Source organism: Dasypus novemcinctus, chromosome 23 (assembly GCF_030445035.2).
Source record: "Dasypus novemcinctus isolate mDasNov1 chromosome 23, mDasNov1.1.hap2, whole genome shotgun sequence".
Lineage (NCBI taxonomy): Eukaryota > Metazoa > Chordata > Mammalia > Cingulata > Dasypodidae > Dasypus > Dasypus novemcinctus.
The window spans coordinates 18,670,508-18,810,468 of NC_080695.1; the positions used below are offsets into that span (position 1 = coordinate 18,670,508).

Here is a 139,961-nt window from a genome sequence, read left to right on the forward strand (position 1 = left end):
GCGCCGCAGCAAAGCCGCTGCACGCCGCCGACCATGTGTCCGCAGAGGCAGGTTCCAGCCCGCCGAGCCCCTCGGCCCCGCTCCCAGCACCCCCCGAGTCCTCAGGCGCCCACCTGGAGGAGAAGCTCCTGGATCTCCAGCCCTGAGGCCGTCACCCACCAGGGCCGAGCACCTCGAACTCTACCGCCTGCACTGGACGAGGGGAAGGAGAGACTTCCCTGGGCTCTGTCTGTCCTTCCCGGAGACGCGTGGTGGACGAGCACGCCGAGGGCAGGTGCGGGCCCAACAGCCCACCTGGCCGGCACAGTCGCAGCTTGTCATCCGTGGCCCTGGCGGGAGGTGCCCCCGCCTGCGTGAACCGAGCAGAGCCGGGCAGGTGAGGTGGAGTCGCAGCCTCGCAGAGGCCCTACCCCTTCCGGGGTCGCTCGCTGAGGAACACACCTTCGCGGCCCGTAGGATCGCGTGCTCCCCAAGCCCCGAGTCCCGGCCCGGCGCGGGGACGCAGACGTGGGCCAGGCGCCGCTGTCCGGTCGCCTCTTCCCCAGCGGGCCCAGGTTGATCAAGGCCCGGCCCCTCCTGGACCCCTGCACCCCCCGTCCCCCTGTACCGCTGGTGCCTGTGCTGGGTCTGTGCCACACCCATAGGAGGCACTGTCCCCGGGGCCGTTTTAGGGTGCAAGCCTGACGTGCCACCCCTCTGCCCTGAACCCCCCACGTGGCTCCCCATGACCACTCACCCCGGCCCCTCTGGCCTCCCCCCCTTCCCTCATTTCTTTCCACTCTCTCCTCTCCAACTCCCTGCCCAAAGTGTGCACTTCTGTTTCTTACTGCTGTGCTTTGGCCATGGTGGTTCTCGGGGTTACAAGGCTACACCCACCTTCTTGTCCTTGAAGGCTCAGCCGAAGGGTCCCTTCCTCCAGGAAGCCTTCTCTGACTCCAAGGCAGGGTCAAGTCCTTCTTCTGGGCTTCCGTAGCAGGCTTCCCAGGGGCACCCCACCCCTCCGATGGAAGGCGAGGCTGGCATGGAGGGTGGATCCCCAGAAGGCCTCCTGGAGGAAGCACCCAGCTGGCCACTGACCTCTGGGTCTGCAGCTTGAGAAAGCAGCCTGCTGGGGCTGAGCGGCCCCCAGGGAGGCCAGTGGGCTGGGACACGCAGCCGGCGTGGCACAACGGACAGAGGCCGGGCTGTCACTAACATCAGCCCACGCGGCCTGGGCCGGCGCAGGGCCCTGGATGAACCCAGGTGCGGGCAGGCGTCAGGGTCCCTGCTCAGGAATCCCCAGAGAGGACCGTCTCCCCGACGCGCACCAGCCTCTGCTCTAAGCTGGCCAGGCAGCAGCAGAGGGGGCTGTGGCCCTTTAGGTCAGATTTGGGACCTCCTCTGACTTCCCCAAATGCCAGGACCTCAGGGCACTACCAGGACTCCCCATCTGCCCCAGTCTGTTCTCCATACGGCTGCAGGAGGACACCTGCTTACCTGCAGATCTGACTGTGATCCCCCCTGTCTCAAAGGCTCCGTGGCTCCCCAGTGCCTCAGGGCAAAGTCTTGGCCTGACTCCCACGGCTGCACTCCTGCTGACCGCTCCAGCCTTGTGTCTCAACACCCCACCTCCATCTCCAGCACACCCCTCCATCCCAGGAGCTGGTCCCACACCGCGTGCGGACGCCCACCTGCCTCCACCCGGAGCCCTCTCTCCACCCTGGTCACGGGCACCCCCCCGACCGACCCTGATCCTTCCACTGAGCGCTCTGCCTCGGTCTCCCTGCCATGCCCCTCACCGTCTGCCCTGGACCCAGAGGCACTTTGGGGCCCTCCTCTGTCCATGTCATTATCATCTGCTCTAGATTGGCTTGAGGCCAAGGCCAGCCGGGGCTCGTCAGCACGCCTGGGGCAGGGAACCTGCGCTGGACACGGCGTGGACGCCCCCATTTCACAGCCCAAGGGCGCGAGGCCCAGGAAGCGGGCACAGTGACTCGCGCTGGCTCTGAAGACGCAAGCTTCCAGCTTCTCCACCGTAGGGCGGTGCCCGGGCCTCCTGAGAAGTGGCACGGGGATGCACCCGCTGCCCATGCCACCCCAGGCCAGGCGCCAGCTGGGGGCAGCGGCTCTGCCACCACCCCCCTCCGGGAAGGAGACTTCGGGGACGCCTCCTGAGGCCAGGAGCATGACACCCCAGGACACGGGCTCTGCAGAGCCAGGGGCTCCTGGGCCGGCCCCCCCGTTGCCTGCCCAGCTGGAGGGCACCCAGGGCTGGGGCGCAGCAGCGGGAGGGTGCGGCAGGGGCGGGGAGGCGTGGAGGAGCAGCGGGCAGATTTACGAGGCACGGAGCGATGGGACCCTTGGCAAGGTGGACACGCGCGCTGGGCCCTTGGAGATAAGGTCCTAGAAGTATGTGAACGATGTAAACAGCGGGGGTGGGGGCACCCCAGCTCCCCTGTACCAGCCGGAGACACCCGAGCCTGGGGAACTGGAGAAGGCCGATGGGGCTGAGGGCAAGGTGGATGTCGCCCCCTCGGAAGGAAGGAGCATCGAGGTCCCCGCCTGGCCTCGCTGTCCCCGCAGGCCAGCCTGGACCCCCCATTCGTCCCCGTGCACAGCCCACGTTGCCACACTGTGGCTCAGACTGGTCATCATTTGAGCTCCGCCCAGTTCTCAAGGCAAAACTGCTCCAGAATGTTCCCCGACTCTTCCGGTGGCTCTTTTGTCACTCGTCCCCGGGCCAGGATGCCTCAACCATCACCTGGATGGCCACGTCCGCCTCCCAGCTCTGACTGTGCCGCTCCAGTCACTGGCTCCCCACCGCCCTCAGGCTTAACTGTCAGCCCTCTGAGCCTGCACTCAAGGCCATTACTTCCTGCTCCACACTTCATCACGCCTCTCCCCGAGCTGGGCCTTCCTGAGCTCCCCGCACTTCCCTTGATGTGCTCCGCACTTCTTGCTACCTCTGGACCTTTGCGACTGATGCCGTTGGCTCTAATGTCCTTCCCTGCTCTGGTCTAACGGCAAACTCCTACTCTACCTTCAAAACCCATCTCATAGTCCCCTCCTCCAGAATCATTCCTGCATCTCTAAGGTCAGGTAGAGGCTACCCTCAGCTCCCACAGGGTCCCCACCTTCTCTCCAGCCCTCTCAGTCACAGTGCTCAACACTCTGCCAGCCGGCTTCTCTCCTGATATCCCCCTCAGCGTCCTTGACCTCCACTGTGGGCTGGTGAGGACTCAGATTCTCCAAGTTCAAGATTAGAGACAACTTCCTTCTGTGAAGAGGCCCTGTGCTGAAGAGGCCCACTCCACCCCGTGCCATACCCTGTTCTACCACCACTACCACCCCAACCCAGCCCTGGGCTCGGGGACAAAAAGCATTAGGGCCAATCGCCCTTTACCCTGGAAAGACTCACTTAAAGAGGAGGAAACTGAGGCCGGGGGTGAGGGTGCATACCTACCCAAGTCACCCAGTGAATGGCCCTGAGTCCCTGGTCAGCCCAAGACATGCCACTCTAGCTAAAGGACGGGGGACATGCCAGCTGATTCCCAAGCAGGACATGCTGGCTGGGGGGTGCCCAGCCGGGAAATGCCAGCTGCCTGCAAAGGCAGGCGATGCCCCGGCTGCCTGCTGGTGGCTGGGGACACAGGGGGGCAGGGTCATACCAGCTGTGAGCGCCGGGCGGGGCAGGATCCCAGCTGAACGCCCAGGGCAGGAAACAGACCCAGGGACCCGTCAGCCGTGCGCACGAGGCCGGGCTCTGGCTGACCTCCTGCTCAGGACAGGGACACGGCCGCCCGCCCGGGGCATGGCCCCCCGCCGAGGCCCGCCGCTGCGCGCACGGCACTCCAGCAGGACCATCCGTGCCGTGGCAGCGCCCCCGCGACCACCCCTCCGCAGGAATGCACGACTCGGGGAGCAGGCTGTGTCATCCAAGAAACATCCCGTGTTTTCCTTGGTGCACGCGCTGGGAACGGCGGCGAGAGCGGCCGTCCACCCTGCCGGCCGCATTCTTGGGCGGCTGCCGGAATGCCGGCCGCCCGTGCCGCCGTGTCCTCAGCCCGGCTGGGCCAACCCCCCCTGCCCCGAACTCCCTGGGCCACCAGCTGGGAATATCCCAGGCAGAGAGGGGCCGAGGGCAGGTCGTGGGGTGTGGGGGTCACTGTCCCCTCCAGCCCCAGGCCCCGCTGACCAAGAAGAGGCCCGAGCACTGTCTGCTGAGTCTGGGAGGACAAGACAAGAGCCAGTGACCGTGGGACTTGGGGCGAGCCACACGCCTCTCCTAAAGGCCTTTCCGATTCGGGGGAGGGGGGGTCTTAGGGTAGAAGCTTTGGGGCTTGGCCAGGGCGATTAGCACCCATGGGACAGAAGGGGCATGTCCCCGTGTGCCCTCCCCATGACAAGGACACACCTGCCTCTGTTCCTGCCACCAGCCTGCCAGAGCGTCCCCCCTCCTCCCCACTCCTCGGGGCAGACACCAGCCACCCTGCCGCTCCCCTGGGAAGACCCCCTGACCGCCCTCCTCCAGATGAGGGTCCCTGCCCTGCTCTGAAGTCAGAGCCTCTTGAGCTGGAGTGACCAGGACAAGAGGCAGGGGAGGGACGGGACTTCTGTGTCTCTCCTTTCCAGTGGGGACGCAGGCCCAGCCTGCTAGGTGACAGGGGCAGTGTGCTTCCTTGGGGACCCATGGGTGGCTCAGGGAGAGGGTGCCAGCAGCCCAGCTGTCTGCAGCCGCCAGTCCTTCCCTCCCCCACCCCCCACCATCCCACGGGGCAGTGGCGGGCGGGTGTGGGTGTCACTGGGTCAGAGCATGATGTCACCTGACATCCTCCCCAACCCCACACACACACACACACCTGCCAAGTAGTCCTGCGCAGGCCAGCGAGGAAGCCTGGCAAAGGGGGTGGGGGAACCCCAGCCGGGGCCAGGGGTCTCGGGGCAAGCTGGGCAGATGGGTCTGGACCCTCAGCCCCAGGCCAGCTGCCCGCTCTGCAGGGGTCCAGGGCGGTGCTCCAGCCCCTTCTGTTTTCAATTTGAACATGGTCTAAGGATTTTCGTGTTTCCTTAAACATTTCTGGGTCAGGCCCTGGGGACAGGGGCTAAGGACAGATGTCCTGAGGGAGAGGTTTCAGGAGTGGGATGGGGTGAAGCTCCAAAGACCACCAGCCTGCCCGGGGGGACCCCTGGAGAGCAGCCAGGGTGCCCCGCCCCACCCACAGAGCTTCAGTCTGGGAGTGAGGCACCCAGGGGGGCCTGCACAGAGGAGGGGGCTGAGGCTACGGGGGAGGAGGCCGCTGCCCATGATCTGGGGACGAGCAGCCACTGAGGGGGCAGCTTGCAAGAGGAGGCAGCCCCCGGGGGCCCGAGCTCCTGGCTGTGACCAGCCCTTCCTGTGCCTCAGGCCTTTCCCCCCTCGCGGCCTCAGGGCCCTGCCGTGTGCCCCCTGGGGCCCAGGCCCCTCTCCCTGGCCTTCTAATTCTGGGATTTATGAGATTCTAGAGCCATCAGAAAATGACCCCTCAGGGCTAGGGCACCAGCCCCCCAGCTCAGGGCCTCAGTTGGGACCCCGGAGGGGAGCCCCAGGCCTGAGGTGGGCAGGGCCTCCGGCCGGCCAGGGCCCGGGAGGGAGGCCCGGCTGCCCCTTCCACATCCCCTGGCCCCCCCGGGCCCACCCGCTGCACCTGCCCCTGCCCAGCTGGCGTTTGCCTTGGCCTGCCTCTCTCACCCAGCCCTGTGGAGGCCCAAGAGCCTGGAACCGGTCATATCCGGCCCAGCCGTCTAAACAGGCCTGAGGCCCCAGAGCCCGCCGGGCCCAAGGGGAGCCCAAAATAACATCTGAGTCAGCGTCCCTGCAGACACCCCCACCCTCTGGGCCCACAGGGAGGGGCTCAGGCAGCCCAGACAAGAGACCAGGCCAGGTCGGGCAGCCACCTGCTCCGGAGGGTCCAGCCAGAGGCGGGGACAGCCCGGCGGGCAGCTGAGAGCGAGACCGGGGGACGGGCACAGAGGGCGGAGGGCCGGCCCTGCCCCGGGGGCCACAGTCTGAGGGGCAGATGGGGGTGGCCAGTGGGGTCAGGGTCATGCCACAGGGAGGAATGAGGGGCTTGGGAGTGGCAAGGGGCCCTCGACCCCAGCTGGGGTCAGAGGAGGCCCCCGAAGGCAGCACCTCCTACAGGGAACGGGGGAAAGCATTCCAGGCAGGGAGAGAGGAGCAGGAGCCCAGGGACCGGGGCTCAACCAGAAGCAAAGCTGGGTGCCCCGCACCTCTCCCATGGGGGCCGCCTGACAGGGGCCACCCGGCCTTCTGGCCAGCTCTGCGGGGTCGGCCTCGACCGGGCTGGGCCTCTCACACTGTGACCAGGCGGCCGTGGCCAAGCCTGCTGACCCCCTACCATCCCAGCCAAAGGTGGCCCCCCAGCAGAGGGACTCAGACCCATCCCTCTACTGAGCTCCCTGACACCCAGGGACACGGAGGACTTGAGAGCCTGGGTCAGGGGCAAGGCTCCACCCGGCATCGGGGACAGGACCCAGCCCCAGGTGAGACGGTGCCCAGGCTGGGGTGAGGTCAAGACTCGGCCCGGGCTCCAGGCGGCGAGACGCGGGCCTCTTTCTGGGTAGATCAGGGGCCTGAGCCCTCAACTGCACCCCGAAGGCAGACCCGGGAGCCACTGGCCCAGGCTGTGCCAGGATGGGCGGCTCGCGTCCGTCCCCTCGCTTCACAAGCCCTTCGCAGCTGTGAGGTCACCCTGGCCCTCTTCTCCAGGCCGGAGCGGGAGGCGTATACCTGGGGCCCCGCCGGCCCCCCGGCCTAATCCCCCAGCTTTCCTGAGAACGGCTCTGCTGTTCTTGGCCAAGGGCCCTGGCTGAGCCTGGCACGGCCCCGGCTTGGCCCTCACCAGCAAGCGAGGGCTTGGCCGGGCCCCAGCCGGGGCCGTGGACATGATTAAAGCACAGAGCGCGGGGCCCGGGAGGGCAGCGGAGGCCCCGCCGTGCTCCGGCGGCCAGCTCTGGGCGGCGCTGGGGCTCGCGGCCTGGGCCCTGCCGCTCTGGGGAAGGCTGCAGCAGCCTTTCCTGGCTCACCTGGGCCAGACAACAGGCAGGCCTTGCCCTGTCCCTCCTCTGAAGCAGATGAGGATCTTCCTGGAGAGGGAAGACCCAGAAGCCTGAAACCCTGGGCCCCTGTCTGTCCCTGCCATAACGGGCCTTGCTTGAGTCTCCACCACGTGCCCAGGGGTGGGGGGAGCAGAGAGGAATTTTCTCGGAGTCCCAAGCGTGCCGCCGCCACAGCCCCCTCTGCCCGAGGGCTCCTGGGCTAGCCCTGAGCCAGTGATCTGAGCAGGATCCAGGGTGACTGGTGCTGGCATTTGTTCAGCAGCGATGCTAAAACAGTCATGTGTAAAAACAAGCTTAACAGATGGGGAAACTGAGGCTCAGAGTAACCCTTCTGCTACACCAGTCATGTATAACAACCAGCTTAACAGGTAGGGAAACTGAGGCTCAGAGAGGGTAACTTGCCCGTGGTCATTTAGCCAAAGTGGAGCAATGGACCCTTGCAGCTGAGCTCAGAATCTGAGCCCAGAATTTGGCTTTTAACCACTGTGCTGGTGGGCAGCGGGTAGGGAGGAAGAGAGTGTGTCTGTGTGTCTGTGTGTTATAGAACAGACTGGGCCATCCTAGAGAACCTTTTAGAAATGCCAGAGTCCTTCTGGGCTCTCTTTGGCGATTAGGATTTTCACACCCTTTCGTCTACAGGCCTTGTTTGTGAACCATTTTCCTGAAAGTTAAATCCTTAAAGACAAGCCTTTTGGCTCTAGAACACCAGTTATCCAACAAGGTCTGTTTTTTATCTTAATTGAGCTACATAGTCCATCCCAGGCACTTGGGGTGGGGCAGGGTAGTGGGCAGTGAGCATCAGCAAGCTCATCGGGTGGCAAACGGCCATCCGATGAGCCCCCCGAGTCACGAACTCCGTCTATTGGAGTCCAGGAAAGGATGCAGAACTCGGATCCCCCAGGCTAGGCCTCATTCTCCAGCACAGCCCGGGTGCCCCACCCAGGGCCTGAAACACAGGAGCGGCTCAATCAATATTTGCCGAATCATCGAGTAAGTGCTGCCCTGTTGAAGGGCTAATCCCTGAGCTGCCGAGCCATCGCTCTGTATTAATAGCCGGGTGACCTTGAGGAAGTCATTCAAACCCTGCTTTGGATTCATCCTGACAAGGGAGTTGGAGTAGACCAGGGCCCAACTCCCACGTCTTGCTGCCAGGCAGATGCCATCCATTGATCGTGAGATTCCCAGAATCCTTTTTTTACTCTCTCTCTCTTTATTTATTTTTTTAAATATTACATTCAAAAAATATAAAAGGTCCCCACCTGCCTCACCCCACTCCTCCCACATCGACACCCTCTTTCATCATCATGGCACATTTACTGCACCTGGTGAATACCTTTTGGAGCACTGCAGCACTACATGGATAGTGGTTTACATTGTAGTCTACACTCTCTCCTGTCCACCCAGTGGGCCATGGCAGGACATGCAATGTCCAGCATCTGTCCCTGCAGCACCACCCAGGACAACTCCAAGTCCTGAAAATGCCCCCACATCATATCTCTTTTTCCCTCGCCCTACCCTCAGCAGCTACTGCGGCCACTTTCTCCACATCAATGCTACAACTTCTTCCATTACTAATCACAATAGTTCCACAGGAGAATATCAGTAAGTCCACTCTATTCCACCTCAGCAGTCTTGCAACTCCTACCCTCTGGTTTATATATTGGACTTACCCCAGCCAGCTAACAGGGAGGTGAAGAAGGTCAACCACCACACCAGGGAGCTAAGAGTGCCTACAACTGCAAGCAAAAGAATTGCATCCATCATCCATGTGGAATCTAAGCCCCCTCTCGATACAGAGGTGAGTGCACCTCACCATCCCAGGGTCTCAGAATCCTTCTTAACCACCACTTCAGGCCCCATGGCCCGTCAGTGACAGTTGATGAAGGAACTCGAATGCCCCCCTGGGAGGAGGTGAGCACTGCGGGTCCACGAGTCTATGCTCAAGTAGAGAAGTGACAGGGGAAGGGCCGGTGGGTGGGCGGTGGGTTGAGGGAGCAGCGAGGAGGGACCAGGCCAGGAGGCTCCTAGGAGCTGCCTCGTCCCTGTTGGGAGACCCTCGGGGCGGGGTGAGAGGGTGAGCTGGTCTCACACGAGGAGGGAGAAGCAGCTTGCACGGAGAGGGCACGGCGGCCCGACTCACTGTCTGTGTCCTGACGGAGATTGGAACCAGCTCCAGCCTGAAAACCACAGGCAGCTCAGAGCTTTTATTAATTCCAGGACCTGGAGGAGGGGGCTGGGGCCAGCCAAAGCGGGTGTGCAGGGGGGGACCCAGAAGGGAAGAAGCTTTCCCAAATGCTCTGTGGCAACATAGATCTAAATGCGAAAGGAAAAATGATAAATCTTCTAGAAGAAAACATAGACTATATCCAGGACCTTCATCAAAAGACAACATTAAGGGAAAGGCAAGCCACAGGATGGGAGGAGATATTTGCATATTTCTAACAGAATTGTATCAGCATGGAAAAAGAACTCCTAAAAATCAATGAGAAAAAGTCAAAGCAGTTTTCGAAGATGGGCAAAAGACTTGGAGCAGGCTCTTCCCAAACAAGAGGTACTTAAATGGCCAATAAGCATAAAAGAAAGTGTACCCCATCATCACTCACCAGGGAAATGAAAGTGAGATACCCCTGCACACCTACTAGAATGGCTAAAATTTTAAGACTGTAATTCTAAGTGCTAACTGAATGTGGAGTGACTAGAACTCTCATACATCACCAGTAGGAGTGTAAAATGGTGCATCCACTTTTTTTTTTTTTTTTTTTTTTGAGGTACAAGGAACTGGGAATTGAACCCAGGACCTCATATGTGGAAAGCCAGAATTCAGCCACTGAGCCACATTGGCTCCCCTGAGTTGGTTTTTTCATTTGTTTTGCTTGTTGTTTGGTTTTTGTTTGTTTTTAGGAGGCACTGGGAATCAAACCTGGGACTTCCCATGTGGGAAGCAGACATTTAACTGTTTGAGTCACATCCACTCCCTGATACATCCACTTTAAAAACATGTCTGGCAGTTCCTCAAAAAATTAAACATATTCTTACCTTGCAACCTAGCAATTCAACTCATAGACATATACCCAAGGGAAAAGGCATATATCCACAAAAAAACTTGTACAGTTTCATAAGCTTGATTTGTAATAGCAAAAAATAAAAAAACTAGAAACAACCCAACTGTGCATTGACATTAAAAGAGGTAAATACATTGTGGTCTGTCTATAAAGTAGAGTACTCCACAGCAATGAAAAAGAGAAACATGGGCATATCTCACAGACACAATAGGAGTGAAGGAAACCAGGGTCAAACGAGTACATATCATAGGATTCCATTTACATGAAGTTCAAGAACAGGCACAGCTAACCCACGGTGAGAAAGATCAGACAGGCTGTTCTCTCTAGGGAGCACTAACTGGGACAGGGCACAGAGGAGCTTGCTGGGTGCTAGAAATGTGCTCACTTGAGCTGGGTCGTGGTTATGTGGGTACATAGACGTGTAAAAATCTTTGTGCTAGATCCCCGATGTTTGTGCACTTTACAAAGCATATGTTCTTCTAACTTTAAAATGCTCTTGTAAACGCTCTACTTTCTGTTCATTTTTTCTATAAACCTAAAACTGCTCTAAATATAAAACTTATTATTTGAAACAAAAAATGTTATTGTAGAGTTGAGTTAGCAGCTGGGCGAGTAGATGTCCTCCTGCAGGTCAAGATCACAAGACACACACTCATGAAGCCATGTGCCTACAGACACGTGGACACAGAGACCACACACACCCTTGCGCTCACTGATGCCTCCCCCACCAGCCTCAGTTTCCCCCTCTGTAGGGGGCAGGCATTGACAGGAAGGCCATCCAGGCTGCCCTGATGATTTTGAGGGTACAGTGCACGGCGGGGAGAGGCCGCCCCTCTCCCAGACTGAAAGCCATACCCTGCAGGGCTGCTTCCTCCTTGGGGGGCCGGGAAGGGGAGTCCAGGCCACTGGGTCTGCTTCGGGTAAATGGCTTGATGCCACCCCGGGGACCTGAGAGCCTCAGCCCTGCAGGAGGAGACTCTTGAGACGCAGAGAGAGACGCAGGCAGGGACAGGACAGAGAAAGAGACAGACATGCAGAGGGGGCCGGGGTGGGGGCCCAGGGGAGACGGCTTCCGTCCCTTCACTTGTTTCCACGCCGGGTGTGTGGTCTGGGCCATGATGGGTGTTGGGGACACGGAGGGGCTGAGACCTAGCACCGGTCCCCAAGGGGCTCCTGGCGGGGAAATAGAGCCTCCAGGTGTCCAGAGAGCTGAGGGCTTCAGGGCAGGCCTGCCGCCGCCTCTTCCCAAGGGCGTTTACAGCTCGCCCACTCCCGAACCCCAAACCCATCTTCAAAAGGCCAGAGACCCAGCGAGCCCGGAGAGCTCGCGATGCCCCAGCCCGGAGAGGCCACGGGCGCCAGGCAGAGCTGCAAGGGCCACCGCCCTGGGCCCAGGCCCGAGCGCCAGCTCTTCTTCCTCCCAGGCCCTGCTCAGTCTGAGGACAGAGGCTGGGGACAGACACCGGCCTTGGGGTACGGGCCAGCTTCAAATCCCGACTCTGTCACTCCCTAGCTGGGACTGGGGCAAGTCAACGGACCTCTTCTGCAACGACAGCACCTCCCGGTTTGTGTGGGGATGAAACCAGTTGACGGAGGGAAAGCACCCAGGGTGGATCTTGACGTGTGGCCGGAGCTCAGGCAGAGCCGAAACCCAAAGCCACGCCTCACCTCCTCCGGGAAGCCTTCCTGGATGGATCCCACCTGGCCCTGCATCGCCACCCCACACCCATTGGCACTGCCGGGTCGTTTTTTCTTACAACCCTGAGCCCTCGCGCACGTGGCTTGGGGAAACCAGTCTAGGCTGGTGGGAACGGGTAGGCGGTCCAGCTTGAACCAAAGAATTTTACTTTTTAAAATGGACGGGAAAGATGGTCCAGCCTCCTGGGTGCTCAGACTATCTGGTGTGACTGAAGAAGGCCCCTCGGAGTGGCCAGCGCAGGCCCCGGGCGGCGGGGGGGGGGGGGGGGGGGGTCCCCCTGCACAGTGCACTTTGAATATCGTTTCCTGAGGTTCACACACCTCCTAAAACCCATCTCTCACCCAGGGCAAGAACCCAAACTAGACGGGCTCCTTTTTTTGGCTTTTTTAGTTTTTTTACTTTTTGGAACTTTGAAACTTTTTTTTTTAAGAACAGTTGGTTTACAGGAAAATCAGCAGAAAGTCCGGCATTTCCGTTACGCGCCCTTCCCCGACTTCCCCTGACATGAACGCTCTGCCTCGGCGCGCGCCTTGGCTACAAGGGGGGATCCAGTGTCGTTAGACCGACAGCGTTAACTCAAGCTCGTAGTTTGCCATCCGCCTCACTCTGGGCTGTGCAGTTGTAGGTTTTCTTTCGTTTTGATTGGGGTGACCCTAGCAGAGTCTGCTTTGGGGAGAGGATGAGGGGAGGGTTGTCGCGAGCCCGCGGGGTCAGGAAGGGACCCAGCGCACCTGGAGGCCTCCATCTAGCAAGTTCCCTGACTGCCCCTGGGGACGGGAGGGGAGGACGAGACCCTCTCCCAGGTCCCCACAAGCCCCAAGGACCCTCAGGAGGCCCCACCTGCTTTACAGCCGCAGCGGCTCTGGCTGGGGGACAGGTGACCCTCCTGCAGGAGGCGTCCCTCTTACGTGGGTGCCGGCATGGCCTGGCGGCCTTGTGAAAACGCGGGCGGCTGGGCCCACTCCCTGCAGGGCTGGGGTGGAGCCTGAGAATGTGCATTTCCAACAAGTTCTCGGTGGTGCTGCGGCTGGCCCAGGGACCCTTTCAGAACCTGTGATGGTGATGCCCCCTAGACTTTGAAACTGCGGCCTGACGGCCCCTGACCCCCATGGAAGTGTCACTTGCAGAGATGGGCCGCCTAGACCTGCGCTTCTCAAACTCCCCTGGACACTGGAATCACCTAGAAAACTTGAAGAGGCCGACCCCTTGGTGCTGCCCCAAAGGTTTTGAGGCACTGGTCGGGGGTGCGGCCTGAGCACTGGGGTTCTAAGGCACAGCCAGGGTTGAGAAGCACCACCCCAGCCTCACCCCCATTGTGGGAGGAAGGCCCGGGCCCAGAGAGGGGAGTGAGCCGCCTGGGGTCACACAGCTATGGGGGCAGGTCAGGTCCCTGAGGATCCTCGCCTGGGGTCAAGATTCTTAAAGCCCCAGGGCCCTTTCTTCAAAGAAACCTACTCTGAACCCGGGGATACAAAACGAGCGGAAGCAGGTTTCCCTGGTTCCAGCGAGGTGGGGCCTGCAGGGCCCCGCCCACCCAGAGCCCCGCCCCTCTCCCCAGGGTTCCCAGACACCGCCTGGAAACCTCGGATCACCCCCAAGATGTCCTCGCAGGGGGCGGCTTGGAGGTCTGGAGGGCCCTGGGACCCGGAAAAGGCACAACCACCCTCTGGGGACAGTGACGGCCCCAGTGAGGGGCCCAGCGCCCCAATTCTCATCAGCGGGGTGGGAGCTGGATGTGCGACCAGGTGGTGACACGCCTCGGGCAGGGAGGGGGCCATTTAGGGGTCACTCGTCCATCCGTTCGGCCCCTGCCAACCCTAGGCAGGGCTGCCCGTCCTTCCTGTGAGAGGACAACTGCCCACAATGGCAGGGGGAGGCGAGGCTGTGCCAACGTCCTTGCAGCCATTTTTGGTTGTGACATACAGGAAAAGAAATCCATCACAACCCAGCACACACACACACACACACACACACACATGTAATGCAAACGAAGGGCTCAAGAAACAAAACTCAATTTGATGGCTTGCATCGCCCTCGCAGCTATCCTGTTCTTTTCTACTTCGTTCTCAAATGCTCTCTCTGACCCACTGCATTGATTTCACCATCCACCAACCCGTCACAACCTGCAGTTTGGAAAGTGCTGGTCGAGCATGAAAGGTGCTTTATGGGAGCCGTGAAACTGATTGGGCCTGCGTCCTGATGAGAGCCACTTCCTGGTGACTCTCAGCCGGGCGGGCAGGGACAGCTGGGATCTGTGTTTTCGGAAACTCCCCGGGGAGGCAGCTGAAGAGCAAGGCTGGTCCTGGGTCAGGCTGGTCTTCAGCCTTCCTGCTTTAGCATACACGACCGGGAATCAATCTTTGAAAGAAGCCAACAGGATTCAGCTCCAGCATCCAGCCTCCTCCAGGAAGTCTTCCTGATTGCCCCCTTTCCGCCCAAACTGCAGGCGCTGGTGTCCTCTGTCTGGCTCCCCTCCCTAGGCCCAGCCCTGCAGCTCAGGAACGCAGAGGAAAGCTTGAACCAGGGAGTGGACAACCCGAGCCCCAGCAGGAGCCCCCGGCCCAGCCTCACCTACCTCCCCCCCTGCATCCCAGCAGATGCCCTGCCCGCCCCATAGGACCCACCTGGTGCCACAGGGATCAGGCCAGCGGAGGGTTCCGGGCATGGGCGGAGGGGTCTGCCAGGGGCAGGGAGTGGCCCAGCGTGGTGTGGGGCTGGAGATGGGCAGGAGGAGGCGAGCTCCCCGCCCGGCAGCATTCCCGGCCCAGGCCCTTGGACAGGCTCCTGGGCACGGTGGGCTGGGGGCCGAGGAGATGAGTGCGTGCCGGCAGCCGACAGCAGAGCGCTTGCCACGAGCCAAGCGGACGGAGAGCACGTGGAGGGGAGGGAGGGGCTGGCAGCTCTGCCCACCCGCTCCCCAGAGCCGGCGCGGTGACCCCAGGGGCAAGCGGCCAGGCTCCAGCCCAGGGAAAGTGGCGCCTGCGCTCCAGATGCTGGGGGACCCTACTTCTGGGTCCACCGCCCTGTTTAGGGACAGGGCTGCTGGCAGGGCGAAGCCCCCAGCCGCCTCCAGGTCCAGTCACGATGCCTTTGGGCGACCTGGGGCAAGTTGCTGCTTTCTCTGAGACTCAGTTTCCCCACCTGCGTAGCTGGGTGCTTTATAAAGTCTAAATACCTGCGAGCCTGCTTCCCTCCCCTCTCGCCTCCTGGCTGCAAGCCAGGACAGCCTGCGGTTCTTCTCTTTGAGTTCCCCGGCCTGGGAGTCGGAGGGGGCCAGGGAGCAGCCGGCTCTCCAGGCCACTCCCTGCCTGGAAGTGTCGCCAGCAACCCCAGCCTAGGGCTCCAGCCTCAGCTAGGTTCCAGCCCAAATGGGGGTGCACAGGCGCTCCCCGGCTTGAACACGAGTGGGCGGGCAGTGCAGCCAGGGCCTCTCCTGCTCTCCAGACCCCATCTAAGGAGCTCAGCCCGGCGGGATGTGTGACAGAGCTGGGGTCCCCCGCCACCCTGGGACAGGGGCTCGGAGTTCTAATAAAAGGGACCTAGAGGAGCTCCCGCATGTTCTCTCTGGCGGGCCTGAGCTCGTAGACAGGGCTCCTAACCCCTTTGTTTATAAACTGGGATAAGAATATCCCCCGATCGCCAATGGAGATGTGCTTTGTAAACTGTCAAGTGTCAAACAAACGAGAGAGGCCGAGCGGGGTCCCCGGGGGAGGGGGAGTGCGGGGCGGCCCGGCTCGCCCTGTTCCCCCTCCGGCCCGGAGCAGACAGCCTGTGAGGCCATGTGGGAACAGCCCGGGGCAGAACAGCACGTCCAGGACACCCACCCCCCGGCTCACCCCGGCCAAGGACCCAGACTGACAAATGACTCAGACACGCAAACACCCGGGCCTGGGGGGAAAGCACGATGTTGCCCAGAGCTCGCTGGATGGGAGTCGGGTGGCTCAGGCGCTAGGGCGTCCAGGGACAGCGGGTGGGGGGCAGCGCTCCTGCGGCCGACCCGGCCCCGGCTCGGCCTCCATCGCCTGCTTCCGTTGCCTGCAACAGTGTCATGGGTCCCATCCCACCATTGAGCACTTGCTGTATACCAGGCTCTTTCAGACGTGGGGTTTTTATCTCACGCAGATCCCTGCCTCCAAAACTGGGTTTTTCTGAGAATTACTGCTGATGTCACCATTACTAGGCATTCCTAGGTGACCCAGCCAAGATCACATAATCAGTCTGGGTCCTCGTTGCAGCCCCCCAGCCTGAAGGTTGCAGAAGCCCCTGTGCTCGAATTCCAGGCCCCCCGCCCAATTCCCAACACTGTGTCGCCAGCACCGGCTCTCCTTCCCTTGGGACCAGCCCTGGGGGATGGAGCGAGACCATGGCGTCCCATCCATTGCCAGCTGCAGACCCTTTTCCCCCAGTGAAGCCTCGCTCCTGGCCCCGGGCAGACGCCTTCCTCTCCTGGACTGCAGAAGGCCTTTCTGGTGTCCTGCTGGTACCCAGGGCAGGTGGCAGCCCCGCTCCCTGGCCCCCCACCCCTGCTCGGCTGGGACCCCGGCTTAAGGACAGGCCTCCTTGCGGGGGCAGCCTCTCATGGGCGTGCCCCCGGCCTCTCCCTGCCAGCCCTCACGGAAGTCCCTCCTTCCCTGTCCCGCTCCCTTCTCCTCATGCCTTTTAACCCTTTGAGTGGCAGGGCGCACCCTCCGGTGTTTCCAGAGGCCCCCTGCAGGCCCTTGGTAAATAAGGCAGGCTCACCCCACCGGGGATCTGGACTCCCACTGCCCGAAACGGTGGCCACTGGCCACACGGGACCATCTGAAGCCTTGAAATGAGGCTACTCCAAATGGACTGTCAGTGAAAAATACATACTGGAGGGAGACTACCTCATCAACAATTTTGTACTGTTTATATGCTGAAATAATATCAATATTTTGGATACACTGGGTTAAAAGAACGCTGATAAAATTAATTTTACTTTTTTCTTTTTTAACTTGATATGGGTGCTAGAAAGTTTAATATCTGAGAGAGGAAAGTTCGGGCCTCGATGTCTCCAGCAGGGTCTCGTGGACAAGGTTCTGGGGGTTGGGGGAAAGCACACAGGGGTTCTTCCGTCTGCCTGGCAGCAGCTTTGCCTCTGGAAAACCCAGACTCAGACCCACCCTCCCCACCCAGCCTCATTTCCTCCCCAGACCTCAGGTAGGGCCATGTGAGAAACTCGTGTTCCCCGTTGGCGTAAGGCTGGCCCTATTCCCTAAGGGACTAGCAGGAGGGAGCCTCACGCCACCAAGGTGTAAATGGCCGATGGCAGGAGGGAACGCTGGGCTGTCCTGCATCTGGTTGACCACAAGCTCTCCCCAGGCTGGCCCGGCAGCCCTGCCCACACCTGCCTCCTTGCTCGGCCAGGGTCCCACGCAGACAGCGGGGGTGTGGGTGGCTGTACCCCAGGCCCTCGGGGCGGCTGTGCATGCCCGCAGCGTGGTGCCCACCTCCTCCAGGGACACATCTGGGCTTCTCATCCCACGCCTCAGGCTCCAGGGAGACAGAGTCAGAGGCTGAAACTGCCTTCCAGGATGGCCAGGTCAGTGGGGGGTAAGACAAGTTTCCCCCAGCCCCCTCCCCCCCGAAGGATGCTGGGACACAGACCTGGGGAGACGGACGCAGAGGCCCGCCGAGACCAGGGAGCATCGCCCACAGAGGCCTGGAGCCCGGCCCTCCGGGACAAGCCTGGGGTGGGGAGCGGCTCCGGCGGCCAGGAGGGAGGCCGGGCAGGAGGAAGGGGAGGGGCAGAGCAGGTCCAGCTGGGGGTGCAGGGCCCCGAGGGCCACACTCGGAAGTCCAGACTTGATCCTGAGAGCCACTGAGGGCAAAGCAGTGACGTGCCGGGAGCCGGGGGGGAGGCTGGCGGCTGACCTGCCTTAACGGGTGCACCAGGAGAAGCTGGGGCACAGACCACACACCTGTCTGATGCCAAGGGGGTGGGTGGAGGCTTATCGAAAACCCAAGGCTCATCCAGCATGCAGGTGCAGAGGCCGGTCTCCAAGGGGACTCTGCCCGCGTGGACTTATTTAATCTACACAGCTGTGCAGGGCGGGAGGGACAGCAGGGAGAACTGTCGGACTTCTGGGACATACGCGTGGATGAATGAATGAACTGTAACCCCCAGTCCTGACATTGTGCATTGACTGCAGTAGGCTAAATCACACTTGAGAATCGGTTTGATCCTGCGCTTGGCCCCCTTCAAGCTGCACGAGAAACCTTGTGGCTGGAGCTGCTGCAATGAGCCACGGGGGAGCCAAGGAGAAGGGGGGACTCAGGCTGGGGGCAGGATGCAGTGCCCTGGGGAGGAGGCGGCCTGGCCCGGCAGCCTCCAGTCCATCCTGGCAAGAGCCACCCTTTCTCCCGGACCCCTCCCCACAGCCAGCCCTCTCCCTCTGGCTCCCGCCTCTCCCCCACTGTCCTGGAATTAATAAAGACTCCAAGCAGACTGTGGTTTTCAAGTCTGAAAGCCGGTTCCTGCCCACGTCACTGCTCCAAGAAGAGAGGGGCCCAGCTGCTTCCCAGCACCCCCTTTCTTTCCCTTTCCTGGGGAGGGGCAGGCACTCAGGTGCACCCCTGATATCCCCTTTCCCCCGCAGCAGGCGCATCCCAGGCAGGGACCCTCAGCCCCTGCCCCTGAGCAGCCCCTCCCCCCACCCAGGCAGGACAGGGCTTTAGCTCCTCATAATCCCCATCAAGGCACCCCCGGATAAACACACGCTGCAAGGAAAAGCTGTACACTTGCGGTGCAAACACTGCCTGAAGACAGTTTTCCTAGCCTGCCACGCCCCCCTTCTAAAATTCTGCAGCCAGTGCCGCCTGAGGCCAGGAGGAGATTGCCCAGGGTCCCAGGGTGGCCCAGTGCAGAGCCAGTCGCTGCTGTACGAAAAGCCAGAATGACCCTTGCAGAACTAGAAGGGGTAACAGTAGCACTAGTACTCGTACCAGAGGACTATAGAGCATTTTGAACCGGCAGCCATGGTGCAGAAATACATAACCACATTTTATTTATCTTCGGAATAACCCTTGTAGATAGAGATCATTGTCACCCTTTGGCGGGTAGACCAGGAAACTGGAGCTCCATGGAGAGGGTACCCAGCTAGAGAGTGCCAGAGCAGAATTTACTCCTAGGTGCTCCAGATGCGCACAACACTCCTGGCCAGAGGAGGGGGCCAAGGGGCCTGTCGTGTGCTCCTAGCACCCAGCCACGTGCCCCTCCCTCCGGGCGCAGAAAAGCCCAGCTGTGGTCGAAGGCTAGTGCCAGCTTCCCTTTCCTCTCGTCTGGCCCCGAATTTCTTCCCTACCCGCCGTGGGACAGGACTCCCCCCACCCACACACACACCAAACCCAACAACAGAGCCAGGCTCCTCAGGCAGGCAGGAATGGGCACCCCGAGAGCTCAAGATGCTGGTCCCGGCGGTTTTGGCGCAGGGCCGCCCCCTCCTGGCCGCCAGGGGAATGTCAGGGAGGGACCCAGCAGTCTGGGGGCTCCCAGGGCAGGCCTGGGGACACCGGAACCAGTCTGGGGGCCAGCAGAGTGCATGCGGGGATAGGTGGTGGCCGAGGGAGAAGGAGAGGGGCTGGGCTGCCTCTCGGCCCGTGCGGGCTCCCCGGGCCCCTGCTCCTCACCTGCAGGGCACCTGGGGACCCAGCCTGACCTGTGCCAGACGCCGCGGTCCATGCAGGACTGGAGATGGGGCTGTGACCCTGACCCAGGCAGAATGGAGCGCCTGTGGTGTTTTGCGCCCCACCCCCCAAAACCCCCCCCTAGATGCTCCAAGGGGCAACCCCAGCCATGGCCTTACCTCCCAGGACCGGCCCAACACCCCCTCCCCAGTTTGGGGCAGGGCCTGTCTCCGGCCCGGCCTGGGGACGTTGGGGGAATCTGGAGGGCTGGGGTGGGGGCAGAGGCGCGAGACAGCTGGCCTGTGTCCCCACACTGGGCCCAGGGCCCAGCCGGAGGGGCGGGGGCCTGGCCACTCGGGCCTTGGCTGGGGCTGGGGCTTTTTGGCCGGGCTGCCGGGCCCTCCCCCCGCTTCCTCTCCCGGGGGCTGTCCTGGCAGAGGCCCCCCTCTCACTTTCTGGCGGGAACAGGGCCAGCGGCGAGAGAACAGCCACAGAGGGAAAGAGGGAGCGATGGGGGAAGCTGTGTGTGTGTGTTCGTGTGTGTGTGTTTTAAGGAAAAAGGCCTACAGGCCGGGCAGCGCTAGCCTGGGAGGCTTGTGAGCCGAGCCTTTCGTAATTGCCCCCCTCCCGCGGCCCCCTCCCCCAGGCCTCCCCCTTCTCCCGCCCTCCCGCCCGCCCTCTCTCCCTCCCTCCTTCCCTCGCAGCCGACGAGGCAGCAATTACGCTTTGGGGATAAAACGAGGCGCGGAGAGCCGGCTGGGGCATTTCTCCCCGAGATGGCGGGTCTGACAGCTGCAGCCCTGAGGCCCGGAGTCCTTCTGCTCCTGCTGGCCGCCCTGCACCCCTCACGGCCCGGAGGTAAGGCCCCTCGCCCCGTCCCGGGGTGTCCCGCAGCCCTCGGGCCAGTGGCTGGACCTACGCGAGGGAGCCTGGCAGACAGGTGCCCCGGGGCCCAAGAGGAGGCCCGCACCCCCAAGGGTCCTCCAGGGGGGTCCCCTCAGCCGCCGGACCCTTGGGGCTGCCTCTTGGAGCGTGCCGAGGAGGATGTAGTCGAGCAGATGTCCGTGTGGGGTCCCCTTGGGTCCGCGGTGCAGGCAGTTTGCACGCCCATGGACCCAGCCGGTGGTGCCCGCATGCCTGGGGAGCAGGGGACCTGGGTTGGAGCCCAGCTCGGTCGTAGCGAGCTGGGTGACCGCAGCAGGTTCCCTGTCCCCTGGGAAGCCAAGATCCCCCCTCTGTGGAAGGTCAGGATCAAGTCGGCGACGGGGCCGCGCGTTAGGAGGCTGGGCTGTGGTCTGTCCCTGGCGAGGAGGGCTGGGGCTTCTGACCATGTGCGTGTGCGTGAACAAGTGTGCTGCACAGGTGGGCATGCGTGTGCCGACCGTGGCCAGCGTGTTCCTCGGAAGCGGGGGATCTGGGAGGGTCCGAGTGCCCGTTCACAGGCTCGTCCCCAGGCAGGTGTGTGGAGGGAGTGGTTACGGGGTCCGTGCAGGTACCTGTTTGTGTGAGCCAAAGCCCGTCACCAGACAGACACGTCGGGAGATCAGGTTACTGCTCTGGTGTCCAGGCACGACACTGGGTGCGGATTGTCAGGGTGGGTGATACTCTGTGTGTGTGGCGGGGGGTGGGGGAGTGGGATGGAGCACGGTCAAGGAAAGGGGCTCTGGGCAAGATGTCCATCTCCTGGCTGGTGGCAGAGGCTAGTGCGGGCCGTGGGGGGTGCTGGACCCGAGCCCAGCTGATTATCAGGCCTGAGGGTGCCATCTGGGTGCAGTTGTGCAGCTCGGGGGGCCCTGGGTGTGGCCAGCTGGGGGGTCCTGAAGGTGCATCCTGGCGTGGGAAGAGAGAGGTACAGCTCACGAGCCTTTCGGTGGAGTGGCCTGGGTGGAGCCTGGTTTCCATTGAGTCCTCCTTCCATGAGAACCAGACCTTGAGTTGGGGGGGACAGGGCGGGGCGGCAGGGGGAGCAGGGCCAGGCCGGAGCGCTGGTGCGGGGGGCCTAGGCAGGAGCGGCAGCTGTTTCCGTAAGATTGACCAGCCGGGCAGGACTGCTGGGAGCTGGGGCTTCCTGTGCAGGGGTCAGCTGCTGGGCCTGGACGCGGCACGGGGACGTGGGCACCAGCAGGCGGGGCGGGCGGGGAGAGGCATTCCCGGAGGACCAGCCGCTCCCTTGCCTGAGAGCAGCAGCTCCGGGCCTGTCTGAGCCTCCTCACCTGCAGGCGTGGGCCCCGAACACCTGCCCACCTGCCTTCCCAGGCAGGCTTCCTGCTAGAACGTGGCATTTAATCCTCACCGAACCTCTGGGCGTGGAGAACTCTCGCCTGCCCTTGACAAATGGGGAAACTGAGACCCAGACAGGCAGCCCCAGGGGTCCGTAGGAGCCAGTTCTCTCTCGTGGCCCGAAGGATGAGCAGGGAGGAGTTGGGGTGGGGGTGGGGGTCGGGGGCTCACAAGCAGCATTTGAGCAACATTCGGGAAGGGGCCAGCACCGGGGCTGGTCCTGCAAAATGACATCGCCTAGAACGTTCTCCTGTGTCCTCGGTGACACTGCGAGTGCTCGGCTGACCTGGTCCTTTGCAAAGAGAAACCTCAGCTCCGTCCCAGGCAGTGGCAATAGCTGGGTCCAAATAAGGGTCGTGTGAATTGATGAGGTTTTCTGGGGTCTGTGCTCAGAGACTACCAAACTCCGGACAGGGAGTGGGAGGGGTCTCGACCACACACACAGCCCACCTGGCCGTCCTGGGGGACCCCAGCCCCCTCAAGAGGGTGTCACACAAATCCCCCAACTCCAAGCAGAGGCAGGAAAGTGAGCTTCCCCGGGAGACTGTGAAGTAAAGGGTTAACGAGACCCTTTTGGGATGGGTCAAAAGCAGCTTTGAGGACAAACTGCCCCACAGCTCCATGCTGTTTAAAGGGGGGGGGGGGCGGGGAATTGAAGAGAGAGAGGGGGAAAAGTTAAATCAGGTATAATTCCTTCCCCACCCCCCAGAAATACTATCCGCTTTTTTTTCCCCCCCCCATTTCAGAATGTTAGCTGGTTCAGAATGGGGATTCTCAACCCTGGCTGCGTATTAGAATTTCCTGGGGAACTTTAAATGCTTCTGATGCCAGAGTCCCAAGAGCGCCCACTTTATTTTTGATCTGGAGAGTGGCCTGGCATGAGGAGGTTTTAAAAGTGCCCCCAGGGGGAGCAGATGTAGCCCAAGTGGTTGAGCACCTGTTTCCCATGTACGAGGTCTCAGATTCTATCTCTGGTACCTCCTTAAAACAAAAACAAGCAAACGAAAAAACCAACTCCCTTTGGCGAGTGGATGTAGCTCAGCAATTGAGCATCTGCTTCCCATGTACAAGGTTCTGGGTTCAATCCCTGGTACCTCAATTTTAAATTTAAAAAAAAAAATTTTTTTTAAGTGTCCCAGGTGACTCTGATGTGCCGCCAGGCCTGCAAAGGTCTGGGTTAGAGGTTGACCTGCTATCGGCACCTGCTGGGGCTGTCACCAAGGGTCAGCGCGTGCTGGGGGGATGGGAAGGGGACAGGGTCACCCACCGGGAGGACAGATGGTTTTTTTGGAAAACCCTTGGCAGGCTCTCTGCTCGCAAACAACAAGCCGCTTCATGCAGTCTTATCTGCTCTCCAAAGCCAGCCCCCTGGACTCTGTCCTTGAACCTGGAGCTCAGGCCCTGGGCCAAAGGCCCTGCGTGTGACTGGGGTCAGCCGTGGTTCCCGGGCCAGACGCCCCATCTCCCTGGCTCTCGGATTTTCCGGCTGGATAACGGGGAGAGCTATCCCTGCCCTCCTTATCTCCCAGGGTGGGTGGGGGGGCTCCAGTAATAGAACGTCTACAGAAGGGCATCAGATAAGGTCCGTGGGAATGTTATTTTTAGCACCGCCTATTCTCTTATTTAGAATTTGCCCATTTAGGTTAATTGACCCTTATAAATTAGACCTGATTTAGTGCCACGTTCTGTCTAGTGGGGGGGTAGCTGATGTGTAAACAGACATGCTGTGATGGAGGAAGCAGACAGGACTGAGGGAAGAGGCGGCCCGGATGGGTCCCAGGAAATCCAGGAAGACTTCCCGGGAGAAGTGACATATGAGTTAGAGGGGCTGTCAGTGGTTGCGAGGTGAGGTTCTTTCTCTGTGGGGCTCCGAGATTCTAACTCAAGACGAGGAAGACCTCTTTGGCAGGCAGGAAAGGTAGTGATCTTCCTGTCACTGGAGGCAAGCAAGCAGGAACATGAGGGGATGCTTGCAGGAGTTCCAGCCCAGACTAGAAGACTCTTCAGATCCCTGAGATTCTAGGATGAGATTCTAACATGCAAGAGACAAATTCCACCCTCGGCAAGCTGGTGGAACAAGCCAAACCCACATGAAACAAGACAAGCACACCCCAGGCCAACCACTTTGGGCCAGCAGAACTGCACAGGCGCAGGCTCGGAAAAAGCAGGGGGAGGATTTCAGCTCCGTCTGCGTGGAAGGGTAGGATTTGGAGAGAGGAGAGGGCATTCCTGGCAGGCCGAGCTGCCCAGTCCCAGACGTGGGGCAGGGCACGCGGGGCACCCGCTGGGGCCTGAGAAGAGGCTGCGAGCTTCCTGAAGGCCGTGCTCGACTCCTCCCCTCATTTGTTCTCCCCTGGGGAGAGGCAGGCAGAGCCGGGATCCTTTGCCCCCACTAGACCGTCTCCGTTTCCCAGTGCACAACGGGGATGGAACCCTCTAGCTCCCCAGGCCGTTATGGTTCAGGCGTGGAGCTTGGCAAGTGCTGCCGGGATCTGAATCATGGGGGTGGAGAGTGGGAAGAAGAGGAGAGCTGGGAAAGGGCAGGAGAGCCGGAGCGAGATGGGCAGGCGCTGGGGAGAAGGGAAGCAGAGGAGGAGCTGGCAGGCCTCAGAAGGCCACGGCCAGCCTGTGGGAGGCAGACACTTGGTGGGGAGGGAGGGACAGGAGACCCCCACGGCAGCCGGGGGTGATACAGGCCAGATCCAGCCATGACTCCACACCCAGCATGCCTCCTTGTCTCCACCTAATCCACCCCGCATGCATGAACACCAACTGCATACCCTGTCCCTGGACCATCAACTCTGCAATGATGTAGAAAAAAGTAGAGACCATAGGTTGCCATCGTTTTCTTGTACAATTACCGTGTGCCACACCCAGGACAGGATACAGTCTCCCACCTGAACCCTTTGATAGCTAGCAGCAACCTAGCGAGGCAGCAATTATCAGCCCCACAATGCCAAAGAAGAAACGGAGGCTCAGAGAGATTAAGCAACTTGCCTGAGGCCACACAGGTGGTAAGTGGCAAAACTGGGGTTGGAAGCCACGTGAGCCTTTGCCCTGCCCGCCCACCTCACTATTCCCTGCCGTCTGCTCTGGAGCCAGAGAGGAAAGAGAAGGCAAGAGAGAGCCATGAGGAAGGAGGGAGGGCAAAGAGAGCACGGGGAGGATGGCGCGAGGCTGAGGCAAAGCAAGCCCCGGGCAGGCAGCAAGGCCCCGGGAGGGCCATGTGGGCGCTTGGCAGCCGATGACAGGGCTGCAGTGTGCATTCCCAGCAGGCCCAGCCCCCAGGGCCGTGGCTCCGAGCCCCCGAGGCTCTGATTGCTTACAGGCTCCAGGCCCGGGATTGCAGTCCCTGGGGGGGGGGCCCCGGGCGGGTGAGGCACCTAGGTTCTGGCAGGGGGCAGCCGTGCCAGCCGGGCCGTCCCCACCCCCAGCCCACTCTGGGCCGCAGTTGGGGGGCCGATGGGCAGCCGGGCGGCGTGGCCTGGCCTCAGAAGCCAGATGTCCTGCCATGAGGCCTGCCCGGACACACTGCAGAGCTGCCTAGCGTGGCCCCCGCCCCCCAATCCCACCCTTGCCCCCCGAGACCCCCCCCAGGCCCTTTCGGCCATTGGCCGGGCGGCTGGTCGAGGCTGGGGGCTGGGGCTGTTGCCATGACAACAGCCGGCATCCCAGTCTGCCCCGGCAAGAACACCCCCGGTCCGTGGGGACTGAACTTGTGATCTTGGCCGAGGCAAAGTCCCCGGCCCTGGCCAGTGACTCTGGCTTTTCCTTAGGAAACTATTTGCTTTGCTCACTCACGGTGTCCCCCTCTGGGCCCCGGCATGTCCTCAGAGAGCCAGAGCCCCACCCAGCCGCTGTTCCCCAAAGCCAGCCTCACCCGGCCCGTCAGCGTGGGAACAGTCACCTTACCGCCCGCCGCCGCGGCCCTGCCTGCCCTCCACCACCCCGTTCTCTGCCCGGGCCTCTCAGTGCCGGTGCAGGGAGAGCAGGCTGCCCAGGAAGAGGCGCTGGGACCCAGCTCCCGGCCGGCTCCTCTCCCTGGCCATGGGCCGTGCCTCCAAGGAGACCCAGCAGCGGTGCTTCCACCCAGGAGGAAGGGCCCACGGGGGAAGCTGGGCTCCATCTTTCCAGCTGTGCGACCCAGGAAAAGGCCTCCACCTCTGACCCTCGGACGGCTCCTCTGCTAAAACGAAGAGTAACCCCGGCCCTTCCAACCTCGTGGGGCCACTTTGGGGCGCGAGAATGGGAGCAGGCTTTGGAAACCCTCCTTGCTTTATAGACGTGGCGTGTTGTCGCCGTCAGCATCGTCCCCAGGTTTGCGCTTGTTCTGGCTAACGGAGGACTCTACCTACTTCCTTCCAGGGGTCCCAGGTGCTGTTCCTGGCGGGGTTCCCGGAGGGGTCTTTTATCCAGGTAATGTACGGGAGCCGTCCTCGCCCCCAGGGCAGGAGATGAACATTCTCACTGCAGAAGGGAGCACTGACCCCCCTACCGACGGGGACCCAGAGTCACTCCCGCTTAAAAATGCAGTTTACATGACCCTGTTTCACAGCCATTCATTTTCTGGACAATAATTACCTCCTCTGAAAACTAAACCATCTTGTTGGTGAGGAAGTGGGGACATGGGTCCAGACATGCGTAGTTGCCAACAGGCCTTTGACCTGATAGTCCCACTCTTGGGACTCGGTTCAAAGGAAATAGTTCAAAAAAGAGACAAAGGACAATCTGCAGCAAGAGTCAGAGGAGTGTTTTTTTTGCAAAATGTAAAACAGGAAACCCGGCTGGTCAGAGAGTGTGAGTAAATAAACTAAGGAATATTATGCAGCCATTAAAAAGGATAAATATGCATTGCGTTGTGCAGCATGGTGAAGCGGCTTTGAAGCCAAAATAATACAAAGGCGATGAGGGTGCAGATGAAGACTGGGAGCCCCCAAAAAGAAAATGGGCAGGATGTTAGGTCAATGGCACCTAGGAGGGGTGTCATTGTTTTCTTTTAATCTAGGGGGGAAAGTACATTGAAAAATCAAAAATAATGCTTTCGACGTTTAAAAAAGCATTTGGATGTTCCAAATGTCAGTGGAAATGAGGGCAGCTACCAGCGCCCTCCCAGGCACAAACTGGGTCAGAGCCTTTGGTCCAATGTGATGGATGAGGAGGCTCCCAGTTTAAGAGTCCTGAGGCCCTGTCGCTCTGCTGGTGTGCCCTTCACCGTGGAGGTGGGGGGTTTGTCTGGAAGGGGTGCACTGATGGTTCTCTCTCCCTCAACACAGGGGCTGGTCTCGGAGGCCTTGCAGGAGGAGGTGAGCGCAGAAACCAAACTCGGTTCCTCCCAAAGGAGTCTCCTGCCCCTGCCGTGCTCCCGCTGGGTGCCTCCCTAGCCCACCCAAGTCTTGGGACCTCAGGACCCTAGAAGGCCCACAGCAAGGGCTCCCTCCTTTTACAGACCTTGCGTCTCGGACAGCCTTGTCCGAGAACCAGAACACCAGGTCTCCCCCTGGTGGTCTTACCTTCTTGCCTATTTCTTCCGATCCTCAAAAACAGCCTTGCTAAGCTGGGGGGGGTCTCCTCAGCCCCTCTCGAGGCCGAGACACTGAGGTTCAGAGCTTGTGAACCACCCATTGGGGGCAGAGCTGGGTTTCCCTGCAGGCCTCTGGGCTCCCAGGGGTGCCCCATCTTAGAGGGGGGGACCCTCCCTGACAGTCCTTTAAGACCCCTTGCTGACATCCCACAACGTCCTTCGCCCTATCTGGGGGGATAAGTAGTAGGACTGGTGGGCTGGGGCTCCCCTACTCACTGCCCTCTCTTCCTTCTGCAGCGCTGGGGGCTGGAGGCAAACCACCTAAGCCAGGTAAGACCGAGGCCGCAGCACCGAGAGGGGCAGGGCCACAGGGGCAGAGGTGGGGAGGGCCTGCAGAGCTGTGAGCCCTGCCGAGGGGCCAGGAGGCAGGAGGGGGAACAGTTGGCCGGACCCCGGGCTTCCAGGGGAAGGAGGCCGAGGCAGCTGGACGGCCTCCCTTTGTGAGGAGTGTCCAGCATCTGGAGGCCCCTTCCTGCACACGGCCTCCGACGCAGTCCTGGGGCACGGCAAAGTTGGGGGTTGATGCTCCTTGGACCCAGAGTCTGTAAACTGCCTCCTAGGGCCCGGACTCTGCCCCCATGGTCCCTGGACCCGAGACCAGGCTCCGTCTAACCCCAGCCCCAGGCCTCAGTCTACCCTGGCCTCGATGCCCGTCTGAGCCCTCATCTTGCCCCAAACTGAGGGCTGGCCCCAGACCAAACCCTGAGCTCCGACCCCAAGCCCAGACTGCACCCTGCCTGGCCCCAGAAAGCGCTGCCTTGCTGATCCCAGACCCCCACCAGCTGTGTCCAGACCATGGAGCTTTCCAGAAAGAAGGTGTGGCCAGCTCAGTCCTGGTCTTGCTCATGCGAGCCCCTTCTGCCACCCATCAGACCCCCCAGAAAAGAGGGGCGGGTAGTCCCTCCAGGAAGCACTGCTGGATAAGGAGCAGGTGGAGGGCCAGATTTAGGACCCGTGGCATGAGACGGTCTGCACATGCCTGGGCGCCCCACCTCCACGCCGCGCCATGCCGCCCTGGCTCGCAAGCGAGGCTCGGGGACACTGTTGAGATGTCCAACAGCCCTTAGGAAATCCTGACGTCCAATGATCCAAGCACGAATGAATCTGCTAGACCCGGCTTCCCATTCTCCGAAAGCCCATCTGGTGGCAAAACCCCAGGCTGGGGCGCAGACATGGGAGTGGGCAGGGGGGGCAGGATGCTTGGGCCAGGCGGTTGGTAGGGGCTGCAAGTGCAGGAGGCCTGGGGCTGACTGCTTAGCTCTGCCAGACCCCACCTCCCGCCTGCCCAGAGGGGTGAGGCACCTTCCTGGGGTCCCGAGTGGTAGAAGGAACGCAGGGAGGGAAAAGGCTGGTGGGCGCAGGGGTACGGCGGGGGGGCGCTGAGCTATCCCCTCGGCCGCCGGGAAGACCAGGCAGGCTCTGACTGAACAGCCGAGGGAAGACAGACGCCACTGCAGACCCCAGGACTGACGGTGGCTCGGGCGAAGCATCTAGCTTCAGGTTTCACTTCCCAAGGACTTCCAGCTCAGGGCGCAGGAGCAGACCAAAAGGACAGTCAGAGCAGTGCCGCCTGAACGGGGCCTTGTCCCCAAGGCAGGGGACTGGATGCCATGACCTCCCTGAGGTCCTTTTCAGCCTCAGGATGCAGGCCCCCAAAGGCCTTGGCAGGGCCACCGTGGCACCCCTGAGGGGCGGTCCCCCATCCGGGTTGTGGGGACATCCGGGCCGGCCCAAGGGGATGGAAAGGGCCACGGGCTGCATGTGTCATGCTCTGCTTGGGAACAATTAATCCCTCGGCGGGTAGAGGGTGGGTGGCCTGCAGCTGCCCCACGTGGGCTACAGCAGGCAGAGGGCAGGCCCGAGCTGGCTCTGGGCTCAACAGGGGCTCAGGGGGGGACCCAGCAGCCAGCACTTCCCTCACCCTGAGTACCAGCTGGAGGCCAGCCGCCCACCCAAGACGGGCAGAGGCAAGGCCAGGAAGCCGTGGGGCGTGCCCACTGGGGGCCTGGCAAGTTGCATATGCTGGGTACTGTCCATCCCCTGGGTGCTCCCTGGCCCCGGGGAGAGCAGGGACACAAGGCCATGCCGTTGTAGGGAAATGGAGCCCCCAGAAGGAAGCAGCTTGCTCAAACACACAGAGTGGGAGGGGCAGAAGGATTCGAATCCAGACCTCTCAAGACTGGGAAGGGGTAGGCCGGGCAGACCCCTGGGCTCCTGGCTGAGGTCAGCTCCTCACCCTATTCTCCTCCTTTCCAGGCGCTGGACTCTTTGGGGCATTTGGGGCAGGTGAGTCCCAAGGCCCTTCCCTGCCTCAGCAGGTAGGGCAGGCAGGGGGGAAGTGGTCATGCCAGATGGCGGTCTGGGTCCAGAACACTCTGGGGTGGGAGGGTGGGAAGGGCAGCCCACTGCAGAGGGAAAGACTGTCCCCCTCAGCCCCCACCGGACCTGAACCTGGCAGAGGGCTGACCCTTGCCCCTGCCCAACCTCTTCTTGCTTCCTGTTCAGTTCCCTCCTCTGTTCCCAATGTCTCTGTGAACAGGAAGGGACTGAGTGTGTCCCCTGCCCTCTTGGAGCTCAGGAAACAGGCTGGCTGGAGAGAAGCCAGGGACAGAGCTGGGGAGGGGCAGGGCGCACGGTGCTGGGTAATGCACTGGGCAGGCCCGAGGCCTTGCCTGCCCACCTAGCCCCTCCTGGAGGGAGACTGGCTGGAGTTAGAGACCCACCTTCCAGATGAGGGGACTGAGCTTCCAAGGGGCCCAGGTCACACAAGCAGGAAAAGTGGGGAGTCAGGTGAGCCCCCCTGGGGTCCTCCCCCATGTTCAGGTCAGTCCCCAGAGAGGATCCGCCTGTGGGGCCAGGACCTGACATCCCAGGCCGGGGCCTGGAGGAAAGTTTTTCACGTAATTGGAAACACACCGAGCACAGTTGTGAACTGCAACCTGACTGCCCCGCGGTGCTGGCCAAGGCCATGGAATGTCTCCAGGAGGGGGAGAAGGAGCGATTGGGCCCAGATGTGGGAAGGAGCAAGCCCGAGGGACCCATGCGGCGTCCTGTAAACATTTTAGCATCGTTCTGCGAGCGAGCAGGCTCCAGGAGGGCAGGGCAGCCTGACAGATAGCCCGGGCAAGGGGAGCCCAGCCGAGGGTAGAAGGGGCTCCCCAGAACAGGGGAATAGCAAAGGGTGGGGGCTGAGGCCAGGGGCACCTGCAACAGGGCAGAAAGCAGGCAGGGCTGCTGGGTGGGGTCTGGGCCCGCAGAGACGGCTTAGCGCCGGCCCTGCAGAGAGCCCTGCCAGGGCCTCTGGGAGCACTGCAGGGTGCTGGCGAACCTTCCAGGGAAAGCAAGTGGTTGACAGGGAGCAGTGGTCACCATACGGGGCTGCTGCTTTATCAGGATTGACCCCTGATGACCAAAGGCCAAGTCCAGCTTAGGGACCTGAGGGGCCCTCACGCTGACCACAGCACTGCCAGGGTCCTGCCCCCACCCAGATGGGCCCAGGAGCGACGCCCACCCCCCGGCCTCTCCTCACCCATCTCTGTCTCCTTCTCCCTGCAGGGGCTGGAGGGCTCGCCGGCGCCGGCCCTGGGGCAGGTTTGTCTTTTTTTTTTCCCAGTTCATAATTTTTATTGCAAAGGGCATGTACAGAAATAACATGTTCTGGTGGTGCCCAAGCATCATCTGCTCCTTAAGATGCTAGAGGATTAGGATTCTAGATCAATAAGTAATCGTTTGGAACTAAGGCAGAGGAATTGAACGGTGTTTGGCTTGAACTAAACTGCTCATGCTCACCCAAGTTCTCTCCCTGCCCTACCTCTCTTTAATTGATAGAAAAATATTTGTCTCAAGGAAGGAGGGATCCTTTCCAGTGGGGAGTGGAGGGAGGAAATGAGATTAGGGAGGCACGCAGGAGGCCCTTCAGGGCAATTTGTCATAAATCATTTCTCAAGCTGGGTGGCGGGCATGTGGGGGGAGGGGCACGCGGGCCAGAAGCGCCTCTGGGGACCAGAGCCACGTCCCCTGAATCCTGAGCCAAGCCGAGGGCGTCTGCCCAGCCAGGGAGGCAGTCAGGGGACAGGGGTGCTGGCCAGCACCCCCAGGGAAGCAGGCCCTGTCCTAGGCACCGAGGCAGAGGTGAGGCAGGGGCCTCCTGCCCAGGGCAGGCGGTAGTCACCGCTGGGTGCCCAGTACTATGACAGCCAGAGTGACGAGGGCTGCTTGAAGGAAGCCCCAGGGGCCAAGGGGGCCCAGAGAAGCTGTTCACCTCAGCAGGGTTCAAGGAGGACTTGCCGGAAGAGGTGGGTGTGGACGTGTTACCCCGAAAGACGTGGGCCCTCCTATGAGTCTGAGCGTGCACTCTGGCACATACTGGGCTCCAAGACCCCACCCGGTCCTGGTGACACGAGTTCTACAGAAAGCAGAAGGACCCGGGTGCCTTCCTGGGGTGGGCGGGGTCAGGCGAGGCCGGGACTGTAGGGGTCCCCCCCAGGTCCAGCAGCTCCGGGCCTCACCTGTCCTCCCCTCCCCAGGGCTCGGGGCCTATCCTGCGGGCACCTTTCCGGGGGCCCTGGTGCCCGGCGGAGCAGCCGGAGCTGCCGCAGCCTATAAGGCTGCCAAGGCTGGTGAGTGGCCCCTTGGGGACGGGCCAAAAGCCTCTGGCTGCCCTGGGCCCTCCTCTCTGCAAAGGACCCCTCTTCATCCCAGCCCTGGAGGGGGGCGGGCAGGGGTCTGTCTCCCGTGTCCTCAGGCGAGGCTGTGCCCGAGTCTCGCAGGGAGTGGGCAGCCGGGCCGGGGTGCTGGACGGGCAGCCCAGCTCCTCGCTCAACCCTTTGCTCCCCCCGCTCGGGATCTGTAGGTGCCGGGCTTGGCGGGGTTGGCGGCGTCGGAGGGGTCGGTGGCCTCGGCGGTGTCGGCGGCGTCGGTGGCCTGGGCGGCTTGGGAGTGTCTACAGGTATGGTGGCGCGACCTGAGCCCCAGGTGAACCCAGGGGAAGGCCGCGGGCCCGGCAGGAGCCGGCTCTGACGGGCTCCTCCCATGCCAGGTGCGGTGGTGCCTCAGCCCGGAGCAGCGGTCGGAGCCGGAGCGAAGCCTGGGAAAGTGCCGGGTCAGTGTGGAGTCCCTGGGACTGGGGGGCAGAGGTCAGGAAGGGTCAGAGGCCCCCACGTCTGTCCCCGGGGCGGGGGAGGAAGGCTATGTCCGGGCTGCTGCAGGCCCAGGGTGCCGGGGTCTATGACGTCAGGGAGAGGGGCCCAGGCCTACCTTCCAGGCCCTTCTCCCAGAATCTCGGAGACGGCTTTGTGCCAAGCCCTCTGTCGACAAGGGGGGAAACTGAGGCTCGGAGGGCAGAGCCCGTGCCGAGGGGCCCCCAGCTAACCGTGGCAGAGCTGGGATGGACCCGGGGCCCTCCCCCTTCCCCAACTCCATCTGGTGCTTGTTCCCGGCACCAAGCCCTTTCGGAAGTGATGTCAGGTTAAACAAAAGGCTGTCTGAGTCCACACCGCAGGGAGGCCCCATCTGGAAGCCTTTAGCCCCGAGGTGGGCTGGGCCGGCCGTGTAAACAGGCTCCGGGAGACGAGATAAATCCACGCGCTGAAGGCTTTGCAGATGACTTCCGAAACCCGGGGGAGGAGGGCTGCAGCCGCCACACATCAGTCCCTGGCTGTCCCCATCGGGCACAGCCCCGGGCGCTGGGAGCTGCCTGGGTGGGGAGGGCAGGGCTGGTTTCCCTGGAGACGCAGACGCAGCTCATGGCTCCGCCTCCTTTCGCCCCCAGGTGTGGGCCTGCCCGGTGTGTACCCAGGCGGCGTGCTCCCAGGCACAGGTGAGGGCAGGAGGGGTAGGGGGTCCCGAGGGGAAGGAAGCCAGCCCCTGCCAGCCCCCCGAGCGCCCCCTCGGCTCCCCCAAAGCCGAGGGCAGCAGAGGCCGTGGGGCATTCAAAGCTCAGGGTGGCTGGACATGCGGTCAGCCCGAGGCAGGCCCCGAGGACACACGGTGTCCACAGTGGGGGCAGCTGTTTCCCAAACGCTGTGAGTCACCCAGCGCCTCCGCCCTGCAGGAGGCCCCTCGGAGCAGCCCCCCTCACCCTCTTTTCCCTGCCAGGGCCTGGCCCCTGCCCGACATGTGACCTCCCGAATTCCCCCAAAAGCCCAGGCTCGGGTGGCTGTGCAGGATTTGCTGACGCGGGGCCCGAACCCCTTCCGCCAGGGACAGCCCCGCCCCGGGGATGAGGGAGAAGTGGGAGCCCCCCTGCTGGGCCAGGGCGGGGCTCGCGGCCTGGGCAGCACCGCTGCCCCGTGTTGGGGCCTGGACGGGAGGTCAAGTGAGAGCACCCCCACCTTCAGGGAGCATCCCACTTTACCAAATGCTGCGCCTCTTTTGGGCCTTCCCTGGTGAGGGGGTCTACACAGCCTGAAATTCATTAGATCAGTTTAGCAATGAGGCTGTCGAAGGCACAGGCTGGCAGGGGCTAGGAAATGGATGAAAACTCGGGTCTGGCCTGGGGGTGACGCAGGGAAGGAAAGTCACTGCCCCCCAGGTCTTCCCCGGCCCCCCACCCCAGCCCCGGGGCCTGGGCCCGGCGCTAACAGTCAGGAGGCTGACGGGTCAGCAGGGTGACCCCAGGGAGAAGGCTCCGCCTCCCCTCCCTCACTGCCCCACCCCTCTTTGCCCCTCAGGAGCTCGGTTCCCCGGTGTGGGGGTGCTCCCTGGGGTTCCCACAGGGACTGGAGTCAAGGCCAAGCCAGGTATGCGGCCCACCCAGGCGGGGACGTGGTGGGAAGCTCCACTCACCCTCAGGACCCACCTGGCCCCTCCCTCTGCCCGGGATGGGGGAGGGCATCCTAGGCTCGGGGCCCACCCAGTGGGTGCTCCTTTCACCCCAGCCCTGGTGCAGCTGGCTGAGATGGCGTGCTAAGAAATCCCGGCCCGCGTGAGCCAGGGCGAGCCAGGGTGGGCTGGCAGAGCTGGCCACTGCTCAGGCCGGCGCCTCTCCTGCCCCCAGTGCTGCCACCCGCCGGCCGTGCCTCTGTGCCCTGCTAGGGCTGCAGGACTGCTCCTGGCTCATGGCCGGTGCTGGTGGCACTTTTGCCAGAATCCCGGGTGAGCTTGGGCTGGGTCCTCCGTGGAACCAGCAAGTGGGCCAGCCAGGCGGGGGGCTCTAGCCCTGGGAGAGGCTGAACTGCCCCCGCCCCATTGCCCTCGTGCCCCCTGCTCTAGGCCTGAGTCTGGCTTCCGTACAAACTTGCCTCGGTCACTGCCCCCCACTCCAGCTCCTTGTCTGTGGGGCAGCCCAGACGGTGCCAGGGCTACAGGCCCGATCCGTCATGCCGTGGCCCAGGCCCCAGAAGTTTCCTGGAGGAAGCGGCCCACCCCCCGCGTGCTCAGCTGAACGATGCCTGAGAAGCAGGGAGGCCAGGACCTTCAGGGCGGAGTGGTTTCCGGGTGCGGTGGGGGGCTCGTTCCAGCAGAGGCAGAAGGTGGGGTGTGAGGCTGAGGGTACAGGAGGGACCCCGAGGAGGACCTTGGGTGCTCGCCCAAGGAGCAGGGGCCTCCTGATACTGTGCTCTTTGTTCCTACAGGGGTTGGACCTTTTGGGGGCCAGCAGCCTGGAGTCCCACTGGGGTACCCCATCAAGGCACCCAAGCTGCCAGGTAGGTCAGTGGGGGGATTCAAGAAGCACAACTCGGGGAGACTCGCCGCTGGGACCCCAGCTGGAGGGGGTCTGGCGTCAGGAACCTGGGTGACGAGGCCCACTGCTGCCCACCAACTAAGGAAAACAGGGGGCGTCAGTCCTGCGGGTGTGGGACTCCCCCCCCACATGCCCCGAGATGCACGTGTGTACATACACCCCCAGGCACACACACACAGTGCACACGCATGCGTACGTAACACAAACGCACATGCGCCGAGACTGGAAGCCACTGGTGTCGATGGACACCATTCATTGGCAAGACCCCTCTGCCAGCTCAGACAACGAGACGTTTCCATTTGGGTAAGGAAGATACTCTGACTCGAGGGCCAGGGCCAGGCCTGGATTTCTAGGGAGACGGACGTCCCATTCTAGGGGTGCGGGTGTCATCACGGCCCCCTCTGCCCAGGGCCTCTGCTCTCCTGAGCTTCTCTGTAAAGAGCTCAGGACCCTTGGGGACTCCGGCTTTGGCACCTACGAGGGTAGATCTGTCCGCCCAGGTCAGAGGGGGCCCTGCGAGGCAGGAGGCGGTGGTGGGGCAGCCCCTGAGCCCACCCTGCCCTCTCCACAGGTGGCTACGGACTTCCCTACAGTACCGGGAAGCTGCCCTACGGTAAGGGCCTCTAGCTCTTTCCAGGGGCAGGTCCTGGCAGGGACACCACAGCACAGGCCTGGGCATAGGGCAGCACCCAGCTAGGGGAGGGATGGAGCCTGGGACTGGGAGTCCCCCAAAGAAAGAGCATGGACTTGGACTCGGGCAGCCTGGTTCTCGGTCCTGCCGCTTACCCCGAGGCCTCGGGGCAATCATTTTTCTTCTCCGAGCCTCCGCATCCTCAGCTGTAAAATAGGAGTAACCATCATTTTTGGCTGTAGACACGCGTGTCTGTGTTGCTTTAACTCGGGCTGGGGGGTCACAGGGTGAGAGTCTGGGCAGCCTGGGGGAGGGGAGGGCTGAGGGAGGGCAGTGGCCATGAAATCCTCTTGATTGACCTTGAGCCTCTTGGTTTGCAGGCTATGGGCCTGGAGGAGTGGCTGGTGCAGCAGGCAAGGCTGGCTACCCGACGGGGACAGGTATGGAAAGCCTCACCCCGCTTCCATCAGAGGGGCACAAATCACCCAGGCTGCAGCACCCTTGGGCTGGCCAGGGCCCACCCTACTTCCAGACCCCCACCTGAGCCTGGAGAAGGACGCTGGAGGGGGGCAGCTGCAGCTCTGCTAAGCTCAGCTTGCTGTGCAGCATAGGGGGAGGGGTGGCTCTCTTGGGGTTGGGAAAGGGTGGGTTCTGGAGGAGCTGGAGCCCAGTTTTCCAAGTCTCCTTCCTCCCACCTCCCTCAGGGGTTGGCACCCAGGCTGCAGCGGCAGCAGCAGCTAAAGCAGCAAAGTTTGGTGAGTGCCTCTGGCGTCCCCACCTGCCAGCCCCCAGCCCCCTGACCGCTCTTTCACTGATACCACTGAGATCCAGAGCCAAGTTTTAAAGTGCCATCCACCCATCCCTCTCTCTGTCCATCCATCCATCCCAGAGACTGGGGACAGATAAGAGCTCTGCTGGAGGGTATAGGCAGTGTTTCTACCTGGAGGAAATCAGGAAGGCTTCCTAGAGGAAGTGACATTTGGGTCAGACTTTAAACGACAGGTAGGGTTTGCTATGTGGGTAAAAACAAGGAGGGAGTGGGCACCGTGGTGGGAAGAAAGACCATTTTCGGTGGTACATGGACAAGCATTTAAAAGTCGAATGGTTATGCATCAACTTAATGTGTTCTGTAAAAATGTGAGTTTGCTCGGCCAGCCCACGATCCCTTGGCTAGGGCTGCTGCAGGTGTGACCCAGCCTCCCCGTGCCCCATGTCATGGGCAGAGGGGGCATCCACCCCCCTGCCCCAGGGGTCCCCAAGTTTGGGGTCAGCCCACCGGGGACCCCAATGCCCAGCCCAAGGGGAGTCCTTCCTCTGGTTCTGATGGGACAGACCTGTCCTCACCAGCCCCGGGAGGGAGAGAACGTGGGGAGGCACGAGCTGGAGGCCGGGCCCCCGGCGGCCCCTCAAGCCCAGCGCTCGGCCCCCCCTCCTGACACCGAGGCTCCTCGGGCGGGCCGGGGCCGGAGGGGGGGGGTGGCTGGAATGCGGGTGCGGGAGAGCAGGCAGCAAGGGGCTGCCCGCGCCAGGCGGCCGCGACGCTTGGCTTACAAACTTGGCGGCATCTTCGGAACACAGGGAGAGGAAGCCTCGGACATTCCTTCGGGGGCCCCTCTGGCCCGGGGAACGGCCGCTTGTGGTTTCTCAGTATGTGGCAGTGATTAGAATGGGATTTGTCGGAAAACATTCAGGTCCCTTGATGTGTGTGTTGAAATGGACACTTTGAGGGTGAGTCAAGGAACAGTGGGGCAAAGCCCCCCAAGCAGGCCTGGCTGGAGAGTCCCGGGCCCCTTTGCCCAATTGAGACTGTGCTGGTTAAAACGTCCGCATCCCAGGGGCCCTGCTGCCCGGCCCCGGGAGGGTCCCCGGGAGCCACATCTGTGCTGTCGCATTCCCACAGGCGCTGGAGGAGCTGGGGTTCTCCCCGGCGTGGGTGTCGGAGGTGCCGGCATTCCTGGGATTGGAGGCATCGCAGGTAATGTCTCTTCAGGGGGGACGGGGGTGCCCTGGAGGAGGCTGTGGGGGAAAGGGGCTCACGGCCTGCACCTGTCTCTCCAGGGGTTGGGACTCCGGCTGCTGCTGCTGCTGCGAAGGCAGCTGCTAAGGCAGCCAAGTACGGTGAGTGTCCCCAGGGGGGTGGCAGGCCTGGGGCTCCAGCCTGCCCTGGCCTCTGCACGGGTCTTGGAGAGCCCAGGCCTGGGAGGCGGCGGGGATTGTGCCCCCATTCACCTGCAGCCACGCCCCTCTCCCACCCCACAGAGTGATTAGATTATTGATAAGCACGATCTGTCCCACTTTCTCCACCCTAGCATGCTTTGTCACGCCTCCTGGCCTCCTGGCTGGCCACTCTGCCTGGAATGCTAGAGCCACTGCTCCCCACTGCCTAGCCCAGCTGGGGAAAGAGGACCCTGGGAGCATCTGGTTCCTCCCACCCACCCCCCAGGACAGACCCCAGAAGTCTGCCTGGGTGCCCAGTGGCAAGAGTTCCAACTTTGCTTTAGAAAAAGATCATGTTTTTCCCAAACTCTTAGAGCTCTCCAAGGACTCTAGGTCCCTCCCAATCTCTGTAATGAGTTGGGTCTGTGCAGAGAGAACAACTCACCTGCAGTCCTGCACTCAGTACCTGTCACTCCCACACCTCTCCAGAGCCACTGCCCTTGCAGGCCCTCTGAGTTTCCCACGGTGTCTGGACCAGGACAACAATCCTTTTCCTTCCACAGGAGCTGCTGGAGGCTTAGTGCCTGGTGGCCCAGGCTTTGGAAGGGGAGTAGTAGGCGTCCCAGGTGTTGGAGTCCCAGGTGTTGGAGTCCCAGGTGTTGGAGTTCCAGGTGTTGGGGTGCCAGGTGTTGGAGTTCCAGGAGTTGGGGTGCCAGGTGTTGGAGTTCCAGGTGTTGGAGTCCCAGGTGTTGGAGTTCCAGGTGTTGGGGTGCCAGGTGTTGGGGTGCCAGGTGTTGGAGTTCCAGGCGTTGGGGCCCCAGGTGAGTTGGACTTACCATGTGCGTATATGTGTATGTGCTTTTAGGAGAAATTTCGAGACTTTGGATTCTTCCTAATATTTTACTCATCTGTCCTCTTTTTCTCCATACACTTGGCCATGCCTCATCCTCTCTACTTGAAGAGAGGCTACTGCCAGTATCATTTTCTTCAGTTCACCTTCTAACTGTCCATGTACTCCTGGGGGAAGGGACCATGTCTTTTCATCTCTTCGTCCCAATCCTTAGATGAGTAGGTGCTCAGTAAATGGTGGTTGGATGGTTGGGTAGGAGGATGAAGGCATGCATGCATGGATGGGCAAATGGACAATTGGGTGGGTAGGTGAGTGGCCATGTATATGAGTAGACAAACTGATGAATGGGTGAGAAGGGGGTTGATGGACAGATACAAGGATGGGTGGATATGTGGATGGATAGACAGATGGGTAAAATGAAAGTAGTTAGATGGAAGGGTAGATGAAAAGAGGTGGATAGGCAGGTGGGAGACTAGATATATGTAGAAGGATAGATGGATGGATGGCAGATGGATAAGCACGTGGTAGGATGAGCAGATGAATAGATGGGTGGGTAGGTAAATATGCAATGGACGATTAGGTAGAAGGTTGGGTGAGTGGATAGACCGGCAGATGGGTGAATAAGCAGATGGATAGATAGGTGAATGGCTGGAAAGAGATAGTTGCATGGATGGTTGGACCAAGGTCCAAGGATGGTAAACAAATGTGTGGGTCAGTGGGTGGACAAATGGTGGTTGGGTAGAGAGATGGACTGGTGGATACACGGATGGAGATATGAGTAGATAACTGGATGGACGGAACAACTCTTTGTTGGCTTATTAGACATAAAGAAGATAGACCAGCACACAGATGGGTGGACAGAGGGATGCACATTGGGCAGCCCTCCCTCATTCTCTCCTTGGTCTCTCCAGGGCCCGCGATATCACCCGCAGCCGCTAAAGCAGCCGCCAAAGCAGCCAAATACGGTGAGTGCCAACAGCTGGCCCCACCTGGCCTGGCCTTTACTCGCCAGAACTGAGGGACCCCCAGACGCCTTCCGCTCCTACTTCCCCTTTGCACACTCCAGATTAAGGGAGTGACATGTCCAGGGTCACACAGCCAGGCACTGGCAGAGCTGGGACTCCACGTGGTGGGCTCCAGGACTAAGTCTCCCCCGGTTGTCTCCTACCATGGAACCATGGAGCTGAGCGATGGGAGAGTCCACGGGTGGCATCCCCAGTGGGGACAGTGTCCCTGACCCTCCCAGAGCAGCCCAAGCCTGTCTGGGGACATGGGACCCACCCACAGTCTCTGCAGAGTTAATAGAAGGGCCCTTCCCCAAGACCTCAGAGAAGAGAGGGTCAAGGGAGGGCTGAGCTGAGGGAGTGAAAGCTTTGGGGAGATCCAACCTCTCAGGACTTCTGTCCTTCGTGGACCGGACTGGGGTCTGGCATCCTCTTTCCCAGCCGGCCAGCATCCTCCAGAGCCTCCCCAGCCTCTCCCACGGAGGCCCTTTTCCACTCGATTCTCTCTCCCCTCCAGGGGCGGGGGCCGGCGTCGGGGTCGGCGTGGGCGGCATCCCCACGTACGGGGTCGGCGTTGGAGGCTTTCCAGGCTACGGTGTTGGAGTCGGCGGAGTTCCCGGGGCCGGCCTTACCCGTGAGCTTGACTTTCTTGCGGGGCCTCCTGTCCCCGCAGGGGAGCAGGGGGCGCAGCCCGGGCTGGGGAGGAGTCGGGGGGCGGGCGGGGAGGGCCTTGGACGCCGGCTGGCCCTGGCCGCCGTCCAGGCAGGGCGCCGGAGGGTCTCTTTTCTTCTCCTGCCCTTGTAGCTGCAGCCCAGGCAGCAGCCGCCGCCAAGGCCGCCAAGTTCGGTGAGTGCCCCTGTCCTGCCTGTCCCAAAGCCCCGCTCCAGCCCTGCTCTCCCAGAAAGAGCAAACGGGTCCCCTAAGCTCAGAGCAAGGCCCCAGCACGAGGGCAAAGCCAGCTCCCCCCCTTGGGCCCCCAGGGCCGCAGTGGCCACGCTCGAGGGTCCCTGCCACCATCTTCCCGAGCCCTGCCGCCCGCTGCCAGGGCGCTCGGTCCCCCGCTTATCACACCCACCCCCACCGAGCCAAGGCGTGAAGGCGCCCATTCTGTTCCCCCTCCCCCAAAAGGTGGGCCCCGGGCGGGGGAGGGGGTGAGAGCGCTGTTCACTCCCCCAGGTGCTGGAGGAGCAGGCGCCCTGGGAGGCCTGGTGCCAGGGGCCGGCGGCGCGGTACCAGGTGTGCCGGGCACCGGAGGGGTGCCAGGTGAGCCGTTTCCCCCACCTGGACTGGTCTGGCTGGTTTCATGGAAGGGTCCCTGGAGTGGCCAAGATGGGTGCATCATTTTACAGATGGGAAGACTGAGCCCGGAGACGGGGGGAGAGGGAAAACGAGACCCCCACGGTGGTTTGGGGGGGATAGCCCTTCGGGAGTTCTAGTTTGCCGAGTGACCGCAGCAAGCCCCCTCCCTGCCTGGGGACATCGGGGCTGTGCCCTGCGGGGTTCGGGTGGTCTCACTGACTCCGCGGGGCCCTTCTGGGTCCTTCTCAGGTGGGGGACCTGGGCCTTTCTCCTTCACCAGCCAGGGGCCAACGGCAAGAGATTATGTTCCAGCAAGATCGGGTTACCGCCCTTCTTGGCTGCCTCTCCCAGTCAGAAGTTTTCTCTTCTGCATTCCTTCTTCTTCCTGGGAAAAAACACCCCTCCTGAGTTTCCCCAAGAAATGAGCTGTTTCCAGTCATAGTTTTGGATACAGGCACCGTTAGGACTTTTTTAATTAATAGCACCATAAGCAAAAAGCACCTTTTTTTAGACCTCGGTGAAGGAGCACATCCGCACGGTTCTGCCAACCGTGTAGCTTTGGGGGTGTCGCTCCACCAAGCCCAGAGCTAAAATTCCAGAGCCTCAAGTTGTTTCTCAGGACAGGCAGGGAGGGGACGTGCCCGGGCTCAGCTAGTCAGTGTCAGAGCCAGGCCTGGAGCCCAGGTGCCCTGCACGTCTCCTGCAGGAGGGAGGACAGGAGAGGGACTTCTGGGAGAGGGGACAATTAATTTGCTCAGGCTGGATCCTGGGAGGGGTGTCAGCACTGGGGGATGGCAGAGACTGGGGAAGGGGGCTGGAGACCTCTGCCCACACCCCTCTCTTCACCTCTCCAGGAGCAGGTACCCCAGCAGCTGCAGCCGCCAAAGCAGCTGCCAAGGCTGCCCAGTTTGGTAAGTGCTCCCCTGATCCCTAAGTTCTGCCGCCAACCCTCTGTCCCCCCTCACCAGGGCCTGGCAGCTGAGCACCCCTGGCCTCCCCGCCCCCCTTCCTCCCATTCTGGGCACGGGCCTTCCTCGCAGCTCTCCACCCACTGGGCACCCGTGGGGGCAGGGGTGAAGTTCCCAATTTGTTGGGGTTTTTTTTAAGATTTATTTCTCCCCCCACACCTGTTGCCTGCTGTCTGCTCTGTGTCCATTCGCTGTGTGTTCTTCTGTGTCCGCTTGCATTCTTGTCAGCGGCACCAGGAATCTGTGTCTCCTTCTGTTGAGTCATCAGCTCTCCATATGCGCGGCACCACTCCTGGGCAGGCTGTGCTTTTTTGGCAGGGGGTGGCTCTCCTTGAGGGGTGCAGTCTTTGCACATGGGCCTCCCCTACACCCCTGCATGGCAGGGCACTCCCTGCGCGCATCAACACTGTACGTGGGCCAGCTCCACATGGGTCAAGGAGGCCCGGGGTTTGAACCCTGGACCTCCCATGTGGTAGGCGGATGCTCTATCACTTGAGCCATATCTGCTTCCCAAAGTTCCCAATTTGAAACACAAAGTGACACCGGTCCCCGGCGAGCCCCCTGGGACCTGGCTCCGGCCTTCGCAAAGCCCCTGCCACCTCCCAGCCCAGCGGGGACCTGCCTCCACCCCAAGCCCTCCTGGGCTCCAGGCCCCCTCAGGCGACTGTGGTCCCTCTTGCTCCCTGACCAAACCCCCCATCTCTGGCTTCCTCTTGAGGGCCAGTCCGGCAGCCCCAGGCCCCCATGCCTTCCCGAATATGGCAGATCACAAGATCCCACTTGGGAAACCCAGCAGTAGGCCAGGTCCCGGGCCGTGGCTCCCCACGCCTGAGCTTTGGAGGCCCTGCACTGGTGAGGTCAGAGCAGAACCTCTAGGGCTGTCTGGGCCAGAGAACACCCTAACCCCAGGTCCACAGACCCCCAAACTCACGTGTGGGAAACGGACCCTTTTCATAAAACCACCATTTGCTGAGGTTATCCTCACAACCACCTTTTTTTTTTTTAAGATTTATATTATTTATTTCTCTCCCCTTCCCTCTTCCCCCCCTCCCCAGTTGTCTGCTCTGTGTCCATTCACTGCGTGTTCTTCTGTGTCCCCTTGTATTCTCGTTAGGGGCACCAGGAATCCGTGTCTCTTTTTGTTGCATCATCTTGCTGTGTCAGCTCTCCCCATGTGCGGCACCATTCCTGGGCAGGCTGCACTTTTTTCACACGGGGCGGCTCTCCTTGCAGGGCACACACCTTGTACGCGGGGCTCCCCTATGCAGGGGACACCCCTGCGTGGCACAACACTGCGCACATCAGCACTGCGCGTGGGCCAGCTCACCACATGGGTCAGGAGGCCCTGGGTTTGAACCCTGGACCTTCCGTATGGGAGGCAGACACTCTATCAGTTGAGCCAAATCTGCTTCCCACAACCACCTTAGGAAACTGGTATTACAATTCCCATGTTACAGAGGTGGAAATGCAGGTCCCAAGAGCTTAAGGAGCTCACCCACAGTCACACTCATTGTCTCTCAAAACGTTAAGAACTCTGGAAACTGCACATGGCTCCGATTTGGGCTCAGGGAACAGAGACCCTTGAGCTAGGCCGAGGTCACACAGCTGGCCTGTGCACAGACTGGGGCGAGAACCCATGGCTCCGGGCTCCCCGTCCAATGCTCTTTCCGTCGGCCTCTGTCCTCTTTGGTGGGGACGTGGTTAGGGTTAGCTCTTCTCATTCTCTGCAGGGGTAGGTCCCGGCGTCGGCGTGGGCCCCGGTGTCGGTGTTGGACCCGGCGTCGGCGTCGGCCCCGGCGTTGGTGTTGTCCCCGGCGTCGGCGTCGGTCCCGGCGTCGGCGTTGTCCCCGGCGTTGGTGTTGGGCCTGGTGTCGGCGTCGGTCCTGGCGTGGGCATCGGCGGTGTGCCAGGTGAGCTGCGTGGACCCAAGGGCGCCTGAATCCTCCACGTCACCCGCCCTGAACACGCCCCCTCTCCCCGCAGGAGCAGGGGCCCCGGATGCAGCCAAAGCTGCTGCGAAGGCGGCCGCCAAAGCCCAGTACCGTGAGTGCCCTGCACGCCTTCTCGCCTCCCCGCACCTTGCCCAGGCTGGTCCACTGCCACCCAGGCCTGAGCTGAGGCCTGGGACACAGGGCCTCTCAGGGTCCCCTTTCCCCCCACCCCAGCCCGTTAGACCCCTGAGGCATAGGGGCTGGAAGCAAAGATTTGGTGGGTTTAAGTAGCCATCCCACCTGAGCCAGGTGGCCTCATCCTCGTGGGTAAAGTGGAGACACCGATAGCACCTGTGGCACAAGGTTGCTGGCAGAATCCAAGCTAATCCAAAACGGGAGGGGGTGGCACAGTGTGCAGCTTGGGATGCCAGCCTGGGAGGGGGCTGGACAAGGTGGCCATCCTGGTGCAGCCTCGAGGACGGGTGAAGGGGTAAATCGGGAGCAGGGAGGCCACTGCCCCCGCCTGCCCCCTTCCCCCGGGGCCTGAGCTGGCCCTGCCTGCCGCTGCCACACCGCTGCCCCTCTCCGCAGGCGCTGCCGCTGGGCTTGGTGCCGGCGTGCCTGGATTTGGAGCTGGTGCCGGCGTGCCCGGCTTTGGAGTCGGCCCTGGCGTGCCTGGCTTTGGAGCTGGGGCCGGCGTGCCTGGCTTTGGGGCGGGTGCAGGTGAGGTTCCGTGGGGGACTGGGCAGGAACCCCTTGCTGCGCTCAGAGGAGGGAGCCCCCTCCTCCTCTCAGCACAGCCCCCAGCATCCCCATTCCCACCAACTCGGGTACCACTCAGGGCCGCCCAGTGACCAGTCCACTCCGCAGGCGGTCCTCCTGAGCAGTCACAGGCTACTGGGCTAACAGGCAGGGAGCAGACCAGGCAACAGGGCCCGGGCTGCCAGGTCTCAGATATCTGCCTCCTGGCTGGAAGGGTGATGGTGCTCCAAACAGAGAAAAAGGCCAAACCCCAGGACCGGAGAGTGGAGATCCCTGGTGTCAATAAGCATGGAGTGGGCCAGCAGTGTTCTGTTGGCAAGGGGGCCACTAAGAGCTCCAGCTCTTTACTTAGAGGTTATTGAGCCCCTCTGTGTCCAGCCTCAGGCAGACCACAGTGGGCCTGGAGGAGATGGGAAGGAGAGGGATGGAAGGAGGAGGCATAGTCCAGCCCTCAAGCACCCCCAGACTAGACCAGCAGGGGCACAGCTAGATACCAGACCTCAGGACCACAGCCGGTGGAGCTCCAGGCTGGGGAGCTCCGGCTTAAGGGCTGTGAGAGGAGCAATGGAGGCCCCAGGAAGCCAGACAGGGCTCCCTGGAGGAGGAGGCACAAAGGTCAGTGGCTGACCACTCCCCTCTTCTGTTTTCCCAGTACCTGGATCCCTGGCCGCTGCCAAAGCAGCCAAATACGGTGAGTGCACCCCCATTCCCCCCTCCTCCGGCTCACCTGCTGCCCACCCTCCCTGCTGGCACCTGGACACCGAGTCCCCCGCCTGATCGGTGCCCAGGGCCCAGAGCCCGCAGCCCCGGGCTGGGATGGTCAGGGTTGCAAAGGACAATGTGCCTGAAGGTGGAGCACGCCGGGCCCCGGCCTGCCTCCAGCCAGGGTGACAACCAAAAGCGTGCCCACAATTCCCAGTGTCCACCTCCGCGAGCAGCATGGCGAGTGGGCCCGAAGGCCCCCCTGGCCTGGATGGTTTCGTGACACCCAGGGCCCAGGGAGGGGCCGGCCCTGCCAGGGGAATGAGGAGGTGGGCGGCCTGGACCACCAGCACCCCAACCCGAGCGGAGGAAGCGGCCTCACCCGGCCCCCAGGGCCCCCCTCCCGCCTCCCCGTCGGCACGCGCGCCCCCTCCACGGGCTCCGAGGACGTGGCAGGCGCGCCTGCCCTTCCAGCTGGCACTCCTGGCAGCCGCAGAGTCCAGAGCCCGTCTCCTCTGGCTGCCCGGCCTGGCCGGCTCCTCACTGTCCGTGGCGCGGGCCTCCCCAGCCTCCCGGGGGCGCGGCTGGCACCTCTGTCAACAGGCCCAGCCAGGCCACGTGGGACCAGGTGCCACCTCAAAAATGCCCATTTCCTTAGCCCCCAGTGGCCCCAGTGGGCCACAGAGACCCACGGCCCCTCTCCCGCCTGCTGCCGTCTGCTCCAACAGCCTGAGCCTGAAAGATACACCCGCGGGCCAGGCCACCTGGGTCCAAACCTACCTGTCCACGTAAGGTTGAGCACGTTGCATAACCTCTGTGTGCCTCAATGTGCTCGTCTGCAAAATGGGGGTTTATAATAGTACCTCCCTTTCCAGTTGCAATAAATTATAAATAGGCTAATAAGTGCAAAGTACTTAGAAGTGCCTGGCACCGAGAGAGAGGCAAGTGTCAGCTGTCAATGGTAGCTCTGGGCAATGACTCAAAACTTAAAGCGCATGACCACAGATGGTGTGTTCTTTTACTCTCCAAACACCTGTAAAGTGAGCAATGCCCCTATGGAGATGGCGAAACGGGGGTGGAGAGGCCTCCGCTGTAGCGAGAGAGAGCAGGACTCGAACCCAGGGCCGTCAGAGCCCTGTGCCCCATCCTGGCAGCCAACAGTGACCGCCATTCCTCCCCAGGGCCTCCCAGCACGGGGCCTGGGAGGAGCGTCCTGTAGGCCTGGATGACCGTGGAGAAGTCCGAAGCCCCCGGGGGCAGGCTCCGGTCCTGCTGGGGAGGGCGAGGCGGGCCGCGGGCCCATGTGTCTGCGAATGGACTTCCTCTCCAGTGCTCCCGCATCCGCAGCACCCCCTGCCTGCTTTCCCGGGGTTGGGGGGGGGGACACCCCATCCTCCAGAAATGGGGGCTGAGCTTCCCGCCCCTCTTCACAGGAGCAGGAGCCGGGGCCCTTGGAGGCGTTGGGGCCCTTGGAGGGGTCGGGGGTCTCGGCGGAGTGGGCGTCCCAGGCGGCGTGACCGGTGAGCCGAAGCCCCAGGATGGGCCGGGCGGGGAGGGGAGACCGACCCGTGGAGGGTCTCCCCCTGAGCTTCCTCTGTGTCCCCAGGAGTCGGACCTGCTGCTGCCGCGGCCGCTGCCAAAGCTGCAGCCAAAGCCGCCCAGTTCGGTGAGCCCTGGCGGGACGGGGGGCTGCACCCAGCCCCCGGGGTGGGGGGGGACCTCCCACCGTGTCCCGCGGAGCCCATGCTCCCTGGCCTGTGCCCCTGCCCCTCGGGGGCCCCATCTCCCCGCAGCCCAGCCCCCTCTGCAGACCGGCCTTTCTGGGTCCCTGCCCTGACCAGTGGAGGTTAATGCACAGCTCTCTCCGCAGGCTTTGGGGGACCTGGAGGGCTTGGAGTGGGAGGACTGGGAGTCGGTGGACTCGGCGCCGTCCCCGGTGCTGGGGGCTTTGGAGGTGAGAGGCCACTCTGGCATCAGTGACTGCGTGGTGTGTCTGTCTGTCTGTCGGAGCTGTCCTCTCTGCCCCCACCTGCCCTCCCTGTGGTGGGCCCCGGCCTCTCCTCCCGGCCCCTGCAGCCTTAGAGGGGCTTGAGCCGGTCCCCGAGGGCACCCAGCAGGAACAAGGGCGGCCCATGCACCAGGGGTCCCCCAGCCCTCTCCCCGTCCTCTTTCAATCCACCCGACCACTTCGAGTGGGGGTTTACTGGGATACTGATAGTTATGCCCATTTTCCAAAGAAGAAAACCAGAGCTTGGAAGGAAATTATTGCCCCAAAGTCTCCACCATATCCTGGCGAGCCCCGTGTTGAGAGGTCACCCATTCTTGGGTGACCGTTGTGTCCCCTTATCTAAACCAGCCTGGAGGCCTCTCCCTGTGCTCGCCACAAAAAGGGCACACAGTAGGAGCTTAGTAAAGACATTGGCAAGTCGGGCTGAAGGAGGGATGGAGGGATGGTGGAAGGATGGGTCAGTGGGCAGATGGGCATAGGGTTGAGTAGGTGAGGGAGAGCCGGGGTGGACGGGTATCCCTAAGTCCTCGTTGCCCCCCGTCTCCCCAGGTGTGTCCCCAGCTGCTGCGGCTAAAGCAGCCAAATATGGTGAGTCGCCACCTGACACCCTCCCCTGCCCAGGCCTGGCCACTGCTGGCACTCCTGCCCCCGGCTCAGGCTTCAGGATGTCCCTGACCCTAGACCCCTGAGGGGACGCTCAGGGCCCCTTAAACAGGGTCTGGTCCTGGCCCCATCTGCCCTCTTCTCAGGTGCTGTGGGCCTTGGGGTGTCCCAGGGGCCACCAGGCCATTGCCAGCTGGAGGCAGGGGCCACGTCTGCTGTGAAATCCTTTAGAGGAAGGCTGTCCACTAGCACCTGCGGCCCCTGCAGCCTGAGTGGAGCGCAGGGACCCAGAGAGAGGGTGGAGCGGGCGTCCCAGGAAAGCAAACATCCAGGGCAAGAGGTTGCAGGGCGTGGGGGGACCACCACAGGCCCCAGACACCCGCCGAGGAGCCGAGGCAGCAGGGCGCCACCCCAGGAGGCTAGGCAGGGGCAGGTGGTTGAGAAGGCCAGCAGGTACGGCGGGCTGCAGGTAGGAAAGGGGATGCAGTGGCCCTGGGCAGAGAGGCTGGGGGAAGACCGTGTGGGGGCAGGCGGTTGGTGACGAGGCCGCAGTGGGGTCTGCCCCTCTGCCAATCCCAAATCTCTCCCGCAGGCGTTGCAGCAAGACCTGGCTTTGGACTGTCACCCATTTTCCCAGGTATGCCCAGGCTCCCTGCCACGGGACCCCAGCCTGGAGCTCCGGGCAGGCTCTTCCACGTCTGCTGCTTCATCTCCCGCCAGAGGGGCTGAGCCAGTTCCGGGGGTGGGCCCACGACCAGGCCTCCCCCCTTTCCTCTCTCCCTCTCTTGCAAGCCCAGGGAGCATCGCCTTTTCCAAAATACTTGTCCTGCCTCTTAAGGTCCCTGGGAGGACGGATGGCTTCCCCCTCCTACCCCTCAGGTTCCAGATGAGGCAAACTGAGGTTCAGAGAGTGCCAGAGGCTTTTGCCTAAGGTCCCACTGTGAGCCGAGGCAGGGCCAGGGCCTCTGAGCCCCAAGACACAGCCGGGCCCTCTCGGCCACTGGGCCCCGAGGTCTCCGGCTAGGCCCGTGCTGTCCCAGTGCTTGGCGGGCTCCCCGGAGGGGGTCCGGCCCACAGCGCCTCTCCTTGCCTTGTAGGTGGCGGAGCCGGGGGCCTGGGAGTTGGCGGTGAGTCTGCAACAAGAAGGCCATTTTGCGTAACTCCCCCCAAAGCGAGCCTGTTTCATCTCAGTTTGGGAAAAAGGAGAAATGAAGGCAGCTTAGTGCCTGGAGGGGGCTTGTGTCCAGCAGGGCCTGAGCAACTTGCGCGGGGGTGGGGGTGGGGGGTGGAGGCCTGCTGAGGAAGGGGTTAGGGTGACACCCCCCCCCCGTAAGAGGGCTTGGGGAAGCCCCCAGGGGAATGGCAGGGTGGAAAGCTCAGCCCCGGGGGGTGGGCACGGGGGGCCCAAGGATCCCCATTCCCAGCCTAGCCCTTGACTAGAAGCCGCAGCAGGACAGGGCGAGGGTCTAGCCAGGGCCTGGGGTCTGTGCCTGCTGCAGTGGGCAGGGAGCTGTGTCCGCGGGGAGAGAGCAAGGCCCACGCCCGCACGGTGGGCCGGGCTCACGAGGTGGGCGGAGGCTGGGCCTGGGAAGCTTGGGGGGGTCTGACGGTTGTAGACGGGCACCTGCTCAGGGGTTCAGACCCCTGGCCATCAGCCAGGACCGGGGCCGGGGGGGGGGCTGGACAGGAGGGGGTGGGGGCAGGAGCTGGGGACAGAAACAGAAATCAGGGGTGCTGACTCTGTGGGGTGGGGGAAAATGGGGGGTACTGGGAGAGGCGGGAAAGCCTGGCCCCCTCCTTCATGCCCGCCCTTCCCCCCACAGGAAAACCTCCCAAACCCTACGGAGGTGCCCTGGGAGCCCTGGGATTCCAAGGTGAGAGCGGGGCGGGGAGCACAGAGCCGGCTGGCGAGGGGCGGGGCCTGCCGGCCTGGCCCGGGAGAGGGGAGGCCGCTTGGACCAGGCCTTGCAGGGGGTGGGAGGCGGGGGGTCGGGGAGCTGGTGCCACCCCCCCATCCCTTCTTCCAGAGCCTGGGCCAAGCCTGGTGGGCCCTCTGCAAGCCCCTCACCCAGCTGCCCCCACCCTGCCTGCTGGGGGCCCGTGAGAAAGAGAAGGGAGAAGGGACGAGGGGCCGGGGGAAGGGCGAGGCAGTGGGAGCCTCGGAGGCAGGAAAAGTGTGGGGAGCGGCCAGGGGGACCCCAGGTACCAGGGACCAAACCGGGAGGGCTAAGGCCACTGCCTCGCTCAAAGGTGCAGACACGTCCCTGGGGAGTGTGGGGGGTGAGTTCTGACACCCCCAAACCCCCTCCCAACAATGCCCAGAGGAGCCCCAAAACAGCGGCACCGCCGCCCCTGCGGTACCTCCGGCCCTTCACCCCTTCCTGCTTCTCACCACACAGCTGAGGCGCGGTAGGGCAGAGGCAAGACCAGACTGACCCTTTCCGGGGTGCCTGGCTCCCCAGGTGACTCCATCAGGGCCGTGGCCTATCGTGGTGCTTTCCAAACCCGCTGACTGAGCAGGAGAAAAAGAGAGGGTTTGGGCCGTCCTGTCTGTGCCCTGTTCGTCCGCTCGCTGCCACCAGGTGGCGGTAACAAGCCACATCTGGCTCCAGCAGGGAGGGGCTCTGCTACCGGTCAAGGGTGACTTTCCTACCACAAGTTGACATGTGAACAGGACAGGGCTCACACTCAGACCCTGGGGGGACAGAATCTGTGTCCAAGTCCCAGCTCGCCACTGACCAACAATGCGGACGAGTAAGACTCTCCCTCTCTCCAGGCTTCAGTTTCCTCATCTGATGCTCTCGCATTATGGGGCCTCTCCCATTTCCTAGCTGCAGGCAGCCAGGCCCCCGACAGTCCCATCTCCCTCTGAGCCACTCACTAAAAGGCATCCCAGACTCAGTGGACTCAGAATCTGGAGGCCTTGCCCAGGCCCGGTCCTTCCCCCACCTGCCGCTCTGACGCAGACGGTTCCTTTGCCCTCTCTGAGCCTTTTTCCTTAACCGTCTCTTGGGCCTCTGTCCCCCTTGTGATGACACGTGTGTGAGAGCAGCTTGGCCTGTGGGCAGCTTGGCCTGCGGGCCCCCGTCTGACTGCCACCTACATCCGCCACCTAGGTGGGGCCTGCCTGGGGAAATCCTGTGGCCGGAAGAGAAAGTGAGCTTCCCCGGCCCCCTGACTTGCGACCTCATCAACGTTGGTGCTACTGCTTGGTGGAGAATGTAAACCCTCTGTGACCCCAAACTCCCACATCCCCTCCTAAGTCCCCACTCCGGGAGGGGGCCGGGGCAGGCCGGGCGGCTTTGGAAATCCACAGGACAAGGAAACAGGAGAAGGGCGGCCAACTGGTCCCCAGGAGGCCCCCCACCCACTTCAGAGGCAAGGGGTAGGTGGGCTCGGCCCCTTACCCCACCCCCTTCCCACCCAGGAGCTCCCCCGCCACACATTCTCCATCTCCAGGGGAACTTGGTGCTACATGCTGGTGCTCTCATTTTCCTGGGGGAGGGAGGAGGGAAGGACAGCCCCTTGGGGAACCCCCTCCCTGGGGCTCCTCTGAAGATGGTGTGGACACTCCTCGGGCAGTCCCACTGCCCCCTGCCCACCGGGACCCACCCCTGGCTGCGGTCCTGTCCATACCCAAGCCCCTTAAGCCTCCAGCTGGATTCGGTCACATCCCCCTCTTCTCCCCTTAGCCCCCTCCCTTCCAACTGCTGTTCCCCACATTTGGGGCACCTTCAGGTCGGAAGACCTCCCCCCGTTAGGAATAGCCCCCTTGCTCTTGTGGAATCTGTCCGCCCTACTGTCCAGCCATCCGTCCTGGTCCCCCGTTTACTGCCCAGCCCCACCAGCTGGCTGGGTGCCCCCCACCTTCAACCTGGTTACTTGTCATGGCAGCCTGTGCCCTGCCCCCGCCCCCACCACACACGCCGCCCCCACATGAGGGGGCCCGACGGAGTCGAGGGTGTGAGGGGCTGTGCTGGCCGGGGCGGTGGGGATCTCCCTCCAGCCTCGGTCTCCCCACACGCAGTACTGTATCCCCCCGTTCCCCCTCAAGCCACTGTACTTCGGAACATTTCCCAGCCCGCCCGCCCCACCCATCTCTGTGTCTCGCTGTGATAGATCAATAAATATTTTATTTTTTGTCCTGGATATTTGGGGAGTATTTTTGATTGCAGATGTTCTCTTTTGGTTTTATTTTTGTGGATCATTGAAAAATCATTTTTTTTTCCCCGATCTGGGGAGCTGTATCCCCAGTAGAAGATTCATTTTAATCACTTTGGTATAACTCTGGATGAAACGCTTTTTTTTTTTAAATAAGGGAAGAGAATTAACTGCTCTGAAAAGACTAATAAATGAAAGCCTTTTAAAGGAAGTGTGTCCTGGCCTGCTTTGTGCTCTTCCTTGGACGCGCTGGGAACAGGCTGGGTGCTGGGAGCCTCCGCCACCCAAGGCGCAGGGGCGGCTGCTCCCCAGGTGCGCCCGCCGCCGGCTTCCAGCACCTTGAGCCTTCCTCAGTTCGGCGATCCTTTAACAAAAGTAAAAGCCCCTGGGTAGAGGAAGCAGGCGCCCAGGGTGCGTCTCCTCCACGAGGTGGGCTCGCTCACCCACCACGCACCTCTACACACAGAGGTGCAGCCCGAGCAGTACAGGAAATGAGATGGACCCTCCTGTCCAGAACCAAATCCTCAGCCATAATGAACAGCCACGTGGAGGGGAGGCTGGCCCTAGGGAGCAAGGGGACCACCCAGAAGAGAGACCCCAGCGGGGAACTCATTTCCCTTGGAAATACTCCCCCACCAAGGAAGACTCCTCTCGCACACACATTGGGTAAGGAATTGCTTCCGTTGTTATCAAACTCCATAAATGACACCCTGCCGGCAGCCCTGGGACATTCAACCACACCCTTCCCTGCAGGCAAGAGTATCCCCCACACACAGCCCGTCCCCACAGTCCGCACCCCACACCCATGGCCCCTCCCCACTGGATGAGACAGCCACGGGCTACAGGTAGCCCACACACCCCCTCCCAGTACTCTCAGCACTGGACCCTGGAATTCCCTCCCCAAATGGCCGAGCCTGCTTCCAGGGCTGGGTGGCCTCAGGCCTGCACCCGTCTTCCTAAAGCAGGCCCCCCCACCCTTGTGTGTACCCCGGAGCCGGAGGGAGGGAAGGGGGTGGCTATTGGTTGGGCCTGTGGCTGGAACACATGTGTGCGGATTGGCATTTCTGTGCATTTGCACACAAGGACCCTCGCGGAGCAGAAAGAGAAGCGGGTGGGTGATGGTCAGTGAGAGCTTCTCAGGTGGCAAAGGACAAAGAGAAATTAAACAGGCAAAGACCAGAGGAGAGAGGAGGGCCAGGCCTTTTAGGTGAGGGCAGTAGCAGGTGCGAAGGCCTGGAGGGTAGGAGAGCCAGGAGCGCCTGGGGAGAGGGGGCAGAGCTGAGGAAGCAGGGAAGACAGGGCAGAAGCGGTGAGGTGGGGCTCAGCGAGACCCACGAGGAGGCGGCTGTGACAGCCCAGGGAGGGGCGCCCCAGCCTGCCCAAGAGTGGTGGCCAAGGAAACGCATGCATGCATTCATTCATTCTTCCACCCCCCTGGCCTCCGGAAGCTGGCAGGCCCCAGCGTTCAGCCCTGGTCTCATCACTCACAACTTTAAATACCACCTGTGCATTGGCGACTCCCAAACAGACATCTCCCCTGAACGCCAGGCATGCCCACCCAACAGCCAGCTCTTACCTTCTCCCCCTGGACGTTGCACAGCCAACTGCCCCACCCCATCTGCCCCATCTTGGTGAATGGCAGCTCTGCTCTTCCGGAGGCTCAGGTCAGCAAATCTGGAACCATCTTCCCGAGTCCGTTTCTCTCCTTTCAGGAGATTGACCAGCAAATCCCGCAGCGCTCCCTTCAGAAGATACCCACGTCCTCCCACTCCTCCCAACCCCCAGGCCTTGCCCTGTCCAGGCTGGCAGCATCTCTCGCCTGGATTGCTAGAACAGCCTTCTAACGAGGCTCAGGGCATCTGCCCTGGCTGCCTCCAGCCTTCTCTCTGGGCAGCAGCCAGATGTATCCTGCTCCAGAACCCGCAATGGTTCCCATCTCCCTCAGTGCCACAACCAGGGGAATTTTACTGGCCCAGGAGGCTCTACCTCAGTTGGACAAGCCGCTCTGACCTCATGTCCTGCTACTCGACCTCCACCACACCTCAGGGCCACCCTGGCCCCCTGACTTTTCCTCCGATACAGCGGGTCACCCCATTCTGCATCTGCTGTCTCACCCTTCAGGCAGCAGTGTGGCAGCTCCCCCACCACCTTCAGGACTGGACACAAATGTCCCCTTCTCCGAGGGTCTTTCCCTTTCTAAAAGCCCAAACTGCACCCTCCTCTCCTGCTCCCTCGCCTGTCCCTGCCCCCTCTCTCTCCAGAGCACCTGTCTCCGTTTGCCAGAGCTGCTACGACAAACACCACAGGCTGGTTGACATACACACAGGAATGTAATGCCTCGCAGTTTGGAGCCAGAAGTCCAAAGTTAAGCCCCTTCTCCATGGGTTGGAGTGTTCTGATGGCGGCTCAGCTGCTGTCTGTCACGTGGCCGTCTCTGTCTGTCTCCTGACTGTGCCAGGCTCCTCCAGTCATACTAGATGAAGGCCCATCCAATTCAGTCTGGGCTCATCTTAATTAATGACACCTTCAAAGACCCTCTTCACAAAGGGGTAAAGAGACCCTTTCGACACATCCACAGGGCCGGGACTTAGGACTCGAGCATGTCTTTGGGGGGGGCATGATGCAACCCGGAGCCCACCCCTCACAGGTGGCCTGGTACGCGTCCCCTCTGTGTGCTCTCTGACTCCCCCACCAGTGTGTGAAACCCTGACATGGGCTCTCCATGGTCATCCACTCTCGGAGCAAGACAGTGAGGGAGTGTGGGAGGCAGGGCAATGCTCCCCCCAGAACAAAAGCTACCAGGTCCCAATCCCTGGAACCTGCGAATGTGATCTTATTTGGAAAAAGGAGCTTCGTAGACGTGATTCCAAGTGACATTTACAAGAGAAGCAGAAGGGAATGGAATGTGAATGCGGAGGCAGAGAGCACTGATGCAGCCAGGAGCCAAAGCTTGCCGGCAGCCACCAGCAGCTGGCAGAGGCCAGGAAGGGGCGCTCCCCGGAGCCTCCAGAGGCAGCGCGGACCTGCCAACGCCTGGATTTTGACCTCGTGATGCTCTGTCGGACTTCTGGTCTCCAGAACCGTGAGAATAAATTCTGATTGCTTTAAGCCAACAAGCTTGTAGCAATTTGTTACAGCAGCCACAGACAACTAATACAGTGGAAGTCAAACACCAGGTAAACGAGAGCTATGAAGACAGAAGGCCAGGAGAGGGGAGAGAGTGACAAAGAATGTCAGGGAGACCCCCCCTGCAATGAGCACATGCTTGGAAACTTAGAACAGCAGCTGGGGCCACTGTGGTGAACAGAGGCAAGCGAGGAGGGGAGAAATAAGCCAAAAGAAGGCAGGCACCGAGGACTTGGGATTTGAAAGCAAGGGAATGTCACTTTTGACCCACATGTGCACAGGCTGGCTCTGTGGCTGGGGAACAGGCTCTGAAGGGAGCCTGATTTGGGAGGCTGCTGCTCTCCATTCCTGGCTAGACCAGGGAGGAGGGGAAAGGGAATGGAATTCTGGATCTGTTTTGAACATAGAGCCTTCACGATGAAGAGGGAAAGAGAATACAAGGAGTTAAAGATGCCTGCAGGTTTTGACTCGACTGAGTGGTGGTGTCATTAACTGAGATGACACACACCTGGGGAGGAGTAGACCTGCAAAAGAAGACACACAAGGCTGGAGGTGTCCATTGGCCATGCAAGTGGAGATGCCAAGTAGGCCTTTGGGTCCTGGCCTCTGGATTCAAAGAGAGTCAGAGGAAGCCCCCAGCCATGAGACTGGGTGAGGCCACCCAGGGTGGACAAGGAAGGGACATGCTGGAAAGTTCTAACAGCAGGGACTCGTGATGGCAGCTCTCTTTGCACCCCTGGCTGGGACTGCGGCCCCTGACCTCCAAAGAGTCTTGTGTGCATCCCATGGCAGTTGTCCTCGTGGAGCCTCTTGTTTGTCACCAGTTTGTGTCCAGCATCAATTTGACAAGCTCGGAACAATCGCCAGCCCAAACTATAGAGGTTCTCTCACAATGCTCTCAACACCTTGCCTAGAAAAATTTTATCATGAACCCTGTAGCAGGTTAATATTATTGATGAATTCCAAAAATAGATATTGGGTTATTCCTGTAATCTGATCTGTACCTGGGCATGACTGAGTTATAATTAGGGCATTGAGTCCCCACTCCTTGATGGGTGGGACTCACAGATAAAAGGCATGGCCAAGAACAGAGTTGAGGATTTCTGATGTTGGAGTTTTGATGCTGGAGTTTGATGCTGAAGACTTAAGCTGGAGCCCCAGGAAGTCAGCACACAGAGGAAAGAGAAGCCAGCCCCAGGAAGAAGGGAACCTTGAACCCAGAGAAAAGCAAGCCCCAGGAACATAGGAACCCAGGAAGCCTGAGCCCTTGCAGACATCGGCAGACATCTTGCTCCAAACAGACTTTGGTGAGGGAAGTAACTTATGCTTTATGGCCTGGTATCTGTAAGCTCCTACCCCAAATAAATACTCTTTATAAAACCAAACAATTTCTGGTATTTTGCATCAGCACCCCTCTGGCTGACTAATACAAACCCCATCGGTAAAATATACACCACATATGTATACACATGTAAATTCACTTATAAATTATGTACATACTGCTTGACTACATATTATTAAATATGCATTATTAAATATGCTCATCATAAAACATACATAAAAGCAGAGTTTAAAAAGAATGCTCTAGGGAAGGGGATGTGGCTCAAGTAACAGAGCTTCCACCTACCATATGGGAGGACCTGGGTTCGATCCCTGGGGCCTCCTGGTGAAAAAGAAGAAGAGAAAGTGTGTTTGCATGGCAAGCCAGTGCCCACGTGTGAGCCAGTGACTGCACAAGTGCCCACGAGCGCCCGCACAAGTGCCCACCTGGTGAGCCAGTGCCCCATGCAAGTGAGTCACGCGGCAAGATAATGACACAACAAAAAAAGAAAGACAAGGGGAGAGTCAAGGTGAAGTGCAGTAGAAACCAGGAACCGAGGTGGCACAATTGACAGGGAACCTCTCTCCACATCAGAGGTCCCCCGGACCAAATTCTGATGAATCCTAGAGGAGAGAAAATGAGAAGACAACACAGACAGCAAAAAAAAACCCAGCAGGGTGGAAGGAAGGGGTTGGAATAAATAAAATAAATAAATCTTAAAAAAAAAAAAAACCTCTAAAAATTAAATATTTGAATTATTTTATTTACTAAAACTACAAAAATCCTTTCTGCTTCACTAAAAAGACTATTAATAATGATATATTGTGGAAAACCTATAATATGCCAATGCATAGAAAAAAGAAAAAGATTATAGGTTACCAGGAATGGGGGTGGGAGGAGGGAATGGGGAGTTCATGCTTAATGGGTAGTTTCTACATAGGGGGATGGAAAGGTTTGGTAATGGATGGTGGTAATGGAGCACAACACTGTGGATGTAATTAATACTACTGAACTGTGTACTTGAAAGTGGTCAAAATGGAAATTTTTATGTTGTCTTTTACCACAATTGTTTTAAATGATATAGTGCAGAATGAGCAAGATGACTGAATATATGAGATCCAATGAGACAGTTATTTAGTCATTGGTTTCACCTTGAACTTTGGCTTACAAGGGGCTCCTACCAAGGATCGAAGTGCCCATCTGTCCTTCTGCAGTATTAGTGTCTTCTGCAACCTGTGCTTTTTTTTTTGGCAAGGAACTTTTTATTGTCTTTTTTTTTTTTAAAGATAAATAGATCACATGAAACATTACATTAAAAAACATAAGAGGTTCCCATATACCCCACGCCCCGTGCTCCTCCCACATCAACCTCCCCTTTCATCAGTGAGGCACACTCACTGCACTTGGTGAATACTCCCTGGAGCACTGCCACGCCGCATGGACCAGAGTTTACATCATAGTTCACACTCTCCCCCAGTCCATCCAGCGGGTTATGGCAGTATATACAATGTCCTGCATCCGTCCCTGCAATATCATTCAGGACAATTCCAAGTCCCCAAAATGCCCCCTATCACACCTCTTCCTCCCTTTCCCTGCTCTCAGCAACTTCTGTGGCCACCATCTCCACATCAAGGATACTCTTCTTCCATTGCTACAGTCACAACAGTTCTATAGTGGAATACCAGCAAGTCCACTCCAATCCATATTATATTCCTCCATCCTGTGGACTCTAGGATGGCGATGTCCACACCACCTCTAAATCAAGAGGGGGCTTGGATTCCACATGACTGATGGATGCAGTTCTCCTGCTTGCAGCTGTAGACACTCTCAGTTCCCTAGTGTGGTGGTTGACCATTTTCACCTCCCTGTCAGCTGACCCGGGTAAGTCCAAGATAAGTCACCACCAGAAAGTAGGTGTTGCAACTCTGCTGAGGCTCAGGGCCCAAGTGGCACATGGACAGTCCAGAAATTCAAGTCTCCTGAGCATACACAAAGCCCAGGGCCAATCACAGGTTCAGTAAAAGTGACAGAGAGGCATGTGTAGAGAGGTCACATCTGAGTCCAACTCCATACAATTAGGAGCACAAATTCCAAAGTAGGGGGGGTGGACTTGGCCCAGTGGTTAAGGCATCCATCTACCACATGGGAGGACCGTGGTTCAAACCCCAGGCCTCCTTGACCCGTGTGGAGCTGGCCCATGTGCAGTGCTGATGCACGCAAGGAGTGCCCTGCCACGCAGGGGTGTCCCCGCGTAGGGGAGCCCCATGCATAAGGAGTGCGCCCCGTAAGGAGAGCCGCCCAGTGCCAAAGAAAGTGCAGCCTGCCTAAGAATGGCACCACCCACACGGAGAGCTGACATAACAAGATGATGCAGCAAAAAGAAACACAGATTCCCGTGCCACTGACAACAACAGAAGCAGACAAAGAAGACGCAGCAAATAGACACAGAGAACAGACAACCAGCGTGGGGGGAAGGGGAAAAAATAAATAAATGAATAAATCTTTTTTTTTTTTAATTCCAAAGTAGGGCCTACTGGCAAGGCAATGAACTCCAGAGCCATCTGTCATGACCGTAGAATCTGTGTGTCTCTGTAGCCCTCAGGAGCACCACTACCTTGGGTTGTATCTACTTTGGCTATCTCTGGGACCCTGCTGAGACATGCATAAGCACGACCTCTCTGATGACCTCCCGACTCATTTTGAAGTCTCTTAGCCATATAAACTTATTTGTCTTTACCATTTCCCCCTTTAATTCAAGGTCTTTTTCTAGTTGCATCAACTGCTGGTCATGGTAGTGACCCCTCAGCACCAGGGAGGCTCATCCCCAGGAGTCATGTCCCATGCTGTGGGGAAGGTAATACATTTATATGCTGAGTTTGGCTTAGAGAATGGACACATTTGAGCAGCATGGAGGCTCTCAGGAGGTAACTCTTAGGTACCCTGCAGCTCTAGGCCTAGTTGAAATTTCAAGCACAAGCACATCGGTATCAAGGGCCCATCACTGAACCACCCTTCCTCACTGGTCTTTGCCCTTGCACTTGGGGGATTGTTGTTGTTCCATTGCAGAATGTGACAGAGCTCCCCAGGATGGGAACTCAGCACTCCCTCAGTTGTCATGTATAACTCCATCCACTATGACAACACCCAACAAACATACGAACATATCTATATACTCTATATACATGCCCTGGAGAACTCCCTCCCACCTATTGCAACCTATGCTTTCCCTATAGGAATCTTTTTCAGCAACAAGTCCACTCGATGAGGGCTAGTTTTGTTAACACTGGATAACATCACAGGGCCCTCCCAGGGCCACTCTCTGCCCTTCTCCACTCTGCTTAGTGGGGGACAACACCCATGGCCACCTACCCTCTGACACCTGATTTGGTTAATGGGAAGCAATGGTAGAGGATGGAGGCAGGAGAGTAAGCTGGGGTCTTTATTCCCTGACCCCCTCCCTGCAAGGTCCCCATGAGTTGGCTATATCCCTCGTCTCTAGCCCCTGCCAGACAGCCCTCTCCTCCAGGGGCCCTTTCCCAAGCCCCATCACTCTGCTCGGCAGTGGTACCTGCTGCCACCTCTCACTGCCCAGGAAGGCACCCATCCTCGCTGGTTTTTCTGACCCCTGCCCCTTAAACCCTCCTGAAGATCCCCATGGAGCGCACCTTGTTTCCTGCCAGGACTCTTGCCTAATAGAGAAAAGCAAACAAACAAGCCAAGACCTTGGTATCCGGCCCTGAGGACCTCCAGCTGCCTCAGGATTCTGTAAGTGACCTAGGGTCATATGGCCCCAGAACAAGGGCGCCAGTGTCAACCCGAATATTAGCAAATGGTAGCAAAACCTGGCTTCTCTTACTAGAAATAAAAATTCTAATATTTTCTTCTCCCCCCAGGTAGCTGTCTTGCATCCAGGTGTGAGAACCCCCACCTTGCAGGCCAGTGGCTCAGAGCCCCGGCTGGAGATTTAGACTTAAAAGCCATGGCTGGAGGCTGCCTGGGCTACGTCTGTCCCTTGTTCAGTGGCCCTGGGCTCCTGGCTCCACTTCTAGGCTCACAGCTTTTCAGGCAGTGAGATGCCAGGGGAGGGGTCCAGGCGAGAGAGGGTGGGCCCCCAGGAGTCCAGCATTCTAGGATTCTCAGCCTGTAGGCAAGGTGCCCCCCACTTCCAGAGATGGACTGGGCACCCATGCTGCCGGGGCGCCCAGTTCCTCGGGGTCCGCACTCAACCAAAACCCTGTTCAGCTGGGCGGGCCCCTGACCCCTGGGCAGGGCGGCCCCTGCTCCAGATGGCCAGCACAGGGAAGAGCGGACACGGGAGGACATCTGTCACCTGAGGGGCGCGCACTCCTCTCCCAGGCCCGGCCAGGCCTCCCTGCCAGACTCAGAGGAGGGGAAAGACCCCTCCCCACGGCGACCACCTCGGTCCACGACAGCTCCTTCAGCTCTGGTTCGGGGTCTTGGCTTCCAGCGGCCTTTGGTCCCCGGACTTCCCGCGGGAGACCCGAGGTCCCTTCCCTGGCCTTCTACAGCCCCCTGGAAATCCCCACCAGCCCACGCACCACTCGCGAGCCGCGGTTTTCGGTCTCCGGTCTCTGCGCGGCGGCGCCCAGTCCTGCTTCGGGGGCAGATGAATGAAAGAAGGAAAGGAAGGGGAGGAAGGGGAGGGGGAGGCGGGCGGGGCGGGGCGGGCCGCCGCCTCGGGGAGGGGGCTGCGCGGGGAGGAGGCTGCGTGGGGAGGGGGCCGCCGGGAAGGGAGGCTGCGCGGGGCGGGGCCGCGCCCGGGGGAGGGGGCTGCGCGGGGCGGGGCCGCGCCCGGGGGAGGGGGCTGCGCGGGGCGGGGCCGCGCCCGGGGGAGGGGGCTGCGCGGGGCGGGGCCGCGCCCGGGGGAGGGGGCTGCGCGGGGCGGGGCCGCGCCCGGGGGAGGGGGCTGCGCGGGGCGGGGCCGCGCCCGGGGGAGGGGGCTGCGCGGGGCGGGGCCGCGCCCGGGGGAGGGGGCTGCGCGGGGCGGGGCCGCGCCCGGGGGAGGGGGCTGCGCGGGGCGGGGCCGCGCCCGGGGGAGGGGGCTGCGCGGGGCGGGGCCGCGCAGGGCCGTTCCCGCCGCGCGCCCGCCGCCCCGCCCCCGCCCCGCCCCGCGTGCCGCAGCCCGCTGGCCCCGCCCCGGCCGGCCCTCCGCTCCCTGCCCAGGCCGCGGCGCGGAGCCGGTGCCGAGCCGGTGACCAGAGGCGGCGGCGGCGGTGCCGCGAGCCCCGAGCCCACCGCGGCCCGGCCCGCGCCCTCCCCCTCCCCGGGCCGGCGGCGGCGGCTGCGGGCGAGCTCGCGGGGCCCGGGCCGCCCCCCAGCCGCAGCCCCGCCCCCCGCCGAGTGCATGAGGTTGACGCTACTTTGTTGCACCTGGAGGGAAGAACGTATGGGAGAGGAAGGTGCGCGGGCCCGGGCGGGCGGGGCGCCGTCCTGGCGCGGGGCGGGCGGGGGGCGCCGCCGCGGGGGGAGCGGGGGGCCCGAGGGGGGCCGACCGGGCCTTCGCGAGGCCGCGCCCCTGCCTCTTCGGGGATGAGCTCGTCCAGCAGGCCCCTCCCCGACCCCTACCCCCCGGTAGCCCCCTCCTTGGCCCTGGGCCGGCTGCCCTCCCGTGGGCGGAGGAACTCTCCGGCCTTTCATCGTCGCCTTCCCCCACCCCCCGAAAACACCCCGGAGGGACCCAGACACTGCCCGCCCAGCTCTGCCTTCGCCCCTGTACTCTGTCCACCCGGGGCTCGCCCTGGGCACCCCCTCCAGCCCACTTACCCGGTCTCTAACTCGGCCTGGGAAGAAAAGGCGGCTGGGGAAGCCGCAGCCCGGGGTCCGAGTCCCCGCCCCGCGCGTGCCCTGCTCTGTGACCTTGACGCCAGCCCCCTGCCCGGTCCTCAGTTTCCCATCTGTACAGTTGTGGCCAGGATCGTCGGTCCCTAGTACCACGGTGATTGGGGTCCGCTGGTCGGAGCGGAGATGCGTGGTCCTGGGGATTGGAAGCAACCTGCAGCCCCTTGGGGAGGCCCCCCCACACACACACACACCCCTCCCTGCACCAAACTCCACACCGGCAGTCAGTCTTGGCCTCCTCTTCAGCCCCTTCCCCCATACCGGGGCCCAAGGCTTGGGGCTGCACTACAGTTATGGGTTAAAGACCCCAGAGGCTCCTCCAGCCTTTCAGCTGAGCCATCACGTAGGCCAGCCAGGTCCAAGGGCAGGACCTGACTGTGGCCAGCCGCTCCAGCCCAGCCCTCCCGTGGGCTCAGTCTCCCCACCTGTGCTGTGGGGTGGGGGCAGGCCTGCGGGTCTTCCAGGGCCCACCCAGCTCCAAGGGTGCTAGGCCCCGGGGATGACTAAGCATGCCTAGTGGCCAGCCTGAGGACATGCCAGCCCTCTCCAGAGCAGGTGTCCAGGAGTTCCTGGCTCTGCAGCCCCAGCCCCTTGTCATACCAGGCATAGCCAAGCCGCAGTTGGGGCCAGCACCTCTGGGCTTCCTGCCTCTCCCAGCCCTGTCCAGTCCCTGCCCTTCCTGGGCAGCCAGGGGCCAGAGAAGAGAAGGACTATGACACGGGTGTCACCTGCTGCCTGATTTCTAAATCCCGCTGCTTTCTTTCTCCCCCTTCACCCTGCCAGGCCCTGAGCTGAAGAATGCAATTGCTGGAGGGTGGACATCCAATTCGCCCCCTCGGTTTACAGAGAGGGAAACTGAGGCCCACGGAGGCTTACTTAGACTTAGCTCGTGTCTCAGCAAGACCCAGACCAACGTGCTTTTTTCTCCTCCCGCTCCACACAGCGAGTGCTCAGCCTGCCTGCTGTGTGTGTGCAGACGTCGGTGCGGGGGCACCTGCGGCCGGCAGGGCCTCCTGAGGATGGCTCCCGACTCCCTCTCTGCCCTTGCAGGCAGCGAGTTGCCCGTGTGTGCGAGCTGTGGCCAGAGGATCTATGACGGCCAGTACCTCCAGGCCCTGAACGCTGACTGGCACGCAGATTGCTTCAGGTAGGGTGAGGCTGGTGGGGGAGGGGGGTGCCCAGGGCGGCGCTGCCCTCAGCCAGGCCTGCCAGAGGCGAAGGGTTAGGCGTGGAATCTGGGAGACCTGGCTGTTTCTCCTGGCACTGTCTCTGCCTCTGCCTTCCAGCGGGTTCTGGGCCTCAGTTTCCCCATCTGCAAAATGAGGCATTTTGATTACAAGATCTCTGCTCTGTGTTGACCTCTAAGAAGAAGAAGGGTAAAGTCTGCATTTCAGCCAGTGTCCCAAGGCCTGGCACCTAGGCGGAGGGTGGGGGGCAGGACAGTGCACCCCTGCTTACTGGGTACTTATGCCCCAGGGTGGGAGACAAACTAGGCCTTTTGGGGGAAGCTGGGCCTCCTTCCTGGGGGGCCCCAGACTGGCTGTAAAGTTGCTTAGCCCAGTAAGACAAGCCCCCTCCCTCCAGACAAGATGCCCAAGTGTAGCAGAGGAGTGGGGTCAGGCCTGTGGCCAAGGACAAGGTAGAGGTCGTGCGGACTTCAAGTTTGCCCGGTCAACCCAGCAGGACCATACTGGGAAGCCAGGTGCAGGAGGTAATGGCTTTGAGTCGGCTCTAGGGCAAGTGCAGGGATCTCAAAGGCTGTGCGAGGTTTTCCCGTGAAGGGCACAGGGAAGGCATTCCAGGCAGGAGGCCCGGCGTGTGCCAGCGTGGGACCGTGGCAGAGCCTGGCAGTCAGCGAACCGCAGAGCTCAGGTGGACAAGGGCTGTCGAGGAGGGCAAGCGCAGCCGGGAGCATTAACTGCCAGCCAAAGGATTTTGGGTTTTAGGCAGTGGGAGCCTCTGACAAGGATTTGTTTTTCTATTTTAATAATGATGTCTTACTTTTTTTTTTTTTAAGCTTTCAGTAAGGGCCAGGTACTGTTCTAAGCATTTTGCATAGTTGCATCTCCTGTGGCCGCCATTTTGCCGGAGAGAAATTTGGCAACCAGAGAGGTTAATTTTCTTTATCAAAGTCACACAGGCTCAGCCAGTGAATGAAGTGAACGTACAGCTGCCATGCTGGCTGGCAAGGCCAGAAAAGAGGCAGGCAGCGAGCCCTGGGGGTCCCGAGCGAGGCCTCAGTCAGGGAAGCCTTCTGGGAGGAAGGGGGCTCTTGGCAGGCAGAGCAGACAGCTGAGGGAAGAGGAACAGCTCATTTGGTTGGAACAGAGAGTGAGTCAAGGGGAGCCACGAGGAGGCAAAGTTGGGTCAATTTGTGACCTTCTCCCGAAGGCAGCAGAGGGTTTGAGGGTCATGGGCGGGCGTGCTGTATAGTAACATCCCAGGAGGCAGGTTGTGGTGACTTAGCAGGGAAGGGGCTGTCACCGCAGTTCAGGGGTCTTGAGCTCCTAAGGCCTGCCCGAGGACAGTGACCAAGGTTGGAGACAGTATTCGGCGAGGACTGGTCGTATCAGCCATCATTTATTGAGCATTTTTATGCTTATTTCAGCAGGCCTCCCCACTACCACATGAGGTACCTTTACTTGCCCAGTTTGCACGTGAGAAAAGGCGGCTTAGAGAAAAGATCTAACTTCCCAGAGATTTCTCAGCGAGGACTGGGCATCACATTCCAGGCTCTCTGACTCCAAATCGCTGCAGATTTGAAGAGGAGGCACAGGGGAGCAGTGGAGGGACCAGGGAATGGCAGGGGTGGAAGCTACAGTGATCCTGAAGTTTCCTTACATGGGTGCTGGAGAGGCGAGTGGTCCAGCTGACCCTAGAGCCGTCTGCGTTGAGTTGGAGGTGCCCTGGGGCCTCCGGGGTGGCAAGGTCCTGCCCAGAGCTGGCCGCGGGGGGCTGAGGCCAGTCCGGGGAGGGAGGTCAGAGAGAATGGCCCACTCAGCTGGCACTGGGATGGCGGAAGTGATTTGAGACGGGACCAAGAGAAACCCAGGGAAGAACTTAGGGCCCCTGTGCCTGGGGTGGGAGAGGGAGCTGGAGCCTGGGAAATATGGGGGACAGTCAAGACTGCAGCCATGGGAAGCCACGGGGGTGACGGGAAAGCGGGGGGCAGGAGAGACCCCCACTCTGCACCAGCCCCAGGTGGGAAGGTAGGGAGAAGGCACGTTGGGGCGGTCCCTGGTGTGCCGGGGAAGGCTCCCACGAGGAGGGAGGGCCCACAGATCACGGTGATGAGAACCACGGCTTCCGTCACTCACGAGGCACGTCACAACCAAGGGCTCCTGAGAGTTTGGTGAGGCCCAACAGTGTCCTCACCCCCCGTGGCCAGAGAGAGCAGCTCAAAGAGGGGTCACTTCTGGCCTGGGCCACATGGCTCACGAGCAGCAGGAGGGAACCCAAGGCTGATGCCCTCGGCCAGCTCTCGGTGGGCCCCTGAGGCTCTGGGCTCTGCTCCAGTCCCCTCCGGGGGGGCTGCCACCAGCCTCTGGGCTCAGCCCGGCCCTCCTGCGAATGATGCTGAGATCTTTGTTCCAGGGACCGCCCCCTGCAGGACCCCTAAGCTGTGCAGGTGCTCAGGGAGGAAGGATGTTCCAGCAGCCTCCGGCCTGGCTCCTCTGCCCCTGGCTGGGGAGGAGCTATGACCAGCTTGCACCCTACCTTGGGGCTTCTGTCTGCTGCACCCCCTTCCCAAGGAACCTCCTTGAGTCTCTGAGTCAGGCAGTCCCCTGGAAATAGTGAAGGGGCACCTGCTTAGCACCGCACAACAACCCTTTGAGTTATTTATTCAAGCCATTGGACAGATGAGGAAACTGAGGCACAGGGTTAAGTAACTTGCCCAAAGTCTCACAGCTGGTAAGGAGTGGAGTCTGCACACAAACCCAGGCAGCCTGGCTTTGGAGCCCACCCTCAACCCGGTGCGGTCCCACCCCTCCAGGATGGGCAGGGTCCCTGGGGAGACAGGCAACAAAGCAGTAAATGTCACGCCAGGCACTGGGGAGACGGCAGAGCATCTCGGGAAGACCTGGGAGGTGCTTTCTGCCCGTTCAAAGGCCCTGTAGTGGGGGTTTGCTAGGAGGCCGGTGTGGCTGGGGCAGTCAGCAGAGCCGGCTAGGTGTTTGGGGGTAGCCGGGGACCCCAGCGTGCCTTCTTTGAATCTCACGGCCTGAGCCTCTGAGTGCTGCTCGGGTGCCCTGGGGGACACTCCGTTCTGCTGGCAGTGTCTGGGCACCGGTGCTGTGACAGGAGGCCCAGGGCCCTGTAGGAGCCAGAGCAGGGAGAGCACATCTGCCGTGGGAGGGTTGCTGCGGGCACAAGAGACGCCTCTGGCATTTGCGTGGGGAAAATAGGGCCCTTACCACCCCAGGCCCACCCCTGTCCCCGTCCAGACCATCCCACCCCGTGAGCCCTGCCTTCCACCCAGAGGGGTCCAGGCTGCCCTTGGCCCCCTGCTGCTCCTCTGGGCCATCCCCTCCCAGAAGCCTGCAGTGCACGAGCCCTGGGGCTGCTGGGGCTCTGGTAACACCTCCCTGGAGGCTGGGTGGGTGGGCCATGGTGTTGGGAGCCGGCACCAGGATGCAGGCGAGGGGGACACACTGTCCATGGGAAGTCAACTCCTGTTCCCTGGGAGGCAGCACCGGAAGTAGCAGCTGCTTTTGAACTTGCCCTTGTCCCCAGGGAGGCCCGGGCGTTCAGTGCCTTTGTCACAGCAGAGACGCAGGAGCTGGGGGGATGCCCTTGCCCGACGGCCGAGTGCCGGCCACAGCCCTGCCGCCAGGGTCCCTGCCTTCCCCACCTGCTTCCTCTTGCTGGCTCAGACCTGATCCTTTCGCCCCCACTGGATGCATCCTCCTCCCCTGCCACGTGGCCACACCCTCTGCAGCCTCCAATCCCGAGTGCCTGGAGTAGGCGGGGCAAGCGGCCTGCGGGGCCCACCCCTGCGCTCCCCTCAGGCCTCCAGAGCCCCGGCCCGCTGCAGAGGATGCTGGCCTCGGTCCAGAGAAGGCGCCACTTCCGCAGAGGGGCCAAGTAAGTGCAAAGGCCCCCTCCCCACCTGTGCTCGACCCCCAGCAGGGCCCTGGCCTGGGCGCTGGGGCCATGGCCAGCCGTGGGGGCAGAGGCACCTGCGTCCCGGCTGCGGGGCAGGAGAACTGAAACTCCTGGGTCATTGCCGCTACCTGGGGAGAAGGGTGGAAGGGGAGGCTGCCGCCGAAGCTTCTGGCCTTTCCGGAACCATCTCCCCAGGAGGCTGGTCCTCCAGCAGCTCTGCCTTGGTCCGTGGTGTCCAAGGATGTTGCCACAAGGAGAGGGCCCACCTGGGAGGGGCGGACCCCGCATGTGTCGTGGCTGCAGTTGCTGCTGCCCCGCATCCCACCCAGCCTCCGCCGTCCAGCTCGCCTATGTGCCCTCCTCGCCTCCTGCCCAAGCCTGGCTTTGCCGTCCTCTGTTGTGGTGGGTGGTAGGAGTCCCCCCAGGAGATTCTTTCTGCCTGGCCCTGGGCCATCTGTACCACCCTCAGTACCCGGCCCTCCTCTCGACGTCCTTGGTGGGGACAGGTGGCAGGTGGCGGGCTCCCCCAAGAGCCAGGTCTGTCCTCGCCCTCCTGCCTCCTCTGGGCCTGGCTGGGTGTGGGCCTGAAGGGCGAGGGGATGGACAGGTCAGGGGCCCCTGTGGGCCCTCCGTGGCTCATGGGTGCCAGGCCCCACGACACTGTGCGAGCCCGGGGCTAAGCCTTGGTCCCCGTCTGAAGTGGGGGCAGAGAGATGGGGCTGCGCAGTGGCTGTGCAGCCATGCCGAGGCTGGGAGGTCGAGGAGGGCAATTCGCTGTTCCAGGCTGAGGGGCGGGGCGGGCTTTCGAGGGGGGCTCGCAGGGTGGAGGGGACTGAGGGGCTGCCTTGCTGGGGGGGGGGAGGTGAAGGCTGTCCGCCCACCAGGTCTGAGCAGACTTAAGGAAGTGGTGACCGCGCAGCCCTGGGTGGCGCCTCCTGGGGTTTTCCAGGGCTGCGGAGGCCCTGCAGGCCCGCGCCAGCCACCAGGGTTTGCGAGGGAGTGAATGAAGGGGGGCGTTTCCAGGGCCCACGGCAGCTAAGCGAGATGCCCGGGGGAGGGGGCTGTGGTGAGGTTAGCGCCCCCTGGGGCCGTGCGCTAGGGACCTGCCCTCAGGCCTGGGGGGGGGGCGGCCTAATGGGGACCCCTCTCTGGTGCGCCCCGGCCTGGGGCTGCCGCCTCTGCTGCGATCCCCGCCCTCCGATCTGCAGGATCCTCGGGATCCGGGTCCGAGCCCGACATGGAGGCCTGACGTCATGGCTCCACCGCCACTTCCGCCGCCGCCCAGGGCCGTCTCGGGGACCCCCCGCCTCGACTCCTCACTCCCACACAGGGAGCTCACTTCCCCCTCTTTCTTGGACGTCCCCCACTCACCCACCTCGTGCATCTGAAACCAGGAGTTTTGGGCCCCCTGGCCCCCCTGTCCCCCGCCTTGCTTCCCCTCTCCTCCCCCTCTGGCTCCTAGACAATGGGGAACTGGCTGGATCCTCTTAAAGGGACAGTGTCCCACCAGCACTTGGCCTGCCGTGCTCTTCCTCCTGCTCGCTGGCCAGTCCCCCCTGCTTTAGTTTCACCAAATTAACCAGCAGCCAGTGGGTGCCACTGCGTGCAGGCCACACGTGCACAGGAGGGGCTCTCTCACCCCAGCCCGCTCTCCTGCCCTTCTCTCTGCCGGGTCATTTTTGCGCAGAGCCTTGTGTGACCTTGGCACATCACCCGGATGCCCGGTCAGCAGCCCAGCAGCAGAGCTAGGGGGATAGCAGGCTGTCCCTGCCCAGGTGTGCACACCAGCTCCCCGGCTCAGGCTCTCCGGAACCCCGTGGGGCCTGGGCTCATCCAGGTGCAGCTGAGCTATGCCCCCCACAGGGCCTTGCGTGGAAAGGAGCCGGGCTTGGAGATCTAGCTCCAGCACTAGGTGTGGCATCCTGTAGCTGCTCCATCACTTCCTCCCATCTGCCCTTCAGCGGCCTCACCTGGTCAGGACTCCCTGGTAGCCCCTAGCATGGGTAAGCGGGCCCTGGTCTCGACAACCCCACACATCCAGGCATTCCCACAGACTCCTGTCCATACTGCGGGGCTGCCACACACCCACAGCCCCCTTCTTGTGACTGGCAACACCTGTAGGGCTGGTCGGCTCCAGGAAGCCAAGAGAACCCTTTTCTTGACTGCTCTTTATCAGATTGAACTACCTTGTAACTTAGCGAAATAAGAAGTAGCTTTGTGGGTCCCATGGCACCCATCTGCACATCTTGGGCAGTTTAGACCCTTTGAAGCTCTAAAAGGGGACGCCATACCTGCCTCCTGGTGGCTGGGGATGGGGGAAAGTGGATTAAATACATTTAACCATGCAAACATGAAGGTGCTTGCATTTAGTAGGTCTTCGCAGCTCCGACGGGTCCCTGCCATCTACAGCAACTGCCCCAGCTGCTTCGTGTTGCTGGGGAGGGGAAGAGGGGGCAGAGGGAAGCAGAGTGGACTCGGAGGGTGGGCCCAGGCCTTGGGCCATCCCTGAATCCGTGCCTCCTTCCCCCTGGCTGGTGACACAGAGCAAGTTGCCTGCCCTCCCTGGGCCATTTTCCTTGCATGACAAGGGACAGGGGCTCACATGAAAACCTTTGCACCTCTCACCCCAACACCCCAGGGGGGTGTTGGCACAGGGGCCAGACACTCTGAGCACACAACTGCTGCAGGTGGTTGTGTAAGCAGAGCACAGCACAGAGGTGACCGACCAAGGGGCCAGGGGACACTGAGTCCATCCCCAGCTCCACAGGCCAAGCCCTGTGCCCTGGTGCTGGAAGCTGCTGCCCAGAGGACACACATTTGTCTGATTCTTTTTTTTTTTTTTTTAAGATTTATTTATTTCTCCCCTCCTCCCCCTCCCCCCCCCCAGTTGTCTGCTCTCTGTGTCCATTCTCCGTGTGTTCTTCTGTGTCCGCTTCTATTCTTGTCAGTGGCACCAGGAATCTGTGTCTCTTTTTGTTGCGTCATCTTGCTGCATCAGCTCTCTGTGTCTGCAGCGCCATTCCTGGCTGGACTTACTTTTGCACCAGGTGGCTCTCCTTAAGGGGTGCACTCCTTGCGCATGGGGCTCCCCTATGTGGGGGACACCCCCGCGTGGCACGGTACTCCTTGAGCACATCAGCACTGCACGTGGGCCAGCTTGTCACATGGGTCAGAAGGCCCTGGGTTTGAACTGCGGACCTCCCATGTGTAGGCGGACACTCTGTCCATTGAGCCAAGTCGGCTTCCCTTGTCTGATTCTTACGAGGGCTCCTACAGACTATGGCCAGGCCCAGGTGTGGCCGGGGCCGCACTCAGCCCCGCCCCTTCTTTCCACAGGTGCTGTGAGTGCAGTGCTTCCCTCTCGCACCAGTACTACGAGAAGGATGGGCAGCTCTTCTGCAAGAAGGACTACTGGGCCCGCTATGGCGAGTCTTGCCACGGCTGCTCGGAGCACATCACCAAGGGGCTGGTCATGGTGAGGGCCCCTGTCCTGTGCACACAGCTGGAGGGGGCCGTGTCCCTCTGCACGTCCATCCTCACGCTCTTCCCTGCTCCGGGTCTCTCCTTCCTCTCGTCCCTGGCACTCTGAGTGCCCCACGCTTCCTGCACCTGTGTCCCCAGCCCCTTTCTATGGAGCCAGCTCTAGCTGAGCGTTCAGCAGCCAGCCAGCCCCTGCAGTTTGTTTGGGGCTGCCCTTCTGAGGGGAGGAGCTCCGGAGCCTGGAGGGGCTGCTGAGTTCGGGCCCCACACCCTTCCCAGGTGGCCGGGGAGCTGAAGTATCACCCCGAGTGCTTCATCTGCCTCGCGTGCGGGACCTTCATCGGCGACGGGGACACCTACACCCTGGTGGAGCACTCCAAGCTGTACTGGTGGGTGCCGTGTGAGCCCAGGGTGCCCACCTGTGGCGCAGGCCGATAAGGATGCTTGCTGTCACACCCCCGGGCCCTGCCCTTTCCTCGGGGTGAGCTTGCACACCCACTTTCCCTTCCACAGTAGAGAAACTGCTGAGAAATCAGACCCAGGACTCAGACCAAGAGAGCCCCAGCTCTCGGCTTTCTAGCTGATAAGGCCAGATTGGAGGATAGGGCTTGCCCCCAAGTGGGCTTTGACTGATTTGCTCCTGAACTGCATTTAGCTCCACCTCGCACGCCTTGCCCTGGTCGGCACAGAGCATGTGCCAGAGTAGACAAGCCCAGGATGAGTGAGCCATGGGAGGGGCCAGAGCTTAGCTGGCCAGGCCTGGTTCCTGCCCCCAGGCCCACTGGTGGCCAAGTCCCCCTCCTCCGGTGGGAAGGAATAAGGGGAGGCAGAGCAGGGGAAGAGCATGGGGTTGGTGGTGGAGGAAGCGGAAATATCACTGCCTACCCTGACATTCTTTCCTTCCCGTTCTCCGGGTCCCCACCGCCTATGGCTCTTGCAGTGGGCATTGCTACTACCAGGCTGTGGTGACCCCCGTCATTGAGCAGACTCTGTCCGACTCCCCCGGCTCCCATCTGCCCCACACGGTCACCCTAGTATCCATCCCAGCCTCCACTCATGGCAAACGTGGCCTCTCCGTCTCCATCGACCCAGCTCACGGCCCGCCGGGCTGTGGCACAGAGCACTCCCACACCGTCCGCGTCCAGGGGTGAGTATGGCCGGCTGAGGGCACAGCTGGTCTGGCCAGGGCCACTGATGCTCTGTGTGGGTGGCAGACTCTGGGAGTGGAGGCTCTGAGAATGGGTGGGCATGTGGGTACAGACACAACCCAGTCATTCCTCCAAAAAACATTACTTAAAAAAAAATTTTTTTTTAACCCACATTGTTCAACACAGAAAGGAGTAATTGATTCAGGAATGAGTGACGGAGAGAGACCAGGGGTATCAGCAAAATACTGAAGGCCGCTATGCCTTGAGGGCAAATCTAAATTGGATGAACTTAAACTTCAATTTTCAATTCCTTTCATGGCTGAACCTCTCAAAGCCCTGACCTGTCTGAGAAAGTTAGTTTCATAAAAGAAACCCTTCTAATAAAGCCAAGACCCCAGAGGGCTCTCAGGGTTAGGGTGAATTAGAAATAAACCACCCCTTCTATCAACCCGCTACTTTGCCACTCCCAGAATTGCAAGATATACTATCTAATTTGAATCCAAAGAGAATGGGGGAAAATCTCCCCTGAGAATTCATAAACTCAGATTTGCAATCCAAATTCATACATCTAGGTGGTTCAAAAAATCTCGAAGCAAAATTGCGGAGGTTTAGTTTAAAATAGTTCTCAACAGGTATTGGCCCCCAGATCCTGACACAATCAGATGCAGAACATTTCTAGAGGAATCTACCTCCACACCTCATTGAATTTACACTGACAAGTGTTCCAAGGAAGATGAGCAATTCAATCAGAAATCACTGAACATACAAGGAAGCAAGGCACTGTGAGGGAGTGCCAGCAGAAACAACAGGCAGCAAAATCAGACCTACAAAAACACGTAGATTTCTGGGAAGATGGTGTACTAGAAAGACACAGGACTCACTTCTCTCCCAGAAAAATAGCTAGAGAACAAGCAGAAATGGCCTGGGAAAAATCTTCTAGGGTTTAGGATACCAGGGGAAGGCTGGACACTGTCAGAGGAGAAAGAGGGAAAGGAAAATGGCAAAACTGTGAGTTAAAAGCTGCAGCTGCTCCTACCAGCATCCACCTCCACCCTGTAGAATTTTGAATTTTCAGGCTACAAAGAGGGCACCAGGGATCCACCCACCCAGGAAAGGGGAGAGCGGGGGCCTAAGGCTGACTCAACTTTTGACCCACAGATTTGGTCTGCTGTGTCCTAAGAGCCCTTCCATGCCAGGTGGGACCTTGCCATTGTTTGCATTAGTTGCTGACAAGGGACTAAAGAGATGCGACCCTCTCAATCTCCTTCTCTACTGACCTGGTTGAATAGGACACAGAAGAGAGTGGAATTATTTCCTACTGGGAAAAGGGGAGGGGGTGCCAGCAAAGGTTAGAGATCTGCATCTCAGAAAGTTTGAATTACGAGACTTTTAGCCACCAGGCAGTATCTTCTATCATGATGATCCCATCTTGGTGAACACACTCTGACCAGGCATTGAACTGAGAGGGCTGCCAAAGAGCACCATCTGCTGTTGGACCAAGCAAGTGCATACAAGAAATTTCAAGTGTGGGAGGCTTTTTCTGGCCCAACGCCCTTGGAAGCGGGTCTGTAACCCATTACTGGTTCCAGGGACCAGATTTAAGCACCAATCCTAAAGACCCAGAACAGGAGAACAAGTTGATCCAACAATCAACAATCATCAGTAACACACAGTCTGCAGCCACTCAATCTCTACAATGAGAAATTGAGCATCTGAGTAAACTTAGCATCCTAATCAGATGCCTACACATCAGCAAAACATTACAAGCCATACTGAGAAAGTGGAAGAAATGGCCCAAGAAAAGGAATATATCAAAGCCCCAGAAGAGACAAAGAAGAGACACTGATGAATGAGATGCACACAGATTTCCAAAATCAAATTAATAAGTTGAAAGGGAAGTGGCTGTGACTTCAAGCAGATGAGCTCCCATTGACCATATGGAGGACCTGGGTTTGATCCTGGGACCTCCTTATAAAAAAAAAAGAAGGCATCCCAGACCTGCGTGGAGAGGTGCAGGCCTCCAGTGAAGTGACACACCAAAAAGATGATGATGCAGCCAGATAGAAAAAAAAAAAAATTAACGAATTGAAAGACAATATAGCTAAAAAGACAAAGGGCATCAAGAAGACAGCAAAAGAAAGTTAAAAAAAAAAATGTTTTAAGATGCCGCGCAAGCACAAAGAAGAATTTGAAAACCTGAATAGAATAACAACAGAGTTCATGGGAATGAAAGACATGATAGGTAAGCTCAAACACATTAGAGGCATACAACAGCAGGCTCAAAATGATAGAAGGAAGAGTAAGTGATAACAAAGACAGCACAGCTGAAATTGAAGAGAGGAAAGAACAGAAAGAGAAAAGAAAAAATTGAGCACAAGCTCAGGGAGTGAATGGTAACATGAAATGCAACCACATACATGTCGTGGCGTTCAGAAAGAGAAGAGAAAGGGAAAGGGGCAGAAAGAGTATTAGAGGTAACTAATAGCTGAAAATTTCCCAATTCTCATGAAAGAAGTGACCTAACATGTCCAAGAAGCACAGCATACCCCAGTGAGAATAAGTGTGAATAGACCTACTGCAAGACATACTACTCAGAATGTCAAATGTCAAAGAGAAAATTCTGAGAGCAGCAAGGGAGAAGCAAGCCATCATGTGCAAGGGACGTCCAGTAAGACTTAGTGCGGGTTTTGCATCAGAAACCATGGAAGCAAGAAGACAGTGGTATGACCCAATTAGGATACTGAAAGAGAAAAGCTGCCAACCAAGAATTCCTTATCCATAAAAATTGCCCTTCAGTTATGAAGGTGAGTTTAAAAAATTCACAAACAAACAGAAACTAAAAGAGTTTCTAAGAAAGAATCCACCTTTGCAGGAAATATTTTAAAGGGAGCCTTAGAACCTAAAGAAAAAGACAGGAGAGACAGCTCAGATGAGAGTGTAGAAGACAAGAATAGCACAAAGGATAACCCAAGAGTAAAAAGACAAAAATAGGGAAGCGGCTGTGGCTCAATCATTTGGGCTCCCGTCTACCATATGGGAGGCCCTGGGTTCGTATCCCAAGGCCTCCTTGTGAAGGCAAGCTGGCCAGAGAGCTGATGGCCCCGCCCACCGTGGAGAGCTAGCACAACAAGATGACACAACAAAGGGAGTCAAGCAGACACAGAAAAACACGCAGGGAATGGACACAGAACAGACAGCAAAACAAGGGGCAAGGGGCAGGGGATAAATAAATCTTTAAAAAACAAAAGGCAAAAATGAGATATGATGTGTGAAAACCAAAGAATATAGTGGTAGAAGTAAATAATGCATTTACAATAATATCATTGAATGTGAATGGACTAAACTCCCCAATCAAAAGATACAGGCTGACAGAATGGATAAAAAACATGAGCCATCCATATGCTGCTAAAAAGAGGCTCACCTTAGACTCAGGGATACAAACTGGCTAAAAGTAAAAGTTTGGAAAAAGATACTCCACACAAATAGTTACCAAAAGAGAGCAGGGGTGGCTATACTAATATAGGACAAAATAGACTTAAAATGCAAAAAAAGTTACAGAGGCCATTATATATTACTAAAAGGAAGAAATAACAGTCATAAATATCTATGCACCTAAACAGGGTTCCCCAAAGTACATGAGGCAAACTCTGGCAAAACTGAAGGTAGAAAAAGACACCTCTATGATAATAGTTGGAGACTTCAACACACCACTCACATCGTTAGATAGAACAACTAGACAGAAGATCAAAAGGAAACAGAAAACTTGAACAATATGATAAACAAGCCAGGCCTCACGGGTATATACATAACTTTGCACCCAAACTCAACAGATGATACATTCTTCTCAAGTGCTCATGGATTTTGCTCCAGGAGAGACTACATATTGGGTCACAAGGCAGATCTCAATAAATATAAAAAGATAGATTGAAATTATACAGAGCACCTTCTCAGATCATAAAGAATGAAACTGGAAATCAGTAATAGAAAGAGGTAAAATGGCAAATGTGTGGAGGCTGAACAACACACTCCTAAATAAATCATCAGTGAGTCAAAGAAGAAATTATAAGTGAAATTGGTAAATATATTGAGATGCATGAACAGGCCTTATCAAACCTTATGGGATTCAACAAGGCAGTGCCGAGGGAATTTTATAGCCCTAAACACCTATATTTAAAAAGAAGAAAGCTAAAATCAAAGATCTAAATGAACAACTGTAGAAACTAGAAAAAGAACAGCAAACCATTCCCAAAGCAAGCAGAAGGAAAGAATAAAAATGAGAGCAGAAGCAAATGAAATTGAGAACAGAGAAAATCAACAAAATCAAAAGCTGATTCATTGAAAAGATCAATAAAATTGAAAAACCCCTAGATAGACTAACAAAGAAAAAAAGAGAGAAGATGCAAATAAGTAAAACTAGAAACGAAAGGGGTGAAGTTACAACTGACCCCACAGAAATAAAAAGGATAATAAGAGGACACTATGAGAAACTGTAAGCCAACAAACTAGACAACATAGATGAAATGGACAAATTCCTGGAAATACACAAACAACTTACACTGATGCTATAAGAAATACAAGAATTTAACAAATGAATCACATTTGAAGAGATTGAGGGAGCAGCTGTAGCTCAGTCATTTGAGCACCTGCTTTCCATGTATAAGGTCGTGGGCTCAATCCTAGTACTGCCTTAAAAAAAAAATTCAGTTTTGGGGGTTATTTTCTAAGGTTTTTGTACCTTTGGAGCAGTGACAATAAATGAGCCCCTTTTAAAAAATGAAAGATTGAATCCGTCATCAAAAATCTCCCAACAAAGAAAAGTGCAGAATCGGATGGCTTCACGGGATTTCTACTAAGCATTTCAAGAAGAATTAACACCTGTCCTGTTTAAACTCTTTCAGAAAATTGGGGAGGAGGGAAAATTACCCAACCCATTTTGTGACACCACATCACCCTAATACCAAAGTCAGATAAAGATACTGCTAGAAAAGAAAATTAGAAACAAATGTCTCTAATGAACATAGATGCAAAAATTCTCAACAAAATACTTGTAGATAGAATCCAACAGCATATCAAAAGACATACACCATGACCAAGTAGGATAAATTCCTGGTATGCAAGAGTGATTCAACATAAGAAAATCAGTTAACATAATATACCACATTAACAAATGGAATGGAAAAAAAAAAACACATGATCATCTCGATTGATACAGAAAAGGCATTTGACAAAATCCAGCATCCTTTTTTGATAAAAGCACTGTGAAAGATAGGAATAGAAGGAAATTTCCTCAGTATGATAAAGGGCATATAAAAAACCCACAGCCAACATTGTAGTCTATGTGGAGAGGATGAAAGCTTTCTCTCTACGATCAGGAACAAGACAAGGATGCCCAGTGTCACTACTGTTATTCAACATTGTGCTAGAAGTTCTAGCTAGAGCAATTAGATGAGAAAAAAAATAATAAAAGGCATCCAAATAGGAAAAGAGGAAGTAAAATTCTCACTATTCACTGCTGACATCCTATATTTAGAAAATTCTGAAATGTCTACAACAAAGCTACTTAAGCTAATAAGTGAGTTCAGCAAAGTGGCAGGATACAAGATCAACACAAAAATTAGTAATGTTTCTGTAGATTAGTATTGAACAATCTGAGGAAGAAACTGGGGAAAATGCATTTACAATAGCAACAAAAAGACTAAAATACCTAGGAATCAATTTAATCAAAGAAGTAGTAAAGGGCCTATATGCAGAAAAATACAAAATAATGCTTAAAGAAATCAGTGAAGACCTAAACAAATGGAAAGCTATTCCTTGTTCATGGATTGGAAGACTAAATATCATGAAGATGTAACTCCTACCCAAACTGATTTATAGTTTCAATGCAGCACTAATCAAAATTCCAACAGCCTACTTTACAGAAATAGAAAAGGCAATTACCACATCCATTTAGAAGAGAAAGGGCACCCAGGTAGCCAAAAGCTTCTATAAAAGAAGAGTAATGTGGGAGGACTTTCACTGCCTGATCTTGAAACATATTACAAAGCTACAGTGGTCAAAACAACATGGTATTTGCATAAAGATAGACACATTGATCAGTGGAATAGATTTTAGAATCCAGAAATAAACCCTCGCCTCTATGGCCAACTTGTTTTTGACAAACTTATCAAGTCCATGTTTGTTTTTTAAGATTTATTTAATTCTCTCCCCACTCCACCCCACCCCTGTTGTCTGCTCTCACGTCCATTCACTGTCTATTCTTTGTCCACTTGCATTCTCGGCAGCACCAGGAATCTGTGTCTCTCTTTGTTGCGTCAGCTCTCCATGTGTACGGTGTCACTCCTGGGCAGGCTGTGTATTTTTTGCATGGGGTGGCTCTCCTTGGAGGTGCACTCCTTACACGTGGGGCTACCCTACGCAGGAGACACCCTGTGTGGCGCGGCACTCCTTGTGCACGGCAGCACTGCACATGGGCCAGCTCACCACATGGGCCAGGAGGCCCTGGGTTTGAACCCTGAACTCCTGTATGGTAGGCAGACACTCTGTCAGTTGAGCCACATCTGCTTTCCTCAAGTCCATGTTAACTGGAAAAAACAGTCTCTTCAACAAATGGTGCTGGGAGAACTGAATAGCCATAACCAAAAGAACGAAAGAGGACTCTTATCTCTCTATACAAGAATCAGCCCAAAATGGATCAAAGACCTAAATATAAAAGCCAGGACCATAAAACTACTAGAAGAAAATATAGAAAAGCGTCTTAAACACCTTAGGCTAGGTGGTGGTTTCTTAGACCTTACACCCCAAACATGTACAACAAAAGAAAAAAATAGGTAAATGGGACCTCCTCAAAACTAAATACTTTTATACCTAAAAGGACTTTGTCAAAAGGGTAAAAAGGCAACAGACTTAAATGGGAGAAAATATTTGGCAATCACATACCCCATAAGGGTTTAATATCCATGATACATAAGGAGATGCTACAACTCAATAATAAAAAGTCAAAGGACCTGTTTAAAAAATTGTCAAAAGACTTGAATAGACATTTGTCCAAAGAAGAAATACAAACAGAAAAAAAAAAAAAACATGAAAAAAATGTTCAACACCACTAGCAATTAGGGAAATGCAAATCAAAGCTACGGTGAGATATCATTTCACACCTATCAGAATGGCCACTATTAAAAAGACAGAACTACAAATGTTGGAGAGGATGTGGAGAGCTAGGAACACTTACTCACTGTTGATAGGAATGCAAAATGGTACAGCCACTGTGGAAGACTGTTTGGCTGTTCACTAAAGACATTGAATGTAGACCTGCCATGTGACCTGGCAATACCACTACTGGGTATATACCCAGAAGAACTGAGAGCAGTGACACGAATAGACATCTGCCCACCGATGCTCATAGCAGTGTTATTCACGATTGCCAAAAGATGGAAGTAACCCAGATGTCCATCAACCTAGAATGGATAAACCATGGTGTATACACGTGATGCAACATTATGCAGCTATAAGAACTGAAGTTGTAAAGTGTGTGAAAACATGGATGAACCTGGAGGACATTATGTTGCGTGAAGGAAGCCAGACAAAAGGACAAAAACATATGATTGCACTACTATGAAATAAATATATTGTGTATCTCATGGAGTTACAAACTTGAATATGGGTCACTAGGAAATAGAATGAGTTTAGAGAACGGAAAGCTAAGGGTTAACTTCTGCAGGATTGGTAAAAAGGATGTATGTTAATCTTTGGAAATGAATAGAAAAGTTAAAGCATAATATAACACAATATAATTAACTATTTGGATATGACTGGTTTAAAGGAAAAGTCTTAGGCCATTTATATTACTAAAAGGAAAGCAAAAAATGTAACATGGGAATGTATAGCATAGTAAAACTGCATGTGAGTATGAATATGGGTAAAATTGCATATCTTAGACCATTTTTCTTTTAAAGTGAATTAATATATGTTAATACTACAAGATGGTAATATCAAACAAAAAATATGCTAAGTGAAAGAAACTAGATACAAAGTTCTACATATTGTATGATTCCATTTATATAAAATGTAAATATAAACCAATTTATAAAAATGAAAGTAGATTAGTGGTTATTTAGGGCTGAGGAAAGAATGCTAAGGGTTGTAGAATTTTTCTTTTTGGAATAATGAAATTGTTCTAACGTTTTTTCTGGTGATGAATGCACATGATAGTGATTATACTAAAAATCATAGTTTTAGATAAATCTTATGGTATGTGAATATATCTCAATAAAACTGCTTAAAAATTTTGAAAAAGGCAAGATCACACACAAAAAATGCCATATAATGAGATTATCAGGAACAATATGAAATAATTGTGCTCAATTTGTTTCCGTAAATGAGAGGTTTGAAAGTAAAAAGCAAATAAATCTGGAGAAAAAAAAAACAAACACAGAACTCCTAGAAATTAAATTTGTAATTATTCAAAGGAAAACCTCAATAGTAAAAGAGACGTGAAGGCACATGGAGGATAGAGTGAGACAATCTAATAATCATCTCATTTGAGTTCTAAAAGGAGAAGAGAGAGAGTGGAAGAGAGGTGCTCTTTGAAAGCCTGATGTCTGAGAACATCCCAGGACTGATTAAAGCCACACCAACCCACAGACTCAAGCCCAGTAAATGCCAGACAGCAAAACAAAAAGAAGTCCCTCCAAGGACACATCTAGTGAAACTGTCCTACACCCAAGGCAAAAGGGAAAGACTTTAAAAGTAGCCGTAGGAAAAAAGATTACCTTCAAAGTAAGGACAATTCAACCAAAGGCTGATTTCTCAACAGAAACAATAGAAGCCAGAAATGAGTGAGATGATCTCTTTAGTGCACTGAGCGAACCTAACCATCAGCCTAGAAGTCTATCCTTGCTGAGAATACCCTTTAAGAATGAGGGTGAAATGAAGACGAGTTAAGGCAGGCAGAAACCAAGATGTGACACTAGAGATCATCCCTAAAAAACAAACAAAATAAAAACCTAAAGAATGTAGAAAAGACCTGAGCTGCAAGAGGGACTGGAGATTGGCGAGCCAGCCCAGCAGCTCCCTTCTCTTCTCTGGGCTTGGGGGCCTTTGTCTGAACAGCGAGGAGGGAGTTGGACACCGTCAAGCCATCTGAGATTCTCCTGAGCCTTCACTGAGAAGTCCTTCTAAATGTCCCCATTACTGGGCATAGGAACCAAGTACCAGAGTCCCTTTGATTCCGCGCACGTTTTCACGCACCTGCAGGTACCAGGCATGGATGCTTAGACGCTGGTGAGAAGTGAGCATGGTGCTGGAGAAGTGGGCGGTCCTGGGGCTTGACTCAACTTCTCCACCCTGTGCACAGGTGAGCAGGCAGGATACTGAGGGAGATGAGGCAGCTCCCAGACCAAGCAATCTTTGCCAGAAGCTCAAGGGAGCGTCCCTTGGAGACGGGGGCCCTGACTGGTCCCTGAAAACCAGGGAGAATTTCAGAAACCAAGAGGGTCACTGACAGCTGAAGACACCTCCGTGACTGCCTCGCTGGACGGAGGAGCAGTCCTGCCAGCCCACATCTGGTTTTCTATTGATCTGCAAAGAGCCAGATCCTCCTCGGAAACAGCCTGAACTCGCCCAAAGGCTGATGACCAGGTGTACTGGTTCGTTTGAAGCTAGTTCTAGTTGATCACTTTCCATTTTGTTTATAGCAGCGTTTTAAGGAAAGTTCCATTGATCTGTGCCCCACCCGCTGTTGCTGAAGCCAGGTCCTAAAAGGGAGGACGATAGAACAGCTAAGGGCCATATTCTTAAGACTGTTTGAGAATCCTATGTTAATGGAAGTATCGCCTTTGTTTTTTCAAATTTTTATCTTTGAATTTTTCGAACTTTCAGGGAATTTGCTAGAATGATAAGTATGTTGAACACCCCCACATCCTTCCCCTAGGTTCACCAAGGCATAGACGTTTTGCCACATTTGGTGTGTGCCTGTGGGTATGTGTGTCTGTCTGACTCTTTTTCTACACACATAAGCACATGCATACCTAAGTATTTATGTACACATGTATATATACATTATTTGCTAAGCCATTTGAGAGTAAGTTGACCCTCCCCCCTCCAAATACTTCAGACATTTTCCTAGAAACAAGGGCATTCTCATACATAATTATTAATTGTATCTTATCGGTTATCACATTTAGGAAATATAACATTGATATAATACTATTATTTCCTATACCGTTCATATTTGAATTTTGCCACTTGTTTAAATACTGTCCTTTATTGCAATTTCTCCCCCAGAGCCAAGATCCAATCCATGATCCTATATTGCGTTTAGTTGTCATGTCTCTTCTTTTTCCTCTGTGCCAGTTCCTCAGCCTTTTGTTGACTTTTGTGACCTTGACATTTTTTTAAAGAGTTCAGGCCAGTTTTTAGGTGGAATGTCCGTCACTTTGGGGTTTGGCCAAGCCTTGCTTTTCATTAGGTTTAGGTTATGCAATTTGGGGCATGATATGGCGAAAGTGATGGTGCGTCCTCCGCGCATCTCAGCAGGAAGCACACAGTATCAGCGTGTCCTTTATTGGGGAGGTTAACTTTTATTATCTGGTTGGAGTCCAAGTTCTCTGCTGTAAGTGAGTTTTTTCCCCTTTGTAATCAACAAATAATTTAGGACAAGATTTGATTTGTTAATATCCTATTCCCCAACAACTTTACACCAAAAGTATTAGGTATTAGTTATTAGTATGATGGCTACAAAAAGCTGATTTCCTAACTCCCTTATTCCTTCTGCATTTAATAATTGGCTTTCTACTATAAGGAAGGGCTTCTCCCTGATGTCAGAATATACCCTTGATAAAGAAGAATATTTATGAATCCCTGAAGCACTCAGTCTCCGCTGTGCCCGCTGCCCTTCACCCCCTCTGTCCCCTCCAACCCCTTACCCCATCTCAGGGAGCTAAGGCAGAGATGAAGTGAATATTCCCTAAAAAGCTTTTAGGAGGACAAGATGAGTACCAGGTGACTAAAACCAGAGAATTAAAAAATCAAGTCAATTTGGCAAAGTGGCCGTTCTGTGAGTTTAGCTTTCAGCCAACTTATCAGGGGCCCCATCTCCACTTCCCCACTGGCTCAGAACAGGCTGCCAGCCCCTTCCTGCCACTTCAGGAGGAGTGGGCACTTCAGCCACATCTTGTAGGGCGAGTTTGGGGATCAGGGGGGAAGCCAGGGGATCTGGACCCTTGTAGGACTTGATGCTCGTCTTCCCCAAACATACCAGGCAGTTGGAAAGTTAGGACTGTTGACTGGGAGCAGCTGAGCATCTAGGGTGGGGCAGCAGATACCCGGAGGCCTGCCACCTGTCTCCAGTGCCACACCAGTGGCAGACATGAATAATCGGTTATAGGAATCTTCCCACCAGACCAGAGCTCAGTGTTCTGAACAGTTGCTAGCAAACAATCATGCAAGACAGATTCATTTGTCCTCTCACCCAAGCTGGTCCCCTGGGCCTTGGTTTCCCTTTGGGGCTCCAGGGTGCAGGCAGACAGTGGGCTGACCTCTGCTCGGTACTCACAGAGTGGATCCCGGCTGCATGAGCCCGGATGTGAAGAACTCCATCCACGTTGGAGACCGGATCTTGGAAATCAACGGCACGCCCATCCGCAACGTGCCCCTGGATGAGGTATGGGGACCTGGGTCTGGAGAGCAGGATTGGAGGCGGTGCCTTCAGGCCTGATCCCCGCCCCCCCCCACCTCCCCACCCCCGTCCACCGCTCCCCACCGCAGCGCACTCACCCGTCCACCGCTCCCCACCGCGGCGCACTCACCCGTCCACCGCTCCCCACCGCGGCGCGCTCACCCGTCCACCACTCCCCACCGCAGCGCGCTCACCCGTCCACCGCTCCCCACCGCGGCGCGCTCACCCGTCCACCGCTCCCCACCGCAGCGCGCTCACCCGTCCACCGCAGCGCGCTCACCCGTCCACCGCTCCCCACCGCAGCGCGCTCACCCGTCCACCGCTCCCCACCGCAGCGCGCTCACCCGTCCACCGCTCCCCACCGCAGCGCGCTCACCCGTCCACCGCTCCCCACCGCAGCGCGCTCACCCGTCCACCGCTCCCCACCGCAGCGCGCTCACCCGTCCACCGCTCCCCACCGCGGCGCGCTCACCCGTCCACCGCAGCGCGCTCACCCATCCACCGCTCCCCACCGCAGCGCGCTCACCCGTCCACCGCTCCCCACCGCAGCGCGCTCACCCGTCCACCGCTCCCCACCGCAGCGCGCTCACCCGTCCACCGCTCCCCACCGCAGCGCGCTCACCCGTCCACCGCTCCCCACCGCAGCGCGCTCACCCGTCCACCGCTCCCCACCGCAGCGCGCTCACCCGTCCACCGCTCCCCACCGCAGCGCGCTCACCCGTCCACCGCTCCCCACCGCAGCGGGCTCACCCGTCCACCGCTCCCCACCGCAGCGCGCTCACCCGTCCACCGCTCCCCACCGCAGCGCGCTCACCCGTCCACCGCTCCCCACCGCAGCGCGCTCACCCGTCCACCGCTCCCCACCGCGGCGTGCTCACCCGTCCACCGCAGCGCGCTCACCCGTCCACCGCTCCCCACCGCAGCGCGCTCACCCGTCCACCGCTCCCCACTGCAGCGGGCTCACCCGTCCACCGCTCCCCACCGCAGCGCGCTCACCAGTCCACCGCTCCCCACCGCAGCGCGCTCACCCGTCCACCGCTCCCCACCGCAGCGGGCTCACCTCTCCACACCCCGCCTCTCCCCAGATTGACCTGCTGATCCAGGAGACCAGTCGCCTGCTCCAGCTGACCCTTGAGCACGACCCCCACGACCTGAGCCACGGGCTGGGGCCTGAGCCCAGCCCTCTGGGCTCCCCCTCTCCCACTCCCAGCGGGGAGGCGGGCACCTCTGCGCGGCAGAAACCTGTCCTGTAAGTCAGCCCCGCCTCTCTGTCCATCTGGGTACTTTCACCCAGTCTGCACCCTCCAGGAGCTCGCAGCCCGATGCTGGGGCAGTCAGCCCTGCAGAGGGGTAGCCCCAGCACAGGGGGCTGGGGACTGTGAAAGAGGGAGTGGGGCGATGGGGACGCATCTCCCCTAGCTGGGGCCTTTGAGGGCTTCTCACGGTGAGCCAGCACCCTGGCTGCGAGGAACGGAGGAAGACGGCGCCTCAGCTGTTCTGGGGAAGGGGTGGGTGTTGAGGTTGAAGGTAATGGCAGAGCTGCAGGTGTGGGCAGGGGTCTCTGGACTTGTCCTGCCCCTAGGGGGCCCCACTGAAGGGGCTGCAGCAAAGCGTGGTATTCCCCAAAGACCTCTGGTGGAGCTGGCTAGACGGCTGTTGCCACATGGAATGGGAGGGCCCGAGGTCCAGGATCCTCAGTGGGGGGGCAGGGGAGAGAAACCCACTCTACAGGGGCACCCGTTCAGCTTTTAGGGGAACACCTGGGATGACAGCACATGCTCTAAGCAACTGTGACGCTGATGTCGTGGGTTTCCTGCTCTCCTGCGTGTGCTGGAGGCCTGGGAGCCGTGGGGCGGGGTTCTGGGCAGCTGGGACGCAGCCTGCCTCTGCACCCCGGGCTGGGGCCAGAGCCGTCACCAAGGCCCCCGGGAAGAGGAGGCCGAGGACAGCACTGTCCCCGCTGACAGCCCCTGCGTGACAGCCCCTGCGATGGGGACAGAGCAGGCGCCGGCGGGCACGAGGCTGGCATCAGCGTGAGGACGGGACGAGGGGCCAGCAGGCAGCCTCGCACTGCCCCAGGACGGCCCGAGCTGGGCCACCCCCTCGGGGGTAGGGGGTGATTGCATAGACTGGCACAGGTGGGGCCACAGCAGGCAGGGGAGGAAGGGGCAGGGCTTGGCCACTCCTGGGGTGCCTTGGCCTGCCCCCCCCCCAGTGGCACTGGGCACCGCGTGTGCCTCCGCAGGAGGAGCTGCAGCATCGACAGGTCTCCAGGCGCCGGCTCGCTGAGCTCCCCGGCCTCCCAGCGCAAGGATCTGGGCCGCTCCGAGTCCCTGCGCGTGGTCTGCCGGCCGCACCGCATCTTCCGGCCGTCGGACCTCATCCACGGGGAGGTACTGGGCAAAGGCTGCTTTGGCCAGGCCATCAAGGTACGGGGCGCGTGGGCCCACGTGTGGGGGCAGGGCGGGAGACCATCCGTCCCTCCTGCCCCCACCCTGCCCTCCCGGAATCCCCAGAGGAAGGTGTGTGGGCCTGCTAGACTCCCTGTGCAGTGCTCTCTCCTCTACTTTTGCCCCCTAGATGGGAGGGAATATTCCAGAGGCCCTGATTCGGAACTTGATAAGGAGAGGATCGCCGGAAGTGGCCCCTTGGGGGTCGGGTTGGGGAGGCGGGGCACCCCAGGCTGACTCTGAAGTTTCCCACCCAAGGGCCCCCTGCCGAGGCTGATGCCAACCCTGGAACAGCCTCCGGGGGGCTGACCCCTTCACACCCTCCCCAAGCAGGGACACGAGCCCTTCCCTTGCTCCGGTGGAACCTGGCCACGAACTGGCTGGAGGGTTCAGAATTACACAGAACGTGGGGTTCAGGCAGGCCCAGGCCCCCAACCCCGGTCCCCTGGCCAGGGTGGGAGTCCCTGGGCACCCTGGGTCTCCAGGAGACAGCCCAAGCAGAGCGAAGAGAGCTGGGCCCTGGGCCGGGCGATTCCGGACCCGCGTGCCAGCAGCCCCCTTCCCTGCCGAGTGGGTAACCCGGGGCCCTGCGAGGAGACCGCTAAGCCTCAGTTTCCTCATCCATCAAATGGGATGAGTACGGCCCACCCCCTTGGGCAGTTGGGAGCATGAGCTAGTGCCCGTGAGGAGCTCAAAGCTGCGTGTATTCCTTGGCCGTGCCGGGGTGGGGCTGGGGGCCTCTGCCACTGAGCCCCATGCCTTGGTGTCCCCCACGCAGGTGACGCACCGGGACACGGGCGAGGTGATGGTGATGAAGGAGCTGATCCGGTTCGACGAGGAGACCCAGAGGACGTTCCTCAAGGAGGTCCGTGAGCTGCCACGCCCGCCCTCACCCCGTTTCTCGGACCCGCGCCTGCTCCCTGCTCCCTCTCTTCCTCGAGGGGGGCTGCCGAGGGTTCCGGGAGGCTGTGACGCTCAAGCCACGCATGGGAGGAAGAGCAAGCATTTGCTAGGAAGGGGCAGGCGGCATCGCTGGGGGTGGAAACGACCCAAGCAAAGGTGCCAGCGGCCTGGTGGGGCGGGGCGAGAGGACAGGCTCAGGGGCTCCCCGGCTTTGGCACCGTCTCTGCCTCTGGCGGGGGAAGGAGTTGGGGGCCAGCCTTGGTCCCGGCACAGCCCCAGGCCCAGCCAGTTTGCCCCCGGCCAGGTGAAGGTCATGCGCTGCCTGGAGCACCCCAACGTGCTCAAGTTCATAGGCGTGCTCTACAAGGACAAGAGGCTCAACTTCATCACGGAGTACATCAAGGGCGGCACCCTGCGGGGCATCATCAAGAGCATGGTGAGCCCCCCGAGGGCCCCGCCCGCGAGCCCCCCTCCCCGGGCTCCCTCCCTTCAGGGCGACAGGCTCGGTGGTCTCAGGCCCTTTAGCCCCGATTCCAAATCGAGAGAGGAGCCCGGAGAAAGGTGGGCCCAGAAGGACAGCAGCCTCCCCGGGGGACGCACGGGGCTGCCGCCGTTTAGCCAGCCTGCTGGGTTCTGCCTGGGAGCCGCCAGCGGCACCTGCGCCCGGTCAGGACGCCTGAGGGAGGCACGTTCCGATGGCCTTTGTTGTGCTTCTGGTAAAATGAAATCATCGCTACTACTTAATGCCTTCCACGCAATTCAGCACTTCTCTTTAAAGGCTTGGATCAAATCATAAATCCATCTTTAGACATAAAGTTTCTGGAGGGGAATCCTACCAGCGCCCCCCTGCTGGACAGGGCCCAGGGACAGTCCTGGCCTCCAGCCACGGTGTCACCCTGAGGCCACGGGGTTAGCATTGCCCCACCCACCCACCCCGAGCCTCTGATTCCCCAGGGCTGGGTGACCCGGGTACTTCCCGAAGCGTGGGCCCCACAGGCTCCTGATAGGCTTAACTTCTCAGAAAGGGCTCTAAGGTCAGAGACGACTTAGGAATGCTGGGCTGAGCCCGGTTGAACCGGTTCCCTAAACTCCTCAGTAGGTTTTTGTATTCTAATTCTCACTCTTGAGCTCTCCAAGGGGTTAGCGAAAGGGACATGCCCGCAGATGACCTTACCCCCAAGCCCTGTTCTCTCCCAGCGGCTCGGGCGGCCCTCGGGCGGCCAGCCGGACCTTCCAGCCCTGTCCTGAGGGTGGGCTCCGATTCCTTTAAAAAAACTTGAAAGGACTGTGTCTCGGTTTGCCAGGGCTGCTGTGACAAATACCACAGACTGGTTGGCTCCGACAGCAGGAGTTTGTCTCATAGTTTTGGAGGCTGGAAATCCAAAGTCAGGGTGTCCGCAGGACCACGCTTTCTCCAAAGCCTGTGGCCTTCTGGGGTGGCCGGCCACCCGTCACTCAGTGTCTGCCCCGTCACGTGGCGTCTGCCGCCTCCTGTCTCGTTGCGGCTGTGTCCAGTGTCCTCTGCTCGGACGGCTCCAGCCATGCTGGATTAGGGCCCCCCACCCCGATACCGTTTGGCCTCACCTTAACTAATACCATCTTCAAACATCCTGTTTACAAATGGGTCCACGCCAGGGCGTAGAACTTGAATGTGTCTTTGTCAGCACATGGTTCAATCTGTCGCAGACGGGAATTTGTAGAAGGTAAACTTGACTTTCTTCAAAGAGGAGGAGAGCGGGGAACTACAGAGGAGTGATTTTCTAATTACTTAGTGTTTGAAATCAGTTGTTCTATTAGGAAAGTGTGATTGGAACTGTTCACCCCCCACAAGCAGGAGAGACCGGGCTCATTGGGCCTTCCAGCACACTCCCCCTTTCCACCGCTCACCCACGGCCCCTTCCCAGCCATCCCCTCTCCTCCCCGCAGGACAGCCAGTACCCGTGGAGTCAGAGGGTGAGCTTTGCCAAGGATATCGCTTCGGGGATGGTGAGTGGCCTCGGGTGTGGACTTACCGGTCTTCCCCTAGCCATTAAGGCGTCTGGAACTTCACTCTTAGTTCTTCTAGAATCAAAACCCATCAGGAAGCTGAGAAACAAGGGCAGAGGGGGTGGAGTGGAAAGTGCAAAGGGCGCCTGGTCTGACCTGCTCCAGGTGGGAGGGGAGGTGGGAGCCTCGGAGGACCAGGGCCACCTGCTGACCACCGCGTCCCCCCCTTCCCAGGCCTACCTCCACTCCATGAACATCATCCACCGGGACCTCAACTCCCACAACTGCCTGGTCCGCGAGGTGAGCGTGGGTGGGGGGGTGAGGGAGGCGGGGGGCTCCCTGAGTCATCGCCCCCCACTCCTGGTAGGAGGGGGCAGCCATCTGTGGGAAAGCCCCTGGGGCCCAGGAGGCAGCTCTGGCCTTCAGAGCCCCAGAAAAGTAGAGAAAAGCAGCCCCGGGTTTTTATGAGGGTCTAATGTGTCAACCAAGGAGGAAGTGGTCTGTCAAGGGCCCTGAGTGTAGCACCCCAGACAGGGTGGCCACAGGCTACCCTGAGGGGGTGTGTGGAGGAGGGACTAGTGTGTGGGCTGGTGTGGTCAGGGCGGGCTTCCTGAAAGAGGAGGCTTGGAAGGGGGGCTGTGGAGTCAGGAAGCCGGGGCCTAGGTGCTGGTGAGCTAGCTGGGTGGCTTTGGGCAAGTTCCTTAAGCTCTCTGGGCCTGTGTCTCCTGATCTGTAAAGTGAGGAGACAAATAACTTGAACCTTACTCGGTCATTGGGAGAATCTTAAGGGATAAAATCTGTAAAGTGCTGAGCCGGGGACCCGAGTCTCTAGAAACACCTACTGTTTGCCCTTTGGACACGAGGCCTAGAGCACCTGCGAGGAGCAGAGGCGGCCGTTGCAGGAAGGAGAGCTGGGGCGCCGGCACGGTGTCTGGGAGCAGGGGGTGAGGGCAGCTGAGGGGGCAGCACCAGGGGGCGTGAGGGAGCGCAGCAAGCTAGGGCCAGCGGTGGGGTGTGGGCAGACAGGGCCCCCGCGCCGGCCTGAGCCCTCCCAGGAGCGGGGGCCACAGCCCACGGCAGCGCAGCAGGTGCTCCCCAGGTGCGCCCGGATCCGTGTGGGCCCCAGGTCAGCAGCAGGTGGGGGGCGGGTGGAGGCTGTGCCCCAGCGGTGGCCGCCCTGCCCCGTCGTCCCCCAGAACAAGAACGTGGTGGTGGCGGACTTCGGGCTGGCGCGGCTCATGGTGGACGAAAAGACGCAGCCCGAGGACCTGCGCAGCCTCAAGAAGCCGGACCGCAGAAAGCGCTACACCGTGGTGGGCAACCCCTACTGGATGGCACCCGAGATGATCAACGGTGAGCGGGGGCGGGGGCTGCCCGTTCTCCCGGCCCCTCGGAGTCCTCTTTAGGTCGCGGGTGAATTTCCTGTTCCCATGGTAACAGATGAACACACTTAGGGGCTCAAAAGCAACACGGACGCATTGTCTTGCTGTTCTGAAGGTCAGAAGTCCCAAATTGGCCTTCAGGGCCGGCTCCCGGGGGCTCCCAGGAGCCTCTGCTCCCGCCTTCCCTGCTCCCGGAGGCCTCGGTGGGTGGCCTCGGCGTCCAGCCCCGCAGCAGCCTCCAGCCCCTCCGCCCTGCTGCCATCACGGCTCCTCCTCTGACCCTCTTTCCTGGCCCCCTTAGAAGGACACGGGGGAGTCCGTTTAGGGCCCACTCACGTGGGTCTTCTCCCCTCCTCCTTGACCTAACTGCGCCTGCAGAGCCCCTTTGGCCGTGGCAGGTCACGTCATCGCGGGTTCTGGGGGCGGGGCCGCGGCCATCTTTGGGGGCCATTAGCCTGCCCCAAGCCCCCTCTCCCCGACTCTTCTCATCAGGCCTGCACCGTGGTCCCACATCTGCCCAGACTGTCAGGTCCTAAAGCCCCTCCACGGGCAGGGGACGCCCAGGGGCCCAACCTCAGACGGGGGCCAGGCAGGCACCCCTGCCGTCTGGCCGCGTTACTTAACCCCCCACGTGGCCTCCACCTGTAAAGCGGTGTTAGCAGTCTGTACCTGTAAGGGCCAGCGGGAGGATTGGAGAGGACGTTTGTCAGAGTGGCCCTTCTGCTGCAGCGCTGTTAGGTCGGTGGTGCCGTCCCGTTGTACAGATAAGAGGCAGGGGGTTCCGCTGCTGGCCGGTGACCGAGCCCGGCCTGGAGCGCCTTGCCCAGGGCCCCTGGACCTGGTGGGGCTGGGGGACAGACAAGCCCTGGGCCTGATCCCGATCCATGGAACGTGCCGGAGCTGCGGCCCAGGGCACCCCCCCCAGCACCCCCACCTGTTTGCCGTCCCCGACCCTGCCTGCCCTGGGGGTCACAGCCTCAGTGCTGACTGTCTCTCTGCCCAGGCCGCAGCTACGACGAGAAGGTGGACGTGTTTTCCTTTGGAATCGTCCTGTGCGAGGTAGGTCCAGGGGCGGGCAGTGTCCAGCCTCAGGGGACCCCCCCCCCCACCGCACTCTCCCCGCTCTCTGGTCGCAGGGCCACCTGGGTGGTGACCAGACCCACCCCCCCCCGGCTGTCATGCCGGGCCTTGTCTGCACAGATCATCGGGCGCGTGAACGCGGACCCCGACTACCTGCCCCGCACCATGGACTTTGGCCTCAACGTGCGTGGCTTCCTGGACCGCTATTGCCCCCCCAATTGCCCTCCGAGCTTCTTCCCCATTACCGTGCGCTGCTGCGACCTGGACCCTGAGAAGAGGTGAGCAGGGTACGGCCGGGGCGGGAGCCACGACGGCAGGGTGCTGCTCCCAAGCAGGGACCGAGCCCACCCTCACCCTCCCAGGCCCTCCTTCCTGAAGCTGGAGCAGTGGCTGGAGACCCTCCACATGCACTTGGCCGGCCACCTGCCGCTGGGCCCGCAGCTGGAGCAGCTGGACAGGGGCTTCTGGGAGACCTATCGGCGCGGCGAGAGCGGACTGCCCGCCCACCCTGAGGTCCCTGACTGAGCCTGGCCCACCCGGCCACCCCGTCCCCACCCTGCAACTCGATTCCTCCGTGGGAGGGGGTGGGCGTGGAGCCCCGGCCCGGGCCCCCCGGGCCCCAGCCCCCGCCCCGGCACCAGGCCCCCGACTCACCCGCTCCCACCCTCTGTCCCTGGCCCCCACCCTCCACCCTGGCCCCCCGAGCTGGCCCGGCCGCGCGCAGCGCCACCTCGCCCTGCCTTACCCCTGGCTTGCTGGGGCCGCCCCCTCCCGCTTCTCACTGCATGAGCCGGAGGCGCCTATGAGGGCCGTGCCCGTTCCACACCTGCCTGCGCGCTCGGCCTCTCTGCGGCTCCCCAGAGCCAGGCTGGAGGGCTCCCCAGGACTGCGCCCTGTGCTGGGTGCTAGGAGGGCGTGTAACGAGAGAGCCCGCTGCTCCGCGGGGAGGGGTGTCCAGGTAGCAGCAGGTGTTGATCATTATCCAAACCCCCAAAGCAGAGGAAGGTCTGGCTCGGCAGCTGGAGGGCGCCGCAGGCCGGGCAGCAGCCCTTCCTCTCGCCTGGGTCTTTTCATTTCTTTCTGGAAGCCACTTTAGCGAGAAGCAGGTACCAGGCCTCAGGGTGAAGAGAGGGTCCCGGGAGGGGGCGAGCAGCGGTGTGGCCTGGGCCCCGCTCTGTCGGAGGAGCAGGCCCCGGGGAGGTTGGGGGGCACGGACGAGGCAAGCGTCCACCAGCATCCCAGCCCCCGAGTTCATCTCAGTGCCCGCGCCCAGCGGGCGCAGCCCCTCCCTTCCTCGCACCCCTTTGTCCTCTGGGTTCTTTCTGTGTAATCTATTTTTTAAGAAGAGTTTGTATTATTTTTTCATACGGCTGCAGCAGCGGCTGCCGGGGGCTTGGGGTTTTATTTTGGGGGCGGCAGGTGGGGGTGGGGGGGCCATTTTGTCACTTTGCCTCAGTTGAACCTCTCGGAAGTATTAAAACTGTGAAGCTTTCTCACTGCACTTTGAACCTGGAAAACCGTCTCAGCAGGCCCGTGGGACCACGACGTGGGGAGGGGGCACGGGCTCCCCTCCCTCGAGGAACGAAACGCAGGACGATACAATAAATTCTGTACTCCCCACCCCAGATCCTGCCTTGTGGTCTGTGTCTCAGGGCCCCAAGGAAATAGCCCAGACAAGAGGGGAGCTTGTCACCTAGAAGCCCAGTGGGTAGATGCCAGGGGCACCGCGACGGCACCCGACCTCCCCCCCATTTGGCGTAGAGCGGAGGGAGTGGCCCAGCCAGGACAAGTGAGAGTTTTCAGAAGCTGGGTTTTGGGTTTCTTTGCGGGGATGGTGGGAACAGAAGGGGAGGCGCACTGGACAATATATCGCCGGGGCCTCCGTGGAAGAGGTGGGTGCTTCAGTTGTCTAATGCTGCCTAACAAATCAGTGCTTAGCTTAGCGGAATCAAACAAGGACCACTCGTTTCTCACAGTTTCTCCGGGTCAAGCATTTGGGAGCAGCCTGAGGGGTGGGGTGGGTCTCCTGAGGCTGCAGTCACATAACATCCTCTTCTTTGAGGGTCAGTGGAAGGAAGAGCCCAAGATGGCGCGGCCTCGGTGTCTGACTCGGAGCCGCCTCCCCTCAGGAACCAGGATCTCTAAAACCAGCAAAGCTCAGAGCTGCCAGGACAGGAAACGGGGTTTCTCCAGGTGGGTTATTTCAGGTCCTGGAGGAGCTGCTCTCACCTCCACCCCTTCACTCCCAGGCCCGTGGAGCTTCGCTGTGAGAAGCTTTGTTGATGGCCAGGTCACCTCAGGTCACCTCGTGCCCTGCAGCCCTAGCTTTCTGCCCCAGCATTGCTGGGTGTCCATCTTCCCTAGCAAATTTCCTTAATAAGTTCATGATACACACTTGAAAATTGAACAGCACACTTCTAAAGTCAGGGGTCAGAAAGGACATCTAAAGGAAAATTGAAAATAATTTGAAGTGAATGAAAATAACATTGAAATGTGTGGGATACACTAATGCAGTGCTTGGAGGAAATAACATCAAAAGCATATTTTAGAAAAGAAAGATTTCGTATCAGCCTAAGCTTCCACCTTAAGAATTTACAAAAAGTAGATTAAAATAAGCCAAAGACAAAAAGAAGGAAATTATAATAAAGGTAAGGGCCAAAGTGAAAAAGACTGTTAACAGTATCAATAGAGAAAAGTAATGATACCAAACACTGGTTCTTTGAAAACCAATAAAGTCAACATTTAGCTACAGTGACCAAAAAAAAAAATTTATCAGGAAGGAAAGAGGCCATCAATCAGACCCAACAGACATTAATTTTTTTTTAAACCTTTTTCTTTTTTTTTTTTTTAAAGATTTATTTATTTTATTTAATTTCCCCCCCTCCCCTGGTTGTCTGTTCTTGGTGTCTATTTGCTGCGTCTTGTTTCTTTGTCCGCTTCTGTTGTCAGCGGCACGGGAAGTGTGGGCGGCGCCATTCCTGGGCAGGCTGCTCTTTCTTTTCATGCTGGGCGGCTTTCCTCACGGGCGCACTCCTTGCGCGTGGGGCTCTCACGCGGGGGACACCCTTGCGTGGCACGGCACTCCTTGCGCGCATCAGCACTGCGCATGGCCAGCTCCACACGGGTCAAGGAGGCCCGGGATTTGAACCGCGGACCTCCCATATGGTAGACGGACGCCCTAACCACTGGGCCAAAGTCCGTTTCCCAACAGACATTAAAAAGATAAGGGAATATTCCAACATCCATGCACATAAACTTTAAAAGAAAAAAAAAAAGGGAAAACGGACTTTGGCCCAGTGGTTAGGGCGTCCGTCTACCACGTGGGAGGTCCACGGTTCAAGCCCCGGGCCTCCTTGACCCGTGTGCAGCTGGCCCATGCGCAGTGCTGATGCGCGCAAGGAGTGCCCTGCCACACAGGGGTGTCCCAAGCGTAGGGGAGCCCCACGCACAAGGAGTGCACCTCTAAAGGAGAGCCGCCCAGCGCGAGAGAAAGTGCAGCCTGCCCAGGAATGGCGCCGCCCACACTTCCCGTGCCGCTGATGACAACAGAAGCGGACAAAGAAACAAGACACAGCAAAAAGACACAGAAAACAGACAACCGGGGGAGGGGAGGGGAATTAAATAAATAAAAATAAATATTTAAAAAATAATAATTAAAAAAAAAATGACCAAAGAAATAGAAAATATAACTAAATAATTTATTAAAGGAATTGAATTTGTAGTTAAAAACTCTCAAAAAGAAAACTTCAGGCCCAGATGGCACCACTGGCAAATTCTTCTGAACATTTAAAGACAAAACACAACTTCTACACAACCTCTTCCAGAAAATATCAGAGGAGGGAATGTTTCATTACTTTATGAGGGCAACATTACCCTGATACCAAAAGCAGATAAAAATAGTAAAAGAAAACTACACACTAAAATCCTTCATGAATACAGACACACGTCTTGAGCAAAATATTAGCAAACAGAAGCCAGCAACATGTCAACAGAGTAACGTGCCAAGAGCAAGTAGGGTTTATTCCAGGAATCCAATAGTGGTTCAATGTTTTAAAAATGAACCAATGAACAAAGATAGCATTTCACACCACGAGATGGCCATAATTTAAAAATGGAAAAGGTAATTGTTGGCAAGGGAGAAAGTGACCCTCACTTTCTTCAGCCACCCTGGAAAACAGTCTGGCAGTTCCTCAAGATGTTGAGCCCAGAGTTACCACGTGATCCAGCACCTCCTCTCCTAGGTATGGACCCAAGAGAACTGAAAACATGAGCCCATGGAGAAACTTGTACGCGAGTGTTCACAGAGCATTAGCCATAAAAGTCAAAAGGTGGAAACAACCCAAATGCTGTCAACTCATGAATGGGTAAACAAAATGTAAATCCACACAATTGAATATTGTTCTGTATAAAAAGGAATGAAGTCCTAATAATGTGCAATGACATGGATGAAGCTTGAAGACATGATGCTAAGTGAAAGAAGCCAGGTACAGAATGCCACACATTGTGTGATTCCATTTACGTGGCATGTCTGGAATAGGTGAACCCATAGAGAGAAGGAAGAGTATCGGTCGTCAGGAGCTGGGGCAGAGGGGAGTGGGGCGTGGCTGCTAATGGTTACGGGTTATCTTTTTGGGATGATGAAAGTGTTCTGAAATTAGATCGTGGTGATGGTGCATAAACTGTAGATATATAAAAAGCCAATGGGGAAGCAGATGTGGCTCAAGTGATAGAGCTTCCACCTACCATATGGGAGGATCTGGGTTCCATCCCTGGGGCCTCCTGGTGAAGAAGAAAAAGCGTGCCCACGCGGGGAGCCAGTGCCTGCACAAGTGAGTCATGCAGCAAGATGATGACGCATCAAAGAGAGACAAGGGGGGAAACAGACTTGGCCCAGTGGTTAGGGCGTCCATCTACCACATGGGAGGTCCGCGGTTCAAACCCCGGGCCTCCTTGACCCGTGTGGAGCTGGCCCACACGCAGTGCTGATGCGCGCAAGGAGTGCCGTGCCACACAGGGGTGTCCCCCGCATAGGGGAGCCCCACGCTCAAGGAGTGCACCCCATAAGGAGAGCCGCCCAGCACAAAATAAAATGCAGCCTGCCCAGGAATGGTGCCGCACACACGGAGAGCTGACACAACAAGATGACGCAACAAAAAAAGAAACACAGATTCCCAGTGCTGCTGACAACAGAAACAGACAAAGAAGAAGATGCAGCAAATAGACACAGAGAACAGACAACTGGGACAGGGGGGAAAGGGAGATAAATAAATAAATCTTTAAAAAAAAACAAAACAAAAAACACTATAGCCCCTGGTTTAACTTAAGGTTAAAAGTGTAGTATAGGGAAACGGACTTTGGCCCAGTGGTTAGGGCGTCCGTCTACCATATGGGAGGTCCGCGGTTCAAACCCCGGACCTCCTTGACCCGTGTGGAGCTGGCCCATGCGCAGTGCTGATGCGCGCAAGGAGTGCCGTGCCACGCAAGGGTGTCCCCCGCGTGGGGGAGCCCCACGCGCAAGGAGTGCGCCCGTGAGGAAAAGCCGCCCAGCGTGAAAAGAAAGAGCAGCCTGCCCAGGAATGGCGCCGCCCACACTTCCCGTGCCGCGGACAAAGAAACAAGACGCAGCAAATAGACACCAAGAACAGACAACCAGGGGAGGGGGGAAATTAAATAAATAAATCTTTAAAAAAAAAAAAAAAAAGTGTAGTATAGTTCTATGGATTTTTTTTTTAATTTATTTTTATTCTACAATATATACAACCTAGCATGTCCCCCTTTTAACCACACTCTGAGGAATAATTCAGTGCTATTAATTACAGTCACAATGTTGTGCTACCTTTACCACTGTCCTTTACCAAAACATTTCCACCATCCCAAACAGGAACTCTATATTTTAATCCTTTACTTCCCATTCCCTATTTCTATCCCTGGTAACCTATATTCTAGACTTGACTCAATGAGTTTGCTTATTCTAATTGTTTCATTTTAGTGAGATCATACACTATTTGTCCTCTTGTGTCTGGCTTATTTCACTCAACATGCTGTCTTCAAGATAAATTTTAAAGTAAATTGGTTTTAAAAGTGTTATGTTTTAATGATTATATATTTATTATTAATAAAAACAAATAAGTTGAGCAACCTGACAATTCACCTTCCCCTTGGAATTTTGCTGAGTGTATTAGTCAGGGTTCTCTATGGAAACAGAATCAACAGGAGATATCTGGCAATAGTGTGCGATTCTGTAAGAGCCTCTCACGCAGCCGGGGGGATGCACAAGTCCAGGTTCCGCAGGCAGGCTGCAACCAGGGGCTGCGATGAGAGTCCAGTGAAGGTTCTTGACAAGTTCTGGGAGATGTTGGCTGTTCAAAGATGAGCTTGGAAATTCTCTCTCAAATGCTGGAATCACTTCTCCTTTTAAGGCATTCAACTGATTGACTTAAGCATCACTCATCGCTGATGGCAATCTCCCTGATTGATGTAATTATAACCAGCTATCTATGATTTACCACTGTAGTAAAGTCAATGATGACTAAAGTCCATAAATACCCTTGTATTACAGTTAGCCCAGTGCTTGCTTGACCAAACAGCTGGACACAATTACCTGGCCGAGTTGACACAATAGCCAAACCATCACACTGAATATATAGCAAAAATTTTGAAGCCAAAAAGCAGAGAGAATTAGCAGTCTTGCAGTGCTTAGATTCTAGGATGCTATTGGAGGTAAATATAAAGGTGAATCAAAATTAACCAAGGGAAGCGGATTTGGCTCAACTGGTAGAGCGTCCACCTACCACATGGGAGGTCCAAGGTTCAAACCCAGGACCTCCTGACCCACATGGTGAGCTGGCCCATGCGCAGTGCTGATGCATGCAAGGAGTGCCATGCCACATAGGGGTATGCCCCACATAGGGGAGCTCCACGTGCAAGAAGTGTACCCCATAAGGAGAGCCACCCCACACAAAAAAAGTGCAGCCTGCCCAGGAGTGGCACCACACACACAGAGAGCTGATGCAGCAAGATAACACAACAAAAAGAAACACAGATTCCCAGTGCCGCTAACAAAAATGCAAGTGGTCACAGAAGAACACACAGCAAATGGACACAGAGAGCAGACAATGGGGGGGGGGGCAGGGAAGGAGAGGGAAAATAAATAAAAAATAACTCTTTAAAAAAAAAATTAACCAAGGAACAGAATTAATTGAGTGGGAGAGGGTATAAACTACAGTATAAACTACAATCCATGCTTAGCGGCAATGCTCCAAATATTCTAATCAGTTGCAATGAATGAACCACACAAACGAAAGAAATTGTTAATGTGGGGAGGGGTGGGGAGTGGGGCATATGGGAATCCCTTCTTTTTTGTGTGTAACATTTTGTGTAACCTAAGTATCTTTAAAAAAAAATAAAAAATGTATTTTAAAAAGTTAACCCAGGAGATAATACAACCCTGTCTAAGCTCAAATGCTGACAAGACCAAGGAGCTCAGCCTTTCTGTTGCACTGGAAACTGGGGTTTCGGCTGAAGTACAAAGACAGCATTGATCCCATTCGACACTGGCAATGAACTCGATCTAATGAAAGCTGTGGACCATTTCCAGACAAACTATATTCTTGGGGGAATTAGGATGCTTAATGCCTCACCCTTTCCTCCTGATAGATGGAAGGGATTGATTGTATCCTCTGACAAAAGGAAGAACAAAACAAAAATATTATACATTATTATCTACTTTTCTTATACCTAAGGTCCTGCACCAAATAAAAATTTATGAGAGCAGAACAGGTGTAGCTCAGAGATTGAGTATCTGCTTTGCATGTGCAATGTCCTGAGTTCAATCCCTAGTGCCTCCTAAAAAAAAGAGAGAGAGAAATACATGCAATGAAGCAGGGGAATGAGACTTATACTCAAGAGAAAAATATATATATATAAAACAAAACAAAAAATAGTCCCTAGAAGCAGACCCACAGATGAATTAGCCGACAAAGGACTTAAAAACAACTGTTATATTTTAAATTGTATTTGAAAAGATGGGTACCCAGAATCCTCAGGATTGGAAAATGAATGATGGACTAGAGTAGACTTACTGGTATTCTCCTATACACTTATTGTGATTGTAGCAATAGAAGAACTTTCATCATTGATGTGGAGGCAATGGCCATGGGAGATTCCAAGGGAAGGGAGAGGGAAAAACAGGTGTAATAAGGGGGCATTTTTCAGGATTTTGGAATTGTCCTGAATGACTCTGCAGTGATAGAGACAGGCCATTATATATCTTGTCATAACTTACAAAATTGTGTGGGAGAGAGTGTAAACTACAATATAAACTATAATCCACACTTAGTAGCAATACTCCAGGACGTGTTTGTCCATTGTGACAAATGTACCACACTAATAAAGGATGTGGTTGATGTGGGGAAATGTGGGGGAGTAGTGTATTAGTCAGCCAATGGGGTGTTGATCGAAAAACACCAGGAATCTGTTGGCTTTTAGAAAGGGTATTTATTTGGGGTAGAAGCTTACACTTACCAGGCCATAAAGCATAAGTTATTTCCCTCACCAAAGTCTGTTGTCACGTGTTGGAGCAAGATGGCTGCCGACGTCTGCCAGGGTTCAGGCTTCCTGGATTCCAATCTTCTTGGGACTTCTTTCTCTTAGGGCTCAGATGTTCTGCTTTCTCCACAAGGCCAACTGTAGAAATGACCATCAGGCAAATGGCTCGTCTCTCTTCCTGAGGCTTCTGCCTGTGTTTAATGGAGACTTCTCTCCTTCCTCACATATCTGCTTCTCTGTATGTTACTTCCCAGGCTCCAGGATCAAACCTCCAACCTCCCTTCTCTTGGTGTAGTTTTTCTGTGAGGCCCACCCACCAATGGGGCAGGGACTCAACATCCTACCGACGTGGCCCAATCAAAGTCTTAAGCATTATTTAATCAAGTAAAAATGAAACCTCTGAATCCTATATCATCTAATATGTCCAGAGGAACAAGTCAGTTTACAAACATAACCCAATATCTATTGTTTGGAATTCATAAACAATATTAAACTGCTACAGGTAAGGAGTGGAGCAGATAGGAATCCCCTATATTTTTTATGTATCATTTATGTAATCTAAGTATCTTTTTTAAAAAGAAAATATATTTTTTTAAAAAGAAAAAATGGGTAAAAAGCATGATCCAACTATTAAAAAAAAGAGAGATAAAGAAAAAATTTTATATCTCCAAAATACTACTTTCATAGAGAAATGTGCTAGTTACAAAGCTTTAGTCTCTTAGATCTAGAAACTTATTTTTAATTGCCATTTTGCTACTGTAAGGATTATTAAATTTAATAAAAATATCAACTAATGGTGAAAAAAAAGAAAAAGAAAACATGGGTAAAATGGGTGGAAAATGGAGAACTTCAGGAAAGAAAGCTTTTATAAAAATTAGAAATTCCAGAACAAAAATATTACAATACTTGAGATAAATATTTATTGGATGAGTTTAACAATAGATTAGAAAGAGCAGGAGAGATTATTGAACTTGAAGATCAATAGAAATTACCTTTTAAAAGCCCTGACAGAGGGAAGCGGACTTGGCTCAATGGATATAGAGCATCCGCCTACCACATGGGAGGTCCAGGGTTCAAACCCAGGGCCTCCTGACCCATGTGATGAGCTGGCCCACAAGTGGTGCTGATGCACACAAGGAGTGCCCTGCCACGCAGGGGTGTCCCCGCATAGGGGAGCCCCACACACAAGAAGTGCACCCCAAAAGGAGAGCCAACCAGCGTGAAAAAATTGCAGACTGCCCAGGAGGGGTGCTGCACACATGGAGAGCTGACGCAGCAAGATGACACAACAAAAAGAGACACAGATTCCGAGTGCCACTGACAAGAATACAAGCGGACCCAGAAGAACACACAGCAAATGGACTCAGAGAGCAGACAACTGGGGGGCAGGGGGCGGGAAGAGGAGAGAAATAAATTAAATAAAATAAATAAATAAATCTTTTTTTTTTTAAAGCCCTGACAATATCAGTGACACTTGGGGCAATATTGAAGAATATAATATTCACATAAAATCTTTTGATTTTGCCACACAAGTCCCCAAGGCTCTGCTTATTCTTAAAAATATTTCATATGTATATTCTTCAGATTGGATAACTTCCATGGTCTGTGCTCAGGTTCATTATTTTCTGCTGTCATCTCCATTCTGCTATTAAGTCCATCTGGTGAACTTTGAGATATTTTATTTTTCAGTTCTAGAACTTCATTCTGCTTGTTTTTTCATAGTTTCTATTTCTCTGCTAAGATTTCTTATCTTTCAATTCATTGTGGAAATATTTTCCTTTATTTCACTGGTATAATTATAATTATGTACTTTAAAGTGTTAATACTATAATGCGCGTATCAACATTTGGGTCATATTAGGGTTGGTCTTGGGTAATTTTCTTTACTCTTGAGATTGGGTCACATTTTCCTTTTTATCATATTTTGAGGATTTTGGGTTGTATCCTGGAAATTCTAACTATTATGTTGGGGGAGATTCTTTTGTTACTCATGCATTCAGTGTGAAATCTAAAAATCCATTGCCTATTACAAGGTTCTGAACATATTTCCTTATATTTTCTTATAGGAATTTTATAGTATTAGCTCTTACATTTATATTATTGGCCATCTTGAATTAATCTTTGTATATTGTGGCAGGTAGGGGTCCACATACATTCTTTTTTTTTTAAGTAGGTACCAGGAAATGAACCCAGGACTTCATACATGGGAAGAGGCGCTCAACCACTGAGCTACATCTGCTCCCCAACAAGAGTTGGTTTTTTCAGTTGTTTGTTCTTAGGAGGTACCAGGGATCGAACCTGGGATCTCGTACATGAGAAGGAGGCACTGAACCACTTGAGTCACAGCTGCTCCCCACACATTCATTCTTTTGCATGTGGATTTCCAGTTGTTCCAGTACCATCTGTTGAAGAGACTACTATTTCCCCATTGAATGGACTTGGCACCATTGTCTAAATCAATTGGCCATAGATGTGTGGATTTATATCTGGACTCTCGTTCCTATTCCATTGGTCTATAGGTCTATCCTTATGCTGATACCACATGGCTTTGTTTTGTTTTTGTTTTTTCTCCTGCATGGTTTTTAATTACTGTAGCTGTGTAGTAAGTTTTGAAATCAGGAAGCTTAAGTCCTCCAACCTGTTCTTTTTTCAAGATGGTTTTGGCTATGTAAGCCTTCTTGCAACTCCATATGAATTTAAGGTCAGCTTTTTCATTTCTGCAAAAAGAGGATGCTGGCATCTTGATAGGGATAATGATGAAGCTGGGGGTCACTTTAGGCAGTACAGACATCTTAAAAATATTAAGTTACCAATTCATGAACAAAGCATGTCTTTCCATTTATTTAGGTCTTTAACTTCTTTTGGCAATGTTTTGTAGCTTTTGATGTATAAACCTTGCACTTCTTTTATTAAATTTATTCCTAATTATTGCAATCTTTGAGTGGAATTCTTTTCTTAATTTCATTTTTGGATTGTTCACTGTTAGTAAATAGAAATACAATTAATTTTTTCTGTTGGTCTTTTATACTGCCTCCTTGTTGAGCTATTTTATTAGTTCTAGTGATTTTTATGGCTTTCTTTGGATTTTTTTTTCTTCAAGACCCTTTTTTTCCTCCCTCTTTCTCCCACCCTGCTGTTTTGCTGTCCGTGTCCATTCACTGTGTGACCTTCTGTGTTTGTTTCTTTTTGTCTTGTCTTCTTGTTTTCTCCTCTAGGATTCACTGGGATTCAATCCCAGGGACCTCTGATGTTGAGAGAGGTTCCCTGTCACTTGCACCACCTCACTTGCTGGTTTCTGTTGTGTTTCACCTTGACTCTCCCCTTCATCCTCTCTTTTGTTGTGTCATCATCTTGCTGCATGGCTCTCCTTGCTCACTGTGCAAGCACAACTTTACCAGGAGAGCCTGGGGACCAAACCGAGGTCCTCCCATATTGTAGACTTGAGCCACATCCACTTTCTGAGGATATTTTCTTTACCTTTTTTTAAAATGTATTGAAGCATATCATTCATACATAAAACATACATAAACAATAAGTGTATAGTAATAGTTGTGAACTTCCAAAACAAACATACATAACATCATACAAGACTCTCATAACTCACCCTACCACCAATACCCTGCATTGTTTTTAAACATTTTTAACTAATTATTAAAGAGCATTGTCAAAATATTACTACTAACCAAAGTATTTTTTGCCCAACCCACCCTATTATTATCTTTATATCATTTATATATGAACATACATAAACAATAAGTGTATGGCAAAAATTGCAATTTTACAAAGCAAACATGCATAACATCATACAGGGGTCCCATACATCAACCCTCCACCAATACCTTACATTGTTGTGAGATGTTTGTTACAAATTATGAAAGAATATTGTCAAAATCTTACTACTAATTATAGTCCTTATCTTACATTTGATGTATTTTCCCTCTAACCCACCCTATTACAATTTTTTAAATATAGCTTTTATGACAAAAGCTGTAAACATATAAAACAATCATGTACATGTGCAGAATTCCCAAATAACACCCCTCTATCAAACATCACACTGTGGTGGAACATTTGTTACAGATAAAGTAATATCCTCTGATTGTTACCACATCCATAGTGTACATTTGGCACACATTGTCCATATTGCCCCATTATCAACACAGTACATCTTTGGCATGGATACAAGAATATTATTACTGCTGACCACAGTCCATAGGTCACTCCAGTTGTATTTTTCCCATGCTTCTCCACATTTCCACCACCCTGCAATAGTGATGTACATTTGCTCTACCTCACAAAGGACACTCTTGCATCTGTACCATCAACCACAATTTTCATCCATCTCTTGGTTTACTGTGCTATTCAGTTCCTAGATTATTCCCTAGCATTCTGTCAATTGGCATTTACACACCTAGACTACCATTTTCAGCCACATCCCCATTTATAAACTAGCAGTTACTTATTCTGTGTTACCATCCACTCTATACATTTCCACACTTCTACAGTAAAGCTAATTAATTCCTGATCCTAGGGGAAAGTATTTATTCCTTCACCACTAAGCCTGAGTTAGCTCTGGGTTAGCTGTAGATGCCTTTTATCAAGTTGAGGAAATCTCCTATATCTAGTTCACTCAGTTTTTACTGGGAGTGGATGTTGAATTTTGTCAAATGCTTTTTGTGCATCAATTGATATGAACATGTGTTTTCTCTTCTTTAGACCCAAACATTGTGGATCACATTGATTGACTTTTAAATATTAAGCTAGTTTTGTACAGCTGGGACACAACCCACTTGGTCATGGCACACTATTCTTTTTATATGTTGCAACATTTGGTTAGTGTAAGGAAAGTGTTAAGTTTAATTTTCACATAAAGGTGAAGCCAGAGCTGGCTCTACGGTTAGAGGAGGGAAGGAAAGGCGTTCTAGAGTCTTTGGTACCAAGAATTTGAAAAGTGGCACCAAAGCGAGGGCGGGGCCGAAGCAAGAGCAGGGCTAATGGTGAGAAGTGGCACCGAATTTGAAAAGCCGCACCAGGAGTGAAATCGGAGCCAGGAGTGAAAGCAGCGCTCAGCCCATCAGAATGTAGGGAACTAGGATCAGGTAACTCAGAGCTGGATGCCGCGAAAGTTAATTAGACCTCTCGGAGAGGCTGTAACCCCTGAAGTCCCCAATCAATGGGGAACAGGGGAGGGACCTGCGTGTTAGGTTTAGATTATAAATGTCATGGTTCCTTGCTGTTGGGTGCACTGGCCATTTTATCCAGGTCGCACACCCATTCTTGCAAGATTGTTAATAAAATTCTTTTCTCCTCCACAATCGGGTGAGATTTTGTTCTCTTACAGGTGCAGCATTCTAGCACTATTTTGTTGAGACTATGTGCATCTCTCCTTAGAGGGCTCTTGGTCAGACTACGGTCTTTTTGTGCTGTGTTCGCCTGGTTTGAGTAGAATAGTAATGTTGGCTCATAAAATGATTTTGAAATGGTTCCTTCTTCTTCTATTTTCTGGAAAAGATGTTGTAGAATTGTTTTGGGTTTTTTTTCCCTATAAATGTTTGGTAGCATTCACAGTGAAATTATCGGGGACCTGGAGATTTACTTTTTGGAACACTTTTGACCACAAATTCGACTCCCTCAAGAGATATGGGCTTATTCAGCTTTTCTATTTAATCTTGGGCAAGTTTGGGTGGTAGTTTGTAGTTTCTGATGAATTGGTCCCGTGGGCTCCCTTTGGCCCGATACCACTACCATATAATCTCTTGCGAACTGGAGCCTGAGAGAATGGAGAGAAGAAGAAAACACACACACACACGCGCGCGCACATGGCTTTCTTCCCTCTCTCTGAACACTGAGGGGTCCCATCCCTGCTCCTCCAGCCAGCACTAAGCGCTTCTCCTGCACTTCTCGCTGTTCATACCAGTGCCCGCTCCCGGGTTGCAGATTGCGTTGCACTCAGGCTGGAGGATGCTGGGGAAGGAAAACTGGCAAACTCACCACTGGTTTGGTCTCACTTCAAATTCTGCTCTTCTTTTCCAACGTTTCTACTACTACCCACTTTTCAGAGTCCTCAGATAGCTGCTCCATGCATTATATGCAGATTTTTTTAAAAGATTTATTTATTTATTTATTTCTCTCCCCTTCCCCCCCCACCCCGGTTGTCTGCTCTCTGTGTCTATTTGCTGCGTCTTCTTTGTCTGCTTCTGTTGTTGTCAGTGGCACAGGAATCTGTGTTTCCTTTTTTGTTGTGTCAGCTCTCCGTGTGTGCGGCGCCATTCCTGGGCAGGCTGCACTTTCTTTCACACTGGGCGGCTCTCCTTATGGGGCACACTCCTTGCACGTGGGACTGCCCTACGCGGGGGACACCCCTGCGTGGCAGGGCACTCCTTGCGTGCATCAGCACTGCGCGTGGGCCAGCTGCACATGGGTCAAGGAGGCCCTGGGTTTGAACCACAGACCTCCCATGTGGTAGACCGACGCCCTAACCACTGGGCCAAGTCCGCCGCCCTATATGCAGATTTTATATCTGCATTCAGTAGGAGACACAGGGTAGCGTACTGACTCCATTTTACCCAGAATTGACAACTAAAGACTTCTTTAGATGTAGAAAAGGTGACGAATTCATCATCAGCAGGACTGCACTACAAAGAATGTTAAAGGAAGTCTTTCGGGCAAAGAAAAATGATACCAAATGGAAAGATGGAGTTACATAAAGGAAAGAAGGACACCAGAAAGAGTACATATGGAGATAAACAGAAAAGTCTATTTTCCTTATTTTTAAAATATCTTTGGAACGTAATTGGCTACTTAAAAATAATGACAGTGTCTTGTGGAGGTTCAGAACGCATAAAAGTAAAATATATGACAACAAAAGTACAAAGGCCTGGAAGGGAAGAAATTGTAGGCTGTTGTAAGGGTCTTGCACTATATGTGAGGTGGTAAATGTTACCTGCGTAGACTGATAAACTATAGATATATACTACAAGCCATAAAGGAATCACCAAATATAAAAGGTTAAAAAATGGGAGTTATACTTAATAAACTAATAAGGGAAATAAAATGGAATCATAAAAATACTCGATTCAAAAGAAGGCAAAAAAGAGGAAAAGGGAAGCAGAACAGATTGGTTAACAGAAAACAAATATCAAGATGGTAGATTTAATTACAATCATAAAATGTAACTTTTATGTAACTTTTATTTATAGGAGGGGTAAGCAAACTATGGCCTTCAGGCCAAATTCAGCACATAGCATGTTTTCATATGGCCATCAAGATAAGAATGGTTTTGTTTTTTTTTTAATTTATTGAAGTATATCACTCATACACAAACATACATAAACAATAAGTATTAGTACCGTTATGAACTTAAAAAGCAAACATATGTAACATCTTACAGAACTCTCACAACTCACCTACCACCAACACCTTGCATTGTTGTTAAACATTTTTAATGAATGATTAAAGAGCATTGTCAAAATATTACTACTAACCAAAGTATTTTCCCCTCGACCCACCCTATTATTATTATCTTTATATCATTTATATATGAACATACATAAACAATAAGTGTATATTAAAAGTTGTGAATTTACAAAGCAAACATGCATAACATCATACAGGGGTTCCAACATCAACCCTCCACCAGCACTTTGCGTTGTCATGAGACGTTTGTTACAGATTATGAGAGAATATTGTCAAAATCTAATTATAGTCCTTGTCTTACATTTAGTGTATTTTTCTCCCAACCCATGCTATTACTATTTTTAAATATATTTTTTATGACAGAATTATGAAACAATTATGCACATGTGCAGAATTCTAAAACAACACCCCTCTATCAACACACTACACTGTGGTGGAATATTTGTTACAGAAAAGATAATATCATCTGATTGTTACTACATCCATAGTGTACATTTGGCACACATTTTCCATATTGCCCTATTATCGACACAGTACATCTTTGGCATAGATGCAAGAATATTATATTATTACTGCTAACCACAGCCTATAGGTCATTCCAGTTGTATTTTTCCCACGCTTCTTCACATTCCCACCACCCTGCAATAGTGATGTACATTTGCTCGAGCTCACAAAGGACACTCTTGCATCTGTGCCATTAACCACAACTCTCATCCACCTCTAGATTTACTGCACTTTTCAGTTCTTAAATTATTCTCTAGCATTTTGTCAGTTGGCATTTATGTATCTAGACTACCATTTTCAGCCACATCTCCATTTACAAACTAGCTGTTATTCACTATGCATTACCATCCACTCCATACATTTCCACACTTCTACAGTAAAGCTAATTAAAACTTCTGCATATATTAAAACACCAGTAGTTCGTCTCAGTCCTCCTCTTATCTCCTTTAAGAATCCACCACCTACCACCAGGTCTTGAAGATATTTTCCTACAATTTCTTCTAGAAGTTCTATAGTTCTGGCTTTTATTTTTAGATTTTTCATCCATTTTGAGTTAATTTTTGGATAAGGTGCGAGTTAGGGTTCCTCTTTTCTTCTTTCAGCTATGGATGTACAATTCTTTCAGCACCATTTGTTGAATGGATTGTTCTTCCCGAACTGTGTGGGTTTGACAGGCTAGTCAAAAATCACTTGACCATACCTGTGAGGGTCTGTTTCTGAACCATCAGTTTGGTTCCATTGGTCTATATGTCTGTCTTTATGCCAATACCATGTTGTTTTTACCACTATAGCTAGGTAATATGATTTAAAATTTGGAGATGAGGGTTCAATGTTCTTTTAAAGATGTTTATGGCTATTCAGGACCCCTTACTCTTCCAAATAAATTTGATAATATGTTTTCAAAAAAATTTTTTAATGCTGGTGTAGTTTTTATCAGGATTGCATCAAATCTGTATATCAATTTGAGTAGAATTGACATCTTAATGGTATTTAGACTTCCAATCATGAGTATGGAATGTTCTTCCAGTTATTGAGGCCTTTTAAAATTTCTTTTAACATTGAGTTGCAGTTTTCTGAATAAAAGTGCTTTATATCATTGGCTAAGTTTATTCCTGACTATTTGAGTTTTATCTGTCATATTTTATTTTCACCACTCTTTTGACACTTTTACTTACTTTTATTGATATAATTTTCATTTCGAGACTCTCTTCCAGGCCTCTCTCTCCTTTCTTTTCTTTTCAGGCTCTAGCACACTCTAGTATTTCCTGAAAATCTGGTCTCTTGCTTAGAAATTCTCTCAGTTCCTTTTTATCTGTGAATATTCTAATATTGCCCTCATTTTTGAAAGACAATCTTGCTGGATATAAGATTCTTGGCTGCAAGTTTTTCTCTTGTAGTATCTTAAATATATTCTACCATTGTCTTCTTGCCTCCATGATTTCTGGTGAGAAAGGAGCACTTAATCTTATTGGGTATTCCTTGTATGTTATGCATTTCTTTTCTCTTGCTGGTCTCAGAATGCTCTCTTTGTCTTTGGCATTTGACATTCTGATTAGTATGTGTCTTGGAGTTGGTCCATTCAGATTTTTTCAGATGGGAGTACGTTGTGCTTCTTGGATATGGATATCTATGTCCTTCAATAGGCGTGGGAAATTTTCTACCATTATTTCTTCAGATATTCCTTCTGCCACTTTTCCCTTCTCTTCTCCTTCAGGGACACCTGTGACATGTATGTTTTCACATCTTTTGCTGTCATTTAATTCCCAGAGACCTTGTTCAGTTTTTCCATTCTTTTCTTCATCTCTTCTTTTGTATGTTCACTTTCAGAGGCCTTTTCTTCAAGCTCACCAATCCTTTCTTCTGCCTCCTCAAATCTGCTATTATAGGATTCCAATTTTTTTAAAATCATTTATTGTGCCTTTCATTCCCATAAGATCTGCTATTTTTATAGTATGCTTTCAAATTCTTCTTTGTGCTCATCCTATGTCTTCTTAATATCCATAATCTCTTTAGCCATCTCATTGAATTTATTGGGATTTGTATGAACATCTATGATTAGTTGTCTCAACTCCTTTATGTCATTGGGAGGCTTATCTTGTTCCTTTAACTGAGCTATATTTTCCTGTTTCTTGGTGTGGATTGTAGTTTTTTGTTGGTGTCCTGGCATTTGGCTTATTAGAGTATTTATTCTGGGTGCAGTATTTCTCTTTAGTTTAGGGCTTCCTGCCCTTTCTCCCCTGTTGGTTATGTAGTAGAAGCCAAGGATGTAGTAGGTGCTATAAACTGTGCAGGCTCAAGCTGCCCTCTTTGCCCCAGAGACCAATAAAGCTTCTCCCAACTTTCTCCTTTGCCAGGGGTAGGGTCAGAGTCACAGCTGTGTGGAATACTCCAAGTCATGCAGGCCTCAACTGTAGTTGCCCAGAGAGAATGACGAACTTTCAATGCCCCTTTCTCCCCTGCCCAGGGCTGAGATGGATCTGCAGATGGAGGCAGCAATCTGTGCAGTGCGGGTCCAAGATGACGCAGTTGCCCCAACAAACTTCTGAATATTCAGTCTGTGCCAGCCAAAGGTACCTGCCATTACCTGGATAGGCTGGTGCAGGGCCCACCAGTCTCCTCCCTGCCAGAGGTGGGGCTGAAGCCCAGCCTAAGGCTGCAGGCTGATTTGGATGAAAGAAACTGGTTCCTAACATCACTGTGATTTCCTGTCAGCTGGGCTTCCCCTCAGGCTGGGGGCATAGTCAAAATGGCAGCCACTGGCCTCTTTCCAAGTTGGACAGGTTCAAACCCCAACTGTTCCTAGGGTTATACCTTACCCAGCTGTGTCTACTAATTAGTAGCCAAAATCGGTGGCCAACCATCTCCTCCTCCCCTGTTTTTGGGAAATGGAGTTTCAAATTCCAGCCACAGAATAGCTCCTAAAGCAGTTTGCACTGTCAAAGTAGGATATTCACCCACCTCCACAGCTTGGCTGGTAATTTCCCAGAGAGGCTGGCACAGGTCCCCTAGCTTCCTCCCTGCCGGAGGTGGGGCTGGGGCTTAGGCTAGAGCTGCAATCTGATTTGAATGGAAAGAAGCCAGTCACCACCAGCACTGTGATTTTCAGTCTGCCCCGCTTCCCTCGTGCCAGGCATGGAGTTAAGATGGCAGCTACCAACCTCTTTCTGACTTGGACAGGCTTAAACTTTAGCTATTCTCAGGATTATATTTAGCCCACTGAATTTTTCATCAGTAGCTGAAGTTGGTGCCCAACCGTCTCTTCCTCCCCCATTTTTGGGAAGTGGAGCTTTCAATTCCAGCCGCAGAACAGCTCCCAAACCAGCTTGTGCCTCCAGTGGAGGACGAGCACCAGCTTCCGTGGTGTGAAGCACTCTACTCATGAATCTTCTCTGCAGATGGGCAGTCTTCTCCCTCCATTCTTTCAGGGATGTTGCAGATGCTCTTCTGATCTCCTGGAGCCCCCAAACAGGTGCTTCAGCTAGCTCCAGAGAGCTCTGGGTGATTACTAACTGCCCTGTAGCAGGAGCTGACTCTAGGAGCTCCTTACTCTGCCGCCATCTTGCTGGTTGTCTCCCCAAGGATTTTTAATATACAAAATCATGTTGTTCACAAATAAAGAAAGTTTTATTTCTTCTTTTCCAATTCCAATATGGAAATTTTTATTTATAGAACCTCCAGTACAATGCTGAATAGAAGTATCGTGTGGACATCTTTGTCTTGTCACTGATCTTAAGAGGAAATCTTTTAATTTTTCACCAAATGTTGGCTGTGGGTTTTTCATAAATGCTCTTTTTCAGGCTAAGATAGTTTCCTTCTATTCCTAATTTGTTGAGTGGGTTTTTTTTTTTAATCACAAAAGGATATTGAATTTTGTCAAATGCTTTTTCTGTGACTACTGAAATGATCATGTGGTTTTTGTAAACAATATTTTTAAGTAAAAAAATACTACTTTTTAAATAGTTTAGTCTATTATTTCTGTGGTTTATGTACATATATTAAGTTTTTTCTTTATAGGAAACCTGGCAGGTCACATATATATATATATGCACACATATTTTTTTAAGCATACATTTTTATTATCAGTGATAATACACAATAATCCAATTCAAACCAGAATTTTCAAATGATGATTTGCTATATATCTATATTTCAAATATCACAGAAGATGCAGATGTTATTTATAGAAAATGTATCTATTTAAAAGTTAAACCATGCAAATATATCAGGACAGAAATGAACAAATTTTAAAAATCCTTTGGAGAGAGAAGCTTAGATTTGTTTTTCTTACTCCCTGAAGCTGACGTAGTGTAAATAGGTAAGTCCCTTGCTGCTCTTCTCAAAATTTCTTGTTGTCTTTCTTGGCTGAATTCGTTTTCATAACGTTCCTTTTCAGAACTGGACAAGTAGAACTCTTTGGAAGGGGAAGTGGGATATGTGAAAACTGTCACCCAATAAGACCATACAAACATAACAAAGAACAGATGGAAAGCCACAAGGTAAACAAAGGCATTTCCATTTTCTCCATTCTCAGAAATAGTAAACACGCACAGCTCCACCACGTACACGTAGTAGGACCAGACCACCATGAAGGCGATGAAGAGCACCAGCACTGAGCCCACTGTGCGCCGGCAGCAGCGCCAGAACGTCCACGGCGCCATGTTTGGCTGGCGATGGCTGTGCCCAGCGCCCTCAGCCTCCAGGAGCGCCCAGAGCCCCGGGGGCGGGGCCTGGCTGGGTCCTCTATGGCCCAGGAATCACACTCCCAAGCAAAAGGCAGAGGCCTTATATTAAGCATTATAAAATAAAGGTAAGAGCTAATTTCCCTTTAGCAAAATACTCTGTATGCAACAATTGCCAGTATCAGAAAAGAACTATTTGGCAGTTGCCGATTACTTGAAATGAAGTTCATTTACTATTATGTTTTTCAGATGGGACCTGTCCTTCAGAAATAAGAATTCCTCATAAATAAAAACTGATGGAGGGAAACAGATGTGGCTCAACTGATAGAGCGTCTGCCTACCATATAGGAGGTGCAGAGTTAGAACCCAGGGCCTCCTGGCCCATGTGGTGAGCTGGCCCGTGTGCTGTACTGCCACATGCAAGGAGTGCCATCCCACGCAGGGGTGTCCCCCACATAGGAGAGCCCCACGTGCAAGGAGTGTGCCCCACAAGGAGAGCCACCCTGCGCAAAAAAAGTGCAGCCCACCCAGGAGTGGTACCACACACACACAGAGCTGACGCAAGATGATGCAACAAAAAGAAACACATTCCCTGTGTCTCCGAGAATGCAAGCAAACACAGAAGAGCACACAGCAAATGGATACAAGAGAGCAGACAACGTGGGCCAGGGGGCGGGGAGCGGAAGGAGAGAGAAATAAATTAAATAAATCTTTAAAAAAAACAAAACTGATGGAGTGCATTTAGTGGTTCAAGTCCATTTTATCCCCAGCCAAGATACCATATTAATTCGTACCTGGGATTTATGCTGGAGTTGATTTATAGGTCAAATAATATACAGTGCTCCTTTTAAAAGGATAATCTGCAGTCTTCAAAACGTAATTATATCCAAACAATCTGAAATGGCATGCATTAGCTATTATAGAAGTATGATTTTGACACATAGCAATTTTGTAAGTTAGGCAAATGCAAAATGCTGAAAGATGTGAAGAATTGTTCCTCCATTTAACTTTAGAGTGCTGCAGGGAACCAACATGGCTCAGTGGTTGAGCACCAGCTTCGATCCCCAGCCCCAGTACCTTACACACACACAAAGAAGTTTAGAGTGCTGCAAAATTTAGATAATATTTTACAGTTAACATAATCAGCCTACAATACAGCACTTTAACTCACAAATTCTTTTTTTTTTTAAGGAGGTACCAGGGATTGAACCCAGGACCTTGTACATGGGAAGCAGGTGCTCAACCACTGGGCTACATCTGCTCCCCAAGGAGAGTTGGTTTTTTCATTTGTTTGGTTTTAGAAGGTACCTGGGACCTCATACATGGGAAGCAGGTATTCAACCAGTTGAGCTACATCCACTCCCCACAGAGACCTTTGAAAATACAAATCTAAAGAAGGTAACACTTTTCCAATGACAAAACTTTGGCAATTCAGTACGATTACTTTATAATACAATAAAACATTGTTTGTGTTGGAGTCATATATTTCTTTAATGTTAATTTACACTGTTAAAATACTGTACAATTTAAGTACCAAATCAAATACTACGCCTTTTTCTAGTTTATAGCAGAGCCGGTTTTTTGTTTTGTTTTGTTTTTTACAAATTAACATGGCTTTTAAAATTATACAATTTCCTTCTTTTAAAATGCATTCCACCTTGCAAGCTGCTAGGATAATACAGCAGATTAATCATGTAGATATAAAATGTGCTGTTTCCTTCTGAGGTTGGTACAAAACCACTCACACTAAAGCTTTAAATTTAAATATTAAGGAAAAAGAAGGGAGGAAGGAAGGAAAAAAACCTTAAAAAATTATTCCTTAACCACAAACAAATTTCTCAAACATTGGTTAAGTCTCCCAGAAATAGGGGAACGCTGAATGATTGACAGTAGCTTTAAATGGCATAATACAGCTAATCTCTTTCATTGGAAGCCCCATACCTCTCTGTTTTTAACAGTCTTTCTTGCGCTTATTTAAAATCTACCTAATATAAATACCAGACACAGGTAAATACACTGCACTTTTTTTTTTTTAAGATTTATTTATTTCTTTATTTCCACCCCCCCCCCCCCGGGTTGTCTGTTCTCTGTGTCTATTTGCTGCATCTTGTTGCTTTTGTTCCGCTTCTGTTGTCGTCATTGGCACAGGAAGTGTGGGCGGCGCCATTCCTGGGCAGGCTGCACTTTCTTTCCCACTGGGCGGCTCTCCTTACGGGTGCACTCCTTACGGGTGCACTCCTTACAGGTGCACTCCTTGCGCGTACTCGGGGGACACCCCTGCGTGGGGCGCACTCCTTGCGCGTACGTGGGGGACACCCCTGCGTGGCGCGGCACTCCTGCGTGGCGCAGCACTCCTTGCTCGCATCAGCACTGCACACGGGCCAGCTCCACACGGGTCAAGGAGGCCCAGGGTTTGAACCGCCGGCCTCCCATGTGGTAGACGGACGCCCTAACCACTGGGCCAAGTCCATTTCCCCTACACTGCCACTTTTGAAAAGACCAGACTAACCTGCTGTTGCTTTGGGTTTTTTTTTTTTTTTTACCATTGTTCATTATAATTTCTCTACAAATGCTGATTTGTAAAATGTCCATGTCCTTCTACTACTTCGTGCTGAAGTGCTCAACGCTTCAGTTTTGGAGTTGAATTTATGATTAACCACTCACTTTCTTCTTGGTCTCACTTGGCATTCGAAATCCTGTATACCTTTAGCCCTTCTAGGTGACTGCTGAGGATGGCTCTCTCCACAGCGATTATGTCTTCGAAAGTCGAAATCTTTTTCTGTGGATCTTTTTTTTTTTTTTTTAAAGATTTATTTATTTATTTAATTTCCCCCCCTCCCCTGGTTGTCTGTTCTTGGTGTCTGTTTGCCGCGTCTTGTTTCTTTGTCCGCTTCTGTTGTCGTCAGCGGCACGGGAAGTGTGGGCGGCGCCATTCCTGGGCAGGCTGCTCTTTCTTTTCACGCTGGGCGGCTTTCCTCACGGGCACACTCCTTGCGCGTGGGGCTCCCCCACGCGGGGGACACCCTTGCGTGGCACGGCACTCCTTGCGCGCATCAGCACTGCGCATGGCCAGCTCCACACGGGTCAAGGAGGCCCGGGGTTTGAACCGCGGACCTCCCATATGGTAGGCGGACGCCCTAACCACTGGGCCAAAGTCCGTTTCCCTTTCTGTGGATCTTGAGGCTGTGGTTTGTAAGTCTCTCATCTACAGAAATTATACTCATAAATGAAATATCAGTGGATTTAAGCTCCATTGTTCTCCCTACAGAACCAACCGTGAAATCTTTTGTGCGTGTTTTGGTTCTTGCTGCACACGTCAGAGGTTTCATGATGGAAGGGCAGCCTGCCCTGACCTAAGAAGCCCATGGCTTCTATTGCATGGGACATACTTATACTGAAAAATTGCCCACTGTTTATCCAAAATTCAAAATTAGCCGGGCATCCTGCATATTATCTGGAAACCTTATGCTAAGAACAGTTTTATACATGGATGAGCTTGTCTTGCTCCTAATTTTAAAGGGATGCTTTCAATATTTCACCTTTGAGAATGATATTTATGATAGGCTTTAGGTAGATAGCCTGTACCAGGTTAAGGAAGTTTCCTTCTATTCTTTCCTAAGAGTTCATAGCACAAATAGATTTTGAAAAGTATGGAACGTTGCTTTTGCATCTACTGAGATGTTCATGTGGTTTCTTTTAAACCAATAGTGTGATGAACTATATTAATAATTTTTCTAATATTAAAAACGTTGCTTTAAAAAACAAAACCTTGTGGAGTGGATGTGGCTCAAGCAGTTGGGCACCTCCCACATGGGAAGTCCCAGGTTCACTTCCCGGTGCCTCCTAAAGAAGACGAGAAGAGAAAGACAGCAAGCTGTCACAAGGAGACAGTGCAACGAGGAGACACAACAAGAGACACAAAGAGCAGGGAGCAGATGTGGCTCAAGTAAATGGGCAGCTCCCTCCCACACAGGAGGTCCTGGGTTCAGTTTCCAGTGCCTCTTAAAAGACTAGCCGACAAAGAGTGCACACAATGGACAAAAAGAGCAGACTGCGAGTGCAAACAACGAGGAAGGAGAGGATAAATAAATAAATAGGTAGGTAGATAAATAAAATCTTTAAAACAAAACAAACACAACCTTGCATTCTTGGAACAAACCCAACTTTGTTATGATGATGCTTTAATTTTGTACATCCTATTTTTAATGATGCATGCATCCACAATTTAGAGGAAAATTGTTCTCTAATTTTACTTTCTCTTTGCTTTGTTTTGGCATTAAGTTATACTAACCTTATAAAATCTGTGGATAGTGCTCCTTTTCTTTTTTTCTTTTCCTATTCTCTGGAACAGTATGTATACAGTTTGTGCAATTTCTTGAGTGTTTGGCAGATAGCAGCCGCAAAGCTCTTGTGAATGATTTCATTTTAGGAAGATTTAAAATATGATTCAATTTCTTTGATGGTTTCCTATATCTTCTTGAGTCAATTCTGATCATCTATTATTTCTCTGAGAAATTCATCATTTGGATAAAGATTTTAAATTATTGTTAGAAAAGGATTCATATTTTAAATCTGTTCCCTTTATTATTTTTATATTTAGTGTTTCTTTTTTCCTTGAAAATTTTGCTACAGGTTTTGTTTTGTAGATCTTCTTTGTTTGGTGGTTCATTAATTTCTGCTCTTATTTTGGTTATTTCCTTCCATTTTCTCTGCATTCATTCTCTTTTTCTTTTACTAAGTTTCTAAGGTTAATAGATCACTATTTCTTATCTGCAATATTTATTTTCAAATACATCTATTTATGGTGATACTATTTTAAACTCTTTTATAACCACATCCTGCAATTTTTATATATAAGCATTTGTATTAATTTCTTGTGGCTGCTGTAACAATTGACCACAAACTGAAGTCTGAAATTGTCATTGTGAACTTTGTTGAGCCAAAATCAAGGGGTTGTTTGGGCAGATAAGCACATTTTCTCTAGAAAAATGTGCTGAAAGTGTGTTTTTTCAAGAGTGTAGCTTTGCAGGGAGCTAGGTCCAATTTTCCACTTTAGGTAGGTCCAAGGGAGGGTTATCAGATTTAGCAAATAGATGTGATGCATGCAATATATGCAGATATATGTACGCATATGCCTGTCTGTGTGTGTACATGTATATACATGCTATGCACTTGCATACGGGCAACCTCAGTTCAGGATCTCATCTCCTGTTCCCACATGGCCCTGGTGACTGACCCTCGCCTACCGCTCAGGGCAGGACAGGACCAACTCACTGGCTGTTATCTGCAGTGTTCAGTCCCCTGTGTTTCTGGACTCCTGAGGTTTCCCTTTCTTTTACAGGCGTTCAGCTATGCATTTAAAACGATTTTTAAAAAATTTTATTGTATCAAACATTTCAAAGAGTTTTTTTTAAAGATTTATTTATTTTATTCCCCTTCCTTCCCCCTCCCTCCCCCTCCTCACTCCCCCTCCCTCCCTCTCCCTCCCCTTCCCCTCGCCCTGCTGTTTTTGCTGTCTGTGTCCATTCGCTGTGTGATCTTCTGTATCTATTTCTCTTTTTGACTTCTCACTTTTTCTCCTCTAGGATTCACCAGGATTCGATGCTGGGGACCTCTGATGTAGAGAGAGGTTCCCTGTCAATTGTGCCACCTCAGTTCCTGGTGTCTGCTGTACTTCACCTTGACTCTCCCCTTCATCTCTCTTTTGTTGCGTCATCACCTCGCTGCGTGACTCACGTGCACAGGCACTGGCTCACCATGTGGGCACTCTCACTGCATGGGCACTCAGCTCACCACGCGGGCACTCAGCTCGCCACGTGGGCACTGGCTCACCATACGGGCACTCTCGCTGCATGGGCACTCAGCTCACCACGCGGTCACTGGCTCACCACGCGGGCACTCAGCTCACCATGCGGGCACTGGCTTGCCATGCGGGTACTGGCTCACCACACGGGCACTGGCTCACTGAGCAGGCACACTTCCTCTTCTTTTTTTTCCACCGGGAGGCCCCAGGGATCAAACCCGGGTCCTCCCATATGGTAGGTGGAAGCCCTATCCCTTGAGTCACATCAGCTTCCCTCAGAGAGTTTTAATGGGAGAGTTTTCTGGTTATTTTAGCCTGTCAAATCAGAGCCATGTGGGGCGGTTTTTCGGAATGGACTCCGTGGTCCCTCTTCCCCCCCAAAACTCTGAGACAGCCCCCTAGGGAGTCTGCCAACACCTGGGTGGAGATGGGGCCAGAATCAGGGCAGGGGTGCGGTGGCTCCCGTGTAACGTGAGAAACACCATATAACCCCGCTCCCCGGAGCTCTAGTTCAATCCTGGTGTCTTAGACTTCTGTCGTCCCAGTGCCCAGCCCAGTTCCCTGGCCCACAGAGACGCTTGATCAAGGTGTGCTGAGGGAAGGGACAACCGCATGCACTCGGCACTTCGTGGTCACTGTGAACTAGGGCCAGCGCCTGCTCTGTAGTCCTGGGCCCAGGACACAGCGGCTGCTCAACAAAGGCAGCTTTCCCTTCCCCCAGGCCCCCGGCTGGTCCCAGGGCAGGACCGGCTGCCTTCCAGCCAGGCCCCGGGCCAGCTCCCTGAGGTCCATGACGAAGGTCAAGAGGGAGGGGTGAAGGGCCTAGAGACCGTTCTGTGGACTCAGACCTTGAGTGCTGAAGGAATGGGTCAGTCAGCCTGGAGGAAGGTCCCGAGGGCAGCCTCAGGGGTGTGTATTAGGCGCCACCTAATTACCTCTTTGGGGCCAGGCGCAAAACTGAGGAGGAGCAGGAACACCCGGCGTGGCACAAGAGGACCCCACATGGCCTCTCGCCCCTTTAAGCCGGGGCCTTCCTGCCCCCACCCCCGTTGCCCTCACCCCTTTCCTGAGCCTGCTGGGGAACTCCTCCTCCAGCGGGGCCCACCCGCCCGGGACTCCAGCTCCCACCTGTCTTCAGAGCTCCCGCCTGTTGCAGGAGGGACCCAAAGGCCCAGGAGGCGACTCCCCACCTTCACCCAACACAGTGTCCCATTGGCTTCCGTGGCTCCATCTGCAAAGTGTCATCCTTACCCAGCCAGTCACCCACGCCAGATACCCAAGAGTCACCCTGGACTCTGCCCTGCGCCCTCTGAATCTGCTTGTTTCCCAAATCTCCAGGATTGGAGCCTATCTCTGGGTGTCCCTGAAATCAGGCCTCTGCCCAACTCCCCTCTGTGCTGTCCCCGAGTCCGGAAAGGAGCGCGACCCCTCAGTTATCACCCACCTCCTCACTCACCTCCCAGGCTTCTAGCCCAGGGATGGTGGCCCCTCTGAATCTGCATGGTCCCCAAATCTCTAGCTGGTTACCCAGATGGTGCACAGTCTAGAACCCACAATCTGGATCCACGAAAGCAACTGGGGCTGTTTAGCCTGGAGAAGAGAAAACTCAGGCTTGGGGAGACCAGTTCCAGGGCTGCTCTCGCATGCTTAAGAGGCTGGCATGTGAAAGGAAGATTTCCTCTTCGTGTTAGAGAGGTAACTGGAACTAACTGGCAAATGCTACAGGGAAAAAGGAAAAGCGCAGAGCTGCTGAAAGGGGCATGGACTGCCTTGTGGGGTGGTGAGCTCCTCGTACCTGGGGGTGTCCCAGCAGGGGCTGCAGGACCATCAAGAACATTGATGAGGGCAGCAGATGTGGCTCAAGTGATTGGGTGCCTGTCTACCATTTGGGAGGTCCAGGGCTCCATTCCTGGGCCTCCTGGTGAAGGCGAGCCGGCCCGCATGGCAAGCTGGCCCGAGCAGGGAGCTGACGCAACAAGATGATGCAACAAAAAAGAGACACAGAGGAAAGACAAGGAGAGACACAACAAACCAGGGAGCTGGCTCAAGTGACTGAGCTCCTCTCTCCTACATGGGAAGTCCCGGGTTCAGTTCCTTGTGCCTCCTAAAGAGAAGACAAGTAGAGAAGGCAAGCAGACACAGAAGAATACACAGTGAAGAGACAGAGCAGATAGCGAGCGCAAGTGGCAAGGTGGGGGGAATAAGTAAAATAAATCTTAAAAAAAAAAAAAAAGAACATTGACGAGGCGTCTCTGGCTTTGGTTAGAGCCCCTCTGCTGCCCCCAACTCCATCGGTCACTGGCTCTTTCAGGGGTGCTTTCAGTTGTCACAGTTACACGAAGTGTTGATGTAGAGCGGATGCAGACGGTGCTGCTGAGCCTGGGACAGCTCCATAAAACAGACTTCTCAGCCCAAGCTGCTGCTGAGAACTCTGGGTGGGAGGGCTGGTTCCAAAAGGGGCTCTCAAGCTTCTTTTCCCTGTGGAACGATCTTTCAAATGAGATCTTCACAGAACCAGGTGGACAGAACAGAATCAAGGTGTTTAAGCCAGGGTGCCCACGGCTGTGTCCCCTCGCCAGGGCCCAAAGGCACCAAAGACCTCTCATGAAAACCACCAAGCTGAGTGAACTGAGATCAGACACTTTTGGAATGTTCCATCACAGAGGCCTGCTGCAGCCACCACCTCATGCCGCAGGTCCCTGCAGGCAGGTGGCTGGCCCTCGGGGCTCATGTGAGGGGACAGGAGTTGCCCACCTGCTGTTACTAGCGTTAAGAGTCGTGGCCCAGCCTGGGTTATGTCAGGGGAGCCATAAGTGCTCGCTGAAGCCGAATCCAAATGTACTTCTCCAGGACAAAAAGTATATTCACATGTATTTGTATGTATAGAAAATTCAAAATGTACAAAATGTAATACGAGGTCCTGGGTTCAATCCCTGGCCCCTGAACCCCCACCCAAACAAAAACCTAACACTGAAACAGCTCCTGGGAGGATGGAGGTACGTTCCTTCACCAGCAGACACTTGTCTTTACCTTACCAGAAGCATGTGCCTCTGTTCTTGCCTTTTTTTGCTGTATAATCTTGAAGATCATTTCATTTCAAAAAAGGTTTTATTCCTTTTTTGAAAACTTGAAAAAAGAATAGTGTAACATTCATACTAAAGGTGCACATATCCTCAGTGAAAAGGTCAATGAATTTTCACAAAGGGGACCCACCCCACAACCAGCTTCTAACACTAGAGCCTTGTTTTTTGTTTTGTTTTGTATTTTAAGGATATAGGAGCTTTTTTTTAAAGATTTATTTTATTTATTTCTCTCCCTTTCCCCACCATTGTCTGCTCTCTGTGTCTACTCGCTGTGTGCTCTTCTGCATCCGCTTGCATTGTAGGCAGCACCGGGAAACTGCATCTCTTTTTTATTGTGTCATCTTGCTGCATCAGCACTCCATGTGTGCAGCGCCACTCCTGGCGGGCTGCGTTTTCACGTGAGGCAGCTCTCCTTATGGGGCGCACTCCTTGCGTGTGGGGCACCCCTACGCCAGGGCGCCCCTGCATTTCATGGCATTCCTTGTGTACGGTAGCACTGCACGTGGGACAGCGTACCACGCAGGTTAGGAGGCCCTGGGTACTGAACGCTGGACCCTCCATATGGTAGATGGATGATCGATCAGTTGAGCCACGTCCGCTTCCCCTAGAGCTTTGTTTTGCCTGCTTTTGTGCTTTATATAAAGAGACTCCTAGAGTAAGCTCCCTTTTGTGTCTGGCTTCTGTCACTGAGCATTATATCTGAAATTTATACAGATGGTTGTGTGCAGCTGTACTTGACTCATTCTCTTTTCTGTTACTCCACTGAATGAATGCACGAACATCTATCTGCTGTACTGATGACAGGCATTTGGGCAGGCTCCAATTTTCAGTTATTTCAAGTGGGGCTGTAATAGTGCATGTCGTTGCATGAGCAAAATTCTCTTATTTATTTACTTTTTATCCATTCTGTCAGCCTGTATCTTTTTATTGGGGAATTTAACCCATTCACATTCAATGATATTACTGTAAATGAACTACTTACTTTCTCCATTTTATTCTTTGGTTTTCATGTCATATCTTACTTTTGTCTGTCTTTTTACTCTTTAGGTTAACTTTTCTGCTTGTCTTTCTTTTACATTCTCCATACTGTCTCTCCTGTCTTTTTCTTTCAAGTTCTAAGGCCTCCTTTAATATTCCTTTAATATTTCCTGCAAAGGTGGATTCCTTTTTGCAGACTCTCTTAGTTTCTGTTTGTTTGTGATTATTTTATACTCACATTCATATATGAAGGACAATTTTGCTAGATAAAGAATTCTTGGCTGGCAGTTTTTCTCTTCAGTATCCTAATTGTATCATACCACTGTCTTCTCACCTCCATGGTTTCTGAAGAGAAATCTGTGCTAAGTCTTGCTGGACATCCCTTGTACATGATGGTTTGCTTCTCCCTTGCTGCTCTGAGAATTCTCTCTTTAACTTTGGCATTTGACTTTCTGAGTAGTACGTGTCTTAGAGTAGGTCTGACTGGGGTATGGTGAGCTTCTTGGACATTTAAGTTCATTTCTTTCATGAGAGTTGGGAAATTTTCAGCTATCATTTCCTCAAATACTCTTTCTGCCCCTTTTCCCTTCTCTTCTCCTCTGGAACTCCCATGACATGTATGTCATTGCATTTTGTGTTGTCATTCAACTTTCTGAGCCCCTGTTCAATTTTTTCCATTCTTTTCTCTCTTCAATTTTAGCTGTCCTGACTTCAGTATCACTTATTCTTTCTTCTATCATTTCAAGTCTGCTCTTGTATGCCTCAAATGTGTTTTTGATCTCCCCTATTGTGCCTTTCATTTCCATGAGCTCTGTTGATTTTCTGTTCAGGATTTCAAATTCTTATTTGTGCTCGCTCAATGTCTTCTTGATGTCATTTATCTGTTTAGCCATATTGTCTTTTAATGCATTAATTTGATTTTGGAAATTTGTGCGCATCTTGCTGATTAGTTCCTCAAATTCTGCATCTCTTCTGGGGCTTTGATATACTCCTTTTCTTGAACCATGTCTTCTATTTTCTTAGTATGGCTCATGATTTTCTGCTGATATCCAGGCATATGATTAGGATGTAGTTTACTCAGATGCTCAATTTCTTTCTCTTTTGTAGGCAGGAGGTTCTGTATTACCACTACTCTTTGATTCTTGGCTCGACCTGGATTGTCAGGATTATCCTGCTGGTTGCTCAAAACTGGGCACCAGAGCCAGTAATTGGTTGTAGACTTGCTTCCTATTGCCTTGGGGAAGGAGGCTACAGAAATCAGAAGAAGCCTCTCCTGCTTATTTTTAATTTTCTTGAGTGCACTTCCTTGGTCTGCCAGCAGATGGTGATCGTTGGCAGTTCTCAATTCAATGCCTGGTCTGAGCGTATTTGTTGGAACACAGATAGGATCAATGTGGTAGAGCTTCCTGTCTGGAGGCTATCTTGTGTGGGTTTTTTTGTTTTGTTTTTTGTTTTTTTTTTAAGATTTATTTATGTCTCTCCCTTTCCCCCCGCCCAAGTTGTCTGCTCTCTGTGTCCATTTGCTGTGTGTTCTTCTGTGTTCACTTGTATTCCTGTCAGTGGCACCGGGAATCTGTGTTTCTTTTTGTTGCGTCATCTTGCTGCGTCAGCTCTCCCTGTGTGCAGCACCATTCCTGGGCAGGCTGCACTTTTGTTATGCAGGGCGGCTCTCCTTACGGGGCGCATTCCTTGCATGTGGGACTCCCCTACACAGGGGACACCCCTGCGTGGCACAGCACTCCTTGTGCACATCAGCACTTCACATGGACCAGCTCAACATGGGTCAGGAGGCCCTGGGTTTGAACCCTGGACCTCCCATGTGGTAGGCAGACGCTATATGAGTTGGGCCAAATCTGCTTCCCAGCTTATATCTTTTGATTGGGAAGTTTAATCCACTCACATTCAATGATTTACTGTAAAGGCATTATTTACCTCCACCATTTTATTCTTTGGTTTTCACATGTCATATCTTATTTTCATCTGTTATTACTCTTTTGGTTACCCTTTCTGTTATTCTTTCTTTTATACTCTGCTTCAAGCCTCTTCCTGTCTTTTGGTTTCAGTCTGTAAGTCTTCCTATAAGATGTCCTGCAAAAAAAAATTTTTTTTTAATTTCCTGCAATTTCTTTATGAACTCTCAATTTCTGTTTGTGAATGTTTTAAACTCACTTTCATATTTGAAAGACAATTTTGCTGGATAAAGAATTCTCAGCTGGCAGTTTTTCTCTTTCAGTATCCTAATTGTATCATTCTAATGTCTTCTCACCCTGTGGTTTCTGATGAGAAATCTGCCCTAAATCTTACTGGGCATCCCTTGTATGTGATAGTTTGCTTCTCCCTTGCTGCTCTCAGCATTTTGACATTTCACATTCTGAGTAGTATGTGTCTTGCTGTAGGTCTATGCTCACTTATTCTGATTGAGGTACATACCGCTTATTGGATGTGTAAATTCATTTCTTTCATGAGAGTTGGGAAATTGTCAGCCATTATTACCTCAATATTCTTTCTGTCTTTTTCCCTTCTCTTCTCCTTCTGGAACTCCCACGACATGTATGTTGTTGTATTTCATGTTGTCATTCAATTCCCTGAGCCTGTGCTCAATTTTTTCCATTCTTTTCTCTCTCTGTTCATTCTTCAATTTTACCTGTTCTGTCTTCACTATCACTTATTCTTTCTTCTATCATTTTAAGTCTGCTCTTATATGCTTCTAATGTATTGTTTTGTTTTTGAGATACTAGGGGCTGGAAATTGAACCCAGGACCTCGTATGTGCAAAGTCAGCACTCAACCACTGAGCCACATTGGCTTCCCTGAGGTGTTTTTTGTTTGCTTTGCCTATTGTTTCTTTTTGTTTTTTCAGGAGGCACCGGTAACTGAACCCAGGACCTCCCGTGTGGGAGGCAGGTGCTCAACTGCTTGAGTTCCATTCCCTCCCCTCTAATGTGTTTTTTTTTTAAGATTTATTTCTCTCCCTCCCCTCCCCCAAGTTGTTTGCTCTCTGTGTCCATTCACTGTGTGTTCTTCTGTGTCTGCGTGTATTCTTGTCAGCAGCACCAGGAATCTGTCTCTTTTTTGTTGCATCATCTTGCTGCATCAGCTCTCCATGTGTGTGGTGCCACTCCTGGGCAGGCTGCACGTTTTTCATGTGGGGCGGCTCTCCATACAGGGTGCACTCCTTGCATGTGCAGCTCCCCTATGCAGGGACACCCCTGTATGGCATGGCACTCCTTGCACACATCAGTACTGCACGTAGGCCAGCTCACCACACAGGTCAGGAGGCCCTAGGTTTGAACCCTGGACCTCCCATGTGGTAGGCAGATGCTCTATCAGTTGAGGCAAATCCACTTCCCTCTAACGTGTTTTTTATCTCACCTGTTGTTTTTCATTCCCATTAGCTCTGCCACTTTTCAGGTTTTCAAATTCTTGTGCTTGCTCAATGTCTTCTTGATATCCTTTCTCTCTCTAGCCATATTGCCTTTCATCTCATTAATCTGATTTTGGAAATTTGTGTGCATCTTTCTAATTAGTTGTCTCCTGCCTCTCTTCTGGGGCTTAAATATATTCCTTTTCTTAGGTTATGTCTTCCATTTTCTTAGTATGGCTTGTAGGCTTTTGCTGATATCTAGGCGTGTGATTAGGATAGTGAATTTTCTCAGATGTTCAATTTCTCCTTCACAGGGATTTAGTGGTGGGAGGCTGTGTATTACTGCTCCTCTTTGATACTTGGTTCTACCTGGGTCGTTAGGATTGAACCTGTCAGCTGCTCAAAACTAGGCTGTGGACCCACTGAGTTGCAGACCCACTTTCTACTCTTGGGGAGGGAGGTCATAAAGGCTGGAAAAAGCCTCTCTTATTTACTTTTAATTTCCTCATGTGCACTCATTAGTCTGCCATCAGATGGCGCTCTTTGTCAGTCCTCTCAGTTCCATGACTGGTCAGTGTGCTTTTGCTGCAACATGGATCGGATTAATGTGACAGGTTCCTGCCTGTAAGAGTCAGTCCTCCAACCTTTGCTGGCAGCCCTCCCTTTTCCCAGGGAGGAAATAATTCCACCTTGAATCTTCAACAAGCAGCCCCAGGGAGTAGAGGGGGAGACTGAGAGGGTCAGATCTCTTTAGTCCCTTGCTGGCTCCCAAGACAATGGTGCAGCCCCACCCAGCCTAGAAGGCCTCATGGGACACAGCCGGCCAAATCTGAGGGCCAAATGCTGTGTCCCTCTCTCTTCCCTTTCCTGGGGAGGTAGGTCCCTGGGGCCCCCTTTGTTTACAGCTGCTGCCCTGAGTCCTAAGAATTCAAAAGTGTCTACAGGGTGGGGAAGGACGATTGCATTTGCAGCTGCAGTTTTTAACTCACAGTTTTGCTGTTAGGAGTTTTTTCCTTTGCTCCTCTCTCCTCTGGGCAGTGTCCAGCCTTCCCCTGGTGTCCTAAACCCTAGAAGATTTTTTTTCCAGGCCATTTCTGCCTGTCCTCTAGCTATTTTTCTGGGAGAGAGAAGAGTTCTGGGTTTTTCTAGTCCACCACCTTCCCAACTGATCTTTTTTTTTTAATTTTTTAAACTTTCTTTTGTATATTTAATAATTGAAAATATAAAAATTAAAAACTAAAAGAAAACATAGTTGAATAAAAACATACATTTCTCAGTTAAATGTACTGGATACATATTTTTAAAAATTTTTTAAAGATTTATTTATTTATTTCTCTCCCCTTCCCCCCACCTCCGGTTGTCTGTTCTGTGTGTCTATTTGCTGCGTCTTCTTCTTTATCCGCTTCTGTTTTTGTCAGCAGCACAGGAATCTGTGTTTCTTTTTGTTGCACTTTCTTTCCCACTGGGCGGCTCTCCTTACGGGGCGCACTCCTTGCGCGTGGGGCTCCCCTACGCGGGGGACACCCCCGCGTGGCACGGCACTCCTTGCACGCATCAGCACTGCACATGGGCCAGCTCCACACGGGTCAAGGAGGCCCGGGGTTTGAACCGCGGACCTCCCGTGTTGTAGACAGACGCCCTAACCACTAGGTCAAGTCCGCTTCCCATAAAAAATTTTTTGATTCATACAATATGTTACACAATATATTTGGTGCATAGTAACGCAATCATTCAGTATTTGTCCTTTCATGTCTGGCTTGCTTTGCTCTACATAACTGTCCTTCAGGTTCATCCATGTTGTCATATGCTTTAAAACTTCATTTCTTCTTATAGCTGCATAATATTCCATCGTGTGAATACACCACAGTTTATCCATTCACCGGTTGATGGGAACCTGGGTTGTTTTCAACTTTTGGCAACCATGAATAATGTCACTATGAACATTGGTGTGCAGATGTCTGTTTATGTCTCTGCTCTCAGTTCTTCTGGGTATATATCCAGTAGGGGTATTGCAGGATCACGTGTTAAGTCTATATTCAACGTCTTTAGGAACTGCCAAACAGTCCTCCAGAGTGGCTGTACCATTCCACATTCCCACCAACAGTGAACAAGTGTTCCTATCTCTCCACATCTTCCCCAACACTTGTAGTTTCTGTCTTTTTAATAGTGGCCATTCTGATAGGTGTGAAATATCTCATTGTAGTTTTGATCTGCATTTCCTTAATCATTAGTGATGTTGAGAATTTCTTCATGTGCTTTTTTGCCATTTGTATTTCCTCTTTGGGCAAATGTCTATTCAAGACTTTTGCCCATTTTGTAATTGGGTCACTTGTCTTTTTTTTTTGTTGAGTTGTAACATCGCTTTATATATCTTGGATATTAAACACTTATTGGATATGTGATTTCCAGATATTTTCTCCCATTGAGTTGGCTGCCTTTTCACCCTTTTGACAAAGTTCTGTGAAGTGCAAAAGTGTTTAATTTTGAGGAGGTCCCATTTATCTATTTTTTTGTTGTTGCACTTGCTTTGAGTGTTAGGTCCAAGAAACCACCACAAGGTCTTGAAGACGTTTCCCTACATTCTCTTCTGGTAGTTTTATGGTCCTGGCCTTTTATATTTAGGTCTTTGATCCATTTTGAGTTGATTCTTATATAGGGAGTGAGACAGAAGTCCTCTCTCATTCTTTTGGTTATAGATATCCAGTTGTCCCAGCACCATTTGTTGAAGAGACTGTTTTGTCCCATTAACATTAATTTGGTAGGTTTGTCAAAAACCAGTAGAGGTCTTTTCCTCAGCTTCATGGGGCACGAATAGCACACGATCCACGAGAGGCTCTAGTATGCAGATGAGGATGTGACAGTGAATTTGGAGTGTATTTCATAACAACTTCCCTCCTGGTGGTAACTTCCCATGCTACCTTCTTGAGGGCTTTACTATATTTCTGTAATAAATTCCTATAATACTCTCCTTCCCCTTCTGCCTTTCCTTTCCCCTTCGTGTATAAAAAGGCAGTGTTAACATTTATTATATGTTTTGATGTATTTCCAAAAATATTTACATTGTAAAATAAAAACATATACTTGAAATGGTATTTTTTTAAAACACAAAACAGAACACTGTATAGGTGAGGATTTATTTCTGAATTCTCAATTCTATCCCACTGATTGATGTGTCTATCTTTATGCCAGTACCATGCTGTTTTGACCACTGTAGCTTTGTAATATGTTTCAAGGTCAGGTAGTGAAATTCCTCCCATGTTGGTCTTCCTTTTTAGAATGCTTTTGGCTATTCGGGTGAACTTTCCCTTCCCAATGAATTTGGTAATTGCCTTTTCTTTCCTTTCCTTTCCTTTTCTCCCCCTCCCCCAACCCTGCTGTTTTTGCTGTCTGTGTCCATTTGCTGTGTGATCTTCTTTGTCTATTTCTCTTTTTACCTTCTCTTCTCATTTCCTTCTCTAGGATTCACCAGGATTTCATCCTGGAGACCTTCTATGTGGAAAGAGGTTCCCTGTCACTTGCACCACCTCAGTTTCTGGTTTCTGTTTTGTCTCGCCTTGACTCTCCCCTTCATCTTTTTGTTGCATCATCATCTTGCTGCATGGCTCGCCACACAGGCACACCTTTACCAGGAGGCCCCAGGGATCAAACCTGGGTCTTCCCACATAGTAGTTGGAAGCCCAATCACTTGAGCCACATCTGCTTCCCTGCCTTTTCTAATTCTGTAAAGTAAGCTGTTGGGATTTTGATTGGTATTGGCAGTGACTCTATAAATCAGTTTGGGTAAGAGTGACATTTTCAATGTATTTATTCTTCCAATCCGAGAACCAGAATGTCTTTCCATTTGTTTAGGTCTTTTAAAAATTTCTTTCAGCATTGTTTTGTAGTTTTCTGTATATAAGTCCTGTACTCCTTTGTTAAATTAATTTGAGTCTTTTTTTGGCTATTGGAGATGGAATTTTTCCCAATTTCCTCCTCAGATTGTTCAGTACTTGTGTACAAAAACATTACTGATGTTTGCATGTTGATCTTATATCCTGCCACTTTGCTAAACTCATTTAGGAATAGCTTTGTCATGGACACTTCAGGATTTTCTCAGTACAGGATCACATCATCTGCAAATAGTGAGAGTTTTACTTCCTCTTTTCCTATTTGAAAGCCTTTAGTTTTTTTTTTTCTTGTCTAATTGCCCTAGCTAGAACTTCTAGTACAATATTGAACAACAATGGTTACAGTGAGCATCCTTGTCTTGCTACCAATCTTAGAGAGAGAGCTTTCAACCTTTCCCCATAGAATATGATGTTGGCTATGGGTTTTTCATATATGCCTTTTATCATATTGAGGAATTTTCCTTCTATTCTTATCTTTTGAAGTGTTTTTATCAAAAAAGGATGCAGGATTTTGTCAAATGCCTTTTCTGCATTGACTGAGATTATCATCTGCTTTTTTCCCTTCAATTTGTTAATGTGGTGTATTATGTTGATTGGTTTTCTTATGTTGAACCAGCCTTGCATACCAGGAATAAATCCTACTTGGTCGTGATGTATAAGTCTTTTGATATGCTATTGGATTCTATTTGCAAGCATTTTGTTGAAAATTTTTGCATCTATGTTAATTAGAGAGATTGGTCATAATTTTCTTCTCTTTTAGTATCTTTATCTGGGTTTGGTATTTCCTGCAAAGGTGGATTCTTTTTTGCAAACTCTTAGTTTCTGTTAGTTTGTGAATATTTTATACTCACCTTCATATTTGAAGGACAATTTTGCTGGATAAAGAATTCTCGGCAGGCAGTTTTTCTCTTTCAGTATCCTAATTGTATCATTCCACTGTCTTTTCGCCTACATGGTTTCTGAAGAGAAACCTGTGCTAAGCCTTACTGGACATCCCTTGTACATGATGGTTTGCTTCTCTCTAGCTGCTCTAAGAATTCTCTCTTTATCTTTTGACATTTGACATTCTGAGTAGTATGTGTCTTGGAGGAGGTCTATTCAGATTTTTTCTGATTGGGGTACAATACACTTCTTGGACATGTAAGTTCATTTCTTTCATAAGTTCACTTCTTTCATGAGAGTTGGGAAATTTTCAGCTATTATTTCCTCAAATAAATACTCTTTCTGCCCCTTTTCCCTTCTCTTCTCCTTCTGGAACTCCCATGACACATAGTTGTTGTGTTTTATGTTGTCATTCAACTCTCTGATCCCCTGCTCAATTTTTTCCATTCTTTTCGCTCTCTGTTCTTTTCATTCTTCAATTTTAGCTGTTCTGTCTTCAGTATCACTTATTCTTTCTTCTATCATTTTGAGTCTGCTCTTGTATGCCTCAAATGGGTGGATTTTTTAAAGCATTTATTTATTTATCCCCCCCTTGCCACTTGCTTGCTGTCTGCTCTCTGTGTCCATTCCCTGGGTGTTCTTCTGTGTCTGCCTGTCTCCCTTTGTTGAGGCATCTTGCCGTACCACCTCTCTGCGGGCGTGGGCTGGCAGCTCTCTGTGGGTATGGGCCAGCTTGCCCTCACAAGGAGGCCCCAGGAAGCAAACCCAGGGCCTCCCATATGATAGATGGGAGCCTGATCAGTTGAGCCACATCCTCTTCCCTCAAATGTGTTTGCTTTTTTAAAGATTTATTTATTTATTTATTCCCCCTCTTGTGGTTTGTTTTTTGCTGTCTGTTCTCTGTGTCCATTCACTGCACACTTTTTTTTTCTGTGTCTTGTCTGCTTGTCTTCCTTTGTTGCATCATCTTTCTGCGTCAACTCTCTGCAGCACACGGGTCATCAGCTCTCCATGGTGCGTGGGCCAGCTTGACTTCACAAGGAGGCCCCGGGACGTGAACCCAGGGCCTCCCATATGGTAGACAGGAGCCCAGCTTATTGAGCCACAGCTGCTTCTCTCAAATGTGTTTTTGAACTCACCTATTGTGTCTTTCATTCCCATGAGCTATGTTACTTTTCTGTTCAGGATTTCAAATTCTTATTTGTGCTTGCTCATTGTCTTCTTGATGTCATTTATCTGTTTGTATTTCAACTCACTAATTTGATTTTGGAAACTTGTGTGCATCTTGCTCATTAGTTCTCTCAAATCCTGTGTCTCCTCTGGGGCTTTGATATATTCCTTTTTGGGCCATGTCTTCTATTTTCTTGAATGGCTCCTTATTTTTTGCTGATGTCTAGGCATCTGATTAGGATGTAGTTTACTCAGATGCTCAATTTCTTTCTCTTTTTTAGGGATTTAGTGGCAGGAGGCTGTGTGTTACCACTGCGCTTTGATTCTTGGCTCAAACTGGATTGTTAGGATTGTCCTGATGTTTGCTCAAAACTGGGCACCTGACCCAGTAATTGTCTGTAGACTCACTTCCTAGGGCCATGGGAAGGGAGGCCATAGAGGTCGGAATCAGCCTCTCCTACTTATTTTTAATTTTCTTGTGTGCACTTCCTTGGTCTGCCAGCAGGTGGCGCTCCTTGGCAGCTCTCAGTTCAATGCCTGGTAGGAGAGTATTTGTTGCAACACAGACTGATCAGTCTGATGCAGCTTTCTGTCTGGAGGCCAGGAGCTTTGTAATTCAAACTTTCTCTGACAGTTCTCCAACCTTCCCTGGCAGCCTTTTCCCTTTTCCTGGCTAGGAAATATTACCACTCCCTTCTGAGTCCTCAAGACCCATTCCCAGTTAGTAGAGGAGGAGATAGAGAGGGTTGTACATCTTCAGCCCCTTGCAAGCTCCCAATGTAAACAATGGTGCAGCCCCACCCAGCCTGGAAGGGCTGGTAGGACAGGGCAGGCCAAATTTGTGGGCCAGAGGCTGAGTCTGCCTTGAGCTGTGTCCCTCTCTCCCCTTTCCTGGGATAGTAGATTCCTGGAGCCCCCTTTGTCTGTAGCCGCAGGCTGGGAGGCCTGAGAATTCCGAAGCGTCTTTAGTGTGGGGGAGGGTGCTGGCAGCAACAGCCTCTGGTTTCAACTCATGGTTCGGTTCTGTCCCTGTGGTTTCCCTCCTTTGTCCTCTCTCCTCTGGGCAGTGTCCAGCCTTTGCCTGGTGTCCTAAACCCTAGAAGATCTTTTTCTAGGCTGTTTCAGTCTGTCCTCTAACTATTTTTCTGGAGGAAAAGAAAGTCCCAAGTCTTTCTAGTCTGCCATTTTCCTGGAAGTCTCCCAACTGATTTTTGAAAAAAGGGCAAAGAGCATTCAATTGGGAAAGTACAGTCTCTTCAACAAATGGCGCTGGGAAAACGGAATCTCCATTTGCAAAAGAATGAAGGTAGGCCCTACCTCACAACATATACAAAAATCAGCTCAAAATGGATTAAGAACCTAATTATTAGAGCCAGAACTATCAAACTTGTTGAAGAAAGCAAAGGGAAGTATCTTCAGGATCTTGTGTTAGGCTATGGTTTCTTAGATTTCACACCTGAAGCACAAGCAATAAAAGAAAAACTAGATAAATGGGACTTCATCAAAAGTAAAAGCCTTTGTGCCTCATAAGACTTAATTATAAAAATAAAACAACCACCTACACAATGGGAAAAAATATTTGGAATCCTAACCAGATAACCAATGTGGGGTTTTGTTTGTTTATTTGCTTTAAGATTTATTTTACTTATTTATTTCTCTCCCCTTCCCCCCCCCCCCCCCCCCAGTTGTCTGCTCTCTGTGTCCATTTGCTGTGTATTCTTCTGTGTCCGCTTCTATTCTTGTCAGCGGCCTGGGAATCTGTGTCTCTTTTTGTTGCATCATCATGCTGCATTAGTTCTCCATGTGTACGGCGCCACTCCTGGGTAGGTTGGACTTTCTTTTGTGGTGGGCGGCTCTCCTTATGGGGCGCACTCCTTGAACGTGGGGCTCCCCTACACAGGGGACACCCCTGCGTGGCACGGCACTCCTTACGCACATCAGCACTGCACGTGGGCCAGCTCCACACGGGTCAAGGAGGCCCTGGGTTTGAACAGCGGACCTCCCATGCGGTAGGCAAACGCTCTATCCATGGAGCCAAGTCTGCTTCCCCCAATGTGGGTTTAATATCCAGAAAGAAATCCTCCAACTCAACAATAAAAAGACACCCCAATTTAAAAAATGGGCAAAAGACTTAAATAGACAATTCTCCAAAGAACATATAGAAATAGTCAAAAAGCACATGAAAGATGCTCAATATCATTAGCCATTAGGGAGATGCAAGTCAAAATCACAATGAGATACCATTTCATACCCACTAGAATGACCGGTATTAAAAAACTGGAAAATTGCAAGTGTTGGGGAGGATGTGGAGAAATAGGAACGTTCATTCATTGATGATCAGAATGTAAAATGGTGCAGCCGCTGTAGGAGACACTTTGGCAGTTCCTCTGAAAATTAGGTGTAGAATTACCATATGACTCAGCAATCCCACTTCTAGGTTTATACCCAAAAGAACTGAAAGCAGAGATTTGAACATAAGTTTGCACACTGATGTAGCATTATTCACAGAAGCCAAAGGGTAGAGGTAACCCAAGGGTCTATCAGAGGACAAATGGATAAACAAAATGTAGTATATCCATGCAGTGGAATAGTATTCAGCTTTATAGAAAGGAATGAAATTCTGATCTATGCTACAACATGGATGAACCTTGAAGACATCATGTTGAAATGCCACAAGCCAGACATAAAAAGACAAATATTGAATGCCTCCACTTCTATGAAGTATCTAGAATAGGTAAATTCATAGCTACAGAAAGTAGAATAAAGTTTATCAAGGCCTTGGGGAAAGGAAGGGAAGGGGAGTTATTGGTTAACTGGTAGAGTTTGGGTTGATGAAAAAGTTCTGCAATAGTGGTGACAATTATACAACATGGTAAATGTACCTAATGCCACTGAACTGTACACTTAAAAATGGTTAAATTATGAATATTTTATCACAATAGAAAAATAAATCTTATATAAATGGATATAAGATGGGATGGAGGTATATATTAGAATATGTATTTTAGAGTGTTTGGGGAGTACACAAGTTGGGGGCCTTAGGAAAGAATTCTGGGCGGCGGATTTGGCCCAGTGGTTAGGGCGTCCGTCTACCACATGGGAGGTCCGCAGTTCAAACCCCGGGCCTCCTTGACCCGTGCGGAGCTGGCCTACGAGCAGTGCTGATGCACACAAGGAGTGCCCTGCCACACAGGGGTGTAGAGGGGCCCCATGTGCAAGGAGTGCGCCCCGTAAGGAGAGCCGCCCAGTGCCAAAGAAAGTGCAGCCTGCCCAGGAATGGCACCGCCCACACGGAGAGCTGACACAACAAGATAATGCAACAAAAAGAAACACAGATTCCCGTGCTGCTGACAACAACAGAAGCGGACAAAGAAGACACAGCAAATAGACTCAGAGAACAGACAACTGGGGTGAGGGAGGGAGGGGAGAGAAATAAATAAATCTTAAAAAAAAAAAAAAAGGAAAGAATTCCTAGGGGAGGTGGCATTTGAGATTGGTTTTGAAAAAGTGAAAATTTTCCCAGCAGGAGAAGGGTAGAAGGGTAAGGAGGGTAACTGAGAGGTCCTGTTAGGAAGGGGGAACAGTATGGACAACAGGATTTCTCAACAGAATTGAGAAAGCAGGTCACTGAGGGGGACTGTTAAGATGCAGTAAGGCTGCAAGCAGAGGTCCACCAGGGAGCCAGAGGCCCTGGAGTTGGGAGTTGATCAGGATGAGTGAATTACTGAGGTTGCAATCAGGACAACTTGGTTCAAAATGTTTTCTTTTGCAGTATTTAGTACACCTGGCCTCTGTAAGGACCAGGAGGGAGGAAGAGGAAGATAAGGAACTACCTAGTTATGAACCTCTCAGGCACCTGGATACCATAAGGGTCAGGTGAGGGGGTCAGGGGCCTAGAGTTAGGGAGAAGCTTGTCTAAAGGTTAGTCAAGCTAAAGGAAAGTCAGGCCATCTTAGTCATCTCCAAGTTGATCTACAGATTCAATGCAATCCCTATCAAAATCCCAGCTATTTTTTCCCCCAGAGAGTAACAAGCAGATCACAAAATGTATATGGAAATACAAGGGACAAAGGATAGCCAAAACAATCTTGAAAAAGAACAAAGTTGGAGAACTCACTTCCCAGTTTCAAAACTGACAACAAAGCTGTAGTAGTCAAGACAGTGTGGCATTAGCATAAGAACTCTACAGATCAGTGGAACAGGATGGAGAGTCCAGAAATAACCCTCACATCTACATTAACTGATTGTGAGGGTGCCAAGACCATTAATGGGGAAAGAATAATCTTCAGTTTTTAGTGCTGGAACATTTATCCTCATGCGAAAGAATGAAAATGGACCCTGACCTCACACCATATACAAAAATTAACCAAAATGGATCAAAGATCTAAATTAAAGAGTTAAACTATAAAACTTTCAAAATAAAACATAGGAGTAAATCTTTGTGACTTTGGATTTGGCAATGAATTCTTAAGATATGACACCAAAAGCACAAACAAGAAAAGAAAAAATAGATAAAAACTTCATCAAAATTGAAAACTTTGGAAAAGTTATCAAGAAAGTGAAAAGACAATTCACAGAGGGGAGAAAACATTTGCCAAAAATATATTCCATTGCTAATATATCTCTACTGGAAACAGTCTGGCAGTTCTTCAAACAAACACAGCATTTAGCAATTCCACTCCAAGGTATATATCCAAGAGAATTAAAAGCATAGGGCCACATACGAATGCTCATAGCAGCACTTGCCTTAGTAGTCAAAAGGTGGAACTGTCCATCAAGTAATGAACAGATAAGATAATTAGCCATAGAATGAAATATTATTCCAGAATGAAAAGAAATAACTACTGGCACATGCTTCAATGTGAACGAAGCTTGAAAACATTAGGTTAAGTAAAAGCAGAAGTCACAAAGGACCGCATATTGTATGGTTCCATTTATATGAAATGTCCAGAATAGGCAAATCCAGAGAAACAAAAAGGTTAGCGGTTGTCTGGGACATGGACGGGGAAGGGAGAGGCATTAGGGGGTGATGGCCCATGAGTATGAGGTTTCTTTTGGGGGTAATGAAAATGTTCTAAAATTGACTAGTGGTGGAAGCACAACTCTGTGAATATACTAAAAGTCATTGAATTGTACCCTTTAAAAGGATGAATTTTATGATCTATGAATTCATCTCAATAAAGCTGTTAAAAAATAATAAAGCACATGAGCAGTGCCATTATTGAGTCACAAGGGTATTTTTGTCCTAAGGTTACCAGTTTCTGCAAATGCTACTCCAGTTGAGGGAATGAGGAAATGGTTTTAATCTCCAAATATTTCTGTCTGATTTCCAGTCTTCCTTGAAACTGCTATTTATTGAGCGCCCTCTGTGGGGCAGGGCCTGCTCTTCAGTGAACAAACTCCCCATCCTCAGGTAAGACAGATATTAAATAAGAAAACAATCAAGAGTAAGATAGTCAGGTGGTGGCAAATGGTAGGAAAAAGGAAGAGCAGGGCAAGGGAGAAAAAACTGGTGGCTGCTGCTATTTCAAATAGGGAGGCTTGGGAAAGCCACACTTTCCTCAGGAGAGACCTAAAGACACAAAAGCAAAGCTTTGAGCTGGGAAGGTGACTGCGGTGTTAGGGAAAGAGCCAGGGGGCAGGTGTGGGCAGAAGAGAGAGAAGGGAGGGCCTCATGGTAGGCCACAGCAAGGACTTTGGCTCTTACTCTGAGGAGACAAGAAAGTCTGAGCAGAAGTGACCTGACGTGATTAGGATTTTAGGGGCATAACTACAATTGCTGTGTGGAAAACAGACTGAGGCGGTGGGTGGGGGCAAGAGTTTAAGGGCCCTTCTTCAAATATTTCCATCTCAAATATTTGATTTAAAACCTTTCTGAACAATCTTTCAAGGCTGCATTTTTAGCACTAGTGAAGCAGGCTAGTAAGATAGGGAATCAATAGAGGGATCTGGAACCATGTGACAGAGTCCACGTGGACATCAGTTACCCCCAAGATGGCTGCTGGAAGACCACCCCACACACACACAAGATCCTGCCATCCAGAACAAATACTTCTTCTGGAACCCTGGAGAGCCCCCTCCCCCCCAATATTCCCTAAGGACTTTATCATTGGGCCCTCACAGGGAATTGATGGGTGGGGTAATCAATCAAAATAGCAAACAGCTGAAACCTCACCATTAACAAAGGGGAGGAAAATTAACAGTTTAAAAGCCAGGCACAGGCCTGAGGGCACACGTTCTGCTCTCTTGCCTCTGGACCCTTCCTGACCTCTGCAGGCCCCTCTCGCCATTTTTCCTCTGCCATGTGGCCAGCAAGTAAAACCTGGGGATTTGTAATCTATAATGGGGAACTGCAGTCTGTAAATCAGCCCTCTTTATCACTTTTCACCCCCTTCCTCTCTACCTGGGACCCCTGATCTATTATTTTCTTCCATTTCTCTTCCTTCCCTACCTGAATAAATTACTGGCCTAACTCACCCGGTGTGCTCTTGAAATTCATTTCTGCAGCATAGCCAAGAACCTAAATAAAATCCAGTAACACTAGCAAGCTATAGTTTGGGTTTTGAAGAAAGCATCTGCAGTAGATTTTTTCCTTCTTTATTTTCATCATATATAGATGGAAAGTTCATATGCCAATTTTGATTTCCTCATGTTCACATTCACTTGTTTGGAAAGTCTCCGACCTAGAGTAACACTCATACTTGCAGCAAGTATGAAGTTGGAAGTAATTCTGCAATAGCTCAATATGGATGCTGGCTGAGATTCTCACAGGGGTAGACCTGTATAGATTTCTAGAGTGAATATCAGCACGTCTTTTTCACAAAAATTGAATATTTAAGTCATTGACCTTAATCTCAACATAAAAACGATTCATATTGCAGATTTAAGATAATAAATTAATAGTATTGTACCAACAAAACACTGACATTTTAGAACTTAAAAATAGCATAAATGCAGAAGACATGACTATTATTCCCATTTTATAGATGAATCTCTCAGTTCAGAGAGATTATGCAACTTGCGTGAGGACCCACAGCTAGTAAGTAGTAAGTGGCCTGGCCAGGCTGTGAACGCAGCAAGTTGGAAACGCAAACCCACAGGCTCCGCCACCACATTAAGGGCTTTTCAAGATGTCTGATGTGGGCCTCCAGGGGGTTTGCCCCCCACCACCGCCCTGGGGCTCACGGGAACTGATAGAAGGGGGATATCCAAACTGGGGAAGAGGACAGTGGGCAAGTTAGCACCAAATCTCATGAGGACAACCAAGTTGTTTTATTTCTTGGAAAGAAATACAAACAAAAAATGTATTAATAGCTGCTCTATCACCCCAGAATCAAGATCATGCTTAAAGTATAAAAGTACAGTGTAAGTGTTAAGATACCTGGGTATACACTGCAAGAAGATTCTGTGAGTTTCTTTAAAATTGTGCCTAGAACTCAGTAGTTAATATTAATTGTGCCTTGAACTCAGTAGGGCTTATAAACATTTGTGCACTCCATGGTAGTAATATCTAATATTATGAAAATCCCAATCATAAACCTGAGAAATTACCAGTATCATTCAGTCTCATGGAATGAAAGTGGACCCGTACCTCACACCAATTCGAAATGGATCAATGACCTAAATATAAGACCTAAAATTACAAAAATCCTAGAAGAAACCAAAGGAACATCTCCAGGACTTTGTATCAAGTAACGGATTCTTAGATTTCCCACTAAAAGCACAAACAACAAATGTATATATATAAATTGAACTTCATTAAAATTTTGTGCAGGGAAGTGGACTTGGCCCAGTGGATAGGGCGTCTGTCTACCAAATGGGAAGCCCGTGGTTCAAACCACAGGCCTCCTTGACCCGTGTGGAGCTGGCCCATGCGCAGTGCTGATGCGCGTAAGGAGTGCCGTGCCACGCAGGGGTATCCCCCGCATAGGGGAGCCCCACGTGCAAGGATTGCGCCCCATAAGGAGAGCCGCCCAACGCAAAAGAAAGTGCAGCCTGCCCAGGAATGGCG

At 53.7% G+C, this 139,961-nt stretch overlaps 3 protein-coding genes across 12 annotated transcripts; 2 read left to right on the plus strand and 1 right to left on the minus strand.

Annotated features, from left to right (window-relative positions):
* The first annotated feature begins 20,177 nt into the window (after positions 1-20,177).
* ELN (elastin) lies at positions 20,178-52,112 on the plus strand. Of its 9 annotated transcripts, XM_012526232.4 has the most exons (35): positions 20,179-20,361; positions 26,149-26,199; positions 27,057-27,086; positions 27,602-27,634; positions 29,621-29,650; positions 30,920-30,955; positions 31,891-31,983; positions 32,217-32,312; positions 32,403-32,465; positions 33,135-33,182; positions 34,036-34,104; positions 34,939-35,010; positions 35,620-35,661; positions 36,060-36,119; positions 36,384-36,434; positions 37,580-37,654; positions 37,738-37,797; positions 38,400-38,657; positions 39,598-39,651; positions 40,208-40,324; positions 40,495-40,536; positions 40,867-40,953; positions 41,844-41,900; positions 43,688-43,867; positions 43,941-44,000; positions 44,480-44,611; positions 45,303-45,341; positions 46,786-46,872; positions 46,959-47,018; positions 47,223-47,306; positions 47,910-47,948; positions 48,556-48,600; positions 49,061-49,090; positions 49,787-49,837; positions 51,080-52,112. In XM_012526232.4, exons 1-35 carry the CDS (start codon positions 20,280-20,282, stop codon positions 51,121-51,123), a joined length of 2,457 nt encoding a protein of 818 aa, XP_012381686.2. In that variant the 5' UTR covers positions 20,179-20,279; the 3' UTR covers positions 51,124-52,112. The 9 variants fall into 9 exon arrangements, with proteins under 9 accessions (XP_012381689.2, XP_012381687.2, XP_012381692.2 ...); XM_012526235.4 differs by lacking the exon at positions 34,036-34,104 and having other exon boundaries at positions 20,178-20,361; XM_012526233.4 differs by lacking the exon at positions 47,910-47,948 and having other exon boundaries at positions 20,178-20,361; positions 51,080-51,273.
* A 9,698-nt stretch (positions 52,113-61,810) lies between these two features.
* On the plus strand, positions 61,811-93,266 carry LIMK1 (LIM domain kinase 1). Of its 2 annotated transcripts, XM_058285937.2 has the most exons (16): positions 61,811-61,991; positions 63,481-63,577; positions 70,873-71,011; positions 71,296-71,405; positions 71,957-72,163; positions 83,718-83,823; positions 84,924-85,087; positions 86,084-86,267; positions 87,067-87,153; positions 87,496-87,627; positions 89,118-89,177; positions 89,412-89,477; positions 90,374-90,530; positions 91,563-91,618; positions 91,760-91,917; positions 92,002-93,266. In XM_058285937.2, exons 1-16 carry the CDS (start codon positions 61,937-61,939, stop codon positions 92,162-92,164), a joined length of 1,941 nt encoding a protein of 646 aa, XP_058141920.1. In that variant the 5' UTR covers positions 61,811-61,936; the 3' UTR covers positions 92,165-93,266. The 2 variants fall into 2 exon arrangements, with proteins under 2 accessions (XP_058141920.1, XP_058141921.1); XM_058285938.2 differs by lacking the exons at positions 61,811-61,991; positions 63,481-63,577 and adding an exon at positions 67,388-67,515.
* LOC105746370 (uncharacterized) lies at positions 66,166-68,263 on the minus strand. The gene is made up of 2 exons (XM_012526231.4): positions 67,665-68,263; positions 66,166-66,791 (listed from the first exon to the last, which is right to left on the minus strand). The coding sequence occupies exons 1-2, from the start codon at positions 68,174-68,176 to the stop codon at positions 66,275-66,277; spliced, it is 1,029 nt and encodes a 342-aa protein (XP_012381685.2). The 5' UTR covers positions 68,177-68,263; the 3' UTR covers positions 66,166-66,274.
* Positions 93,267-139,961: the final 46,695 nt, after the last annotated feature.

What these genes read in the sequence shown, in the direction of transcription:
- ELN (XM_012526232.4), top strand. Translation starts at nt 20,280, where the DNA reads ATGGCGGGTCTGACAGCTGCAGCCCTGAGGCCCGGAGTCCTTCTGCTC. An exon ending in TACCGGGAAGCTGCCCTACG is followed by an intron (nt 35,662 to 36,059) that starts GTAAGGGCCTCT and finishes CTTGGTTTGCAG; the next exon opens with GCTATGGGCCTGGAGGAGTG. An exon ending in CGTCCCAGGCGGCGTGACCG is followed by an intron (nt 46,873 to 46,958) that starts GTGAGCCGAAGC and finishes CTGTGTCCCCAG; the next exon opens with GAGTCGGACCTGCTGCTGCC.
- LIMK1 (XM_058285937.2), top strand. Translation starts at nt 61,937, where the DNA reads ATGAGGTTGACGCTACTTTGTTGCACCTGGAGGGAAGAACGTATGGGA. An exon ending in GCGCGGCAGAAACCTGTCCT is followed by an intron (nt 85,088 to 86,083) that starts GTAAGTCAGCCC and finishes GTGCCTCCGCAG; the next exon opens with GAGGAGCTGCAGCATCGACA. An exon ending in GCTTTGGCCAGGCCATCAAG is followed by an intron (nt 86,268 to 87,066) that starts GTACGGGGCGCG and finishes TCCCCCACGCAG; the next exon opens with GTGACGCACCGGGACACGGG.
- LOC105746370 (XM_012526231.4), bottom strand. Translation starts at nt 68,176, where the DNA reads ATGAGCCACGGAGGGCCCACAGGGGCCCCTGACCTGTCCATCCCCTCG. An exon ending in CCTTCCACCCTTCTCCCCAG is followed by an intron (nt 66,792 to 67,664) that starts GTAGCGGCAATG and finishes TTGTGCCCGCAG; the next exon opens with CAACCCTCCCACGGCAGATG.